Here is a 130,279-nt window from a genome sequence, read left to right as displayed (position 1 = left end):
CTTCTGATTCGGAAGCCTGCCAGAAAATATTCAACACATCAAAGTGTTTACGGTCGTAATATAGTGTTCCCTCGCCACTTCACGCTTCATGTTTTGCGGCTTCAATGCTTCGCGGGTTTTTCCAAAATATTCATCAAAAAATAAAAATGAAAAAATACAACCAAACAAACAGATCAGTTGACTCAGAGTAGATACTACGGATTCTCATAAAGGCGCGTGATTGGTTTCCGGTGCAACATCGTCCAATGAGAGTACGAGTGGATTTATCCCTGTGAGTTGATTGTCTACGCATCATCGCAGCCTCACCTAGCATGTTCTCTTGTTGTATCTCGCCAGTCTTATCCATGATGTTGTCTGTCTCGCATATTGTATTTTAGTGTTATGTTGGTGATAACTTTTTTGTTTAAGCGATAACTTTTTTTTATTAATTAAGCCCTTATAATGCCGCCTAAGCGCTATGCCCTGCGAAAGCTCCCTCCGGGGCGCCCAAGAGGAAGAAGATGATGACCATCAGCGAAAAAGTGAAACTTTTAGATATGATCAAAGAGGGCAGATGTTATGCATCTGTGGCAAGCCATTATGAGGTGAATGAATTTACAGTGCGGTGCATCAAGAAAGAGGAAGCAAGCATCCGCAAAACTGCTTCAATAATCTTCAATAAAGAAGCGAAGCATGTGGTAAAGCATGTAATAACAGAATTTTTAAAATGGAAGCTGTACTGGCATTGTGGATTGCTGATTGCAGGAAAAAGACAGTGAGTGTGGACACTAATATGATCAGGACAAAGGCCAAAGCTCTCTACGACCAAATAATGCCCGATGACGACAACGAAGAGACTGAAGAAGGTGCTAACGAACCTCAAGCCAATAAGCGCTGCCAGAAGTGATTCGCCTCCTCGAGGACGAGGCTTTTCAACCAGCAGAGGCTGGTTCGAAAAATTTCAAAAAAAGGTACGGCCTCAGAAATGTCCTTCTGTATGGTGAGGCTTCCTCTGCTGACAACGATGCTACTTGTCGTTACGTGGAGGAAGAGTTTCCTAAGCTCATCAGTAAGGGAGGCTATCTCCCTGAACAAGTTTTCAACATGGATGAAACATGCCTTTTTTGGAAGAGGATGTCTTCGCGTACATTCCTCTTTAAGGACGAGGTGAAGAAGCCAGGCTTCAAGGCTCACAAAGACTGTCATCATGGCTGGCAATGCTGCAGGTTTTGTGCTTAAGCCAGACCTTATTTATAAAGCCAAAAATCCACGGGCATTAAAAAAACAAAAATACGGCTCTGTTGCTCGTGTGCTGGATGCATAACTCCAAGGCCTGGATAACGAAAGCTCTGACCCTTGAATGGACTGTGCAGGAGGCCATGCAACGGACCTGCAATATGACAGTGTGCAGATAGAGTTTCTGCCCGCGAACACTACATCTCCAATTCAGCCGAGGGATCAAGGTGTCATTCGTGCCTTTAAGGCACTCTACTTTCGCTCCACGATGGAGGGCCTCATCTCGGCAGTTGACGATGCCAACTGGCGTAGTTACGACATTGCCTCATGTTTGTTTAATATTCAGCGAGCATTAAAGGACATGAAGAGTGAGACCATAAATTCTAGTTGGATGAAATTATGGCCGAACGTGGTGCACGACTATCCAGGCTTTACTCCTGAAGAAGTTCATCACTCAGCGGTGGAAAAGGCGGTGAGGCTGGCTCACATCATAAGGAATGAAGGACTTGTCGACATGACAAAAGAAGACATCAGCGCCCTTATCGGGCGGACCCACTGACCGATGAAGACCTCCTTGAGATGACAAAGTCTGCAAGTGAGGAAGAAAACGAAGAGGAAGACGAAGAAGAAACTGAAAAGCGTGGCCTTACCCTGGAGAATCTGCAACAATTGTGCAACATGGCTAGAGCGATGCAACAATTTACACAAGACATTGACGACAATATGGTTCGAGCTTCGAGTTCAGCAATCGCGTTGACGGGGTTATGTCCTTGTACAGGGAATTTTGAGGTTGCTACCTAAAAGAACGAGACTCTGTAAAGTGAAGTTTTTGCCATCATCCAGAGGAAGAAAATCTGACTTTAAGGGAAAATATAATTTCACGGAGTTCCTTTTATAGAGACAGACCTCATGGTTTTCACCGCATTCGAACAAACAATAAAACTTCTACCTGAAATTTGTTTATAGCAAAAATCCAGTTTTTACAGAGTCAGTGAAAGTATTTGGAAACTTCGAATAACTGCTCTGCCTTTTACTGAAGGACAAATGAATATTTATTTTAGCATAATAGATGGAGAGTTTTATATTTTCATTATTTTTTTTTTAATTTTATCAAAAGTTGTAAATTTATGTAGTTGAAAAATGAAATAATTTTTCGCCCATAAAACAATATAAAGTACGCCTTTTTTCTGACAAAATTAGTTGTGAGAATACTTTTATTATCATAAATACAGTCAATTTTCATTTGAACTAAAATAAATAATAGAAATTACCTTTTCACTGTGTAGATTCTAATATGAAAGACATAAACGTGTTTTTATATTTACTGTGCTAAAAGCAAATAGAAAATTGTTCTTTATGTAAAGAAATCGCGCAATCTATTTCTCTTCAGTAAAAATTATACTAAGAAAATGTTTCGTTAAATCCCGTCTAGTAATAAAATGAAAACTAAAATATGTAAAAATGCCTTTTTGGTACTTTAAAGTTTGAAGCCATTTCTGATTTTAATAAAGAAAATCAAATGCGTACTTTAGAGAAATTCCATCTGTCCAGAATCACAACCATGCCATCAGATTTTAATACCTGAAACATTCAGATTTTAGTACCTGTATCTTAAGAACTTTATCTTTGAAAATAATTGCCCAAGCGTCAGGAGCATTCTCAGATTTTATGCACGACAAAAATTCAGAAAACGAGTAAAAACATTTTTTCTTGTCATAAATTTCCTTACTGGTTATAGGCTTTCAGAAAGTGCGAGCTCTAAATTGTTTCTATCAATTTTAAATCTCCTCTCATCGACGCAATTCCTAGAAATCGAAGATTTACCAGATAAATATTTTGAGCAGCCAGGCAATTGTGGAGGTACAGCATTCTTTCGAAGCATTGGACAAGCCCGATTAGATTTTACAGAAGTTCCTTTTTTCTCATAAAAATGTTTAATTTCTCTTCCATTGTCTGATTCAACAAAATGTTTTTCATAAAGGGAAAAACGGATAAAAATTCAGTATCGGCTACCTCTATAGATTGATATGGCAATCTTACATATAATTTCAATCTAAAATGAAAATGCAGGTTTCCTTGTAATGCATTAGGTTTCTCTTTAGAAATAAGTTTAGGGGCCTGGAAAATGCTAGCTAGCTGAATTTCACTATGTATATTTATTATGCTGATATGCCTCCAGAACAGGTTAATTGTTCGTTTACTTTAACCACCGTACCGAAGGGCCAGGATCCGAATCTCGGAGAAGGCACTATACATGTTTGTAAATGTATAGTGTCTTTGCGACATCGAGGCACTCTAAATATATGACGAGCGGATAATCTTCTATGTGGTAGGGGAAGAGAGGTGAGAGATCTTCGGACTCACTTACGTGGTGCTCTCTCTCAAAACTGGGAAGAAACTGGGCAAATCATACTGTTACCTATATAGTGCCTAATCATACTGTTACCTATATAGTGCCAACGAACTTAATTTTTTACTCGATGAATTTTGTGGGCTTGTTTTGATGAGGTGAGACAAGTAAGATCAGTCACAACAACAACAATCCTGATATTCTAGAAAGGTTTAAAAAGTTTCTCGCTTACCTGTTATTAACCTAAATGCTATACTTTAATTAATTTCTCAACACGTTCTATAACAAATTTAATTAAACCCTTTTGAATTAATGACCAACTGCTGTATTATTTTTTTAAACTTGTGTCAGCATAATTAATTTCGGATTTTACTGAATTCAGAATAACGTTATAGAAGTTTAATCAATATCAATCATCCATCAATAATGCATAATTCTTGGAAAATCGAGAAGTAAATATTTTTTAAATGCACGAATTAGAGTATCTTCTTCAATTAAAAAAAATCATACAGTTTAAAAAACTGATGGTGCATACCTTAGAATGTTTAGATAGGCTGAAATTCTGCCGGTAAAGGGCACGTAACCCCTTTTTGCACATCAAATCCGATTTGGGAAAGGAAAACAAGTGGACATTTTTCAGTATCTGGATAATGTCCTCTACAGTTAGAAACACAACAATTAGAAAACATTCTTCATCAGATTATTACTAAATAAAATATTTTTAAATCTTCATACGATACACATTTTTTTTTCCGCTGAAACTACAAGCACGCGGAACCACAAGGTGAGTTTTGTGGCGGTTTGTTATGCGTATTAGCTTCCCCTGTAGTGACGCGCTCGCAGAAGATGTGAGGTTTGTCTGATATACAAGGCCCTGAAGCGAAAACGTCACGCGATCAAGAAAGGCTGGAGATCTTCCATTTTGATTTTTCTGCGTGCGTTGTGCTGCTGTTTATGTGATTTATATTAAACGTATTTTAATTCTGAATTTGTTTTATAAGATATTTTCTCCCTCCTTTCTGCATGTCTTCACGGTGTAACGTTAGCACACTCGGCGCGTATTTGAGAGGTCCAGGTTCGAGTCCCGGTGAGAGCCTTGCATAATTTTCCCGTCCATTGCTTCCAAGAAAAACCTAAAAAACTGTACAGTGGCACCAATCTAAAATGTCGTGGATGATGATTTTTCACCACCAGGATTTGGCGATTGGGTCCTCTAATCCCCAGTCGCCCTTTAAAAGTATTTTCTCCCTGCTTTCTGCAAGCCTTCGTAGTAAAGCGGTAGCACACTCGGCGCTTATTCAAGAGGTCCAGGTTCGAGTCCCGGCGAGGGCATTGCTCATTTTTCACGTTTTCTGCTTAAGAAAAAACCCTAATGACTCTACAGTTTAATCTGATTCAACTTCGAACAAATTTATACGTATCATTTTTTTTTTTTTATTACTAATGTATTTCATACAGGATTGTACTGAGCTTTTGATTTGAACTTCTGTTAAGCATAGACGTGTTCTGATCGAATAGGAAATTTGAGTCGTCTTCAGATATCATTTTGGTAAGTAATTTATTCTTTTTAGTTTGTTTCTTGTGTTTATATACCGTGTACATTTTATTTAAATGTTTAATTCATATTAATTGGAATAAATAAAAGCGTTATGGTAAGTGAGTAGCAGTCCATTCAATTAGTAGTAAACGTGTTCATACTGAACCGCAAGTAGACCTTTCTTTATTTCATTTTATTTTTTATTTAAAAACACTTTCAATTATTCAGTTATTCAATTCAGGCTATTGAAATTCTGAACTTCAACCCATACAGAAGTAGATGCATGCTAACTAAAACTTGCTCATTCAGTATTGTCAACAAACAGCTTTTATATGCATATATGTAGAATAATCCAGAAATTTTCATGAATTAACAGTTTTATTTTACAAAAGGGCCCTTTTATGGCCGATATAAACGCAGAAAAAAGGGAATAAAACAACCTTTTTCTCGTAAAAAAAAAAAAAAAAATTGTTAACTTAACATTCCCTGTTCACTTACTTTTTAAAGGGCCCACAAGCGGCCGAGCAGTAAAGTTGCTGAGCACTGGTAGTTCGATCCGTTTCAGGATTGAAAAATTCATTTGTTTATATCAAGTATTTTCCTGAAAATGACATTCTTCCTGTGAATTATATATATGCGTAAATGGAACATTAAAAACATACCCTAGGGACCTTTTAAACTGAAAGATGACTTCCATATTGCTGTTTTAAATGTTCTTCTTAATTTACCAAAATATTTGATTTCGAACATCAACCGTCTCGTCGTTTGGTGAATGCTGCACAAAATAATTTCGATTTAGCTATAAAGCACAATTTATTAGATGGCGAAAAGCAAAATTAATGAAATTTCATATATGCTATCGTATTCTAAGTTATTAAATGAAAAAAGAGTTTCCAAGTAAATGGCATATTCAGCTAAATACTGAAAATAATAGATTTCTATGATAAACATAAATGTTATTCCTGCGATATTAATGATATTAAGGTATATGCTGGTTTAAAATTTGATATATACGCTAATAAATTCAAAGTTACGCATTCTAGACTTCCAAAAAATATTATGCATATTAACTCAATAACTATTTTAGACTCTTTAATTTTATTTCTAGCGTAAGAGGTACAGAAGCCAATTGAGACCACTGCGTTAAACAGGCTATTGAAATTTTAAAATTAGTTTTAATCACGAAGAAGAAAAGAAAAGAGCCGCCTAGTCAGTATAGTGGTTATGGGAGCCCACTGCGGTACCGAAAGGCCCGAGAGAGCATGGATGTTTGTAAATGTATATAGTGTCCGCGCGGCATGGGGGCACTCTAAATATGCGGCGAGCCGAATATCCTCTCGAGAGATTACTGGTGCGGGAAGAGGGGTGTGAGAACCTCGGACCCGCCTTGCCCCCCGGGGGTGGTCTACTTTCAAATTGGGGCGGAGGTGAGTGAAGTCCTACTGTCTCCTGTATGGTGCTCAAGGGTTTTGCCAACGACAGGCGCAATCTCCCACTGCTTGCCACGATGAATTTCGTGGGCTTGTTCCAATGTTACTGCCAGACAAGTGAGATAAGTCACAACATACGCAGCAACAGAAAAGAAAATTAAATTTGTTACTGACGAGGTAAAACATCTGCAAGTGCCTAAAAATAATAGAAGATAGTACAATTAGACGGCTGTATTAGTTGGATCATTATATGTGCATTCTGCCACCGCAGTCTATAAGCGTAGCTCATTTTGTGTGTCTGCTCCACGAAACATGCAGAAAGTGATTTCGAAATTTTCACTGTCGAACGCTTCTCTCAAGGGAAGCATATCTTATCTAAAAACAAAATTGAAATACTTAAAAGAAGATGAAATTTTAGTGAACCTCCTGTTAGATGAAATTTATATCGATCCACAATTAAATTTTAAGGCTGGATATACATATAGCTGATTCTGATCCTACAAAAATTGCTTATGTGTTCATGATTTCATCGATTATATCTTCATATAAGGATGGAGTATACCTAGCACCACTTATAAGTTTAACCAGTGATTTATTGCAAAGCATGTTGTTAACAGTACTTAAAGAAATGGAATAAATTGTATATAAAATTGATTGTTTATTATCAGACAATAGTTAATCCCAAAGCGTTTAAGCTCCTAATGTCAAATAAATTATTTACAGCCTGTTATTCCACATCCTTTGGATCTTGAGACTGCTTTATAGACGCATATTGTAGAATGTATTCGAAATAATCGGTTGAGTAGCAAAAATATTGGCACACTAACTTTTCCCGACAGAAAAAAAAAAAAAAAAAAAAAAAAAAAAAAAAAAAAAAAAAAAAAAAAAAAAAATCATTCTATTTTTCTGAACGCGTGTCTTAAGAATTTGGAAATGCTATGAACAGAAGTCTCTTGCAAAGCATGACCATTTATTATCATTTATTATCCAGTAAAGTGCCTTAATCATCTAGCATACAAAAGCAAAATGATAATTTGGGTCTTAAATTGTTGAATAAAAAAATAGCGCAGCGCTTAAATGTATATCTAAATAGTGCGCAACCGTATTCACAGATATTATAGGAACTTACAGTTTTATTGAAATAGTTGTAACGAAGTGGAAAGTAATGAATATACGCAATCTAGATGAAGACAGACATTTATTGTTGATGTGACTTATCTCACTTGTCCGAGAGTAGCAGCAGGACAAGTATGCAACTTCATCGTGCCAAGGAGTGCAAGATTGTGCCTGTCGTTGGCAAGAGGCTTGAGCACCACGTAGGTGACAGTACGAATTTGCTCGGTTCAGCCCCAAATTTTGATGAAAAGCACCCCGGGGAAGGATGTCATAATAATAGTCATAATACAGGGAAGACCCAATCCTCCTAGTTCCACTGGACCATATGATTATAAAGGGTCGACCCCCTCAGAAGACCTTCCGACCCCCCCCCGGGGAAGATGTATCCGAGGGTCTCCTACCCCTCTTCTCCTGCCATTAACCTCTCAAGTGGGCTTTCGGCTGTCCGCATATTTAGAGTGCTTCCATGCCGCACAGACACAACGCAATTGCAAACACCCATGCCTTCTCCGGGATTCGAACCCGTCTCGTTCGGTACAGCAATCAGCGTAGCTAACCAGTATCCCGGTTAGGTGGCAGATGGACATTTAAACCATATGTATAGAGAACTAGTTAGAGTTGGTAATGTAATGTAATTAAGTGTTTTGAAAGATATTACTCTGTGGCTGAAAAATTGGAAGTTGAGCAAATGAGGCAGTTGTGCAATTAATTCCTTATCTTATTAAAAATACAAAATGGATTATGTATTGCACAGAAAATTGCAAGCGGATAATTTAGAAACGAGACTTGGAGCATATCGTGATTTATCTGGATCAAATTACTACATAAGCTTTTTACAAGTTCTAGAAAACGAAAGAAAATTACGTTATAAGAATTGTGTTATTGTGCCGGCAAAAAATTTGAACGTTCCACTAACAACTTGATTCCACTAGAAGACAGAAGTTGGGAGACGGTTGATATAAATTTACGCGATGATGTGTTAAAGGATTTCCTTTCAGCTGAATGTATTCCAAATGATGTTATCTGTTTTAACATGTATGTCAACAAAAAAAGTGTGTGAGGTGTATAACTTGGTTGCAATTGAACAAAACTATTGAAAAATATCGAAGATCCACATGAATTAATAAAATATTAGATCATGGCAAATTGTTCTTATCAGAAATTTTTGTGTTAGCTGTTAATTGTACTTAGAAAATGTTAAACTGATTGCAAAACATGTGACTGCTTTCCTCAGTCACAATAATATATTAACGTTACTGTACAAACTCAAAAAGAATATCTATATCAATAAGATCCTATTACATAATAGACCATTACCGAATAAAATAAAGTTATTAAAATTATTCTTATAACTATCACTATTGGTTGAGAAGAACAAATAAATAATATAGTTAAAATTAATAATATTATCAAAAGTTTTTACTAAGTGCAGTTAAGTTGGCTTGCTGTCCTTCCTTCTAATACCTGTGAATGTGATTTTACGTTGTTGGAACGACTACAAAGCATTTCTTGATTAACAGAAAAAATTTTAATAAATATTTTGATAAAATTCAGAAGTGGCAAAACATTTGCCAAAATGTACGCAAATAGAAAAGTGACAAAATTTCGTCCAGTATAAAGTTCGATGTATTTTTATCTCTCAAGTAAATGCATAATAGTATCATTTGAAATGAATTTGTGATGAATAATAGCAAGAATATTTACATGAGTAATTGCATTTTTTTTTTTTTTTTTTTTTTTTTTTTTTTTTGTGAATAACAAAAAAACAATTGCCCAAATATTTATGTTTGTAGTATGACATTTCAATCAGTAGTATTTTGTTACTTTTGTGCCTTTATCAAAATATATATCAGTTATTGTGCATTCATGTTCTAAATCAACTATGTATTCAATTATAATCAAATATATATTAATTTTTTTCTGAAATATATTACGTGAATTTGGAGGATTCCCCACTGTGTAATTCTGAGTTACAGTTGGATGTGAAGAATCTTAAGAACTAGTAAGGGAATAATTGCTCGAGTTCGTGATACAGTAAATAAACTTGGGTTAAAAGACCCTTTATTATTCAAATAAGGTTTAACAGAACTCCGTCTTGGAGTTGTACAATAAAGCCGATACTCGGGCTTGAACTTAAGAGACTACGAATTAAACTAAACTAATCTTAACTAAAGAGATATAGCCGAAGCTATCAAGATTCTAACGTAGTTGGCCCCTTAACGCTAATTGACTGCGAAGCTATCAAGGGCCTAAAGTACGGCCGAGCGTAATAATAACTTAAGAGAGAGTAGCCTAAAAAGGTGGACGCGTGCTAGCCAGAATATCTGGTATCTCTCTCACTAAGACAGAAGAACTTCGCGGTTACCGCTCTTCCTCATTAGCATTCAGACGTGATTTTAAAACTACGTTCTGGCCAGAAGTGGTGAGTTGAAATTAAGAAGTTATAGGAAAGGAACTTGAACTCAAAATTTAACTGTTAAATAAAATGAACATAATCCTTACAAATTGATTAAAATTGCTGCAGATGTGTATCAATGCTATTTGAATGTAAGTGTTGAAAAACTAACAGGAATTCGCACTGTGCATAAAAAAAAATTGGATGTGCTTGGAACTTTTTTATATGAGGCATAATTATCAGGAAGTAATCATTGCTTGATTGGTTTTACTCATACATAGCTGTTTTCACACTATTTTCTTGCAAAATCTAATCCAGTGCTATATTTTTTTATAATGACTCTGCTTTTGAAAGTGGTAATTATATGAGATTAGCAGAAAAATATGCAGACAGTCCTCCAAATGGATTTTTTATTTTTGAATTATGCTGTGTGGAAGTAGAGAATAGTAGAATTTTATCCCCCTATATTTTAGAACATATTTCAGATATAAAGTTCTTGTGTAAAGGTTTGCTGATGGTATCGGGAATATTACGTGACAGCAAGAAAGAGATGTTACTTTTTGGTTTGATGATAATTGGTTTAAATATTCTTCACATTGTCATGTGTATCAATCAAAATTTTATATGTTTATAACTTTTATGCTGTCGTTGTTTACTAGCTCCTGCTTCTTTCTATTTTCGTCTGGGAGGGCCTCGGATCTGTCCATTTGTTCAACTTCGGATTATAAGAATTGACTTAGGGTTCTTTTAAGAGTCTCTTTTGGAGTTACCTATTCATTAATTTTATTTTCGTTGGTAGCCTGAGTTGCTTTCGTGGTAGACCGGAGTTCTGGAGGGAATTATTTCTTCAGTTTTTCATGTTATTTCGTTCGGGTTATTTATATATGGGCAAATTTTCAAGTTTAAGCATTTTGATGCAATTAGGTTGACAATTTTAGCCTCGGTCAGCTGTTCTTATGATTTGCTCAACAGCATGTTTATCAGTATACTGGCTAGTGATGCTGTATTACAAAATTTGACCAATTGGTGTTTCTTCAACTTCTGCCTGAACAGCAGCTTCTTCCTGTGAAATATCCTGTCTATTGTTCACATTCATATTCCAGTAGAGAAATCCTGCAGTTCGTTGTTAGGTTTCTTTGCCGGGGTACGGGGTATATTTCCTATGGAAGTGTGAACGGAAGGTTAATTCAAATATGGCAAAGCACGCAAGAGCTATCTGCCTAAGGGAAGCGATTCTTTCACGGAGGACTTTCTAACAGAAACTGGCTTGTTATTTACATATGTTATCAGATTCTTTTTTCCACATTATACATGTGGAAGAACCATGAAAACGAGCAATGTAGCCAGATATTTTTATTGGGATCGAATTTACATGATTCAGTGCTTTTATGCCCTGGTGGGGCGGCCAACACCTGAAGTGAAGGCTTGGAAGTAATCCTGTAGATATTCCTGAAAAAATAAACATTGTGCTTTTACTAAAATCATGTTTAGAAGGCAGATGATAAACCAGATAGTTTGGAATTGGAATGCAGTGCATCAAAAAGCTTTTAAAAGGCTGAAACATAATAATAAACAAACTAGTTTTACAGTATTATGATATTACTCCCGCCTTGTTTAGTGTAGTGGTTGACGACACTGGCTGCTGTACCGATGTGTCAGCATCGAATCTCCGAGAAGACATGGATGTTTGTAAGTGTATAATGACTGTGTTAAAGCACTGGCGAGCCGACATTCCCGTTGACACGTTTAGCGGCACGGGAGAAAGCTGACAGATCCTTGAACAATTCCCTGGAGTGTCCTTCACAAAACTGGAGCGGAGCTGCACAGTTAGCGCTGTGAGCTATATCTGTGTGACGAATAGTGAAATTCTAGTGTTCTGCCCACTTTTACCTGTACCTGTTGTTATCTTACCTGTTGAACACGATTAGCAATAAAATAACAGATCGATAACACTGCCTCAAAGCATTCAGCAAGCCTAATGGGTGCAGTGGCGTAGCGAGGGGGGGGCAAGGGGGTGTAGGATGCCCCGGGCGCCGCTCGCAAAGTGCGTCAAATGGTCTCCAAACAAGATTTTCTGGAAAATTTCAATTTTAATTTTGATCGATTTTTGGAAAATATATTTAAGATTAAAAAATTATGGTATTATAATTAGTTATTTATTTTCCTGATTTGTCTGATTAAATGTGTAATAAAATGTTTGCAGTACATCAACCAAATAGCTCCGCATACAAAACGTTCTTTCTGACCACTTTATTTCTCTAAGATATATATTTTTATTTATTTTTTTTTAAACGAAATGCACGTAGCTCCCACTTTTTATTTTAAAACGATAACACGACCTTGTCCCGAATTTCTCAAACATATCCAGTTTCCAGAAATCGATTCCACAGTCTGGAAATGACATTTTAAGAAACTCCTAACGCTTCCACTACAATGGATTGCATTTGACTCTTCTGTAAACGACTGATGGCTTTTCTGGCTACCGATTCAACTCATCTTGTTGAGACATCGTATATTCACTGCTACGAAGCATTCAACGCGTGTCAATTGTTTTTAATCTCCTACTACAAAAGGAATGCTGCAGGTCGCTCCTACTCCTTATCTAAAACGCATAGTTTTCGATGTCACAGACTAAATTTGCATATTCCCAACTTTGTAACTGTTATAATTTTCCTTTATAATCTCTTCTATTTCCTTTTGTTAAAAAGGTTGTCGATTATATGGTTATTTCCTACCGAACCAACAATATCCCCTAATTGTTTTGAGCAGTGAATGTGACTGCAAGATGTTGCTCCGCAGTTGAAAAAGAAACGGAACCTAAAACTCCATCACAGATCTTGTTGCTAAATGTGCTGCTATGATATTCAAACGTAGCCCCCTCCCGTACCCTTCCATTAATATTAAATTCTTTGATGACTATGTTCCCTGGTCAAATTCTTACAAGTAGCTAGGAGTTGTACTTGATTCTAAATTAACCTGGCGCCTTCACATTGAAAATGTTCTCAACAAAGCGAAAGGTGCTAGAGCCCAACTTTACCCTTTTTTAGCTCGAAAGAGCAATCTGTCAATTAAAAACAAAATCCTTCTCTATACATCCATTATAAGACCTGTCTTTATGTATGCATGTACAATCTGGGGTACTGCTGCAAAAACTCATGTGAAAAAACTTCAATCTTTTCAAAGTAAAACCTTACGTATGGCCCTGAATGCAGCCTGGTACGTCCGTACAGATGTGATTCATTCGGACCTAAATATTAAACCTGTAGATTATCATATTAAAAAGCTTAGTCAAAATTTATTCCTCAAAATTGAACAGATTGATAACCGAGCACTTCAGCAGATTCCAGCATACGATCCTGCTATTCGCAGCTCACAGAAGAGACCAAGAGCCGTGATTGGCCGAGAGTTCGGCATCTACCCTCCATCTAAAAGGGCAAGACACGCCCTCTCAACATCATGTAAAAAAGACAAGAATACTCCCCCTACGTGTGCGAATTGTAAGATGACTGGACACACTGCGAACTTTCGTGGTTGTGAAAAGTTTCCAAAGCCTAAAGCTCAGGTTCAGCCATCATTTTATGCAGATCGAGTAATTAGTAACAAATCCTACTCGCAAGCCTTAGCCAGTGGACTTGCCCCTGAAACGGTAAGCGAAGCTAAAACCATTCTACATGAACTTAAAAGCTTTGTCGCAATTATTCAAAATTCTGGACTTCCCCTGCTCTTCAAGCAACTAACCCAAGAAAAAAACGCTCTACCTCAAGAAAATGTGATCTCAGATAATGGGCCAACACACTAATAAGGCAAATTTAATCCGCTTCATGGTGTGGAATTCAAATAGTCTCCGCAATAAAATCTCAGAACTGCAAGAATTTCTGTACGAGCACGATATTGACTTCGCGCTCATTACTGAGACACATGCTCAAAGATGTTACAGTCTGAATATCTCCAACTACAGAATCTATCGCTGTGATAGAACTAGCCATCGAGGCGGAGGTGTCGCCATCTATGTGAAGAGAAATTTACCATCTTGCCTAGTTAAAGAGTGTAAAGACTTTGGTTGCGAGCTGATTACAGTGTGCATTACCCTTCCGGTGTACAAAAATATTTATTTCAGTGCTTTTTATAATCCACCGCATAATGTGTTAACTTATAACCTACTAGACTCAATCTTTCCTCCTGATACTCCTACGATCCTGGCAGGAGACCTAAATGCCAAGAGCATCGCATGGAATTGCCGTAAAGGAAATACAAACGGTAAAACTCTACAAAATTACATTTTAAGCCATCCTGTTGTTATTTACACACCGGACGAATACCCTTATCGCTCGGACAGAATAGAATATTCCGACATTCTGGATATTGTTTTGTCCACCACAACTATCCCTATCACGCTTGAAGTATTGCACGAACTATCCTCGGATCACTTACCGATCATTGCTACTTTAGGAGTGAACAAAAGTAATACTGCTTCCACTAGGAAAATTACTGACTGGCAGCGCTATGAACTCTTCATGAAAGACAGTGTTCTTGATGTCAGAAATTTGATCTGTGTTGATAACATCGACTCTGCAGTATCCTCATTTACCTCAAAAATTCAAAGGGCTATTGAAAATGCTAGTGATACAGTTGTAAATACAAACACGCTCTTCCGACTGCCGCCTAAAATACGTCAAATGATGAGGCATAGAAATCGCCTCAGAAAAATTTACAACCTTACCTGGGATCCTGTCGCCAAAAGGGCGATAAATCGCCTAAACCGGGACATCAAAACTGCTGTGAAGCAACACAAGGACGAACTCTGGTGTGAAAAAATGTGCAACTTAGATTTCCGTGACGGATCTCTTTGGACTTTAATAAAAAACCTCAAAGCAAATTTTGTTACCAATCGTCCCATCTTCCATAACGGAGTTGTTGCCCTTTCAAATGAAGATAAAGCAAATGTTTCCGCCTCGCATTTGGAACTACAATTTACGCCAAATGATTGGCCTGTGGACAGAAACTTTGAACTTTTCACCCTTACTCATGTGAAAGATTGGCTAAATGCTCCCACAGCACGAAATATTCCCAAATTTGCTACCCCTGTAGAAGTGTCTCAAATTATTAAAAAACTCAAATCACGCAAAGCTCCCGGAAATGATGGCATTTCTAATACTGCAGTTAAAATGTTACCTCCCTGTGCAGTAGCGAATTTCACTAGCATTTTAAATGCGTGTTTATTTAACTCCTACTTTCCACAGCAGTGGAAAAGTGCAAAAATTATTTTAATTCCTAAACCTGGAAAGGACCACACGAAACCAGATGGCTATCGACCTATTAGTCTCCTGCCTGTGCTCGGAAAAATTTATGAGCGCATTATTCTCTCACGTATGCAATCCTATCTAAACATGTTGCCCCCGGAACAATTTGGTTTCCGCCAGCACCTTTCTACTACGAAGCAATTGTTACGCATTACTGACTTTTGTGGCTCTGCTTTGCATAACAAACAAAGTGTTGCTCTCCTCATGTTGGACGTGGCGAAAGCCTTCGACCGCGTCTGGCATGAGGGGCTCATATCCAAATTAATTACTGCTAACGTGGACCGAGAAATGATCTTGACAATTCACTCCTTCATTACAAACCGGACTTTTTGTGTTTGTGTGAACGGTGCTATCTCCTCGTCTAGAAATATCCATAGCGGTATTCCGCAAGGGTCAGTTCTAGGACCTTATATGTATCTATTTTATGCTGCTGACTTTCCTCAAGCATCTCAAAATAACGCTATTTTGGCCTGTTATGCAGACGACACTGCCCTGGCAGTAAAGTCTGTTAATATGAATCACGCCATCAAAAAACTACAAGATGTCATTCCTAGCATTGAACGATGGTGCGCGCAATGGAAAGTCCAAATAAACGCAGCCAAATCTCAACTTCTCCTCATACGCAGAAATAAAAGGAACACACCTGTCAAAAGAGGACTTTATCTATTTAACGAAATTGTTCCAATTGTTCCCCATGCCAAGTACCTCGGAGTGATTATAAATGATCGCTTAACGTGGACTAACCATATAAATTACGTCAGGGATAAGGCCTTACAAATTATCAAATGTCTCTTCCCAATTATTGGTAAATACTCCACTCTCGACCTGGGAAAAAAGCGGCTCATCTACACGTCTGCGATCAGACCGATCATGACTTACGCCTCCCCAGCGTGGGCCGCCCTGACCAAAACTGACCTCAATAAATTATGTGTTGTGCAGAACCGCTATCTCAGGATTATTACGAATGCTCATTATTTCGTGACAAATAAGTGTCTACAAGATGACCTCAAGATCGACCCCTTAGATAAGTTCATCGCAAAGCAAAATCGGAATTTCTTCAGAAAAGCCCAGGACTGCAATCATATGCGTCAATTTAACCTCTTTGAATATGAAATATTGCACGAAGACAGGCACCTTAGACCATTTACTGCATTTATCCTCAATGAAAATCAGAACTTTCCAACCTAAGTTTTTACCCTGTGTTTACTTGGAAAACTGAAATGCTTAAAGTTAAGCAGCCACTATCGGGGTCAAGGCACGGGAGGGTGACCTCCCACGGGACTACGAACTAAAGTCTGCTACTGCTTACTGTAGATCTCTCACTGCTCCTATTGGTTTCAAATTTCTTTTATTTAATTTAACTTTTAGTTTACTGGAAAGTATGTTTTTATGTCTCTGCAATTTAATATTTTGTAAATAGCAAATTCTCATGATTTTCGCATACATGTCTCAACAGCCAATCAAAAGACCTCTACTAAGAGATATCTTTGACTGCTTCTGCTGGACTCCCTGCGGAATTTTACTTTTGTATATAGTCTTTCTAGTTGTGAGAAAAATGCACTTTGATGAGTTTATGCACTGAATATTTGTAAAAATGCACACTGTACCTGAAACTTGGACCAGCATCTCTCCAGCCTACCAGACACCGCTATAGCCTCACGTGACAAAGTAGTCACACCTTCTTTCATTTTGCATCCTGTCCTCCGGACACACTCATGCATTTGCTATACCTGCAATGTACTTTTTAATTCATGACAGCCGGTATACAGCTTGCTATCAGCAAGCTACACACGGCAATAGTGGGAAAAGGAATCTCAACATCAGTTCCAGCTCCCGCGCCATGAAGGAAGACGTCTCTTCAGCGAGCTGCCATATAATTGCTTATTTCATCCTCTGCCACTATCAAGATCTTCAAGCAAAGTTATCAATCTGTTTACTTAAGAATCACATCTCCCGCAGATATCAAATCTGCCTATGAATATTTTCATCGCGGTCTTAATAATTATTTGCACTCCCCAACACAAGCCACATGCCAATGAGCCTATTAATCGTAAAATCTTTCCTATCCGCTTTTTGCTTTAGTGTTTGTACTGTGTATAGAAAATTATAAAAAACCAAAAAAAAAAAAAGTATAAAATATAAAATTCAAAAAAATTTTAAAAACCTATAAAAAAATTATGAAACTTTAGTTTTTATTTCTCATCTCTATCCCTAAACTCTCTCGAGCCTGTGGCTCCCTCTAATGTGCATCAAGTAAATCACTTATACCAAATTTTTCTTATTTCTGCTCGCTTTTATTAATTCTGATGTGGAGGTAGAAGGTTTTGAACCATAGGAACTCCGAAATTTTTAAATCAGTGGCATTGGCATCACAGATCTATGGATAGTTTTCCAAGCGTAAGAGTCGCACTTCAAATACTCTACTATTTCATTATCAAAACGTTCGTTCAGCAAAATAAAATAAATTTTGACATATTTACAATCAACGATGGGACAAGATCCCCTAAGTTATCTAGCATTTTTAAAAGTGTGGAAATAGAAAAATTTAAAAGGATCGACTTTGATGAAGTAATTGATAAATTTGCTTCATCCAAGGCAAGAAAAATGTATACATAGTAATTAATTGTATTAATATATTATAATATTGTATTATTATTATTAATAAATATATCTATTTGTCTATAATATATATTAAACTTTTATTTGTTTAAAAATTGTACTTTTTTAAAAAATTTGAAACGAAATCCAAAATGGCTGCGCCATGAGGTTAACTTGTGTGGATATTTTTTGTTGCATGAAAGGTAAGTTCAGTTGCAATACTTGTATGTTTACTTTTTTTGCTTTTCGAATTTATGTTATTTATGTCATTTTGACTGTTAAATGTGTCACAGCTTTATGAATTGTTACCATTCTGTCGTGAATTAGTGTATCTCAATGGCTGGCTGTCTTTTCAAATATCTAATTTGCCCTGCTATCCAAATGTTTATGACTGAATTTTTTTTAGTCTAGTTTATGCATTCAGTTTCAAAATAATATGTGTGATCAGATTGCTTATTATTTTATTGCAGCAATAAATTTATGTTAAATAGTTTGAACAATTGTATTAAAATAAGAGTTTGCATTGTTTTGTCCAAAATATGTATGGTTGAAACATTATCTTAATCTAGTTTGTAATTCAAGTTTTTTTGGGGGTATTGTTATGTTATTGGGGACCAGAATCGGAAATGTATGAACCTGTGTTCGTAAGTATGTGCATAGATGTGTATATGTAGACACACAAACATACAAATATACAAGCATACATAAATACAATTCTGTACCCGGTCCTGATAACAGAACAGTACCTTTTTTTAATCTTTTTTGAATATTTTATAAAAGGATTAAGCATTTTTCAAACTGCATATCATTTTAAGATTCGACTTGCAGGAAGACAAAATATGGTCATTCAATCAAATGCTTATGATTGCTTTTAACATTTTCTCATAAATATTGTTTGCATTTTTATTGTATTTTAGATACTTTAGTTATGTAAAGTGAACATGAGAATATTAGAAAAGCTGAAGAATATGAATAGCTACCATAATACATGTATTTTTTCATCGAGTCCATTGTTTTAGAAACCAATGCACCATTATTATATGCTGGCTTATTTTATAGTTATATGCAGTTTAATTTTATGTTCATGTTACTGTAGTATTGTCATTATAATAAAAGTATTGATAATTTTTGTTGAATCTTGCAAGTTGCCTAACATTCAGAATTATTACTACCGAATTTTACTGATAGGTTTTTTCGAGTTGACATAATCTGTCTGATAAATAAAATAAATTGGTGTTTAAATTATATGCATTTCTCTTAATGTTTCATTGAAAGTGAGATGGAAATATAAATGCTATCCAGAAAAGTGAATTCTTTTTGCCTGAAATAACAAACTGTACTAAATGATTAATGTTTATATCATTTTAGAAATGTCAATATTAAAGTTTCTCCCCCTTCTCTTCTTTGATTTTGAAATAATTTATAATAAAATAATATATGCATAAGTGTAATTAATGTAAAGTGTCATTCAATAATATAATTTATTTTTACTGATATTTTTATATTTCTTATCTGGGTTTTCTTTTGGTGTTAGAAGGAGGAAAAGACTGTAATGTTTTAATTAAAGAAATAATTAAAACATTACAGTCTTTTAAATAACACAGTTACAGTAATGTTTATTGAAGCAATCAGTACTGTGTGATTGCCAGTGATTGAATAATGTTAAAATGCATTGTTCATAAGGAAATTTGCTTATCTTTGTGTTATAGATTTTATTTTGACACAAGCTGAAATTTTAATTATTGGAAGCACTTTGAAAACCCGAATTATTTCCTGAATCATTAATCAGGCCAATATATAACATACAGATTTTCATACAAAATTACTTCTTTGAGCATATTATAAAGAGCTCATTTAATTTATTTATATGTACAAATTTTAGACAAAAGTAGCATGTAACAGTTAAAGATTTATTGAAGCCTACTTGTTACTTGTGGTAACAAAGAAGTGTGAAAGATATTGCCACATTAGCGAACATGACGATCATTGATGCTTAGTTTAGTAATTTAATAATATATTGAGAAATGCTGGGAACTTTCAGAAGTAGACATTTCGGAAATGATGGGCTTGATAAGAAATTTACACGGTTTTATTATTTATTCTTTAGTTAAGAATGGATTTTAGATGTTCATGTGGAAGAATTCTGTTTAATTATATGTGAAAGAATTGTTAAAGTTTGGCATTTAAAAAATGAATTAATAATATGCAATTATCTTTTTATTATACATATATTACTATATATTTCTAATGTGCTATGTAAATGTCAGTGCTAAACAATTGAGATACTATTGTCAGGGCAATCTTTTCTTATACATGAAAAATTCTGAAACTTTCTTATCATCTGCCCTCACAGCTTCAACTTATGCTAAAACAGCAAGAGTATGCACACGATAATAGCAAACTATGAATGTGCATACCACACACATGTATTTACATGCTTTATATTTAATCTTTATTTCTGAATAGTATTCCATTGGATGAAAAATATGTGAATATTGACCAATGTATATATTTTTGTGTGTGTGCATCCTAAAATTTCTTGTTTCTTATAAAGTGCTTATTTGAATTACTACTTGTAAACAGAGCAGTAGATATGAACCATAAACTAACCATTTTGCCAATTTTCACAGCTTTGCTGATAGTCAGAAAGCACCAAAATTTGTAATAATGTTAAGTTTAAATGATGTTCTATACTTTTGTGTTGATTTTTCTATTCTATTAATTCTATTACTGTGTTATCAAACTTTCTGCAGGAATTTCAACTGGTTAAGATGTTATTACCATGTGGAGAAGAATTTGGTTTTCAAGCTAGAAAAAATTGCAGCTGAAGGATTTTGTAGAAGGTCAGTCAAACTGGTTTTAGTTAATTATAATTTAATTTTGGGTGAAGAATCCTCAAATTTATTTATCATAAGTGTTTAAAGGTCGTCTAAATTAAATTCTGCTTGTTTTTGAAATTTTTCATGACAGTCATTCTTTGATTATTATTATTTTTTTTTAATTTACTAACTTATATCCAGGCACATAATGTTGCATTTAATGCCATACCTTAAATATTGTAAAATGTTAAAATAATACATTTCACTTAAAAATGTGGTTGTGACAGTAAATTTTCTGTTACATTTAATCATATCTATAAACATTGGTATACATCATTTTTCAATAATCTGTATATTATTTTGTGCATTTCTTTTACATCCAAGATCTGGCATATGACTTGCTTTTCAAACTGATAACATGGTGTAATAATGTAATCTAATGGTTAAAGTTTACTATGGAATGGGCCAAATTTAATAAATTATTCTTTGATAGAAATTTATTCATGTGTTCAGTGTGTCTCATCTCTTTAAATTGCTAAAGTAAATTTTATGTACTTGCATTTAGGAATTTTGACTGTATCAGAGTAATTTTGTTTCAGTTATTATAACATGCGAGGGAAAAAATTCATTCATAGCTCCGTATTTAAAATTAGTTAATTAAAGTCTTTAATAAAGAGGGACGTTTTGTTGTTTTTAATGTCGATAGAGTTTAATTCAAAAATATGCCACATTAAGGGTTACTTTTTAACCTAATTTAAAATTTTCATTACTTTAACATGTCCGATAATTGTTATTTTAACTCCGATATTGTAATAATATCAAAATTCCTTACTTTTGATAGGTAATCCAAATGTAAAACAAGAAAAGAAAAAATTAAAATCTAGAAGTATATTTATTTCATACCTCTAACAAATAAAAACAACACAAGCACTTTTTACTGTCTATCTGCATAGTGTGGCATGTCCCGTAAGACTGAGATTTGTATGGTCGAATCCATGTTTCAGTTAAAGGAAAATGCATGCACAGTCTTCTGATTTTCCCTTCGATTAAGGATTCTGTATATACTAGCATAAGAAATATATTAGTTAATGCAGTGTTATACATCAATATTTATAGACAATTATTGTGGCTATGTTTATTATAATTTTGTTCACTGTAATGGCTGGAGTGCCTAAACCATCATGCTGTGTAAACAAAACTCAAATCTTCATCTCTGCATACTGCTCCACTAGTGTTTAAACCACTGAAATGGTGATTATGGTAGAACATCTTTGGTAAAAATTTACTCTACTGTAACCCTTGGCGGATCGTTTCTTTTTTTTATATCAAGATCGTCATCTGAGAGGATTGGCACCAATTTCAAGGTGGCCGCTACACAAAACCAAAATAAGAAGTCAAAGACATACACAAACTCTGTGTCCATGTACACATCGACCTATTAAAACAGAGAACTGCACAAACTGGGCATTGTGCACTGCCTTAACTTTGTCCATGTACACATTGATCTATTTTCACTTTAAGAAAATCAAAAAGTTAAAAATATCATAGTTACCAGAAAAAATTCGTCACTGTCTTAACACACAGACTACCAAAAATACACAAACAGAGAGGAATAAGTTACCAAAAATACATATTTCCTAACATAAAAACATTAAACAACAAATCTTCTAACAAAAATTAACACACAGAGACAAAAAAATTAATGAAACGTCATTTTTTTAACATACCTTTTTTTTCACATGCGTATGTTTAGGCTTCCCACCACCATCCTCCAGGTAAGCAATTCAATTAAATTTTTCCTCTCTTAGTCACCTCAGACATACTCAAACGATGGTACCCACACCAAAATAATAAATAGCATGTTCAAAATACAAGACCATACCACTTCCGTGCAACCAAACACAGCAATTGAAAAGAATGGTAAGAACCAAAAACCTGGGACTGTACAAAAGGTTTACTATTAAAAAAAGTAGCCCAAAACTAAATTTATCACAGCACGTTGGCAGTATTTGCAGAAATAACTTTTTTTTATTGACAAAAAAAAAGTTTTTTTTTCCCCCAAAGGCTACTTTCGCCAACATTATCAACATTAGGGTTACCGAAAAACTTATTTGACGCAATGGGCTTCCACATTTCACAAACAACCAATACCACTTTGCGATTTTTTTTCAGACAGAAACCAAGGTGTACCATACAGTAAAGATTAGCCACATCTTCATTTACTACTGCTACAAGTACTTCTTTGGTAAATTTCTGCGGTTAAATTCAAAAGTTTAAAATTGCATTAACATGATCAGATTCAGAGTCATAGCTAGGGTTTTCAGCGCTCAGGGACAACTGAAGATTTCGCGCCCCCTACTGCTTGCCAAGGATGGAAAACATTTAATTCTAAAAATGTTCTAACATCAGTTTGGCGCCTCTTGGATTCTGCACCCGGGGACAGATGCCCCCCTCTAGCTACGCCCCTGATCAGATTTTATTTTCTGCACGTAGCTAACAATTACTTATGTGTTGTCAGATAAATGTTACCAGATGCAGTTAATTATTTTTTACTTGCCAATCTCATGAGACAAGTTTTTTTTGCTCCTGCAAGACTTTACTTTGTGTTGCAAAATAAATTCATTCTCACTCTTTTTGGACTTGCCTACACATTAAATTTAAAATAGTTTTATGAATAGGTAAGATGTGATTATCATAATTTTGTTTCTCTCTTTATCTTGGCAACTTTATATGTTGATTCGGTATCCAGGTTACCTACCAGTGGCTGATTGATAAAACTGCTCATATGTTCAGCTGGTGGTTTGAGTTTATTTTCTGACATAAAAAATTTTAAAAGGCACCCCCATGTTTATTTTACTGTAATCGAAAAATCAAATAATTGCTACTCTGTTTATAGGTACTAAATGTTAAAATATTTTAAATGCTTCCTTTAATTTGCATTCTAATAGTCATTTGTTTAAATTTAATTATGAATTATATTCACATATAGTAATTGTGAGTGTTTTTTTATTTTAGGTGCTGTGAAAGGCAATGACAGAGATCCAATTTATCAAGAGTTCTTATATACATAAGAATACATGGATATAAGATTGTTTTTCATGAATTCAAATAAAATGTGATAAATTGGATTAATAAAAACTATTTTGAATTTTGAAAAGTGTTTTTCCTCTGTTAATCATAATATAGTGCCATAAATTTCTGAATGTGTTTATTTTTCATCCAAATAAATAGCTTTACAAAAATTTGTAATATTAATAGATATTGCATAATTTAGCATTATTATAAATATTTATTATAGCAGATTTAGCTGAACTACTTTTTTAGTCTCTTTGCAGATGAAGTCACAAAGGTAAGTGGTTAGATATTTTTCTGTATTCCCCATTAAGTAATTTTATCTGGTAAATTATCATTACTTATATACTAAAGGTGGAAGAATAAGCTTTCCTTGAAGATACAAAAATTTGCAGATATTTCAAAAAATTGGTATACGTAAAAAAGTTCTTAAATTGCCACATATGCGAAACTGAAAATGTTATATATGAAATAGTTCAGAAATATAAATATTTTCACTATTTTTTAACTATAATTCACTGCATTTGTTATATATAATCACAGTTTAAGGTAGCAGTGCTTTTCTCACTGTGATTTCTCATGTATTTTGATTCATAAATACACGTACATAAATCCACGTATTTTGATTTCTCTTTTGAGACCGAATAAAAAATGAACTAAACATTTTCGTTGACATTGAGAGTTGAATAAAAGCTCACCTCAAAATAAAATGAATAAATTTATGGAAAATTTTACATTGCATATATTGAGCAGAAAAAGTAAACTGAATATACTTAATAGAATTAATAATTGGTAGAGTTGATAGCAGAATAAAATGCCTTAATTGCATGGTAAACAGTAGATTTTTTGAAGTTTTTCTATGTTGCGTAAAATGCAGATTTAAATTTTTGATATTGATTGTCATATAAATGGCAATTACTGTTTTATTTTGCTCTGAAATGAATGGTTAGTAATAAAATTCTGGATGAGACAACCTTTAACATGCGCTAGAATTTACAAAGTTTAATTTGGTGCTGATTTCAACGGGTAAATTTCATTTTACTGAATTTTGCATAAAATAATACCAATGAACCATTGCAAATTATTTTCAGAACTTTTGACTTCATATCGTCAGTCGTAAACTTGTTTCGCTTTTCATTCAAGTCTTGCCATTTGGCAAAATTTAACATATTTACCTTTAAAATCTAATATATTATTGACTAACAAGCCAAGCTATTTAAAAGCATTGCACACAGTTCTTAACAATGCTTTTTTTAATTTTTAATCTGATTGATTTAAAATGCATTTAATTCATGATATATCTAATTGAAAACATTTTAATATTTCTACATAATTACATGATATATTTCTTCATTTTTCAAATATATAGAAGATATATAACTTTCTGGTGTCAGTATCTTATAAAATGTTTTGCTATTTCCACTGCCCCATCTGTATTGATAATCTATACATTCATAAGCTTTTAGCCTCTTTGAGTGACTGCTAAAATCTGAGGCCTTTCAGATTTTTTTTTTTTAATTTTGTGATTAGAAAGAATTTTAGAAGAGCTTCTTGAGTTACCTTTTGAATAATGATATAAAGAATTGTTAACCTAATGTTAAATTTTTACAACTAAATATTAAATATATAAAAAAGCCTGCAGCATTCTCATGTTACGAAAACATATTTATTTATTCTGAGGCTAGGAATTGATTTAGTTTTAAAAATACAATTTTTTCCTTTTAACAATTTCCCAACAGTGTCATCAAAACACTATTAAATTCCTTACATGTTTTAAAGAAAGATGATTCATTTATGTTAAGATTATTAAATGGGTAATTTTATTATTCACTTTTTAATACAAATTAACTGAAATTAGAAACTGATTTTGTAAAATAATTTAATTATGAATAATTCAATTTGGGGGCTATTGGATGTTTAAAAATGATCAAAAGATTTTTAATATCTTAAAAATAAAAGCAAAATTTTCAGTTTTAATATTTTGTATTAATAATTCATTTTAATTTCCTTGCTCAGTTTTAATATATTCACAAATTCAGATTTAAAAACAAAATAAGTTGTATAAATATTTTCAACATTTCTGATTTTTCCATAGTAACCATAGGAGAACGATTTGAGACTATATGTGTAAAAAAAAGTAGGTTTTAGATCATCACACCTTCACATACTTTCACTGGAATTTTCCTCTGTATATATACTGGGATGTGACACTAAGCAGTTGAGAGTATGTATTTAAGAGGTTAAAGGGATATTGTAACTAGTGTTTCAAATCCTGATAACATCCCATACGCTGTCGGTAGGACGTAGATAGGATGTGCTAAGGATATACTGGGATGTGACATTAAGCGCTCAGGAGGATGAGTTTAGGAGGAAATTGGGATATTACGGGATGTCCTGAGGATGTAGTAAGTAGGACGTTAAATCCTAATAACATCCCATATGCTGTCGATGGGACATAGATAGGATGTTTTTAGGATATAATGGGATGTGCTTAGGAGGTTTGTGGGATATCCCGGGATGTCCTTAGGATGTAGTAAGTAGGAGTTCATATCCTAATAACATCCCGCACGCGGTCGATGGGACTTGGTTAGGATGTCCTGAGGATATCCCGGGATGTGACATTAAGCACTCAGGAGGAGGTGTTTAGGAGGTTCGCGGGATGTCCTGAGGATGTGCGCATATCCCGCGAGCAACATCCTTGGGATATCCCAAGGATGTTTTTGTGCTATGTGGGGATACATTTCGGAATCCAATGCTAGCGTAGTTAGGTAATGACTATTCTTAATATAATTAAGAGTACTTTATTGGCAGATTCAGCATTTTATTATTCTCTGCATTATTTTCTTATTACGAATATATTCTATACATTATATTACAGTAAGTGGTTTTTTTGGGGGGGGGCACGTATGCTCGCTACGCCACTGAATGGGTGGCAGAACGTCAGAGCTGGGAGACGACACACATTCACTCACCATGACTCGATTGCATCGAATGCAATCACATCAAACATAATGAGATCCTGGCGCCGTCTGCCGGCCAGCATTGTAATTATAAGTGCTTTTTAATTCAAATGCATTTGCAACGAAAGTAATGAGTTATTCCCAAATAATTATCTTGAATTTTTAAAATTTTATATAAAATGGTTCTAGAAATTTGTAAACAACCAATCTACAGGCAATTTCCTTTCCTTTTTTTTTAATAATTTGTTGTGAACTGAATTCCGGTTAAATTTCTACTTTTAAGTAAAATAAATATTAAATGAACGATTAAAATAATTCATATACGATGCAAAATAAAACACTATAAAATTCAGGCTAATTCCTGTAATTTGCAATAACAGCTGCTTCAAATAGTAATGGCAAACAAAACAGAAATTGTGATGGTTCTTAGTACTTACTGTTAACTGAGCTGACAGAGAGTTCATCACAGTAGATTATGTCCTTCTGAAGATCTTAAGAAATTTGTGAGGTGTAGCAGAGCAAGATTACGTTTAGCTGATGTGAAGAGCAATTCTTTTATCCCGGAGAACCAACAACACCCGAATGGTATTGCGGCTGAATTCTGATAGTTCTGTTGTGGCTTGAACTGATGCAGAAACTTTAAATACTAATTAATATCGTTTTATCGTTTTTTGTTGTTTTCAGAATGGGAACAAAAAGATTATTCAATTTTTGTTTTTCTTGGAATGGCAGCAAAAGATTATTAATGATATTGTTCTAAAGAGTTGTTTACATTTGCTAAAAACGAAATAAAGATTATTTTTGATTTGTTGTAAAACTAAAGATTAATTTGGAGTCAGAGCCAATAGTTCTACCTGAATTCAACTCCCGGCGAACGAGGTGGCTGAATGGTATTTTCCGTGGTTTTCTCTCCCGTATAAGCTACTTTCCCTTAGAAAGGTCTTTCACGGAGAGACAGCCGTCGTGTATTTTGCCGTAATACACATAATTCACTCCAGTCCTTTGTCCCAAAAGTATTCGATTTGAATAAGGTAAGAATCATTCTACTCAGGTCAATATATATTTGCTAGATTCTTTCCTATTCTTCTTTCTCATGATACTTTTAAGAATATTTTTGTGTCGTGTTTTATTGCAAAATCTCTGCTATCATCTGTAAATACAGAAATGTAGGAATCTTGTACTTTTCCCTATATAACTGATTTGTCATAAGTTGTAGAAATGGTGATGAGCGCCTATTTAAATCAACGAGAGACCATTCTGGAGAGCTTTTCAATTTTTCTGATCCACAGCTTGTGACCCATATCTAACTATCTGCAACTTAACGCGACTCGCATACATATAATTCCAATTCAACGGGAAACACAGGTACTCTGATAAAAGAAGGAGCCACAACACCAAGCAAAAAAAGTTCCCGGAAGAAAGCATGTTAAATTCCAGAAATAGTTGTAGAGTCTTTAGGTTATATCAATGATGAACCAAACAAACAAACAAAAAAAAAAAAAAAAAAAAAAAAAAAAAAAAAAAAAAAAAACGGGCAATGCCTTCGCCGATATTCGGACTCCGTACCTCCCGAATGCCTGCCGAGTGTACGTCGAGCTACACCACGAAGGCATAAGGAAAGGTGAGAAAAAATACCTTATAGAGTAAATAAATATACGACTATTACTAATTAATTGATAATTAAAAATTAATTACAAATTGAGGTAAGTATCTGTAAATACACTATAGGAAAAAAAGTACTTCAGTATTTTCTGTGACTTACAAGAAACTGTGTTGTGACCTACACTTTGGAAAACCACTGCTTTATTGCCTCTGTTTTTCAACAATCGAAAAGCTGAATCAAATTTTAAGCTTTATCTACGTCTGTATCCTTTACCAGAATATGCATTTATCTGCGTATAAATGTTTTCCCATTTTCTTCGAGACACTAATGATGGTCTTGATCCGTTCTCAAGGTTTGTCCGTCTAATTAATTGCGAGAATTTTACCGGAAGTCAGGAATATAAACTTTCTGTTATGCATATTATATATAATATTTCTATTATACATAAACTGTACTTTTCTTGGGAAAACGATAAGTGATTTAGTCATGTAACTGGTGTTTCGTTACAGGTGACTACTCGATGGACTTGATGATAATGGCAAAAGGTCTAGACACTGGGTGATCTTCGGGACAACGATCAGGAGCTGAGAGAAATCAGTAAGTGAGTCTAATTCTGAAAAGCTATCTACTTCAGAATATCCTATACGCATGTTGAGGAAAACTGTCCTGGAGATAATGTTTGCAGTTTCACTAAATGTTAGCAATACATTAGGAAAATTAATATCGAAACTTGTATCTCTTGTACCAATAAAATATCTAACCATCACAAAACTTGCAGTAAAGAAGATGAAGACTTAAAACCTGTCTGGAAGCACCATCCAAATGACGTATTGGAAGCAAAACGGAATTTAAGCAATAATTTTTCTTTTTCCTAATATAAAACTTTTTGTTCAATTATAATTCGGTTATATACTTCGAACACATTTCATAAAGTAACCTTTATGCATTATCTGTGACACTATGTTTACGTCTTCGCTCATCTGAATATTCAAACACTCATCTGCATGACTGAACATTTCAGCTTCTTATTTTGCAGATAAACTAACAAAATATTATTTGGAAATTATTTTTTTGATTTTAATTTATTAGACGGCTAAATCAAATCGCATGTTTCAAAATACCACGATGAATAACTTTCCTCCTATTTTCCGATTGTGCCCCATTCATTAATAGTATAGCTAAAACATGACGAAACTATCCTAGAACGGATGGAATTATTTTAATTCATTAAATCATACTGTAAGTAATCTACAGAAACACAAACTGTACTGTAAATTATCAGCAGAATTCTTGATAATCCGCACCAGTCTTTTCTTCTTGATAATCCGCACCAATCTTTTCATTTCATCACATGCCTAAATTAATGATAAATATAGAGATAAGAGATGCGTTAGATGAAAATTGACAAGACGAAAAATTTAATAAAAGAAAATGTTGACAAACATTTCAAGGCTGAGAAGACCACTTATAAGTTGTTTAGTCTTGCAATTTGAAAAGTAATCAAACTTCTAAAACTAATTTTGTTTATTACACCAATTTTTATAACCCTTCAATATACATTAGCGTCCAAGAGGAACAGTAGCTCCATAGGAGTATTCCCATTTCATCGAACTTATTTGGTTTAAGAATGCTTTTGTTATTTATTGTGTGAGAGATTATGGGTAAGATATGAACTATTTCTGAACAAGTCATTGCCCATTTATCTTGAGTACAATATACCGAAAGTAAATTTATTCAACAGAATAAATTTATTTTCTTTGCTTCTCGAATTTAGAGGCAATATATTTAATAATGCATGATTTAGAGGGAAATCGTCGCATGGGCTTCACGGATGTTAATTCATTAGCCTTAAGCTCTATTATGCACACTCTTCGGTTGATTTAAAATTATATCTTTTTCGCTTCCATTTTAGAAAGATAGGTTGTGGGAAATGTAGCATTTAAATGCAAGAAAATCAATATGAGAATTTATATGGAAAGGTAAATGTATAAAGCATTTATACTTTGCATTCCTTAAATGCTTTAGAAGATTTTTTTTTATGTGAAGTTTAGAAAAAAACCATGCTTTTTTTTCAATTTAATCCGCTCTTCAGCTTGATCGGAATAGTGTGAAAAAATTCCTAGATATTTATTTGAGAATGTTAAGTCATATGTAAAACACACGAATGATTAAGCTTAATGTTTGGAATTTCAATAATCTAGGGCAGGTAAAATTTTAGAATTCGTCACAATTAAGTACATACGTCATATACTTTGTCTTTTTAAAATTTACCTGGTCAAATTTCCTTCCTTGGAAGACCATGAATAACTTGAAACACACGAAGAATTTCACACAGATAATAAATGAAATTATAAGGAAATTAAGAAGAACTTAAAGCATTCCTAAAATCGAGGATTTTTAAGAATGTGAGCGTGGGAATACTTCTTTGCATTAAAACATATCCTTAGAGCAAAAACAAACCACCGCTTAAAAATGGAAATCTGATAAAGAGCTCAAATAAAATGAAGTGTGATTTGCACTGAATTAAGAAATATGACATTGGGAAAAGATTTTGTTATATTTCGATACAACTAAAACACCGGATTTGCCACAAGTTCCATTTAGGCAAAAGGTATACTCTCTACAAGTTATAAATTGTTGATTAATTAATGATTGTTAATTAACTGTCAATAATTATGTATGTTTAATCATTATTATTACTTCATTATTATATTATTTTCTTCTAAGGCTTTCTTTTCTATTCTTCTTCCCTTCCCAGAGCAATTATTAATGAAAATTTTCATCTATGTGTATAAATGTCCTTAGGTTAAAAGTTGAGAAAACACTAGTCTCAAGATGTCGTATGCACAATGTTGAAATCATGTTGATAGAAATTCTGTCAGAGTCTATCAAAATTGGAAGGAATGATTTTGTTTAACCACTGACCGCCAGTATAAGATGTACATAAGTTTCTGCTGGGGGGAGAGCAAAACTCATGCATATTTAAATAAATATATAAAACTCATGCAATATTTAATCATTTCATATTCGTATGTCGTAATTAGATGTTAATTTAACTTTATGACGCCATTTTGAAGAAAACAAAGGAAATATTTTGCGATGAATATGTGTTTGGATAAACTTTTGCTTTGGAAAGGTATGTAAGGTCTTTTGTTATGTGACTGATACTGTAGAGCAGGGCTGGCCAGCGTTTTTGGGAAGAGTGCCACTATCTGAAAAAAAAAAAAAAAAAAAAAAAAAAAAAAAGTGTTGTGCATGCCACTTCCAACTTTTCCAATATAGCAAAAAATATAAAAAGTGGAAAAAAAATGTTATTTATAAGCTGATTATGGGATTTTTGGGCAAATAGCACATTTTTTATGTAAGTCTGAGTAGTGGACATTTAAAAAATAATATAATAAATAAAACGAAAGTAAAAATTAGGGTTTTATTCTCAATAAAAATTTTTAACGGTTCAGTCAGTAAGGTTTAGTATAAAATAAAAATTAATAATCTGAAACATTTAATTCTAGATAGCTAATTGACCTGTCAGTACTTAATTAATGTGGTTTTGGAATATGTAGTTTTTTTTTCATCAAGTCATCTGTATTAGGATTAGTTCTGGAAGATGCTAATAAAATTATGTGTTAGGTAAATATTAGTTAATCTTGAACGATATTTTGATTTTATTATATTCATAGTAGAAAACGTTTGTTCACAACCATATGTTGATCCAAACTTACAACAATATCTAAGAGCCAAATCGTGTAAATTTGTAAAATTGTTTGTTGGTACAAATTTCCAAAATTCAACGCAATTTAGATCACTTGCAGTTGAAATCAGCTCCTTATACTTGCTTTTCAGTGTAGTATGCTGCTGTAGGCCAATAATTTCGATATTCATTTCAGTTGGGTAACAATGTCTTGCAGAAAAATTGAATTATTATATTTATTCTAATGTGTATATGAGTTAATCTATCGACGGAGTTAATAGAGACGATATTATTATTTTTTCAGGTCTTTTAATTTTTCAATAAGTCTTCGCGTGCCACTGTTGAAACTCCGCCGTGCCACGCACGCGTGCCGCGGGTTGGCCATTCCTGCTGTAGAGTTTGGACTACACAGACAATATATTTTCTTTCAGATGCGTTTTCTTCATCTCTATTGAGGGTTCAAGCAAAGGCATTGGCTGTTATATCTAAAATGATTAAAATCTTTATGTGAAGTTTCAGAAATCTTTATCTGCGTCCTTCATACTTCTTTCTCTCTTTCTTTATTTTTGATGCCAGCTGAATTATTATCGCAAATAGAAATGAAACCCGATAAAAAATAAGTCTGGTATACGGGGTCGAAACTTATCGCTTAAGCTTTAAACTAAATGGTTGCCCATGACATACTAAGCTTGCGCAAATACGTGATCAGACCGTGAACTTAATCTTTGAGTTCGACTGATGACATCTGATGATTCACTTTGACAAACATTCAAAAATTCCAAGCACAGTAAACTTATTTTACGACACCTAGAAATAATGTAATGCAAATCATTATAATTGTTGAATGTTTGGTGTAAGTAATTAGTATCTCTTTTTCTTATCGTTATTATAAAAGATATAAAATGTGAATTAAGTTTACGAGTTACTTTCTTCCGCTCTTTCATACTACCCAATAGAATGTAGAGAATGTAACCTAATTATTTAAAAATTTATATTAAGAAATGCGCTATTTGATTTACATTTTATTTTAACATGGTTAGTTATTATACGTCAGTATAAAAATATGCTAAAATATATAAGTGAATATCAAAATACGGAGTAAAATTATAATAACAAAGAACAATGCGTTAATAGGAAAAATTGACATTACATGCATAGAAATAACTATATTTTAGGTAATAATACATCAAGTTGTTATCGTTTTTCATGAAATGAGAAAAAACAAACCTAAGTGTCAATATCCACCCAAATTTGACGGACCTCTTTCTCAATACAAATAACAGCACGACGTCATTCGAAGCTATGCACAAAGCAAACGCGTTGCACAAAGTACCGGGTGATCAAAAAGTCAGTATAAATTTGAAAACTTAATAAATCACGGAATAATGTAGATAGAGAGGTAAAAATTGACACACATACTTAGAATGACATGGAGTTTTATTAGAAAAGCAATAATCTGATCAGAAAAGCAATAATTAGCATAAAAAATTAAAATAAAGATGACGTTCTTTACAGGAAATGCTCAATATGTTCACCATCATTCCTCAACAATAGCTGTAGTCGAGAAATAATGTTGTGAACAGCACTGTAAAGCATGTCCGGAGTTATGGTGAGGCATTGGCGTCGGATGTTGTCTTTCAGCATCCCTAGAGATGTCGGTCGATCACGATACACTTGCGACTTCAGGTAACCCCAAAGCCAATAATCGCACGGACTGAGGTCTGGGGACCTAGGAGGCCAAGCATGACGAAAGTGGCTGCTGAGCACACTATCATCACCAAACGACGCGCGCAAGAGATCTTTCACGCGTCTAGCAATATGGGGTGGAGCGCCATCCTACATAAAAATCGTACGTTCCAGCAGGTGTTTATCAGCCAGGCTGGGGACGATGCGATTCTGTAACATATCGGCGTACCTCTCACCCGCCACGGTAGCAGTTACAAAACCAGAATCACGCATTTCCTCGAAGAAAAAAGGCCCGATAACAGTATTTTTTTTTGGTTCTAATAAAACCCCATGTCATTCTAAGTATGTATGTCAATTTTTACCTCTCTATCTACATTATTCCGTGATTTATTAAGTTTTCAAATTTATACTGACTTTTTGATCACCCGGTACATTTACCGCAAACCTCTACAATTTAGAACTTCATTTCCGTGTTTGCAGAGTCAAATTGGTTTTCTGTGTCTCCGAAATATCATTTGGAAATCTATATGAGGCGGAGACCCGTCTACCATTTAGAAGCTACGCAGGAAATTGTGCAAGGGGAACAGTATGTTTTGACTTAAACGTAAGAATTTCTCATATTCAGAAAGGGTGTTTTCTTAATCAACTGTGTAAATCCACTAGAAATTAGAATTTTTTGAAATTTTACCTTTTCACTTCTTGTGCGAAGTAAAGGTATTAATGTAATAAAGAAAATTTTCGGGTATCATATTTTAATGGAAATATTCATTTTGACGATTTCTTTGCGTGACTTATGGACAGAATAAAGAACTCTTTTTTCAAAAACAATGCAGCAGGAGAGGTAAAATACGTGCAATGTTGTCGCCGTGACTCGAACCCTGGACCTCTCGAATATACGCCTAGTAAGCTACCGTTACACCACGAAGGCATGCTGGAAGGAGGATGAAAAATACCTTATATACTTCCCCTTTCTTAAAGCACGAATAGGGATTAGGATACCCAATCACCAAATCCTGATGGTGACGAATTATTGTCCATCACCTTTTAGTTCGGGCGCCATTGCAGAGACATTAGGTTATTTTGAAGCAAAAGACATGAAAAATGACCGATACCCTCGCCGGGACTCGAGCGTGGACCTGTCGAATACGCGCCGTGTGTGCTACCGTTACACCACGAACGCATGCTGCAAGGAGGGAGAAAATACCTTATAACGGAGTGCAAAATGGATTTAAAGTGGCTTCACCAGGGACTTTTGGGTGACGTCTCTATGTACGTACCTGTGTATGTATGTGTATATATGTATATACTTATACAGAATCACAACTTTTTTATTTAAAACAAAATTATTCCGTGCAATATGCTGCTGAAAAATAATCAGTGTAGACAAAACGTAAGAAATTTAGAACCAATTCCACAAAGACCCAAAGGAAGTGAAATTCTAAACCAGTAAATTTCAAAATTCCCTATAAATATGGAAAATCAACCAAAATCAGAACACTTAAAAAATATGAAATATCAAAATCTCAAAAATACAAAAACCGCAAAAAATATATACAAATAGAAGCAAAGGAAGAGAAATGCAATCAAATCTGATATAACGTTATCATGCGGAGGTACATAGACTCAACTGAACACTCCATTGAAATCCACTGCGTTTCTGTTATCCAAAATTAGCTGATGAACAATTCCAAATTATTTAATTACAGCGGTTTACCCGAAAATTTTGAATTTTTATTATTTTATAAAATAGAAGAAGCGTCCAATCGCATCAATAAAAATAACGAGTGAAATTGAAAAGAAATGATGGCAATAATATCGTGTAGATATTTTCATTATTATTTCACCTATATCATTACTGATATAATAACATTGCATTAATTTATTATGTCAGGAAATGTAAAATAAAGTTCTTGACCTATATAAAGAAAAGCTTTATTTTTATTGAAAATCAGACAGTAGCAAAATCATTCACAATCAAATATCAAATTAAAATTTCATAAGTTACATCTCTATCCATGATATGGATTTAAATCTACGTTATGACATAAGTTTAATTTCATGTAAAATTTATTGTAGATGTCTTCATTACGTGGAATTTTTTCATGAGAATATTTGATTCTTAGTTTCATGTATCTCTAAACGAGTCATTAATGGAGTCTCTACGGTATTTTCGTCTATTTGCATTTAATTAATTTTTGTTTTAAAAACTCTCGTTCGAGAAAATGTTTAATTATACGCTTGTTAACAAAACCTCTTTATTATAGGTATAACGAAAGTTATTACTTTTGGTCTAATAAGCGGAAAAATGTCAAGAGAGGTCAGTAGCCTTTATGTGTAAAAAGAGAAAAATGAGGAACGCCTCCATATACAGTAAGTGAAATTGTAAGGTAAACATTTACTCGTTTTCATGAAAATAAGATTTGATATTTTTACTTTAAACCTTTCAATTCAATTAAATTTCGAACAATACTTCCTTCCCTATAAATATACACTGGTGTGCAAAAATTAAGGACGAAGTCGAAAAATTAGCATATCAGCTGAACGAAGAGGCAGAGCGGACAGAAAGACCAATCAGGAGATTAAGCAAGGTGATGTACGGTAGCACATGCGCAGATATGCAGGTAGATGTAATGGGGGAGTGTCTGAGTAGTATAAAGCAAGTTTTCGGTGTAAGATCAGTATTTCTGGCAAAGAGATTGCACGCCGTATAGCAGTTAAAATCACACCGAGTTGCTGCCTCAGCCAGAAATGGCGAATAATCAATCTGTTAGACGACATCTGGATGCTTTTACCCGAGGTCGAATCATTGGGAAGTTGGAGGAAGGCCGCAGTGTGACAAGTGTGGCTGCAGAGTTCGGAATTGCTCACAGTATCGTTTCACGACTTTGGAGACAATTTCAAACTACAGGAACAGTTATCCGGGGGTTTAGTAGTGGTCGTCCACGAGGAACCACACCCGCAGATGACCGGTATATTGCCTTACAGGCCAGAAGAAACAGGCGGCAGACAGCGGGAGAAATCGCTAGACACACGACACAGGCGACTGGACGACCGATATCGCGTTTTACCGTGGCCAGAAGACTGCACGGTGGTGGTCTGTTTGCACGACACCCTGTACGGTGTGTACCTCTAACGTCTGCCCATCGGAGAAAAAGTTCTCTGTGGTGCCGGGAACACCGGAATTGGAGAGAAAATGAATGGGGACGAGTACTCTTTACAGATGAGAGCATATTCAGTCTGAGTAGCGATTCTCATCGCATACTCATCTGGAGAGAGCGGGGAAGTCGCAATCATCCCTCGAACATCATTGAAAGGGACAGGTATGGAGGTGGCGGTGTTCTCGTTTGGGGAGGCATCATGCTTGGTTGTCGTACAGACCTTCACATCTTCGACGCAGGTTCAGTCAACGGGACCCGTTATTGTAACGAGATTCTTCTTCCATATGTGCGTCTTTTTAGAGGCGCTATGGGTCCGCAGTTCCTTTTCATGGACGACAATGCACCATGTCATCGCACAGTAGCTGCCGAACAGGTCTTAGAGAGTGAGGATATTGAACGTATGGATTGGCCGGTACGATCTCCGGATCTCAATCCCATCGAGCATGTATGGGATTTTCTAGGCAGACGCTTGGCAGCTCGTACCTTACCACCAGTAACGATTCCGGAGCTTCGATTGGCGCTGCAAGACGAATGGGCAGCAATGCCTCAACAACTCATTGACTCCCTCATTCTCAGCATGGGCAGATGCTGTGAAACCTGCCTAGCAGTCAGGGGAGATCATATCCCCTATTAAAGACCGGATGTTTCTTGCTGGACACCCATCACAGGGATGTTTCGGACTTCAGTCGCATTGCGCTCCATGCTACTTTTTCAATAAAGCTTCTTTTTATCCCTCTGATTTCTCTTTTAGTAAGTGTTGCTTACATTACTCATGTCCTTACGTATTGGGGATCTTACGGTATTAAATGTGTTGATTTGGAAAGCTTTTGTACAAAGTTATATTGAAAAAACCATCTCGTCCTTAATTTTTGCACACCAGTGTAGCTAGGAAAAGCAAAAACTGTTTCTTAGGTTATGCAAAATATATAAGCATTACCTTCAGCTGCTGCATTTGAAAAGCTACATAGTTTCATATTTATATTACACATGACGATAGCCACGAAGAAGTTTGCGTAGCTAACTTCTTTTTTGGCGTGAAATTTAATTTCCTAATGTAGTGGTTCTCAAAGCGTAGTTCTCGGAACATCAGGACTTTGTGATGATCCATTAGGGATTCTTTAATCCCTTCTTTATCGCTCCCGCCGAAATTACGGGATGAGGTTTCGCCCTCTATTTCTCTTGCACGTGATATTTCGGAGTTGGAGTATTCAAAAGAAGCGCCCCAAAAAGATTAAAAACAATCCATTTTTTAAACCTAATTAATGTTTCTCAAAAATTAAATTTTCTTTATTTCAGTCTTAAAAAATTCCAAAAATTCAAAATGAATACATGTATTTTTCATACACTTACTTTTAAATAATTTTTTTGAATAAAAAATATGAGCACTTTTTTACTGTTTTCTTGAAAATTATGCGATTGTTAAGGAAAGGACTTAAGCAGCTTGTGAAACATCGCCGAAATTATTTAAAATTAATAAAACTGAACTTTGGACACTTTTTGTTTATCACATTGAATATAAATAGTAAATATAAGCAAGACTAATAAAGAATAGTTAGTTTATTTTTTTATTTTTGGGTCATACTGAATATGAATAATAAATACATGCAAGAATAGGCAAGGAGAATTTATTGTTTCGATTTCTAGGTTAAATAATATAATGTTTATAACTGACATATGATCCTACATAAGTTTTTAAGCAATTCGTTTTTAATATTGGAAAGACCATTTTTTCCAGCAATAATACCTTATATACTCCTTGTTGTGTAATGATGCATCAAACTTTTTAAACCGTTTGTGAAATGACAACTTTATACATTTATTGATATTTCTAAAAAGCATTAATCATAATTAATATTTCCTTGAATTAAAGATCTCTTTTGATAATTTAAAGTGTAACTATAAAAAAGGAATGGAAATTTTGTTTTCATCGGTGGAAGGAATTTTATCACTAGCGGTATCAGCTGCTAAGTTCACTCAGATAAAGAAAAAAACTAGATGACATTTCCGAAAACTCTGACTAAGAAGTTCTGATAACGTCAAGTTTCTGAATAACAATTATGATCTTTTAACTTGTATGACGATAAAAATAGACAGCAGGAATAGGATAGCAACAGCTTATCGCTGCTCTCGTTTTGCATAATTTTACTCAGAAATATGCCTGATCACACTACATTTAATTTTTTATTCTTCGTATGGAGAAAGCAAGAAAATACCTATGCGATTTGAAGAACAAGGCAGTTTTTTTATCCCGAGACTTTTAAGGCAGGGTCTAAAGATTTTACTTCATTTGTGAATATTATTTCATGATTATTATCGCAGACTCCGACACACAGATTGCAAAACTGACGTAATTTAGAGCGGTTCTAAAACCAGTTTTGGAGAAAAAAATCAAACGCATTGTTAGCCGTGGTTTAATTTGGTTCTTGAACAAAGTACGGCAAAGAACTTTAGGGCTATTTCTAGTTGAAGAGCGCCTGTAATGACGATTTTGTTATGGAAATCACCTCGAATTTACGTTACGTATTCAGAAATTAATAAGAAACCCATTTTGTCATCATTGATCTGATAAAGGAGTAATTATCAGTGCCGCGCGGCTTTAATCATGCAGTTTTTTATGATGCAGAAAATATCTTTGGATAAATGATAGATTTATCTGTAGATAGGTCCCTCAAAACTTAATAGGAAACTTCAGTGTCAACGTACTTTCATTTCTGAAAGGTTCAGTCATCTGAAAAAGTTTCTTTTAAATAAACAGAGAATAGAAGGCGCAGTGAAAAGATCGTCACTTAGCAAGTGGATAAATTCCTAATGGCAGGTCACTCGAAGATACATTTTTGAAACATTTCGAAGCCTTCACGAGGAAAACCTTCTGTCATTTACATCATGGGTTGTCACGTTGTAGGATTTTAACGTAATACCTTATTATTTCATTATTATCTTATTAATAGCCCTTTATCTTATTATTCCTATATTTACTGTTATTTCTACTTTCGTCGGCTCCCAACAGGTTGCAAATTGGTTAACGTATATAAGAAAAGAGATCTTGAAGTTGAGTGAAGGCTTTTGGCAGCGATCGCTGATTTTCTCCTAACTATTTTCACCTAGCTTCTAGCTTTATCCGAATCGACTAGCCATTGTTAGCTGTGTTTTTTCGCGGGAGTTTCAGAATATGAGCTAAAACTTACAGGGGACTGTGCCCTCGTAATTTACACTTTAATTGCTTAATTTTATTTTATATTTTGCTTTCTGTTAATCACGCAAGAAGCGGTGACTTGTTTTGTTATTATACGAGCTGACTGATGAAATGTAAAAGTTGTGTTAAACTGATGAAATGTAATAAAAAGGTTTTTTTTTAACATTCTACTGATGTCGGCGTTATTTAACTGAAACTTTAATACGCGGCGATAAAGTCCCCTGACTGTCTGCAAGGTAAGCAGAAATCACCATTGAAGTAAAGTTGCGTACATCATTAAGTTGTGAAAAAACGTTTAAATCAAAGCAATGATATGCAATGATAAATAAGATATTCTGTGAAACAGAGAAAATTCAAAGCACTGTATTAATACTTAAGTTAAAATAGCCTTTTTTTCCCTATTATGTAAAAAGTGGCAAACAAGTGCATTTTAATTTACCTATTGCTAAGCTGTGTAAGTTTCATTGAATATAAACATGATATCGGATTTCTTCGGCGTTTACTTTGTCATAGCTTAAGCAACAATAAGCAAAATTGCAGAAACACCATAGCAGCCAGTCTGTTATTCATTACGGAGTACGAAAAGTTAAGACGAAACTGGCATGTTCGGTAACTTTTATTCCCAGGAAATCTCATCCAAAAGTGCTTATACTGGAAATTATCATACCTGTATAATAGGATTCTGATTACTAATATGCGCACGTAAAGGGGAAAGTGAAATAGATAACACTTGTAAGCTTGGTTATGACTTCAAATGCAATTCTATTGGTCAATCCGATTTTTTTTTCTTTTTGTTGTGTTATCATTCCATGTATTAAAACTAATGTACAATTGATTAGCAGTTAATTAATTCGCATACATCTTATTGCTTTAAATTTCAATTTAGTGAATCTGATCTGATGGACTTCTGCTTTGTCTAGGACTGTTGCTTTGTGATACTGGAGCAGGGCACTTAATAGGTCCGGTACTGGAGCAAATCTTCTAAAATTAATCTGTTCAGTGTCTTTGTAGACTGATGGCAGGGAAAGAGTGGTGTGAGGGGATACCGCGCCTTTTTGGGGGCTATCAATCAAAACTGGGAAGGAATTTAGATATTCCTTGCTTCTGCTTTGCCTAAATTATAGAATTTAAAAAAGACTTTAAATAAAAGAAACATTTGGTACAAGAAGACTGTCCTGAGTGGGAAAGCTATACTTAAATGTAAGATACTATCCAATTTTTAAAATCCTGGACTGTGTTACAGGTTATTCGGCCAGGAAATTTTTAAGCTGCATTAAATTTGTATGCTTGGCAATTAGATAAGAATATTCTATTCAAGACAGATTTGAGTTTTGAAATACCCAAGTATAATTCTATTAATGCCAATAGAGAACGTTTTTTTTTTCTACAGCAAAAACATTCTTTCTTTAAATAGAGATAGCCTAATATTTTTAATATTTAAATGCTAAATATAATTCATTTTTTTCTTGATTAAACCAGATGGAGTTCTAGATTTTATTTGTTTTCATAATTTTCTTTTAACTGCAAGTGTCGTACGAGGCTTCTTAGCCACGAAAGCTGCACCGAATATCTCCCTTTTTTTTTAAACCACTTTTCACTCATCCAATAGGAAATTCCTTCCCATAAGTAACTCGGACCCTACAACTTCACTGACCTAAAGCCAGTCATTGGTATATCGGAGCTTTTCCGCAATACGTTTGGCTGATTATTGCGAGCAGTTAGCAGAAAGCGCATAGGACCTTATAATGTCTGAATCGGTGTTGTTTGTCATTCAACACTGCGTATGATATTTACTTTATCTTTCATGTTAAAACGTAATTTGCTTAGTGAACTGAATTAGAAATAATATGTGCATTTCTTAATATTTGATATCTTTTTTTTTGTTTGTTTTTGAATTAAGCCATTAACATAATCATGGTTTTTTTCACCTCTGAAAATGATCAATATTTCTAAGAATATAAATTAAAAATTACAATAATAATCATCGTAATATTTTCTAAGATATTATGATGATGATTATATTATGATGATTACTCGCTAACCCACCAAGGTAATAAATGATGTATTAAAGCAACCACTAAATATCTAATTTAACTACCAGGCTAAAATACTTTACGAACAAATATTAAAACAGAACACTGTTATATTTGAAACAAATTTGTTAAGCTTTAAACTCTTATTGCAACAAGAAAGATAATTTTATTGAAAACAGTACTTAATTTGTTTAAAAACTACGTAATTATGGTGTAGGATTTAGTCTTCTTTTCTAATATACAGTGTAACTATATTTATTTAAGTTGAGAGTTTGAGCAAAGATCTCGAAGATGAATACAACATGGTAAGAGTGTAAAAGACCCTTTTATATTGAACACAATAGTTTACAGACGGCACGGACCTACGTGCTTACAGTCACCAACTACTTATGGTGAGGAATTTAAAAGATAAAATGTCAACTAAATTGAAAGGTAAATAGTAGTGTAAGACTATACAAATCAATTTAACCTAGCAGGTTGAGTCAGAAACCTATAGCGGAGAGATAATAATTTCGGAGGCAAGAATGCGAATCCGAGATTCAAAGTTAAACAGCTGGTAGAATAACGTGCTCTTTCAATAGCGAAACCACATTCTCACTAAACTTTTAGTTACTTCAGTTTAAACACACTCTCCTTCACCCTAACTGATTTAAATACTGGCGAGGAAAATAAGAAAAAACAGAAAGTCTAACAAATTAAAATAACTATTAGTAAAAATAAGAGAAACCTACAGTGTCAAGATATATGAGAACTCTCTGCCTAAGTAAAGGGATGCCTTCGGAGAGGATTTTCTAAGGTAAGCTGACACATATTCCATTTTACATATGGGAAACTCTACTAATCCAGTGTTCCTAACCATTTTGTTGCCCCATGCACCGCTTTACCATTGCTGGAAGATCATTCTCCCACCCCTCCTTTTCAAAACTCGTAAAATACATATACATGTATTTAAATTTAGATTTATTTTAGTGTGTTTTATAAATTGAAAAAGAAAAATGTGGAAAATATTGATAAATATCAAAAACTGATATTTATCAAAAGTATTTTTTATATTCATACACTAAAACTGAAAGATAAACACAAGAAGGTAAATCGTATTCCTAGGATGAATATTTTGACTTAGTTTTTATTTGATTACCGCAAAGCATTCTAGGGCTATCTACCTAAGGGTAAAGATGTTTTCATAAGTGACTTTCTAAGGAAAATTGACTCTATACACGTTACACATAGGGGAAACCATGCAAACGCCCATGCAGCCAGCCTGTTAGCGGGATTCGAAACTCGGACTGAACTACTACCACTGTTCAGCAACTTGTTCTATCTCTCGACCGCTGGTGGCCCGTGAATATTTTGATAAGCAGTAAGTGTTTTTGAAATTACTAAACAAAATTTTTAATAAAAGGTTTTAGCAATTTTTTTCTATACTCATAAGGCATTTTCTTATTCTGAAATATTATTTACGAGTAGCATTTCCCAAAACAGCCTGTAAGATAAATTGTTTTTTAACTTTTGCTTTGTTGCTAAATTATTTACAAATTATCTTTATAATTAATAACAAACATTATTAATAAACATTCACACCACGCCTGTACTTCAATATTTTAATTTAATTGACCCCAAAAGCTTTGCATGAAGCCACTGTATGAGTAGTTAATCGCCACCACCGATAATCTTTATATCTTAAGAAAACAGCATCCACAGGAATATAAAATCTTTTGGAACAATAGGTAGTTTTTTTAGAAAAAGTTCATTTTGGCTCTTTAAAACCTATAGAGGTTTAGAGTAGTCTCAGAAAAAATTCTCAGCGCTCTCTCCGTTTGATGTAATTTGCTATATGCAGTGTGTGTACTAATATTTCAGGCTAATAACGATGTAACAAGGTAAACGCTACTATTTAGCGTACGGTACACATATTACTTAATTTCATGTTAATGAAGTGTTAAGTCAGCATCTATTTGGATGAGCTGCAATTTTTAATTTCAGCAGTTTTGTATCCTTGTCATGTATACGGAACAAAGACTGACAATTAAGTTTTGTGAAAAGCTTAGTAAAACACCTTCAGTAACCGCTCAGATGGTGGAAATTGCCTGTTGCAATCAAGCATTTTGTCTTGCCCATCGGCATCGTCAATTTCGAGATGGTCGGGAATGATGGGACGAATGATTGCAAGGAAGATCATTCCTTAATCAGTTGAACTGATGATCTCATGAAGATGCTAGATAAAAATTGAATGAAAATTATGCACAATCGCGAAGGATGGTTTATATGGGCTTTACTGTCCGAAAAGACACACTGCATAAGGTCTGGTTGAAACCAATTTGTGTTTCCTTGAGTATCACAACGTGCAAAGCCACAAGGTAGTTGCTATACAAGAGATTTTGGATTAGAAACAAGCATCCCCACCTTACTCACAATATTCCGATGAATATATTTTCATCCCCGAACTAAAATCTAAACTAAAAACCGAACTAAAGTGATTGAGTGAGCTAACATTTTTGTAACTTTGGAGAAATATTATCGCACTCTTGTTCAATCCCTTCTTTTATTTGGCTTTTGATAAAATGTTATCTATCCTCATTCGCCCCTCCAATTCACTCCAAATATATTTAATTAAATTTAAATAAGGAGATTTGAAAAGTCCTTCGATCACTTCTTTGTTAGTGTGCGGCAGTCACAAGTGAACATTTAAAGCGATATGCGTAAAGTCTTAGTATATTTCACTACATAAATGCAAACATTTATGTAGTGAAATAAATGCAAAATTTATTTCTAATTCTGTTTCTTTAAGGTTATGTCTTAAATTTCTCCTTTAAAATGTTCATATATTTTTATGAGGTAATTGACCGTCGTGTCGGGCTGATCTACCAGTTGCTATAACTGCTTAATGAGAAAATAATGTAAAGAAAGTTTTATAGCACTTAAATACTGATTTCTTAAAATATTTTAAGTAAAAAACGCTGGTCTTGCGAAATAAGTTTTGACTAATGACAGTGTTTTTCTTATTTACGATTTGGTTTCCTTCTTTGAATATCATTATAAAGTTAAAACTAGTAGAGCGACCAATTCCAATTTTCAGAATTACCTTAACAGATTTACCATCTTTGAAATTGAAAAGAATTAGTTTTTTAACCTCATTAATTTTTTTTTTAAAGATACCATGCCATAATGTCACAGAACGCACTAAACTGGAATCTGTTTTCATTTCACGTTTTTAATCGTAAAGCCAAGTAGTACTTAAACTAATGCTATAATTGGAAAATAAAAAAGAACTACAATGACTTTTGTTAAATCCTGATTTTTTTCTGGAAAAACAAATGGTGCCGAGATGCTTCTACAGAAGAAGATGGAGAATGGATAAATCATGTGTAAACATTATGAGAACGGAAAACTTCATATGTACAATTCTTGTACTACAGGGAGCAGGTAATAACCACCTTGACCAAAATTGACGCAACTGAGTCATGGTAAACAGGTTCACAGAGAGTAGACTGGTGGATGAATGTACCTTTTATCGGTAGGCATTGGGAGTCCATAAAACAGATTCGATCAGATGATACATAGGATATAATGACCGTTACCGCATATCTGAGCTCCAGTATACTTCTGCCACTTCCACACGTAGCCAGGCCTTTTACTAGCGGTTAAACATTCGTTTATTGCAACCCGTTTCCAATACTGCACTGGCGTAAAGGGAATGCAAATTTCCGACACGGATTAATTTCCTTTTTTATAAATTTTAAATTACTACATAGATAAATTTCATATATGATTTTGAAAAGAACGGGATAAAGATATTATGTTGGAAATATAATTCAAAAATTTCAATTTAACCTATGTATTCGTTATCACCTGGGTTTTGTCGATTGCATCCGTACCCGTTCCTAGCTGCCTTTTAATTGCGGAGAATATAAGCAATTATCGAATTCTCCCATGCGTTATGTGGTGGTATAAGTGGCAGCACGTCAAATTAATAATTGGAGAATCAGTGATTCGAGTTCCTGAGAAAGCATAATTGACTTCTCACGTTTCCTGACTTCAAAAATTGTAAAATGGTTTTATAAGGAGAAGCACATATCTAGGAGTAATATTTCAGTAAATAAAGCATGTAACCACCTTTCTCTAACACCATAAGCGAATTTTGGCTACGGACGTAATGCCAATAACTAACAAATGCTTAGTCGCAAATTTAAGCCTTTTTACTTCCTTGTACGAAGTAAAAAGGAAGTATTGTCATCGCGAAAAATTTCGGGTATCATATTTCAACGAAAATATCGATTTTGACTGCTAGAAAATGCAATTTAATGATGTTTTTGCGTGACATCCGCAAGTAAGGACAGAATAAAGGACTCTTTCCCCCCCAAAAAAAAGTTATAAAACTGATTTAAAATGATTTCTGAAGAGAATTTTCCGTGGCGTCTGTGCGTACGTACGTATCTCCCATAACTCAAAACCGAGTAGCCTCAGAACGTTGAAATTTTGTATGTAGGACTGCTATAACATGTAGATGTGCACCTCGTATTTTCTTTGCAATCGGCCTCACCAAAAGTATATATATATATATATATATATATATATATATCCACTTTGTTACTCGGCTCAGTGAGCTCAGTTTCTTTATTCTTATATTTTTGTAAATTGTGAGTTTTTTTACTTTAAAAATGATTGAATGATATTGTTTTTATCTTCCGGTTAAGGTTTTCATGCCTTTAGTAAATCTGCATGCAATATTTTTAGAATTATCAACAATTTTAAAGTTGTTTAAGTACAGCTAAGCCTAATGAATTTTGTGATCGCGGACATGTTTGTTTACATTTCAAACTTGGCCATATAGCCAATTTGTTGCCAATCTAAAGAAACTAAGCTTCGCAACAACAAAGATAACGCCTTCTTTTTTTATTGCGAATTAAATCATGCTTAATCCATTCTGGAAATTTATTCGAGGAAATAAGTGTTTTATATTTACTTCGTAATTTTTAATATAGATATTTTGAGTTTTTAATGTATTTTTGCCTTGTCGGGAAGTGAGAACTGAATTAATTGAATGAGAAATACTGAATCGTCCGTGAAAAACTGTTTCTTTTTTGTTTTGTTTGCTTAATTTCTTTTATACATCGTTTTAGATTTATTATAGTATTTGAATAGAAAATGTGGCAACGATTAGATAATTCTTCAAATGATATAAATTTATATGCATTCTGAGTTATAATATGGACGAAATGTAACGCTGTTAAGTGAACCTAGCGCCAGAGTGTCGCTATGGTAAACAAATATAGTGACTTTTAAAGAGTGCATTTATTCTATTGTGGTTTATGCGCTATCGACGAAGTAGATTTAATTCAATCCAATAAGTTTAAATGAAATGCAAGAAAAAATGCGTATAATTTAATATTCCGTGCAAGGAACTCATGTGGTATACACATCAGATTTTTTCAAAAAGTAATAAGTATAAATATCTTTTCTTTCAACTAAATTACCTTCTATCTCCCTCGTCATCTTGTCTTATATAAACTTAAAATATATAAGAATTTTTTAATTTATTTGAGAGAAGAAAATTTTAAAGCCTTCGTTATCAACTTTAAAAAATGAAAGAAACAGGAGAGAAATTTTACTAATTTGGTGTATTAATATATTACGAAGAAACAGCTGTTTGTGTGCTTATTTTAAATTTATTGAAATAAAAGTACCTTTAAAGTACAAAGACCAAAGAATTTTCAATTACAATTTAATGTTGTATGAATTTTGATTCATTTTGCATTAATCTATTTTTATGTCAGTTTTGGTTTAAAAGATTTTGGCATATGCATTATTCTGAGCTTTCCTGTTTGTAACTTTGCCCCTACAGAAGGATATTATTTCTGTAAGCTTTATCTCTTTCTTGCTTATACATATATATACATAAATGTATATTGTCGTCTTATTTAAATAAAAACAGAAACAGGAAATTTTAAATAAACTTGCTAAATTGTCCGCTTAAAGTTATCAGAATTCAGTGGTAATAATTTAAAATTAAAAAAAAAAAGCAAATTTAAATACCGTATTCAGTTATGTTAAAATAGGAACAAAAGAAACTAGTATAAAAACATGTGGAACATAGCCCCCCCCCCCCATTTATTGCTGCACAATTGCCACAAGTGAAAATACCTTAAAATTTACGTAATTCTGCGGTAAATTTGCATTTGAAACAAAATCAAAAAGAGAGAAATCCCAAAAAGACAGATCAACTAAATCAAAGCAAAAACGAAATTGAAGTAAATAATCACTTAAAAACTTCAGAAATAAAAAAAATTCCTTTAAATTTTAAATCCTTAAAATTAAAAATTATATATATGTATCTAAAAATGTTAAAAAATTTAAAATGTGCAAATTTAAAAAGTTAAAAATTTTAATTTTAAATTTAAACATTTAATAAAATTTTGAATATTAAAAATGTTTTTTATTATTTTTTTTCTAAATATGGATAAATATCCCCAATTGTACATCATTTAACTCAGAAAGAGGCTAATTTTCTTTTACATTTTTCGATACACCGACCCCTGATGAAGATGCTCGAGAAATGTAGAATCTATCAGTTTTTTTTTTAAATTTTTGAAATAACAAATGTTTTTGTTTATTGCCATTTTTCGAGTTTTTAAAATGATTATTTATTCGAGTTTCGATTTTGCTCGGATTTTACTTATCTACTGTTTTTAGAATTCCTCTCGTTTCGATCTTGCTTTTAGTTTTTAATTTAAAGTTTACCAGAGGATTATTTAGTTTTTAAGATATTTGAATTTGCTGTGTTTTTGGCTTAATTTTTAATTAAATTGCCATATGTATATTACATAAAATATTGCAGTTTCTTAAGAAGTAACGCTTAAGGAATTGATGGATTTGACTTACGTAAAAATAAAGTTTCGTAAAGATTTATGAAACACATTAGTTACATAATTCGAAAGAGGTGTTACTGTACAGTTGTTATCTAGACATTTTGGATTATGCTCCTAAGTGCTGCAACTACTAATCAATCTGGAGTAAAATTTTCACGTCACTATTTCTACGTCACTTTTACGTCTTTCTTAAAAAATGGATGAACCTTGAAGACGATAAGAAAGAAGATGCAATGACATAAGTGCTTTCAAGAAATGTTGGTTACCTCTAAGAAGAAGCGAAAAAGTGCAAGGGCCTCATTATGGCCCACTACCTCGACTGTGTGAGGATCTTTACTGTAATACTTTATCTACTCGATAATTATTTCTTATTGCAAGGTAATCTTTGTTGGATTGCCATGTTCTCTTAAATATTACATTTATATTTCTTGATTAAATTTAGAATATTCTGTGTTAACCGTTGTCATTTAAATAACCATTTGAAGACCTATTCGGCCTTAGATAAATGAATCATGCTTTGTGTGTTTAGCCAAGTTTTTCTGAATATAATGCTATGCTAAGTTCTATAATCCTTCTGTTTGATTATGAAGATAAAATGCTTAGAAAATGTATGGTCACTATCATTTAACCCCGATATGAAATGAGAATTTGAGGTATTTAAGTTGCGTGTAGAGTGTTCTATTTCGAGGTGGTAACCACGTCAGCTTAATACACGAAACTATATTTCAGAATTAGAATATCTGTTTTGCAAGCTTGTCAGTGACTCATTTTGACTAGCTGAGCTTAAAGAGAGCTGTGGAAAGAAGCAAATAAACCATTACCTATCCAATATCAGATTGAGTGACAAGAGTTTCAATGACGTACTTTATCAAATTTTGAATCGAGTCCTTAAGAAATATTTATAAGCGCAAAAATAGTGAAAGTTAAATCCAAAGGTTAAGCATTTGCGTTTGTTTTCACCAAGTAACTGGTATTAAGCATTATTTTTTGGTGGAAGCTATGAAGTCTCAGATTTCAATAATATAACTACGGTTGGCTGTTTTCTTTTATATTGATTTGTAATTTCCATCTTTGAATTATTATTCTTTTGTGTTAAAAAATGTAACTTGTACAGTAGAAAAGTAATTTTTCACATATCGGTATAGCTTATCAAAAGTTAATGCTTTTTGAAAAAAGCTATTCATTATCAATATGATATTTTCAAATGCATAGCAACAAGTAGTTTTAGGAACTTTGCACTCAGCGGAACCAATGTTTTTACGAGAAATTTTTAATGCTCGATATCAGTTTTATTTATTATTCAGATACTTCTCGAACTTCTCATATCTCGTCTTGTAAATGCTCCCCGTCCATTTGCAATTATTCACAATATAAAGTTACGGTTTAATATAATTTGAAAACCAATAATGTTTTTTTTTAAATTATGCAACGTTTTCTTAGTTTTGCTGCTTCTAAGCTATAAATTGTGCATTCTAAAGCATAATTTTTATTTAATTCCCCTGATGCAGTTTTTCTTCTTTTCCTTCGTCCCCAAGGATTTCCTAAAGCCCAAGAAAAACTGTTAAGAAATGTTCACTTTATCACGGGTTTAAATTTTTTAATTGCTACTTCAGTTGTATTTTTGATAATAATAAAAAATAAAATCTAATTATTTATTATGCACACTTTTAGCTGAACATTCTTTCTTGACAGTCAGTGTTCCAAAACCTTCCTTTACATAGCTACAGCTTGATACCTGGAGATTAAGCATTCGGCGTTTCAAAGTGTATACGGTCCTAGTAACGTAGAAATTAAATAAAAATCATTCTTACGCTATTACACTGGCAAGTGAGTTATCGCTTCGTCTAAAATATTGTGACAAAGTCTTAAGAAGGTTCTAAAGAATCTTTTTTATTAAATTTTTAAATGAACAGAAAACACAGTTGGTGCGTGCAAATGAATTCCGCCACTTGCGGGCAACTAAAATAATAATAACTGAAGTATTAAATTAAAATTAATTAAATTAAATATTGGACGGTATTTAATTTATAGGTAGTTAGTTAAAATTTAATTGTAAAATTTGATTTAAATTCAAAAATAAAGTAATCAAGAAAGCATAGAAATTGACCTATTTAAGCCGGATCAATAGTTTAATGGCGCGCTTTTACCGTCGGCTAGCAGAATGGCTCAAGCTGGGTTATTCCTTGGTAGAACTGAGCGACAGAACGTAAATTGTAGGTGAAGATGTCAAAAGCTATATCTCTGAAATATTCAAAACCCTCGATTTAAATATTCTGCTCGTAGTTTTCATCTTTATGGATTGTATTATTGGATTATTCAGTTATGACAAAGCACACGAGGGCTATCTGCCTAAAGGGATGGATGCCTTCGTGGAGGACTTTCTAAGGGAAACTGGCTCGTATACACGTTACACATGGGGGAAAACCCCAAAATTGCCCATGCAGCCAGCCCGTTCGCGGGATTCGAACCTCGGACCGAGCTACCAGTGTTCAGCGACTTTACCGCTCGGCCGATGGTGGGCTGGTGGACCTTTTCATATTTATGAGGACTACAGAAAGGAGAAGCTATATTAAAGGTTTCAGTCATAAAAATTGGTTAACTAACATAAAATACTTTATAAGTTTATAAAGTAGAGGCAGTTTAAAAGTAAAGTGTTATTCGGATGAAAATAAGTATATCACAAATTGTGCAAAATATCTCAAACGGATTGCCATATTAAATACCCCTTAACAGATCACTATGACTGGAGTTTAAGAAACGAATAAAATAAAGAAGTTTCCTGACCATGCAAGTGGCTATATCGATTTTGTACCAATGACACCTTTTAAGAAAAATTGTGAAATTAAAGTTTTTATATATGCCTTCCACAAGCAACTTTTTGATTAACGGTTTTCCGAAACCTATTAAAGGTTTTTCTTAAATTCGTTTCAATAATAGGCAAAATTGGCCTTGAAAAAAATTGTTAAAATTAAGTGAATTATACCACTTTCATGAAATAAAAAGGGAACAGTGAGACTGCCGATTTTAGGGCCTGTATAAAATTAAATTTCGTAGATAAAAAAGCTTAAAATGCAGTATACCTTTAATTGGATTTTAGTAACCCTTGCTTGCATTTTCAAATTACCTTGACAGTACTTACTAACATAATGATTTTGAGAAAAGTTCATGTCTGTTATTTTCCATTTATATGTACTTTAGCGTAATGTATGCGCAATCCGCAATGGATACCCTAATTAGTTTGGTCTAGGGTAATTTGTATCACGTAACAATAGTGGATGTGGCTAACTAATTTGATTATCAGAAAATTCGGAATCATTATGTTAGTAAGTTTGTCGTGTCCACGGGCTTTTCTATGATTAAGTTTCTTCACAATTTCTGTAATTTCTCCGGAAGTTGCAAGTTTGATGAAGTTCCGAGCGGTTGCAGCTTTCATCAGTGCTTTAACGGTGTAATCTAATTCGTCAGTGAATTGAGGGTTGCTTGGAATGCTATTGGGTGAAAACTGATCCTCGAGATGGTCGGCGAAAAATTCTACTTTTTCAGTTTCTGAATGTGCAATATGATTATTTTTGTGCAGGGATCGGTTTATGTTTATGTCTTCTGACTAATCGGTTTATGTTTATGTCTTCTGACAAATTACGGGAGGAACCATAGTTGGAGTCCAGATTAGAGAGTTTTTGTTCCCAGCAAGCTTTCTTGTCAACTGTAAAGAGTTTCTTAATTTCATTATTAATGTAGATAAGTTATTTCTTAGCCATTCGTTCCCAAGACTTTTGCTAGTATTTTGAGGTTGTTTCTGTACCTGATGATATCGCAAATTTCATCAGGAACTTCAGAAGCTTGCGACGATTAGTGGTAATTAGTCGAATTGACATACACCTGAGTGATACAGTTAATGAAATCCTGTACAGCCGAATCTATTTGTGCTGGTGTGCGGAGAGGAGGCAAGATGGGAGAATTAATCAGTAGCTTGTTATGAAACATTCTCCTTTCAGTACGGGTGGATATGGTGAGAGCTTCTGATTGTAGGACTCCAATGGTATCGAGAACTGGCACATGGTCCTAAGATTGGTCAACCACGGTTTCAAGAGCCATTGGGATAGAAGTGCTGGAAGTGAAGAGATCAAGAATGTCTGGACGTTTAGTAAAACTGTTCGGTCTGTAAGTGGCTTACTCCAGGGCGTAAAGACCAACATAGCCAAGGTTTGCCATTAAAGAGAACCGCAAGGGTCCAACATAGGAGCCATTCTGCGAAACATAATAGCTGACTCAGCTCTCAACATCGCCTTTGGCGATAACGCCGAAATGCAAACGTACGCTGACAACATACACTGATTTACATAAGTTAAGGAAAATTCACAAAAATAGTGATAACTCGTTCAGAAATAAGCCAATCCATATTAAATTTGAATATGTTGTCAAATAAAAATTACTGAGTAAAACCGAGATATGAGTGATACTAAGATAAGGAATCTAGGAAGCTAGTTTGTAGCAATCGAAGTATCACAGCGAAATTGTGCAGGCTTTCTCTGAAACATGCAATTTTATGCTCCTCGGAGGTGACGTATTTCGATTGCAGTGTTACTAATTTACATAGTCCAGGTGTCATTTGCTCGAAGAACTGCGATGGAAAGCTAGTGGAAGACTAGAGGCAAAACAAAGTTAAAAAGAAGTGGCCATATGGCAAAATGTGAGTCCTTCTGTGACTTTAAGGGCAATTTTGTTACCACAGATTCTTCATCCAGGAGGTTCGGCCTAGGAAAGCCAACCGCTGCGATAAGCGCTGATGACCGATATTTGTTATTATGCGCACGAAGGTATAGAAACTAAACTCCGACTCAACTCAGATCCTCCCTTGCTGCAGCCACTGGAAGGTTGCGTAACACGTAAACAGTGCACGTAACACGTAAACACGTAAACAGTGCGTAGAAGGCTTCACAAAGGAGGTCTGTACGCGAGGCGACTAGCCATTTGCGTGCCGCTTACGTTCCGTCATAGAAGGGAACATGTGAATTTGACACGTCAACATATTCACTGGAGAGCTGAACAATGGAGGGCTGTTCGTTATACAGATGAGTACAGGCTTAGCCTTTAAAGCGGTAGTAGGCCTTATGTGATTTTGAGAAAGCCTGGAAGCCGTTATCGTTCATCAAACCTCTGTGAAAAAAATGCATACGGAGGAGTAAATGTCTGTGTTTGGGGTGGTAACTCTATGGGTGGACGCACAGACCTGCATGTCTTTCCACGTGGAACAATGAATGCTCGTGTCTGTGGAGATTACCTCCTTGATGCTTATGTGCGCCTTTATGCTGCCGTAATAGGTGATAATTTTAAGCTACAGAACAACAATGCTAGACCGCACGATCTCGCACCGTGGGTGATCATCTTCAGCAGCGAAGAATTCAACACATGGAGTGTCCAACCCGATCACCGGACCTGAATTCTATCAAGCATGTTTGGGAGGCTTTAGGAAAGCATATAGCTGCTCTCAGTCCTCCTCTTCAGACCCTTCCACGTTTGCAACTGCTTTGCAAGTGCAATGGCTCTCTCCGTAGGAACTGAGAGTCATTGAACCACTACTCTCAGCTCCTACGGAACTGATAGACTGCATAATTGACAGTATCGAGCATCGCATATCGCAGTATGCAGTATGTGTTGTATATGATAATTTCTTTAACATCATAATTGGCTGGTAATTTCTTTTCATGTTATTTTAAATCTTACTATGTGTTGTACACTATGGGTCATTTTCATTAAATTCTTCACGTACCTTTTTAAGTAATCGTCATTTTTTGTGATTTTTCCTTCGTTAATGGTAACCAGTGTAGTACTAATAATAGATGTAGGAAACAGGACGGTCACAGAACGCAAAGCGGACACCGCTTCAATACTTCTAACAAGAGGGAGTGAGCACAGCAAGTTACGATTTAGTATCGAGAAAACGCAAATGATTCCCGAAAGAAACCAAAATAGAAACAAACCCGCCTCGCATAGAATAGGAAGGATTCCTACTATGACATCAAGATACTATCAGATATCTAGACGTTACGCTAGACAAGAAGCTGACATGGTTTCCCCATCTTACAGCTGTTTGTGACAGGACTCACAGAGTGATCAACAAACTAAATAGAATGACAACAGATGCTTGAAGCCAAAAAAAGACTATGTCAGAATATGCAACAGATACAGCGAGTGTTTCTTCTTAAGGTTATTAGCGCATACGCAAAAACGTGTATGGCGACTTTCGAAGTACTAGCAGGTCTGCTCCCGTTAGACGTAGAGCAGAGCTAGAAAAGTCCACTATAGGCCTTTTTCATTACAAAGAAAACTATCGGAGGTCAAAAAAGAGATTTATGTCTCGACTATGCTTGCGTCGAGAGCTCCCAAGTTCACGTTCACTTACACTTAGTGGATTCCTCAGATCTCGTTCGGCTCAATACCCCTCCAAATGGCGCACACACAGAAATTTTAACTGACAGCTCAAAGATCTCAAGGAACGTACGAGCTGTTCTCGAAAAACGAGGAAATCTGCAACGTGTTCTCTCGGCTAAGCGATCATGCTCAGTTTTTCAAGCTGAATCTCAAACGCTCAAAGAAGCAGCCGTCTGGCTAGGGTCGCAGTCCTCAGAAGAAATGGCCTTATTTACAGACAGTATGTTTGTTCTTCAATGGTTTAATCTTATCGCCTAAATGGCCACATATCACAGCTCTAAAGAAAGTCTTCTCAACTATTCTCTCTACGACTCTGGTCAAAATCAGCTGGATTAGAGGCCCCACTGAGCATATAGGGAACGAAAGGGCCGATAAATTAGCTAATCTTGCTACATCAAAGGCCACCGTAGATAAAGACGTTCCTCTCTCGCAGCAAGTTGCTAAAAGATTCATCATATCGATTTTCTTGGAAGAATGGACTGTGCGCTGGCAGGTATAAGTTGTTTCACCCTCAACATCTTGACATCTATACTATAATCTTACAGCCCAGCAATTCTTTATTGCTTTCCTCATTTATCTTTTCCTTTACCGCACCATACCTTGGCTGTGATCTATATGGCAGATTATCATTCGTGTGGAGTTTACGACGTGTGTTGATTTTCCGATAATAATCCTATGTGTTGTATCTGACTTCGAATCTAAAATTTTCTGAAGAACACAAAAACCTTGTCTAAAACTTAAAGGTTTATTTAACTGGAACTTCAACACTGATGAAAACTTAACATCACAAACAAAAACTTAACATCTTGGGTGGAAAAACTTCAAAGTGCTTTAAAGTAACAGCTATGCCGGCACGGTGAAGAACACTTTCCTTTAAAAGACAGAATCCATCTAGCCCTTTCGGCGTATATATCCATTTCGCTGAGTTCAGACATCCGCTCCTACGTGTTTTGGACTTAAACGGCCAGGCTGGAACTGGAATAGGACTGGATCAGGACCGGAACTGGACTGGACTGGAACAAGACGGGAACCGGAACAGGACTGGATCCGCAACAAGACGGGAACCGGAACAGGGCGGAAACCGGAATCTCTCATCCCCTGGCTTCTCCCCGGGCAGGTCTCTTCTGGCTCGAACTAAAAGGAACTGCGGTGCCACTAAGGAAAGCACCTCCTTTTATTGCCGGCGGTTGCCGTTACTACAGGCGACTATGCAAATATTTAACATCCTTCCACCTAAGGAGAAAAAAAAAAAAAAGAAAAAAAAAGTGAACTTTCACATCAAAGTAAAACAATGCCAAAGAGCCTTAATATGCCAGTCTGTCCGGCGGAGTTACAGTTCTACCAGATCGTGTTACAGGCCTGACAGATTTATCATCTATGTTGAGTTTAAGTTCAGACAAAGAATCTTGTTTTTCATTCTGCAGCTTCACGGGTACATCATTTTGTGCTACCTCTAAAGGATACAGAGTTCGAACTGCTCTAAGCAAAATTCCATTTCGGGTCTTTACTCTTGCAAGTCGATTTATTCCATCAGGTCCTGGAAGTAGTTCTATGACACGACCAAGTTGCCAAAAAAGTCTTTTGTCACTACTACCGATCAAAACAATATCATCTAATTTAATAGTAACTTTCCTTTCAGCTCTTTTATGCGAAACCTTGAAAATTCCCAAATATTCTTTACGAAATCTATTTTTAAATGCTTCTCGTACAGTTTGAATATACTGAAATCTTCTCTGTAAATTACTTGATTTAATACCGTATTTTATATCCCGCAAACTACTAGTTCTAATTTCTTTTAAAAAGTCGGCAGGAGTTAAAGCTTTAAATTCAGGATCGGAAGGAATTACTGTCAACGGTCGGTCATTAAGAATCGCTTCACAGTCACACAGTATCGTGTACATTTCTTCATAATTTAAACAAGCATGTTTAAGAACCTTTTTAAGGACTTGCTTCATCATTCCGATCAGACGTTCCCACCAACCACCCCACCATGGAGCACCAGGGGGAATAAATTTCCATGTTATCCGCTCATTGGCTGCCTGCCGATTAATTTGTTCAAAATCTATTAATTTAAATGCATTTGAAGCTCCTACAAAATTAGTTCCATTATCACTGTACACAGTTGTGGGTTTACCTCTTCGTGACACGAACCGATGAAAAGCCTGAAGAAACACTTCTGTAGATAGAGAAGTCAGCAACTCCAAATGGACCGCTCTATAAACGGCGCATGTAAAAACACAAATCCATGCCTTTTCTTTGTTTCTCAACAATAAAGGACCACAAAGGTCTATACCCGTTACTTGAAATACTGCTGAATCATTTACTCGCTCTATTGGCGGTGGGGCTGATATGTGGTCAACAGGTGCAGCAGAATATCTCTTGCAAGTAATGCATTTACTCAAAACAGAACGGACCGTTCTTCTGCCAGATAACAACCAAAACCTTTCCCTTAAGGTATTCAGTATATATTGTACACCTGCATGTCCTTTCCTTTTATGTTCTTCCATAATTAAATTCCTAACTAATGGATGTTCTCCTGGTAATATTATAGGTGTTCTAAACTCTAACGTGTCATCTCTTCGAAACGCACCAGTTTTAATTCTTAAAATTCCCGCATCAAAAAAATGGACTAAGAGTTCGTAAGCGTGCGTCTTCTATATCCTGAAACGATTCCGATTGAATCAAGCGAATAATAACCTTTTCTGCAAAATCAATTTCATCAACAGTGAGTTCACCTTTCCTTTTTTTCTTATTTCTGCAATTAAAGAAAAATCGTTGAATCCAACCAACAACTCTAACTGTTTTTCGATAGCTAGAAAATCGCTCGCTCAAACTAAACCTTTCAGTTGACACTAGAGATGAAACCACTGCCTTTTTTTTCTCGCTGGCTATTTCCGCTTCATCAGTTATAAATTCGGCACTCCGCCAATTTTCTTGGGATTTTAAAAGCCAGCTCGGACCCTCCCACCATTTTGACCGGGAGAGTTGGCGAACTGAACACCCTCTACTTGGAAGATCTGCAGGGTTAAGGTGACCAGGTATATGCCTTCAATCCTCCACACGTGTCAAAAGCCTTATTTCCTGTACTCTATTTTCTACAAATGTGCCCCATTGTTCTTCCCTTTTTATCCATGCAAGGACAGTAGTTGAATCTGTCCAAAAAATATACTTCTGGCCTCAAAGTCTTTTAGAACGTCTGCAGCAAGACGAGATGCAATAGTTGCTGCTAACAATTCTAATCTTACAATAGTAGTTTCCTTTTTACCACAAGGGGAAACTCTAGACCTAGCCTGAAGCAACCGGACTTTAACTGATTCAGGTTCTTCTACACGAATAAAAACTACTGCCGCATACGCTGCTTGACTGGCGTCACAGAAAACATGGATTGAACACTGTTTTGGCTGATATCGTATCCACCTTGGAATTTTAATGTTTTTCAAAAGAGAAATGTCTTTTACCCATTTCAAAAATTTACTTTTAATTTCGGTGTTAACTTCTTCGTCCCATTTTACTTTTGTTTCCCATGTACGCTGTAATAACATCTTAGGTAATATAAGGACTGGACATGTTATACCGATGGGATCAAATACTTTATGGGCTATTGCCAAAATACTTCTTTTCGTAACTTTCTCGAAACAAAGATTTTGTAAATTAGCAACATTTATTTGAAGAGTATCGTCTTGTCTTTCCCATAACAAACCTAATACATTCGCAATAGATTCTGTTTCTAAACTACAGTCGGTATATTCCCAACCCCGTAATTCAAATTTTCGTTCTGCCATAACATCTGAAGATACTTTCATGAAGCGCTGTAATTCATCTTCACTTCTAACACTTGTTACACAGTTATCAACATAGAAACTATTCATTAATTTAACAATAATGTTGGAAGGATATTTTTCAGCTGCATCATTTTTCTCCAGAATTGAATTTAAGTGATATTGAATAACAGCTCCAAGTAAAAATGGACTACTAGTTACACCAAATACGACTCGACAATGACGAAAATGCTTCAAGCCATCTTCACCCTTTATCCAAAGAAATCGGAGGAAGTTTGTCACTAAAATTCAGGCCAATTTGTAGAAAGGCCTTACGAATATCAGAAATCACCCCTATTTTTTCTTGGCGAAATCTATTTAAGATTGTAGGAATAAATGCAATAAGGTTTAATCCCTTTTCAAGACAATCGTTGAGACTCGGAGAACCCTTTACTTTAGACGAAGCGTCAAATACTGGCCGTAACTTCGTAGTACTATGTTCCTTAACAACATGTCTATGTGGCAAATAATGATGGGGTAAATCTAATTCATTTACGGGTACTTCCTCTATTATGCCCTCTTTGAGCCATTCTTTGAATATATTTTCATACTCTTGGCGAAGATTATCTATTTCAAGTTGCCTAATCGTACCGTGCAACCTTTTAAGCGATAACTCAAAATTATCCGACAGGGGAGGGTGCCCTTCCAACCAAGGCAAAGACACTACAAAGCGGTCATCTTCTATTTTTACAGTATCAAGAAAATGTTGCCTGGTAGCCTCATACAATTCCAATTTAGTCTTTTGTTCGGGTGGATCCGTAATACCAAGCGAGTCGAGGGCCCATAAATCAGAAATACAAGCCTCTTTATTCAACATTGATGTAACTAAGAATGTTGAACCTTCACTATTCAACTCCCCGGTTTTTCCCATAACCGTCCATCCTAACTTTGTCTCAATAGCTACAAGACCGTTTGAAATTTGTTTACGATTCCCCGTTAATAATCGTCCTGCAACATCGGCTCCTATTAAAATTTCTATAGGTCCTTCTAAACGATCTGTTAAACTTATTCCACAGTCAGCAAGCTCTTTAAACCATATTCCTTGTCCAATAGAAGGTATACTATTACAAATAACAGGCTGACTTAACGCATCAAAATTACAACTGTACGAGCCAGACGTACTAGATAAATGAATTTTGTAAACTTTATGTTCACACAAACTGGTCGTCGTACCGCCAAATAATGCGTGGCTGAGGTATTCCTTTACCGTATACCTGTAACCCATATCTTGAGCTGCGCTTTGCAGAATATACGACCTTTGAGAACCAGTATCAATTATAGCTCGAGCCGAACGAGATTTTTTATCTCCTTTAATTATTACTCTTATTGTTTGCAGCAAAACTTTAGGAGACCTTGAAGAAATGTTGGCGAGTGTTTCAGCCTGATTTGGAGGCTGTTCCGCTGCCCTTGTCTCACTCATTTGTGAATGGCCCTTACATAGAAAAATATGATGCCTTTTGCCGCATGTAAAACAAACTGTTTTTAATCTACACCTCCTGACAGAATGTCCAAATTTCAGACACAGATAACAAGAGCGTGTCCTTTGGACCAAAACTTCTCTTTCTGACAACGATAAGTTACGCGCCTGAAAACATTCCGCAGAACCATGATTTATACTGGAACAAAATATGCAGCCTTTTCTAGCTTCATTAGAAGTAAACAGTTCAGCTGCCGTAGGTTTTAAGCGAGGATCTCTTATCTTTAAACCCGAATTCCCTTTCTTATTACCGTGAGCCAATCGATCGAAAACATTGAAAGATTTAGCTGCTAAAGAAATTCTTTCCTCACTTTCAACTTCACCGCGCAAGAAACATAAAAGGTGCTCAAGGCCAGATTCCCTTTCTCTTAACTGGGCGTTTTCGCCGGTTAAACTTTCTGATCCTTTACGCGAAAACCTAAGTCTCTCCCAGGTTTTTAAGACTTCATTCGGCAATGCTGATTCTACCAATGGATATAATATCGCGCAATATTTGCCTCTATTTATTCCCAATATCTCCAAGGCTCTTAGATTAGATTCGAGTTCATCGTATAGTTTCCGCAAAGAGCGTGTACCTTGTTTTTGAATAACAAGGGTTAGCAAATCACGAATATAAATCTCCGTTAGTAATTCTTTGTTACCAAAACGCGTCTGCAATGCTTCGATTGCGCTCTTGTAACTATCGCCAGTTGGCGGAAAGCTTTTAACTATTTCCTCTGCAGGAGAATTCTTCTCCATAGCCTGTGCTAAATAAGCAAATTTATCATTATTATCTAATGTAGGACCTTTATCAATCTTTTGGAATTGCCCCCAAAATCCTAGCCATTTCTTCACGTTGCCGTCAAAGATAGGCAATTTAATCTTCGGATAATGTAACATTTTATTCTGAACAAAGGACGGATCAATTAAAGTTACATTCGGGGTTTCAGAAGTAAGATCTTTTACTTTACTTTCCAGAAGTCTCCACCTATCAAAATATAATTCAGATTCATCTATTTCCTTAATAAGTAAAGTCTCATCTGTAATTTCTTTAAACATTAATTCTCGTATTTTCATTTCAGTATCAAACAAAACTTTAGCTTTCTCGGCAATAACTTTTATTTTAATTAATTTTTCTTCCTGATTAAATTTAGTTTCTTCATTGTCAAATTCATTACAAGCTTTACTGAATAGTCTTCTATATTGAGTTCTTGCTAATTTTAAAGCTTCCATGATTCAAAAATAAAAAAGTCGCTTACCTTGCACACAATATCCTGTCGCTTGATGCCAAATATTGATTTTTCCGATAATAATCCTATGTGTTGTATCTGACTTCGAATCTAAAATTTTCTGAAGAACACAAAAACCTTGTCTAAAACTTAAAGGTTTATTTAACTGGAACTTCAACACTGATGAAAACTTAACATCACAAACAAAAACTTAACATCTTGGGTGGAAAAACTTCAAAGTGCTTTAAAGTAACAGCTATGCCGGCACGGTGAAGAACACTTTCCTTTAAAAGACAGAATCCATCTAGCCCTTTCGGCGTATATATCCATTTCGCTGAGTTCAGACATCCGCTCCTACGTGTTTTGGACTTAAACGGCCAGGCTGGAACTGGAATAGGACTGGATCAGGACCGGAACTGGACTGGACTGGAACAAGACGGGAACCGGAACAGGACTGGATCCGCAACAAGACGGGAACCGGAACAGGGCGGAAACCGGAATCTCTCATCCCCTGGCTTCTCCCCGGGCAGGTCTCTTCTGGCTCGAACTAAAAGGAACTGCGGTGCCACTAAGGAAAGCACCTCCTTTTATTGCCGGCGGTTGCCGTTACTACAGGCGACTATGCAAATATTTAACAACGTGTGTTAAATTTGCCATCACTTAATAAGTCTGCGAATTCCCGACTTCTAGGATTTGTTTTCCTTTTCTCCCCCTGGGAAGTATTCTAATTGAGCCTTTGGCAAAGTATAGGCCCATTTTCTACCTTTTCTATCTCATGTTATATGTTGACTTTAAAATCTAATTAGGACCTTATCTTTAACAGGAAAGCTACCCCGAAATAACATTAATTTACAACTGTTTTACAACAAATAAGGTTCTTAAGGAAAAAATAAGGTTCTTCGATATTAATTACATTCCGTTTATCTACGTTTCATAGATTTTAACAATTTTTTAGTTTTTTTTTAATTTGCCTCTGCTCTTTTTTTTATTATTTAATTTAATTCCTTTGAGAATCATCAACTGCGGCTATGTCCACTTTGTTAATTTGGTAAGATCGTGTAAAATCGTGTAAAAATCTCGTAAATTCAGTAATGGCTTGGGCTTACGTGGTAATCATTTTTCTTTGGTCTAAATATTTTCTTTAAATTAACTACGAATAAAGAAATTAGTGTTTAGAAAAGAAAACAAAGTTTTTTTGGAGCTCCTATAATTTAGGTTAAAATAAGACGGCTAATAACGATTATTGGAAAAGTTAAACAACAAGAATCAGCGTAATGATTCTAAATTTTGCAGGACTAGTTTCAATAGTTTAAATAAAGGAGGTTAGAATAGAAGGAGGGAAGGTTCAACTTAAACGGTGAAGCTTGACGGCCATGTTACTGTTATCGCTGTGATTTGCGCAAGGAAAGTCTGTAATTGTAACATTTTTTCCCTTTTCTTTTTGAAGCATGTCAGCTTATATTGCATATGGATGAACAAATAGATTTTCGAAAAATATTCCTGGGATTACTGTTCACTCGTAAGTATTGATTTTCTTTTTTTATGTAATTTTGTAAGTATGTTAAAAAATATCACAATGTCATGTTGTTTTCTTTCCAGATGTGACAAAAATGACTTAATAATAATCGAAACATGTTAAATACATTTTAATATTTTTGCTTACAGCTGGTATCTTCTTTCCTTAACATACAATGATATATGCTAGGATTTAAACTGTATAATTTGAACGCTTAGATAATTCGCTTTATAATTTCATGAAAAGTAAGAAATCAATTGTTACTATTTTTATGAATTGTGAAGGTGTTAAATAAAGCAACGCTTTTCTTTATGTATTAATTACTATTCATTCTTAAGTTTTGTGAACTGTTACGGATATAATTTGTGCATTTGATCAAGATAAACTGTTCTGTTGTTAAAATGTTTTTGCATAAGCTTACAAATTTCTGGGCAGTATAGCGATAAATGTAAGTAAAATATTTACACAATTGAACATCTGAAAAGATATATCCAAAAATTTATATAGGTTGTAAGGATTTTAAGTTTTACTAACGTTTATTTTATTTTAAATCTTTACTATCACTTCTTATTTTCTACTTCCGGCCAGAATTATAAGCGTTAAGGTTTTTATGCAAAGTTTGTCTGGCGAACGCCAAGTATTTAAGTTGTGGCCTTTTGCCAAGCGAGAGAGAGGAAGGAGTGAGTTCGAAGCAGGCCGCTTACCTTAGAAGTTACGCAGTTGCTTGTTGCCTTCCAGGCCAGAGGTTTTAATCCTCTTGATAACTTTTAAACGTATTGTAGTGTTCTCAGTTATCTGTACTACATACGCCTTCCTGTTAATATAAGGCCAATCTTCCACGTTTATTATTCTAAAGTTAAATTAGAGTTTAGTTTTATTTTTATACTTTTACGTTAGACCCCGAGTAGCGGGTCGGTGTATTCCGAAGTACGGAAGTTATTGTATATAGAGAAAAATAAAGGGTTTTGTATACCCTTCGTCTGTATCCTGTCTACTTACCACAATTAGTGAACATAGCTTTAGTAAGCTCTCTGTTCCGAGTCAGGTCCTTGTATGTTCCCGAAGAAGGTAAGAAGGAACATTGAACCTGATAGTGGCGCCCAACGAAGAAGAATAACCATGGCCGAGTTTCAAAAACCTGTGCTTCCTGCAGAAACGGCTCAGAATCCAGAAATGCCAGTTGCCGCCCTGGAAGGATTTGGTTACATCGTCCAGACCATGCGCGCTTCGATGAAACCAGAAGCAACATTTAAGGGAAACTCACCGGTAACCAGTTTTTTGGAAAAATTGGATGACCACTTCATGCTCTACCCCGTGCACGAGTTTCAAAACGTTACCTTAGCTACCAGCGCTTTGAGGGGCCAAGCGCTTAACTGGTTCAAATGTATAGGCAGAAGTCTCTTGGGTCAAGCAGGAAGTCCCACCTATACTTACGAAAATTTCAAGACTGCCCTACTAAAAGCCTTCCCTGTTGTAAGGGATCGTGCGAAATTAGAAACGGAACTTTTCAGTATATATCAACAAAGAATCGAAAACCTCTCGAGAAAAATTCACGTTTTCAAACTCTTGTATGGAAACCGTCCGGATCCTGAAATAATTCAAGTGATTTTGCCGAGGTTACTGCCCCAAGTGCAAGACTTTATTGAATTAAGAAATCCGACTACACTGGAAAAGTTATTTGAGCTAGCAATCCAGTTTGAAAGTAGAAGAACGGCGGACGTCGAAAAAAGACGCCAGTATCAACAGCGAAACCAATTTGGTACGCCAAGACTACAGCAAACTCAAGCACATGGCTACGGAGAAAAAGCGAATCAGTGGGCAAGGAAACCCGAGCATTCAAAAACAGCCGGCGAACGTCGACAGTTCAATAGCAACCCAGGAAAAAAGTCTCAAGGCCAGTGGAAAAAGAAGGAAAGCACGGAAAGGAAAAATAATTTAAACTAAAACGGATTTCTGCTGACGAGAGTGTTCGGAAATCCGAAGGCCAAGAAAACCCCTCTTCCTACAAGTTAAATACAGTAATGGTGAAAAATTTGACTCTTCCGAAGATTGAAGTCTTGGTGAATAATATCCCAGCCACCGCACTCCTGGATACCGGCGCGCAGTGTTCCTGTGTGGCAGAAGAGTTTTTTAGGAAGTATTTTCGAAAATACCGCATATATAATGCGGATAATACGACAGTATTAGCGGCGCAAGGAGAAAAATGTAAGTGCGTAGGTAAAGTACCTTTGTATATCCGTATCAAGTACGAACAAGTAAAGGTGATGTTTTTTATAGTAAAGAATCTGCAAGCACATTTAATTTTAGGAATAGATTTTCTTTCAGAAGCACAAGCTACGCTGGATTTTAATGAAGCGTCCCTTAAGCTGACAATGAAACCAGTTCGTACAGAAAACGCTGAACCGCCGATGTTAAAACTTGACCACCTCCCTAATGACGAGCAAGGAAGAATCCGACAAGTGATCTTTTGCAGGATCCGGCACGGCAGACACCGCAGGCACAAGCTCCAGAGGTGGAAAAACGACAAGTACAAGGGCAAGCCAATAAGAGGCAGGAGCAAGTGAAAAGAAAATTGCCCCGCGGAAAAATTGAAGGTAGCAAGAAAAAGAAGCCGTTCCATCGTCCAGAAAAGAGAGTTCACGAACACCCCCAGAATGAAGAAGGGAGAAGGACGACGTATGTGAAGAGAACCAGGAGAAATGACGGCAACTATAACCCGGCTCTGAAACGGAAGATCGACTCATCCGACAGGACTCTCCGCAGTAAATGTAGCCGAACTGCGGAAGGGCCATCAGCGGCGGAGGAAAAGTTACAAGGAAAATTTGAACGGCCAACAACGAGGTCCAAGCAGGAACACGACAGAAGTTTCCCGGTTCCGCCAAGACCAGCTGCCATCAAACGGCCAAGACCACAAGCAGAGGAGAAAAAGAAGGTATTCAAGGGTGGCCGAACTGGTGAAAAAAGGAAGCTTCCAGAGGAAAGCACTGAAGGGCGAGCCCGTACAAGAAGGAGGATAAATCACACAACGATCTGCAATACCTTTAAAGACTGGGCCCAGAAAAGGATGTCCGAATATCACAAAGATAAGTAAAATTTTATGTTACTTTGCAAACTTAAGTTAATCTTTCATTCTTACTGCAAGTGGCAGATTTCAAGAAGTTTTACCTCATGCGAGGTCTACCTTTATCGCCAAAAGGGCGAGAAATGAGTTCTTACCGATTTTGGTATTATTTTTCAATTACTCGCGCGTAGAATTAAAAGTTGATGTATAATAGCGTTGTGTAAAGACTTAAATATTGAAAAAAAGTTATTGTATAAATTTTATTTAAAACATTCTAGCAAGAAAGAAGTTTTAGTCTGAAAGACTTTTTGAAGTGTATTATTTCAATGTATAAAGAATTGGCACTTGCTTTGAAAAGAATAGAAGTTAACAATGTACTACTAATGTATGTTTCCAAATGTGTAAAATTAACGGCATGTTAATATGTTCTTATATAGAATGTGAACTGTTATTTTAAATGTTAAGAAATACCGTGATATGGTAAAAGTGAAAGTAATGTTAAAATTTTTTTTATTCGTGTGACTGTAAAAAGACTAAAGCATGGCGAATATGTGTTAAAGGTTGAATGATGTAGTTAGGCTCTCTGACGCTACACTTTAGAGTTAGCCACTTTTAGAATAGTACCTCAGGGTTTAGAGTTGAAATTAGGGTGTGTTAAGAGATCTTGTTATGTTGAATTTTAACACGTTAGTGTTTTGATTGTAGGAGGAAGTGTGGAACACGTAGACAGAAACACATTCGTGTTTGGTGTTCTTTTACAACACATGTCAGAGAGCACGGGGAGAGATAATTAAAATAGTCATGAATGAAATAAGAATGTTAAGAGAAGTATAATTGTATATGTTACTTGCCATTTCATTTTGTAACATTTCATTAAACTAGTTTTCCTTCCAGATCTCTGGAAGGAACCAGAATTGAATAAAAGCTCCTGTTTAGATGCAGTACAGATGAAAAAAAATTGTTGTATATCCTGGGAGCTGCTATTGTAAAAAAACGAATTTCTTTCTTTTAAATTTCTAGTTTCTAGCGAAAAATATTTGTAAAAGATTGGCCTCGCGTTAGATTCTAGAGCTAAAAGTTTTCAACAAGGTCGTTTTAGACCTCAGTTTGAAACTAATTAACTCTGGCGGGAAGTATGTAAGGATCTTAAGTTTTACTAACGTTTATTTTATTTTAAATCTTTACTATCACTTCTTATTTTCTACTTCCGGCCAGAATTATAAGCGTTAAGGTTTTTATGCAAAGTTTGTCTGGCGAACGCCAAGTATTTAAGTTGTGGCCTTTTGCCAAGCGAGAGAGAGGAAGGAGTGAGTTCGAAGCAGGCCGCTTACCTTAGAAGTTACGCAGTTGCTTGTTGCCTTCCAGGCCAGAGGTTTTAATCCTCTTGATAACTTTTAAACGTATTTTAGTGTTCTCAGTTATCTGTACTACATACGCCTTCCTGTTAATATAAGGCCAATCTTCCACGTTTATTATTCTAAAGTTAAATTAGAGTTTAGTTTTATTTTTATACTTTTACGTTAGACCCCGAGTAGCGGGTCGGTGTATTCCGAAGTACGGAAGTTATTGTATATAGAGAAAAATAAAGGGTTTTGTATACCCTTCGTCTGTATCCTGTCTACTTACCACAATTAGTGAACATAGCTTTAGTAAGCTCTCTGTTCCGAGTCAGGTCGTTGTATGTTCCCGAAGAAGGTAAGAAGGAACATTGAACCTGATAAGGTATATTTCTGTAATTCAGCTTAATTCAAGGTAATTTCTTTGAGATTCATAAATATGAAGCGCGCATAAACTGAAATCATTGAATTCACATAAATCTGTTTTATTTTATTAATATTTATTTTCTTGTTGATATAAGTTGATTATTGGTTGTGAAAAGAATCGATTTAAAACTTTCATTTTAAAAAAAGCAACATGTTACCATTTTTTTAGATAATTATCTGTTATTAATTTCAGTTAAAAATGATTCTTTAATAAATTATAATAATATTGCGAATAAATCAGAAATATCACTTTTTAAAGAAACAATTGGAAAGTATAATACCCGAGAAGTTGCTAATAAAACCTAAACAAATTCTTGAAATTATGCAGAATCATAATTTTTAAAGGCTTTAATGTTATGCACATGCATTTAGATTTCGAAATATTTCTTAATGATTTTCTGTACTTGGTAAATTACAGATATCATCTTTATAACTTTAAAACAAAAAACTAACAATAGCGAAGCATTTCATTATAAATTTAACATATTTTTACTGGGAAATGCATGCATAGAACAGCTTACAAACACGTACGTTTCACTACCGTATTGCAATGTTTTGAAGTAACAAACATGGACGCTGCTTGTTCCGTTGAGTTTCATTCCCCGATAGTGGAGGAAACTACGAACCCTCCCTCCTTCTATTCTAACCTCCTTTGTTTAAATACGGAACCAGCTTCTTTATCTGTCTAAGTGCAACTGAATGAGATAGGATAAGAATGACTGGAAAGAAGTCACGCTACTGGCGCCATCTATTGACGAAATTCAACACGAAACGAGAAAACTAAAACATAATTTCCTTAAAGAGTGAGGGTAAAGGGGGGATTGGAATTAGTATCGTTTACTAGAACATAAAGATTTTTCTGAATATGAAACGCCTCTAGAAGATCTAATTCCCCAATGTAAGATGTTTTTGTATAATTTTGGCTGCAGAAAAATGGAAAATGTGAATTTCTTACCAACAGTGCTGGTCAACAGGGGATTTTTGTGCTTCCTTTTTCCTAATATATGCCTTATGCTCTTTAACGTGAAATTTTAAGGCTGTATTAGTTTGACTAATGTAAATTAAACCACCTGGCAAGGATTCCTATAAATATCCCAGGAATTCATATCCTGAATGGGGTCCCTTAGCTTCGAATTGGATTATAAAGAGTATATTTGAAGATTTCTGAAAGTAAGAATTTTATGTTGTTTATGTGCAAATGGCTAAAATGGAAAAGCTTATTAAAAAGCGCGGAATTTTCAGATCATCAGTACCTAAAATTGTAAGCAAAGTAGATGACAATATAAAAAATAATTGTGAAACGGAAAATTTACTAGAAGATTCTTTAGCGTTATTAATTGGAAAAGAAAAGAACTGTATAATTTAGATGAAGAAATTGTATCTTTGATAGATGATGAAAAGAATCTTGAAACGGAAATTGAAATTTCTATGAGTTATAAGGATAAAATAATTTTATGTAAATCTAGAATAAATAGATATTTAAAATCTAGTCTGGAACAACACAAACCAAACTCGGATATTAGGTCAACTGAATATAAGAGTGAAAATCGTCATATTCATCTTCCTAAATTACAGATTTCTAAATTTTGTGGCGACGGCAATCAATGGATAAGTTTTTGGAATTCATTCAAAATTTCGATACATGATAATATTGCCTTTCGAAAGTAGAAAAATTTAATTACTTGAAATCCTACTTAAGTGGAACCGCCGCCAATGCTATAGAAGGTTTTTTAATATCTGAAGGAAATTACGATGCAGCAATACAAATTTTAAATACTAGATTTGAAAGACGCGATGTTACCATAAATTCACGTATGCAAAAACTCCTAAATCTCCCTTCCGTTTACCGATCAAGCGACTTTCTAAAATTAAAAAAATTATATAACGCTATAGAAATACAGGTTTGAAGTCTTTCTTCTTTAAATGTTAATCCCCAAACTTATAACAATATGTCAATCCCAGTTGTATTTAGAATTATTCCAGCAGATTTATGATTAGAATATAGTCGCATGAATGATGATGAGACATGTTTTGATATAAACTTTTTTCTAGAATTTCTCAAAAAAGAATTACAAGCTCGAAAGAGAGCAAAAGCATTTAATGCAGACGATAGAATGACTGTACAAAGTCAAAAGGGCAATTTAACCCCAACAAGCCCTTACTAATAGACGTAGATCGTCATCAGTAGTGAGGCGAATATAAACAACTGACTAGCAAGAAGCCTTACACTATATCGCCCGTGTATAAAGCATGTTTATTTCATTATTCACTAACCCACGGCGCAGAAAATCGTTCAGAAATTGACATTGGCTCGAAAAGTTAAAAACTAAGAGGACATGGCCGGTGTTACAAATGCGTCTGCAAGAGGCATATGGCGAGAGATCGCAGAATGCAAATTCGTTGTGAATTATGCAGTAAACCTCATCATAACTCTTTATATAATTCTGAAAAGCAAAATTTGGAAATCGATAAGCAACGTAATAAAACCGAAAATCATTTACTTACAGCAGATATATCAAATGATGCGTTAATGAGTTTGAAGGATAGGTCTGACAAAATTAATAGTCAGTTTGGTTCTTTAATTACGGTACAAGTAGAATGTGATTATAAAGTGTTAAATGCTGTCGTTGATACTGCCACTCAGATCAGTATTATAAAAAGTACTGTTGTACCAGAGTATTGCAAAAGACCATGTGGAAGTGTAATTTTAAAATCTGCATTTGAACAGAAGGTTAATGCACTTTTAATAAATGTAAATTTAGTGATGTGTTCACAACCAAAAACAGTGTACGCACCCGTTACAGTCGTGTGTGCTACAGTTGATAATCTAGTACATGATTTACTATTACATTTTATTGCTTATAATGAACAAATTGTATTTAAAGGTAATTTTGAAAGTTGTGTTAATACTATGAAGGTTGATGAAATACAACGGTCTCATGAAAATATTCCTGTTAGTTCTGATGAAGAGGAAAAGGATGATGCAAGTGATATACTGCAAGTCCGTCAGAAAACTGAGAAAAAAGGGGAAGATGAAGAGGCGGATTATTTCAAATGGTCGAAAGACCAAGAAAAAGAAGTATGAAAAGATGTTAAGAAAGAAGCGTCCTTTTTGAAGAAGTCCAGGAATGATCCAAACCTGGATGAGAATGAGAAATGTTTTAGAGATTTTAGTTAAGCTAAGAAATGTAAAGGAAAATATAAAAATGATGAGCTTCCTCTTTATGAAGAAACGAACATTGCAGTGCTGAGTGATGACGGAAAAGATATGAAAAAGCAAGAATTGTTTGAACGTAAGTATAATTTCTGATTTGAAGAGCCGTATTCAAAATCCAAGGATAATAACGATATCCAAGGATAATTGAAGATTCTCTCAGACCTGTTGATAATAAAAGAAAGAAGAAGCCTAATGAATACATTGAAAGGAAAAAAGGAAGAAAGAGCAGAAAAGAGAAGAACTAAAACGTTCGAAAGCTTTAAAGGGAAAAAGAACATAAAGAAAAAATTTTAAAGTTGAAACAAGTGCTGGCCAAGATGAATTGAATCTTGGAGAATATGATATTGAAAGTGATTTTCATCCTAAAAAACATGATCAGAAAACGAAAGAGCTTTTTAATTATGACTTTTATGCTATTGAAGAAGAAGAATGTCTAAAATTTCCGTATGATGAGGTGCTCAATAATGAAGAGTGGGACTATTGTATCGGACCAAGTAAAAGTGATGAGTGTCGTGAAGAATAGCTTGATGAATGTGCTTCTGAAAGATCAGGTTTGAGGTTACTAATTCTAAAAGTTTATTCGAAATCAGAGTTTGAGAAAGAAATGATTGAGTCAACTCACACATTAAAGATAAAAGTTAGAAAGAAATCCTCATTTACTAAAGTAATTTCTTGACCTAAACCAGTTTTTGATCCAGATGGCAAAACATTTGATGACTATTTGGTTGAGTGCTATAGATTCGATTATGGAGATATAATTAGTAATATGCAAGTCAGATTCAACTATAAGAAGGTAGATTCTAAAAGTTTAACAATTTAACCAGAATGTGATTAAGCTACATTCGTTACACTTTAAAATAGCCGAAATATTTCATTTATTTTCTCACCTGCAATCTTCTTGATGATATTTCTCGAAAGATCTTGTGAAAAAAAAGGCGAAGATCTGTCCTTTTCATAAGTCTATTTTGAAACAAATTATTAAAGACACGTAATTTGCGAGAATTAGGGCTAGATCACATTCACTAGGCATTAGTGCTTAAAAGAGACCGAGTGAATGAGATAGCTGAAACGTGGAACAACGGAGCGGATTTAGTTTTCGATATAAACTGACTACGTAGGGTTTATTTGATTTTCCTACGTGCAGTTAAGAACACGGGTAAATTTTCCTTACAGCGTCCTCACAAAGGCATCCCTCTTAAGACAGATATACTGAGTTTTGCCGTAATTAATTAACTAATCAACCAATCACTGACCAATGATTACTTTAAGTATATCAAAAGCTGATTGACGGCATACTAGATAATTACGCAGCTAAATGCCAGTCTGCGCGAAGAGAAGATCCTGGAATCCACGTCTGTCTCGACAGTTGTTCATATTACTCGCATAGGATATATTCACAATTTTTTAATTAACTGCTTTAATTAACTAATTAATTATTCATATAGGTTGTTTATATTACTCAGATTTTATTATACATAGTAGATAAAACAATGCCAAATGACTTTCGACTGACTGTTGATGAAATTCTTGCTGATGATGACAGGGAAGTAAATATTACGTTTTAAATACTTTTGTTTGCATTCATATATGATTAATGTTTTTTAGATATTGTTCCTTCAGTCCATTTTAAGTAAAGTATTTTTTTTACACCGTTTGAGCACCCACTTTAATGGGGAGGTGTGAGGCACTGACGCTCTCCATGAAGAAAGAGGACGTTAACACCAGCGAAATGCAAGGGGAAAAACAGTAAAACGGACCACGCGAAACGATTACGATTATTATATTGTAATTCAAAATGGATACGCGCGGAATGGTTTAAAAATAAAGTAAAAAATCTTTAGAAGAGTTTTCTAAGTTACATGAACGATATAACCGTACTGGATTACTCTGAATAAAAACGCTTGAAAAAATATTGCTTATTTGCTGTTTGACGCAATGTAAAGTAAGAAAAGAACCCACAATCATCGGCCACGGAAAAAGGACCCACACTCACCGGATACTATTACAATAAGAGACACGGTTTTATCTAGGTTTTATCTAGATAGACGTGGATTCCAGGATCTTCTCTTCGCGCAGACTCTTATTTAGCCGCATAATTATCTAGTATGCCGTCAATCAGCTTTTGATAGTTTCTACTTAAAGTAATGATAGGTCAGTGATTGGTTGATTAGTTACGGCAAAACTCAGTATATCTGTCTTAAGAGGGATGCCTTTGTGAGGACGCTGTAAGGAAAATTTACCCATGTTCTTAACTGCACGTAGGAAAATCAAATAAACCCTACGTAGTCAGTTTATATCGAAAACCAAATCCGCTCCGTTGTTCCCCGTTTCAGCTATCTCATTCACTCGGTCCCTTTTAAGCACTAATGCCTAGTGAATGTGATCTAGCCCTAATTCTCGCAAATTACGTGTCTTTAATAATTTGTTTCAAAATAGACTTATGAAAAGGACAGATCATCGCCTTTTTTTCACAAGATCTTTCTAGAAATATCATCAAGAAGCTTGCAGGTGAGAAAATAAATGAAATCTGTTCGGCTATTTTAAAGTATAACGAATGAAGCTTAATCACATTCTGGTTAAATTGTTAAATTTAAATTTAAACCTAATAGGTTGTCCAAATTACGTTTCTATAAAACCACTAATTTCACCTTCTAGTGATAATACGGTTCTGATCTTGAAAAGGTAGACAACAGTATATGTTATAATAGTAGTCAAAAGCAATTCAATGATTTCATTTTAAATAAAAGAAAATTTTAACTTCATTTAAGAAATTATTCTTTTAATAATGCTTGATAATATTAGAAAGCAATCATAGCTTGTATAATACGTATTCAGTCTTTCAAACTTTACCGTGTAACTAATAACTACATGGCGAGCAATTTGATGAATTCAGTCGAAACATTCCTTTGCCCTGACGAATGAAAAATGTATGTATACTATGGCATTACTATCACGATTACTGAAACTCTAGAACAGAACAAACAGCTTATTCTAGGACGCGAAAGCTTTTAATGTTTTCTCTTGTATAAAAAATATAATTGAGATATTGAGTACCATACATGGGGTTATGCGAGTTCAGTGATTTTTTTCTTAACTAAAAAGTTAAGCGAACTATTTTTTTAAAAATTCATCACTTATCCTTAAAAATGTTTGATGTAAAATTACCATTGATATCATCATGAAATTTCTGAAGAGAAAAGTAAAAAAAAGGGAGGAAATAAATCAGTATGCGCCTTAAATGCTTGCTTCGTAACATTTCTTATATTTTTAAGGTAAAACTACATTTACAGGTGCTAGCATAAAGAAAACGCTAAGAAAAGAAATAACATCATCGCATTTTTAAGTAAGTTTTATACTATAGAATAGTGCTAGTTGTTAACATAACGATTAAAAAAATGTCTAATCATATGCGGCATTTTTGTACGTTTTACCTTCTCCTCCTCTCTGTCTGTATTAAGTAGAATCGGTTATAATACTTTGCTGAGTTGTACATCAGAATATTGTGCTAAGAGTACATTACTACAATACCAGCAGTTAATTAAAAAATTGTATTAATAATAATCTAAATATGAATTTAATACTGCCAGAAATTTTCTTGTGTTATATGTTTCTAAGAGCTATTTAAATGTAGGATAAATTAGATAGGCCTTTGTTTTACTTATTTAGCTGCTACTGAGTTATTACGAAAAGTTTAAAGATCTGTAAGAGGTTTGAATTAAATTGATGGTAAACGCAAGCATAGTGCCATATTTATTTAGACTGGAAGAATTAACTTTTAAAACGGAAATAACAATTATTCAAAGTAAATAACGGTTATAAAATTATTGTCGATATGGACGCAACTTTAGCAAATAACCTTCTTCAGGAAAGTTTATGAGGACTGTAAATTCTGGAGTCGAATTGCAGTCAAAGCCCAAAACCTGCGAAGTAAGAAAGGTTTTAACGCATAAGAAAGTCAGACCTGATTCAGGAGTTGCTTTTGACATACAGAATGCAACATACTAAAGAATTCTATACTGTATGCTTGATTACGGTAAAATCTGCAAAAAGTATTCGTCTGAACTAAGTCTCATTTATGTAAACTGGTTACCTGTTATACTTTTCGTGCGAAGAAGTTCTAGCAGTTAGAATAAAATAAATTTCATCACATTATTGAAGTAAAGTATAATGTAAGGTGTTTACTTTATAAATAATCAGCTGATAAGCATTCATCACATATTTTTTAAAATCTGAAGGTAAAAGAAAAAGAGTTTTAAGTGAACGTGGATTAAAGAGTATTTCTGTAAGCTCTCTCATAAGTTGTTTACATATTTCATTTTCTCAATAAAAGTCCTTAGTTATTCAGTTATTTATGGTTATTTAATAAACATTATTAATATTAATTATCTTTACTAGTTTTGATGCGTTCTCCGAAATTTGTTTTCCGTTTCCAAAGATATATTATAATTTTATTTTAGAATAAAGAATATATTATTATAGAAAAGTACTAATAAGTAATTTCATTTAAGTAAATAATGCATTAAAAAACTCTTAATGTATACAAACGTAGTTCCGTAATGAACAATATGTTCTAATTTTGTGTTCTGAAAGAAAATTTAAAGGTAATTTGGATCGAACTAATATTATAATATTAGTCAATATATTGACTAAGTCAAAAATGTTTCATGATTAAGTAGTGCGAAAAGTAAATAGCTCTGACAGGTATTTTGGAAAGCCTTCTATATTTATTAAAATTTTTAAAAAGACGAATATAATCAATTTGATTTCATTCAAAATGATCTTCAATACTATCGAATATTGTAACAGTGGAACGACTTTAAACATTCTTTCAACATAACCCAACATAAGATGACAGAAATGATTATGACACATTTTAATTGAAAGGTCTTTTACTCCTTGTATAATATGTTCTAAGACACTTCGGTTACTTGTACTCAAAGATGAAGCTTTTATCCAAACTTACTTTACGTACATAAAAATAATATTTCATGAAGTGAAAAATGGATCTGAATTTTTTTTATGAAATGGGAAAATGATAAAACTTGAGAAAAAGGCAAGCCTAACTATCCTTATCCAATATAACTGATCAATATTCTTTTGCAGATAATGCCATGGCTTCATCCAAACACATGATAATCGTGCTGCACAAAATAGATTTTTTTGCGATCCTCCGCAATTCAGCAGTTTATTTCAGTGACTTAAAATGAAAACATAATTATGCATTTATAAATTATCATCCGGATATATATTTATTGTGGAAACCTATTAGGCATTTAGAACCAGAACTGATACTTAAGAAGTTAAAAAATTACTGACGTTTTAACGTGAAGAGTTGTTGTCTTTTGAAAACAAATTTAAATAATCCTAGGGAACGGTGAAAAGTTTTTCTTGGAAACATGTGTCTCTCCAAATCGGTTTATTTCTTTAACTGAGTGTAACAACTGTAACTTAACTCTTTTTCAGGTAAGCTTCTATCTTATATCAGCAATCGAACATTTTATCGTACAAAAAGGTATAAAACTCGGGTGCTGAGTAAGGCCTATATGTCAGAAAACCAATCATTTATGTCTCACTAACTTTACAATAAAAGAGGAAATGGGGGTAGGAAACATCAGATCTAGAATATATAATAATGAGCCTGCTTTTTGTCAGTGAGGAGTCAAGGCTCAGTGTTTGATTGCAAAGGATTTGACATCCGGAAGGGGACAGGAACTTAAATAGCCCATCGAATACGAGCCATCGTATTATGGAATATCAGCGTTAAAATTGTGCAAATGTAATGATATAGGAAGGAGTGATGAATAGGGACGTCCTCTCCTGTATGTGTTTAGAAGTTCTGCATTTGCTCAAAGATATGGCGATGAAATCTTACAACTTTAGGTAAGGCTTTTAGTTCTGTATGTATATATATAATATTCATAGGGAAGAGCTTGTTAACTTTTATTTAAGCTTCGACTTTTCCAATTCTTTTAATAATTATATATATATTTGTATAAAATTTTGAAGAGTATATTTTCCATATACATGACAAAAATTTATTTAAGCTATGAAGACGTTGAAAAACAGAGTAGAAACATAGTAAGTAAGATACATAGCTCTGAACACCATATTTTACACAGTATAATTTACGAACTCTTTAAACTTAATTAGACAAGTTATACTGTCTAAGATATTAAATAAAATAATAATTAAGTGCTCTGTATGCACAATAATGGTAAAAAAGCAAGGAATTGTTGGTTTCAGTTTCTTGAAGAGACACAAACGTGACTAAATAATACTGCACCTGCATTATATGGCTTCAAGTACGTTTTCAGTGCAGTATGTAGTTTCAGTACGTTTTCAGTACACGTTAATAAAAATCAAGCTTTACAGCAAAATATAAAACGCCGAATCGAACATGCATGTTTATGTTTACGGTAGGTATTGCTATAAGAAGGCAGGACTAAAATACTCTATTTCTCTATGTTGCAGTGCATTCTCGCTTGCCGAGTGTTTCGCTGTTTCTGAACCCCTTACTTCTTTTTAATTTTCAAACTAAAGTAGCGGATAATGAAACAACAGATGAAGTGGTACTTCTGCACACATTTTATTAAAGGTAGCGAAAAGCTCTTAAAGGCATTTAATATTAGGGAAAATATTATGAAGTCAAAAACACCAGTTAGTGTCAACACTAAAGAAGAACTACGTTATTGAAATATTATTATACTAATCCCTTTCATATTGTATGTTATAGTTATTTTCTTTCATAATGAGGTCTTATAACTGATAGCTGAATCTATAGCATCTTAAAAATTGTAGAAGACCTTGTTTCGCAAGTCAAAACATTTTGGAGGTCATCACTCTAGTGTGGTAATCACGTTTTCCACAGAATTCTATTTATACGTGTATATGGGGTCTGATACGTTTGTCCGATAACTCGGCTGCTTCAGCAGATATATATAGTGAGCAGTAACCTTCTCCTTTCTTTCTTAAGTACATGAGACCTTCAACAAATTCAGTTCATTGTGGGTAACATTATTTTTTCCTTTCTTTCTTTTTTTTGTGTGTGTATGTGTGGGTGAATGTGTGTCATATATTTCCACCAAAGATTTCGTCTTTGTTAATAGTCTATAACACAATATTGTGTGCAATACCAAGCAATAAATGTATAGTTGTTTGGTTTGTTCTATTGTTAAAGACAGTGGTGATGCATTTTTTTATCGTTTATCCTATTCCTTGGGAGTTGGCAAAAAAGATATTCCGCGAACAATAACCTCTGTTACGTTGCACTTGTAACTGTTCCTTTATAAGCTCTTCAGTTATTGTGTAAAGCTTTTTAAAACATCTGTGCCACATTTACACTCCATTTTGTGTTTTTAAAACACTAACATTTAATCAATAAAATACGGAACAGAAATATGTAAGAAATAAGGAAGGACTTCGAGTAATCCTTCCATTTTGCGTATTCAGCCTGATTTTACCATCTGCATATTTTCTTCGAAACACTGTATTACTGCGTTTGCTTCATCGGAAATAAGAGGATTTATCCTAACAAATGCAGATGGAATATGATTAGACGGAAGAAAAGCAAGAGCTGGAATGTGTCGAAGTTTCAAATTAAACTTTTATCTTGGTCTAGTAAGCCATGATTCCTGGATATGAAGCCACACACTTCGTCCTAAATGAAAGAAACTTTTTTTTTACTAGCGGAATGTGGGAATTAGTGACTCAAAAAATTAATTGCTGCTCTTTCAAAATCACTAATAACGGAATGAGGATAGAAGCCAAAGTTATGTTTAGTAGCAGTTATTCAGATATTGAAGTGAATGTGTATAGCATTCCTCTGATTCGTTGGTCATTAAAGAATAAACAAGAGGGATTACTTCTGCGTTTTCAATAGTTCCAACACAGGCATACAGTCAAAAGAACTGCGAGGGAACAATTTTAAATGCTCCATTCATTACTCAATAAAGGGCGTTTTTCAACAGAGCACCTTTCCATTTTGGTCTTGGATAAGCGTATGCATTCATTGCTCAAAGGTGAATTATTTATTATAAATTTTGTATCACCAATAGTCCTAATAGAATATCAATATTTTCCAAAGTAGTTGGCTGCGAAATCAAAACATCTATTTGAACTCTTTTTTTTATATAACTAGCGGGTAAGCCCGCCAGCTGACCGGGCTGAAGCCCGCTATATATTGCTCGTGTGTAAAAGAGTTCCCGTGTTAAATTTCCCCGGTATACGAAAGTTTGACCGAAATACCAGTCTTCACCGATTTTACTCGGGATGCGCCCGATTAATTCACGTATGTATCGAGAAGATACTGCATACACGTTACACATGCGTAAAATCACGAAAACACCCTTGCACCCACCCCGCTTGCCGAAAGTTGGACCGAACTACCAGTGTCTAGCGGTTTTGCGCGGGCTGCGCCCGCTTTATTAAATTACGCATCCAGATTATACTGCATACACAAAACGCATGCGGAAAATCACGAAAACACCCATAGAGCCAGCCCGTTGGCCTTTATTCCAAAGTTCGTCCGAACTACCAGTGTTCAGATAGTTTACCCGGGCTGCGCCCGCTTTATTCCCGCTTGCATCCAAAAGATACTGCATACACATGCGGAAAATTTTTTTCGCTTTCTGTAACACTCATGTTGCCGTATCAGAAAAAAGGTTTATTTTAAACTGTTATTTGAGTTTACTGTTCTAAAGGAGTCTTTAATCCGCGGCTCACCGAAGATATTGTATTCATTTCGCAAGTCAGAATTTTGTCGATCTATAAACTAGATAACTGAATTCCTTCTCTGAGACTGAGACCTTGCTAGTAATGTACGGCTGTTATTACTTAAATTAGCCAGTTATTTGTAATTTCCGTTTTTCCTATAGCTTCTCTTTTACGTTTCCTCACCAGCATACAGAACAGTTAAATAATAATTAAAATGATGTTTTTGGACTGTACAGAAGAGCGTGTTTCTGGCCTATGCGTTAGTTACTGCCAACTCTGATAAATTGTAATTATTCGTATTTGCGTTATCTCTATCCGCATTTGAATCTGATACGCCAGCTAGAATTTCTGAGCCAGCTTGCATTAAAATTTAACTGTGTAGTCTTTGGCTACTAGTCTGCGTTTTTAAATTTGAAATTTACTGTTTTTATTTACTTATACCACTACGAGTTATATTGTGATTTTGTTAGCACAAAAAATGTGCATTTGTGTTCTAAGTTAGCACAAAAAATGTGCATTTGTGTATAACTAAAGAGCTTTATTTAAACCTCTTTCTGACTCTATAGATATTTTTAGACATATCGATAGTTCTCCTCACGTCTGTTAGGGGTTTTGGACTATTTAACTTTTACCCGATTTTTTAAAACCTCATAAACTCTTGTGAGTAAAGGAACTCTGAATATCATTTCTTTTATTCAGTTGTTGTGTCTTTGAATAACAAAGAATGTGGACTTCGTAGGTGTGACGATCCTAATTTACCCAACTCTGACACAATTTTAATATCTGAGACCGATCCGATAGTCGGATTCACGCGTCACCTACTCCTTTTTCTTTAACTATAAACTTTAGAGACTGTTTTCGGCTTGACATTTCTATAAGCAACCACCATGTCTTCAATGCGAAACACGTTATTTCAAAGCTGTTTAAATTTTTCATACAGGGGATGCAATAAGATGACTAAAATCGAACTATTGGTCTCCTGTGTCTATCCAGCTTAATGAATCTTTTAATAAAAATATTTGTCATACATTGGTTCCTCAAAACTGACTCCCTTTTCCTAAGTTTTACAGTCTTTGATCTACTAAATTTCCCATTCAAACGAAAGGGAAAATTTTGATTTCTTGCACTGTCCGATCAACCTCATGCAATGTTACTTTTTTGGAGATTATTTTTGTTACTCATCTTAAAATTCATTTCATAATTTATAGGTGACCGTTAAATTACGTTATATCTGTTGTTCAGTAAGCTGTGCCCTTGCAAATCAGCGCATTATTTTTTCCTAGAAGGTAACGAGCTGGTGCTTAGCAGAGCCTTTTATAACATAAACGATAGTTACATGTAAATTTAAATATATAGTTATATGTCATATTAATTATATGCTATATTATTACAATGAAGTATGCTAAATTTTTATTTAATGATACAATAATTTTTACCATTGATAAAACTAACGGTAATTTGATTGCTTTATAGCAACAAGAACGATTGTTTCGTTGTAGCCTAGTCTGCGCACCAATGAATAATCAGAATCTTAGTAAAATTTATATAGCTTAATGTATCACATAGATATTTATCGTAGAGACAGGGAAATAATATTTCATTAGAAGAATTTTACACAGATTTTTTCCTACCAACCAATTAATTTTTTCCTTCAAATGCCATTACTTTTCTCTACTTCTTGGATCCAGCGGCAGTATACTTAAAGGCACTTTGATGGGACTTGTTGCATTATTTTTAAGTCTGTAGTATTATGTTAAACGTGAAGGAAAATAATCAAAAACCGCGGAAGTTGCTTACACTACAACGATCTGGGAACTGTTTAATCGAAGGTGACCAGCATCATATGATTTTTTAAGCAGGTATTCACAGCGCCTCAACGCACTAGAATACTAGCAATAAAAGATAGCAGAAAAATTTGCGCATTAGTGCGCAAATAATGCTTAAGTTTATGAAGATACGACTTACCTTATTAATTCTATCATTATCAATGGTGCCCTGTGAATTCTGCACGTTGTGTGTGCTTACAACCTGGCAAATTTTTACCTTTTATATAAAAGATTTTTGTTTATTTTATGAGAGGAAATGTTAAAATAGATCATTATATGCATAAATTTTATGAATTAATGGCACACGTAACTTTTCAAAGTTTATTAAAGTTTTTAAAATATGTGGTTTATTTATCAGTATTTTTCAAAGTGCTGTTAATTTCTAAAATATTTTCTAATATATTTTATTGAAGATGTCCGCTAATAAGCGGAGTCGTGTATTTCAGAACTCAAATGTACTATAGCATCAGTTCGTTTCACAACTGCAGTAACTGTACAGTTCCATATTTATTATTTTAATTATGAAAGTATATTATGATTAAAAAGTTCTTTATATCATGTTTTGCATTAAGTTTGAGTGTTGAATTGTCCTGTTTATAATCGGTTACAATTATATAGTATGTAAAACAGGAAAAAATAAGGCGCAACTAAAAATCCTTCGAGAAATGTCTTATTCGTACGCCCACATTTTGCAGTAAACTGATTAATATGAGCGCAGAAATGTTTACGAACATACTCATAACCAAATCAGAATAATAAATTAATATCGTTGAGCTGTGTCATAATGACTTCAACAGGTACTTCGTTATATAATATGAGGCAGGCGTCTTGAGGTTTTCTTTTGATATTAGATTTAGTTTACATTATGCAATACTTTTCGCATTCATTTGTACTACAAAACTGTTGTCATGTACTGAGAGGAAATGTTTCGGTATTACACCTTAGGTAGGAAAGAAATTCAGATAAGATTTCAGGTCCAGTACTTTGCTGTATGTGCTTGCTAGTTAAATAAGCAGATTAATTTTATCAGCTGGATAAAAAATCTGAAGCAATCTAGGGTAAGAAATTTTTGGGGATAGAAATCATTTTTTGACGTCAGACTTCAACCTTAAACCTCATGAATTGCGAAACTTAAAGGCAGCTGCTTTTACTTTTTCCCATCAGTAATGATAAAGATAAGAGGGTTCGATCCGAGTCACGTTGAATCTAGACATGAAATCGATAACCATGATTAATTACAGGGAGTGTACAAGAATGGAGCCGTAAATCTCAAATTTTTTTAATATTGCGAAACCTTTGAGAAAGAAATTGTTGTATTAGGGTGCAACATATGTAGGTATGCACACATTTCTTCTCTTTTCAATATGATAATCTTACACATAATATTCTGTTAATACAACATCTGCTTTGTTTATGAATGCGAGAATAATTCACGACTCAAACATCAGGCAACACTATCTTTACGAACACGCAAAGGATCTGGGCACTTGTTCTTCAGAATTAGGAAATCATACAAGACTGGTCACACACAAAGGGGAAAAATGTTCGGTTTAAGAGAAACAATAATTTTAAAAGACGTAAATGGAGTTTTAAGCGCTATTTTCTTTGAATGAGAATGAATTTATAATTATGGAAAAGTGAAAAATCAGGTTTAATAACTATTCAGGAAATGAAAAATTTTGCAGTTCGAAAAGTATTATTATCTTATAAAATACATATCTTATATATATATAATATGTATTCTATAAGTTAAATATGACCACAGCGATTAAAAATTAAGTACTGATGGTTTTCAGTAGTTATGCAAACTGAAAGGTTCAATAGTAGCTTCACTAGTACTGAAAATCGAAAAGTTCCACGTTCGATTATAGTTTAAGCAAAATAAGTTGAGAAGCAAAGTATTTCTAATTCTAATAGGCTTTCTCAAAAATTTTCAATTTAGAAGAAATAAAACTAGATTTTCTTTCTGTATAACTGGTAGTATTTTTTTTTCATCTATCTGAAGGGTCATCTTTTTTCAGAACGTTTACCTGTGGCCAATGCAGCTGTGAATCATTTCCTTGCCCATTGTCCTCTTTGAAAAAAACTTCGCTAAGCAGAAAGGATCTTAGCTATTGGCAGTACCTAAGCAAATAAGATATGAGCTATTGACAGTAATAAGCAAACCTACGAAATCTGTTTCTTCCGATTTAGGTAATTGTTTAGAGATTTAATCATAAAGTAATGGAGAAGAAACATGACATGACGTAATTGTTTTACTGATTGAAAAGCCAGATAAAAGAACTCTAATTTGATCCTTGATGCAAACAGAAGCCTTAACACTAACGCGCAACCACAAGACACTCCTCAAAATTATGAATGCTAATGCTCATTGGCATTACACGTGAAAGGAAACACGTTCCGTCCCAAATTAGGTGGTAAATTCTTCTTTCTAGAAATAAAATGATGTGAAATATTTAAACACCGCAAATTGATGTATGAACTGGCAGGTTGCTTTACAAGGCACTTGGTTGAAGATCAAGTAAAATTAATCATCACTATGCATTTTCACAAGCCAAAAAGACAGTAAATAAAAAGACAGTAAAGAGAGAAATTAAGACCGTAAAGACAGAAAAAAACAGTAATTAAATGGTTTTGTCTTTACAAAAACTTTATGGATAGAGGTTTACAAAAAGAAGCATGTTATAAATGGTCTTTCTTCCTTTATGGAAATCACTCCGATAAGATAACGTTTTCTTAAGTAATTGACGAAGTGGAAATTCATGATTATTTCAAACAATTTGCAAATGCATCTCTAAGAGCGATAGGTCGGTTGAAAGCATTCTTTGGGTCTTTTTCCTGGCTTAGCTATAGAATGACAACAGCTTTCTTTCATGCACTGAGGAAAATATACTCCTTCGCTCCTGACTGTAAACAGAATGACAAGCACTCAGTGTCTTGCAGAAGAGATGCTTCGGTGTTTCCTAACTAGCAACATATGAACCTAGACTACATCTACGTACCTGCAGTAAAACTGTCTGTAGCTCAAGCATGATAAATTCGCAATTAGAAAGCTTTGAATTTCAAAAACTGCATTTAATAGAAGTTTCTTAGAGCATAGTTTGACAGACTGAATTGCTGGCAGGGTTTTGCTGCTACTAGAAATGGAAGCAAGGATCTCCCCAATAGCATTTACAATTTCATCTGTGGTGATAATCACTCGGCCATCTTTTTCCAGAATGGTGTAGTCATTTTATAATCCACATGATTTTCTGACTCTTTACCTTACTAGTTTATTTAGCTTAGAAGCTATTCCAGACGCATAGGATATCCACGTATCTTTCTGGATTTCACATCATACTTTTCTTGAGTTCGCTGTGACTGTTTTGAAGGCCGTAGTATTTGACAATGGTGGGGTATCTACGAACACACTCACCAGATTTTCTATCTCGCTCCAGAGTTTCTTGACAATTTTCCTCCACGGTCTTTAACGTTATGAAAGTCTGCTTAATGGTATGGAAATAGGGATTTCAGCTGCCTATTTTCGCAGCAGCGTCCATTGCCAACTGAAAAATGATCACTATTAAAGGAATCAGAATAATAGCAGTGATAGCGAACAGAGAGATAGAAGAATGCAATGAAATTTCCTCGTAGGCTGGTGGAAGTACGTTTGCTCTCTGTTATTAAGGAGGCCTAGGCAGTGATCGTCTTTACTTGCCTAACAAGTGAATTCTTGTCCTTACTTCTCTAAAGAGGGTAACGGCATGAAAATCAACCATTAGGATGAATGGGGATAACACTGCTCTATTAAACTACTTAAGTCATCTTGTTCTATTTGTTGATTAGGTAACAAATAAATTATATAGAGACCAGAGATCGAAATCTGCCTGAATAGTAACAGGTAGGGAGGAGATGGATCATCAGAGGAGAGAAAGTCAAGGGATAATAGTAAAAACTCAAAACACGGAATTCACTGACATGATCATCTGAAACTTTTATGCTTGCTAAGAGTAAAATATCTCCGTAGCTTAGTTGCATAGTATGGTTTAAGAACTTCAAGCAAACATGATTATGATCATTTTAATAGTCCAGGTGGAATCCGCAGAAGTTCGAAGAAATGAAGTTGACCATCAATTCTTATTTAATCGGTGCAGCTTCTTTGGTTTTCATGGAATTTTTGCATCCATTTCACCCGATTCTGAGGTATCAGACTATATAGTTTCTGAAGAGATATTATTCTGATTGATGATTTCATTTGTTTTAGTTTCGAACTTGCTATGTTCTGTTTGTTTCAGGTCTTTAGTAACTGTTTTTAAATGAGGTTTCTGACTTTTCGAAGGTCTCATGTACTGCCGCTGTGCTATTTTTTTCTGAAAGCCAACTGAGGTCCGAGTAGCTACTGATTTAAGAGCTTTTACGGCACTAGCAAAAGATGAATTACTGCGAAGCTAAGTTTTTGCGACAGCGTTTTAGCTTCTGCGTAAATCATATTCCTGGTAATTTTAATTGCCTGCAATTTTTCTCAGCTTCGCTTTGGACGAGAACGTAAGAATGCAGTATGCTTCCTTTTTCAATTAGGAAAAGCAGAGAGTTTCTCACTCTTATGGTCTACTGCTGAGCAACGGCCACAATTGTGAGTGTTTCGGTATCACCTTCAGATGCCCAAATCTTTGGCACTGGTAACAGCGCATCGAATTTAGCATGTAGGGTCTTACGGAACAATTAAAGTACTTAGCGCAATAGTACTTAACGCATTTTGGCAGAGGAGAAGTCATATTCAGAATCCCGTATCTTGTGTTCATAAACTCTCAGTCTCTGCGGATTTTAATATGTTTTGCTTTGAATATATTCTAGTCACTGATTTAGGGAACCATTTTTTTTTCTGATGCAGATATCAAGTCATACTCGGAGAGATCTCTGCTCGAGTAATTCAAGCTTCTGCGGGGAGATATGCTAACTGCGATGTGTCCGAGAGTTGGCATTATAATCAAAGAAGTTGAGTGCTTAGAATTACTTGTCTCAATGAACAAATGTCCTGATCGCAGTCTCTTCATCTTTTTCGATTTCTCCATCTGTGAGTTAATATATCTGTACGGTTATAATGGAGACATTTTTGTTAAGTTCATCAGTTCCACAGGTAACTACTTCAAATCTAGGACACCGGATTTCATTGATGTGTGTGCCTCTTTCGTTGAAGATACGGTATTGTTTTCAGTCATGAATGAAATGATGTCAGAACTATTTTTAAAGTAAATAAGATTCAGGTCCACCACCTCTCCTATTCTGGACAGCAACAAGAGAATACAGGTTCTTGCGTTAGAATTAACCAGACCTATATGATCACAGGATCCACACAAAAAGCTTTCTCGAATACAGGAACAGCCGTCACTTATCCCCAGGTCATCCACGCTTAAGTTTAGAGACCAGCCGATTGACACCAGTGAAGACAATTAGATTCCTTCCGTCTATCGCAAGCAAATGACAGAGCAGTGAGTTGAAAATAGTGTTTCGTACTTCAACTATTAAAACCTTCCTTTACAACGATACATATCTCCAAGCATGGCAAACCCGTAAGAAGCTTTCTTGTCATTTGAAGCTGGAAACAAAAGCAGCAACCTCCTCACACGGCCAGCACTGACCTCTAAAGAGCAGAATACGAAGGAGAAAGGAAGGCTGAAAGTAATAGAAAAGAGAAGGGTAAAGACAAAGCAAAAAAATCACCAGAACCACGGGAAACTTACACCCGTACTGATCAAGAGGATGATCTCATGAAGGGCTAGCTACCTTGGGGTTGCCACATCCGTACTCAGGAAAAGTGAGCCCTAAGGTGGATATGTTTCATTAGAGCATAAAATTGTATAAAAGAAACGTTAGGAATAAATTGAGCTTTTGACTGATATTTATATACATCGTATTTACTCTTGTATTTTACCCGCTAGCTTTTTATAACAGAAAGCTCTGAAGCTTTTTAAGTATTCAATTTCCCCTTCCTCAAAGGCTCACCAGCAGCCAAGCGGTAACGTCGCTGGTTACTGGTAGTTCGACGATGATTCAAATCCTGGCGAATGGTTGGGTGTTTCGTGAATTTTCCCATACGTAAAGAGGAGACCAGTCAGTTTCCGCTAGAAAGTCCTCCTCAAATGAGTCTCATTCCTTAATCAGATAGCCCTCGCATGTTTAGTCAAAACACGCCAAACCAAACTCCTTTCTCAAGGCAGTCAGAAACCGAGCACCCCTAAATTTTTAAAACTGATTCGCGTATAGAGTGATTGATTTCGTCTTTTACAAAGAGAAACTCCCGCAAACTGCCTTCCAAGGTCACGCCGAACCTTCCCCTTTTGACTTTATTACCATGCTAAAAGCAGAAATACTTAATGCTCTTGTTAACGCTGTAATCGCAAATACTATTCTTACTCTTTGATAGTGTTCTTAAATCTTGCACTGTTAATATTGCCATGTATTCTTATTGGAACGTCAGTTTTCTTTTAAATAAGCAGTATTAGTTATAGTTACCTTAGTTTATCTGTGAATACTTTTAATTTCTTATATTCTTACTATAAACGCGTTCTCTGGAAAATAATTTTTTGGCGCAATTTTCCCTTCTCGGTTTTTCGTATGATAAAATTAGTGAAAAAAGATGGGAATATGTACGAGTAAATACAGTACATATATATATGTGTGTGTGTGATGATATGATTTAGTTCCTTGCAGTAATTTGATCAGAGACGAGTTCTTGACTAGGGAAGACATTATTTTGCAGTCGCGAGTGGATTGAGATTAGATCATCGCTGAAAATATCAGTTACCTAGTAGAAGATGCGGAGAACTTTTGAAGAATAAAAAAAAAAATCACTTGATAATCCAAATATCTCTTTATTACTTGTTGATCTCCCTATGGCATGGCACATAACAATGCGGCCAATCTGCACCATACAATTTTGACGATGACGCATTACATTTTTAATAGAACAGCTAAGCAAGAGATGTCCTTAAACTAGCAAGCGTAGGCCAAGAAAGAGGGAGGGTAGTTGGGTCGTAACGGTAATTATAGTAAAATTGTTCGTTAATCTCATTGGTTAAAACTATTATAGGCAATTCAGAAGTTTAAGATAACATAATGCGGAATTAGTTTCCAGATATGACGCAGTTTCGAGAAAGTTATTACTAGAGCGGAAGTACCAAATTAAAAAAGAGCAATTAAAAGGCCTTTTTAAGTTATAATTTTGATTTGCATATTTTTATCTTACATATTCCCCTCCCCTTCAAAGAGGAAAAGGCTTTTTAGAAGAAAACATTAAAGCAGTCGCGAAACAAAGGAAATACTATTTTGAAAATAAAATAATCATAAAATTTTGATTTAAATGTTTTAAAATAAGAAAATCTTGTAGGCATCATTCTTAATAATAAATGTAATAAATGTAAAGTTCTATTGAAAGTCTGCAAGTTCATTTTTTTGTACAACTTTAAGATCCCATAGCTTCCTCTTAATACAAACATTTCCATCTTATGGGCAAATCCGCATTAACGAATTAGTGTATGAATTTTCCTCAATGGTTAAGGAACGTGCGCGGCACTTACTTATAAAGGCCTCATTGTGGTACTAGCAAAATTTAGAAATACTGAAATGAGAACATTGAGACGTAGATACTTGATACTTAGAACGTAGAATTCGTAATGAATAAGAAACTTGCCAGTAGAGGCAGTTTTAATTACAGTTTAATTTAAATTCACATTTAGAGACGCAGCTCACATGGCACTCTAATCATGCCTATTTTCGAAACATTTACAGCCAAATAACGTCCAACCAGTAACAGAGTTACAAGCGAAGTGGCTTTATTCAACATGGCAGCTCACCAAAGGATGGTTGGTTTTGGTTTACGTTAGAAAGTTTTCAGTTCTCAGAGTTTAGGCTCCGAAATAACGATGTCATCAGAGTTACGCAAGCTCTGGCATAGGTTAATCTAGAAATGACACAGTCCAAAAATTTTGTTTCTAAAGAGGAAGTATCCAAATTAAAAATGAACAGTTAAGCATATTTGGATTACTTTTGTTTTACGTGTTTATGAACTCGGTTCACTAAAAAACTGAAAAATGTTTGTTAGACCTTTTCAGCTTTTTTCCTTATTTATGATTTATGCTATTATTTTTTAACCCGGTCTGCATGATTTCAAAATTTGCATGCAGTTTTCTTATTTCCACGTTTGGATTAAAAATTTTGCATATTGTTTTGTTTTTTCAAATATTTGATTATTACTTTTGCAAGTTTCATTTTTGGAATCGATATATTCAAAATATTTTTTTAATTTGTCTATTATTTTGCAATTTTTTTTAGTTTATCTACGTTTCTGATGCTATAGTTTTGCTATTTTTACACTGCTTACTTCGGCCTGTAGGGTTGGACTGGTAAAGACACAGATTAGTTTGATTGTTTGTCTAAGATTATTCTTATATATTAAACTTTTATTTGTGTTTCTGTCGGTTGATAAATAGACTGTTTATTTATTTACGTCTTTCGTCGCATCAACTCTCTGATGACGATGCAGTGAAAGACGCAAATTTCATATTTCTTTTCTTTTTTCTTGTAATTTGCCACAATCCATCTAGAGTTTTTGGATTTTGAATGTGGTTTATTCCGAAATGAATATTAAACGCATTTTGCATTTTATTTTATATTACCTTATATATATCTATATATATCACATATAATAAACCTAAATCTAGATTAAACATGACGTAAAATATTGAAGTAATTCACACTACCTGGGAATGTTTAGTGGCTAGAAGCATACGAATGAAAATCAACAGCAAATTAATGATTTCAGTGCGATCTATCATCTTTTCTTCATACAATTCAAAATGCAATTTTCATTTTTTATATGTAATATATAAAAAAAGGTCTTCGCCTTTTTATTTGGCGAAGTTCTGTTGCCACTTTGCTTACATTGCATTATAGAGTCTTTGGGTACTCTTTGGTTACATACAATCTTTGACCATATGTGGAAGACGATGTAGCGAATTCTCGCTATGTCTTTTGAAAGTAAACTGCAGAAGAAGGTTTAAAATAAACTTATGTTTTAAACTAAAATGAACATACGCACACACTTCGAGCTCCCAAATCACCACCACTTGTGGCTACGTAAATTAATATAAAAATTAGAATGTAGCAATCACTAGTAAATTAATATATCTAATGACTGGCTTCTTAGCTTAACTAACGCTAAATCGGCTGCACACAAGAAAGCTGAGCCGAAGAATATCAGTATAAACTGAAAGGTGTCAAACCCCGTACTAGAGAGCTAATTTCAAACTCGCAGCATAAGCATCGGAATTAAGTCCGCTACTACTATTCCTTTTAATTCTCGAAACGCAGCTTAAATACTGCTTCAGAAACTCGTTTAGAATTTGCCTCTACGTTATAACAAATTTACATTCCAGCAGGAAACTGAAATCAGAAGGGACAGGAAAGTCAAACTAAAAATAATTAGTTAGAATAAAATAAATCCTTACAACATTACACAAAGTAACTTCTCTTTTATTTCCTTAGTGTTCCAGATGTCATCCTACTGAACAGAAGAAAAAGAAAAGTAAAGTATGTAATTATTTAAATCCAGTTGATAAATGTTTGATAAATATAAATATTCATAGGTGTATCCAAAGTGTATAACCTATCCGAGGACTAATACAATATGCATATCTGATACTTAATTTAGTAAATATAATTTTATATAGAAAACTTTAACATTTCGGCTATTTTAAGCCTAAAAACTATGCATATAAATACTAGCACTACCAGCACTTAATATTAAATTCTATTATCGATCCACCAAATTAACATGTAATTATCTTATTAACACGCTTTTCATGTATACACCTCAAAATCGCAGGTTAAGTATTTTGCAAGTATCTGAAAATATATGTTTGGAGCAAATTATAAGGTAATGTTGATTCAGTGAAACACATCGTGAACTTTCACTTTCGGTACTTATATGGTACTTAAGTTTCTAAGCTTTCGCTTTAGCTTTCACGATCTCTATTAGTTGAAGAGATTAAAGCATTAATCTTCTGCATGGAACTACAAATTGGCTAAATTTAATTGAAACCAGGTGAATAGAAAGTAAAATTATTTTGTTCATGGTGAAAAAAATTTTCAGTGAGTAAAGTTTTATTTCTGAACTAAGACATTAAAGTAAATCAGCCTGTTAATTAGAAGAAATATGACTTCGACACAGTGACAGGTCTTTAAATCTAGCCTTAATCAAGTATTTCACCAGTTTGATGTAATGAAGCTAAATAAAACAGATCAGTGAAAGGCCAGTCCAAAGTGCGTCCTTATCTCTATTTACAGAACTGGGGATGTCTTTTGACGTGTAGTATAATAAGAGGAGCACCATGCCCGTTAATCTTTCAAATCATTCTCTAGGCTTCGCGAAGCTATCAACTGAAAAAGTGCATTGCATTTTGACGGAAGCAAAATCGTAAAAGTCTTGCAGTCCTTATATTTTACACTTTTAAACGTACGGAAGTAAGTAGAATTTTCATTATACAATAAAATTTTGTTTTTTTTATATACCTTTTCTCTAGGAAGGACGTATTGTTGTTAACAACTGTATTTTTAACAATGCAAGATAATAATTAGATAGAATTTGGATAATGTGAATCGAGAAAATTTCATGCACTTATAGTAGAACTGTTTTACTCTTCGTGTTATGTTAAATAGAAACGTGAACAGGAACTTCAAAATTAGCATAAAATATTTTTGACAATTTCAAAATGGAAATATATAGAAAAACTGGAATGATGTAAAAGAACTGATATTTGGAATTCTTTTAGCCAACTTCTAAATAATTAAAAGTTACAAAACTTTTTCTTTTGCTATCAGTTATATTGCTTAACTGACGCATCAAACAAACAAAATTAATTCTACATGTGAATCTGCGGTGTTGGTGTACTCTGTCATAAAAAGGAAGTTCATTAAAAGAATTTTCTCCCATGGGAAGTGGAAGATAAAAAATTTATCTGTCTTGTCTTGCACAGATTAACCGCTTTTGGAAAACGAAAAAGCATCTTAAAATGGGGAATCGTAACTACGTTTATAAAGTATTCAATGAAAAGAAATGGGTTTTTCGCAAATAAATTTTAGTTATTTTTCGAGCATGTTTTGCTTCGAAATATTATAAAATTTTTATTATTTAATAATTTCATTTTCTTCACTTACATATTTCGGTAATATTTAATTAAATGGTTTTCTATAATTTTGCTAAACAGCTTAACATTTGAGCATGTAACATGTAACGGATTATAACGGGTTTACATGATTGAGAAATTTTCTGTTTAATGTAATGAGCTAGTTATTTTTCAATTTTTACCTGGAAGTCGATTTTTATTTTTTATTTCTATTTTAATCTTCCCTTAGTTTTCCGTAACAGATAATTAAGGTTGTTTACGTTTCAAACTTGTGAGCAAACACCCATTAATAATTTAAAATACTAAAAGGTTCATTTTCTACGTATATTGTTAAATCTCTCTTTTCCAGTTTTTCATAAAATAACCAATTTTAGGTTTTAAAATTTTCATTCCTTTTTTAACTTCATTAAATTAGCATTATAATATCATACCCGTTGTAAGATTTTCACTAGTGTAATTCTCAGTTACTGTAGAAAGTGACGAATCTTAAGAACTAGTTAGCAAATAATCGCTTAAGTTTGTGTGACAAGAAACAACAAGATGGAAGGGTAACTAACCCTTTATTAATTTCAATAAGATTTAACAAAGCTCCGTCTTGGAGTGTACAATAAAAGCCGGCACTTGGGCTTGAACTTAAAAGACTAAGAATTAAACTAAAACTAAGATTAACTAAAGAAATATAGCCGAAGCTATCAAGATTCTAATCGAGTTGGCCTCTTAACTCTAATTGACTACGAAGGTTATCAAAGGTCTGAGTACGGCCGAGCGTAATAACAGCTTTGAGAGAGAGAGTGGCCAAGAGGCAGACGCGCGTAAATCAGAAACTCAGATACTCTTTGTAAGTAACTTCGCGGTTTAAATACCGCTTCTCCTCGTTAAGAACTCAGAAAGATTCCAAAACTACGTTCTGGCCGGAAGTAGTAAGTTGAAGTTAAGAATTTGAGAGGAAAGGAACTTTAACTTAAAATTTAATTGTTAATAAAATTAACATAATCCTTAGACCGTATGATTTACTATATCTCTTTTTATGAATTTATTTTACCTTTTTCTTTCTTCAAATCAATATTCTCCATATAGGGAAATAAATTTAATTACAAATAAAACCAAATTCACATGCAAAACGTTTTCTCCTTAAATTAATAGAAAGCATCTATAATATTTTATGACTAAAATTTTTTTCACTCAAGCTTATCGAAAATTTCAAATGATAAACAATGGCAATGATTACTAACATCCTTAAACTTTTCCTTTAAAATAGTACCACCTAATGAAAAGAAGTCAAGACGAAAACTTTTGTTTTAATTCATGCAGCCTATATCTGCTGTTACGAATTAAGAAAATGGAAAAGAAAAGCTATGAAAATTTGATTAATAGCATAGACAATAATCTCGAGCGTTTAAACTGGTCATTAATAGTGAAAAATCAATAGAACTTTCAATTGCAGCCAGATATTCGGGGTATGGGTTAAGAAAATACTTTTTGTGCTTATACAAATCAACTGGACGCAAGAGTCGGAGCGAAATCTCAGTCAATGATGTTGGCACCTGTGTGTCGTAGAAAGCACAAATCAGGGGTAAAGAGGCGTTAGAAAGTTAGGGAATAGGATGGATGGCACATGACTAACACTGACCATTTTCCTTCGCACCGTCAATGGCCATATGATGTTCAGTGGCTGCCCAGATATGAACGTATCCCCGAATGTATATGGTTTTCTTTTGTTTTATAATTATAATGGCAAAGTATGCGATGGCTATCTCCTTAAAGGAATTGGTTCCTTCGTGGAGGTATTTATAAAGGAAGTTGGATCGTATCCACATTACACATTTGGAAAACTACGAAATGCCCCTGTAGCCAGCTCATTCGATTGGGATCAAACCCAGCTTGAACTGCCAGTCAGTGACTTTGTCGCTCGGCCGTTGGTGGGTCTTCGAACATATATGAGACGACTTTTATTGGACAGTACATACTAGAATGATATTCCGTTAGCCAATAAACTTGCGAAAGAAACTGCACAAGACACAGTAAAAATAAGCAGTGACATACTATACATACCATTGCCAAGATGTCATCGCATTACTTTGCGATGAATAGCAGTGGCAGCATGGCAACAGGAAAGGGATATTATACAAAAGGAAAGGACGACTTTCAATATATTTCCAAATAGTGATACCAATAGACTTATAGCTACTGCAGAGAAATGGGAGTCTGTCAGGCCATAGTTCTTTTCCTACCAAGTAAAGACCGCAGAAGACTTTAAATATCATCAAAATAATGAATATGATATCAAATATAGGCCCAAGTTTATGTCATCTCTGATGAAAAATTATTCCACCTGAAGAAAAGCTCCTTTACTTCAACAGTTTTTTTTCCTTCAGGTCTTTTGAGTGCATAAAACGTGCATTAAGATATTAGATTTCATTTTACAAGATTTCTTGTAAGCTACATTCTAACAAGCACTCATCATAGGAAGCAGTACATCGTCATGAGTACAAAAGCCGCGCATATACTGCGAATTCATTCTCAGATCTGCTCAAGCATTAATGCTTAAGAATTATTGAACCTTAAAAAATCTAACTTGCAGAAATTTGCAGTCGAAAGGCAGCACCTGTCTGCTATCAGTTATCAGCTACCTACCTACTAATGATCAATGAGAATTATCAGCCCTGCTTACAGAGATCTCTGCAAAACCAGCTTAGGACAGATAGATTAGACGGGTAAAAACACGGAGGACACTTTTTATGTCCTCATGTTAAGTAGGTATCTTTCTTACATACTATCTCACTAGAACAAAACGCTAATTATTAGAAACTGAATGTCATCTATGGGATTTTTAATATAAATCTTTTTGTGAGTCTACCCATTCCGCAGCGCAAGCCTCTGTAATCGCTGGCGCCCAGTCCCCTTTTCAGGAACCCGAACTCTTGCCGTGCTTGAAATTATCAAGCATTTGATGTATACCTGGCAATTAAATAGCAGGATGTTGCATAGAAATTGCATGCATGCTGAGTAACTGCTCCAATTCAAGACAGGTACGGCGTTACAAAACACTGACAGTTTCCAGTTTTTAGTTGTTTTATCCAAATTAACGGCTCTCCTGATCTGAAATTGCAAGGATTTCTCTCTTATTCATGTATATTCTACATATTAATTTTCTTCACAAGTAGATCATTTTGTTTAGGCATTAGGCTTCTTTCGAAGCAGGAAACATGAAAAATCAGCAATGTCCTCGATCGAACTCAGGGCCTCTCGGCTGCTAGCCATACGTGCTTCCAGTTACACCACGAAGGTACGCGGCAAGGAGGGAGAAAATACTTCGCAATGTTTTACGTATGCATCATTTTCCCACTATTCGCAAAGAGTATTTTACATTGTTAGTCCCAGATCATCAGGCGACCACTCGTTTCGAGAACTTTTATTCGAGCTGTCAACAGCAAAGCCGAATTGCTGTTTTTAGATCTATTTTCTTTCTTTTCTTTTCTGTTGTCTTCATTATCAAAGCATAGGTCATTCGAAAAGAGACAAAATCACAATATGTTTTATTTAAATATAGTGCCTTCAAGAGATAATGAAAAAAAGTTTTTTTTTCCTTTTCCTATAGCTTTAAAAAGTGATAAAAACAGGGAATAAATTTACCATTGAAGGTAATAATAAAAATTTAGAATATCATTTGCATAACTGGAGGCTCCCAGTACTTTTTTATTGGTGCTTAATTTTAGACCAGGAGAGCCCCGATAATATTCATGAGCATAAGCGCTTCGAAGAGATTTAGAAAACATTGAAGCTTAACGTTTGAAATATTATGCATGATGTTTCAGAGAAATCGTTTACCTGGCTCAAGAATATGAGTTTTAGTTGGAGGACAGAAATGATCCTTCTTCCTCCTTTGCAATCGCTCCTTTGCATCCTTAGCAATCGGAAGGTCTGGAGTTTGAAACTCTTCTAGAGCGCTGTTCATTTTTCACCTCTTCTGCTTCAGTAAACCTAATGACTCTAAAATATCTCCCGAACTAAAAGGTGATGGAAGATAATTCGTTACCATCAAGGTTGGCGATTGGGTCCTGTCCTCCCCAATCGCCCTTTAAGGGAGGTGGAGAATGTAAGATTTTTCTTCCGCTTGCCTTCATGGTGTAATTGGAAAACATATCCGGCTACCGATTGGAAGAACGAAGTTCCAATTCCCGGTGAGAGCAATGAATATTTTTCACATCTCCTGCTTCGATAATGACGCTACAAGTTTATCACAGGTTAAAAAAACATTTGACGACGGACATTTGAAGGCAATCAAATGTCCGTCGCAATGATACAACCTTCGCTTTCAAGATTCACCCAAGTCGTCCACCGAGTATAACCATTTCTAATGATTGCTGTCTGGCTTTTCAAACACATGAGCAGCTGCAATTGCGTTTCAGTTTGCTACCGATTATTTTATGACAATAGGAAGATAGATATTTGCTTCAACTATGTAAAAAAGGTTTCACGTATGAGCACGTTTAAACTTCTTGTGTATGTTTTACCGATTCATTTGCATAGAGTGGTTTGAATGTTCTGGACAAGACAGCAAGTCCGAAAAAAGGAGAGAACAACAGAACATAGTCAAGTTCGCAGGTGAATTCAGGTACCTACTACACTGTGTTCTGCCATATCGCGTAGCACTTTCTTTAGAGTTGTGTATTTGATTTAACGGTGATAAGGAATCAAAATTGACGTAGAGCCACTAAATCATAAAGTTTCAATCTTATAAGACTTATAATTTTTTTTAATTTAGGAATCAGTATTAGACACACAAGAATATCATACTTCAATTATAACTCTTTTGAGATTTCAGCGATTGGACATTAATTTAAATAACTACATTCAGATGCCAATGATTGAAAATGGCTCAATCGACTTATTATAATGGCTTATTATGTAAGAAGCAAACAGAAGGCCCTCCGCCTTCATGTTCCTTTTGATGCATTTTCGTTCAGCGTTTCGCATCCGCTTTGCGTATCATACATAGTAAAATCTCTTTGTCATCGACAACTTTTCTTCTATTTTTTTCCTGAAATTGGAGAATGAAACAACCTCCATTTTCTGCATATAATAATACTTCTATTTTAGTTATTATTCCAATAGGGATCCTAATATTTCCGCAAGCCATTATTATTGTTTGGAGATACTAGAAGCGTTGAAGCAAAGCTGGATTACTTCAGCACTCTAAGTAACTTATAATGATGCAAGAAAATCGTGACAGATTTAATATGAGCACTACAATATTTATTATTTGTGATCTGAATTGATACTGCAGTCTTATTGCTGATGTTGCAATCCTAAGAATATTTGACAATGTCACATTAGTTACTATGCTCCTGGATTTAAATTTAATAACATCATAGGAAAGATTACCTTTCAAATATAAATACGGTCACACATAGACCACTGTTTGATAACTTACGTGCACAGAAGAGGGCGCCGTTCTTGGGAGAATAATTTCCAGTAATCTGACCCACTCTTTTATGTGGTGATGATGAGTGTTGGATCACACTGAAATTCGCGCAAATCTGACTGCAGCTCTTTTTGCTGATATTCAGTTTTTCATTTGAATAAGTTATAAGTCATTAAGAAGCTGCATTTGTATATGAAATGTTTAAAAATCTTGAAATCGGTGATTAAGTTTTAATATCAAGATCTTCCATGTTTTATGAAGGTTACACGCTCCTATTCGGAAAACTGCTTCCAATGAAAAAAATTAAGCATAATAATTTTTGCAAACTCAAGTAAATATATATTACCTTAATACATTATTATACTTTTGTAAGATTTTTGCTGATTTAATTATTCACGTAAATCACTCAACGTAAATATATATTATCTTAATACCTTATTATACTTTTGTAAGATTTTTGCAGATTTAATTTTTTTGGAATAATGGATAATATCATTATTTGAAAAACTAACTGATTTTCCTTTTGAGGTAAATATAGGGCATTTAAATATTTATTAATAATAATAACAAATGCCAGTAAGTTATTAATTTGTTTGAAAGGAGGAGAAGCCACACAGAAGAATTTTAATCCTAAGCTAGGACTTGCTATGCCTTTTCTAAAGTAAATTAAATACAGTTATTACTTCGAAATAATGTGACAGGCGGGAATGACGAAGTGCTAAAAAAGCACTTCTTTAGAAGAAACGTATGTCATAAAAATGTAGTTTTAATACAAATCAAATTAATACAAAATAGTATTAAAATAATTATGCTACTTAAAATCGGAGTTATTTTGATGTCATGTCTTCATAAAAATAACAACCTGATCTGACTACTCAGTAAGGTCTTTTAATTTTTTTATCAAGCAGAATTTCTTCGTAGCAAGCTAATAATTTTTTATTCCCTATCTTAAACGTTAAAAGGTGTTCTTCATTAGAATTTAGGTTCTCCAAAATTTGAGATTATTTTTTATTTAAGCTGAGACCTTCTGTCAAATTTAATTTCTCATATGCTTTTCTGTTAAATCTTGGTTTGAGGTGTATGCTACTTTAGTAGCCCTTTGTTTTCGCCTCTTTATAAGCTTATCAATTGTCAGGTCAGCTCCTTTCTTTGTGAGCCAACATTTTAGATGTCTTTTATACTGGATATATTCCGTGCCGTAATTGATAGACTAAGATCTATATTTCAGTTCTTGATGCATTAATTATGAAAGCCTTCTTAATTCTTGGCAGATTTTCTTTTAAAAGCTTGCCAAGTAGTAACATTTTTACCACGGACTATCTTTCCTATGATTTAGTATACCCATCAGTAATTGAGTTCATAACCAGCTAAATATAAGTAGTTTTACCCAGATCAGAATATCGTCGAAGAGGTTAATTGCAAGGGTCCTTTTATGGATTTTCCCAGTGCTCCCAGTTCCCTTGAATACGAACCAGTTTCCCTTAAAAAGTCCTCTATGAAGGCATATTTTTCCTTAGGAAGATAACCCTCATGGGTTTTACCTTTTTTATTAAACAAACAAACGATTATGAGATTTTAATTAATTGGAATTTTCATTTTCTATTCAAGCTTCTATATAATCCGCAACATTAATTTTTGTCTGCAGCTTTAGGGAAAAAGTATTTTCAGGTATAAGCAGCCTGATTTGGACTTCATTCTGAAAACAGTCTTGTGAATATTTTTAAGTTTTATTTGCACAAAGCAATAAAAGGTAACAGGAGCAAAATGAGCTGTTTCCAGGATGAAAAAATCATTTTCTCACTTGCTCAAAAATTACATGGTATGCGCCGGGAGAATAAATCGTAAAGCAGTAAAACTGTAATTTTAGAATTAACATCTTCAAATTAATGCCATATATAGTTTCAAAAACGTGTCCTAATAAAGAACTTCTTTAGTTTCACAAGATTGTTAAAACACCCTTAGACAATCCTTAGTCTACATTTGTGCACAATATTACCATCAAAGTGAGACGAAATTTCTCAGTTTTTATTTCATTTTACTCTATGCAAGAACAATAAACTATGTGCAACATCCCAGGCTAACTCGAAATTCTTAACTGCTTATAGTTATTTTCGAAGCTTCGTCACAAACTTTAAATGCGTTATTTTTTGCGAAATACTGTATATTAATAAATTAACATTTTCCAAACACAAGTGTTTTAGTTTCATTGCACAGCTCTTTTGCTTTTTATTTTGCTGATTTTTCGAGCGAGTTTTAGCTTCAGGAAATAAATATATCTGCAGTAATAGCGAAACAGTGACTATCTACTCCTTTCTTTTCGGCCATCGACGGAACAGCTGGCCCTCTGGATAAGGTGTTTTGCAGCTTGTTGGATTCCGTCGATGGAATTAAAAATAAATAAATAAAAATAAACAGCTTAGTACTATGTCCTTCGGGAATTAATTACATTTAAAGCTTAGTGCTGTTTCTTCCGGGAATTGATTACACTTAGAGCTTAGTGCTGTGTCCTCCGGGAATTGGTCACGCTAAACGAAGAACATTGAAAGAAGACCAGAAAATGGAAAGAAGGTGCATGGTGGGGACTGTTGAGACTAAGGGGAATACTTTTCACTATTATGGTACATGTTAGGCATACAGATATATTAAGGATATGGTATAGACTCAGGTAAAGATGAAATCTGAGCAAATACATTACAAATTATGAAATACATTAAATGAGTTCTGGATTAATCATAATATTAAACATAATTAAGAACAAAACGAGCAACCAAAAGTACAAGACATTAAGTAAATTAATATATGTACAGAACGGGCTGCTGACTGCACGGTGTCCAAGGAAAGAAGTCACTCTAAGCTGTCAGTAATGTTTTTAGCAATGGTAGTGCAGTCTCTAATGTGGCTGAGCGCATATTCATTCTTAATTGTGTTCTTGAACCATGCCGGCATATTGATTGCAGCTGGTCTTTTTAAATTTGAATTCGCTGTGTGCGGGCAATCGTACAGATAGTGAAGTCAGTACCTACTAATCAAAAGACATAGAAAAATCCTTGTATCAGTTTAAATTATAACGCCATGCTGCAGTAAAAGAAATAACCAAAATTTTAGACATTGCCTTTATTACAATGCATTACAATGCATTATGAAAAGCGCTCGGAAGCTATCTCCGTAAGGGAAGAAATGACTTTATCGAGGCCTTGGCTGATATTCACTGTACATCATGGAGGAGGAATCCAAAAAGACGCCTTCTTCCTACTACGTCTGACGCAGTGCTGCCGAGCTTTGGTAGCCGAAGCGGGTGCGGTACTTTTGTTTACATCCAAAGCATGTTACTTTGACAGCGGTTTGGTAATACTTCCCCACATGACAGTTCCTCACAGATTAAAAAGAAGGGACATTTTTGCACAAAAGAAACATTCATAGCTGGATGGTAATTTGTATAGTTTAGTGACATATCCGCACAAATCATATCTTCGTAATCTTTCCATAACTTGCAACAGTGATTTTGATTATGAATTTGTTTCATAAAATTCTAAGCTTCTTGACTACAGAAACAGAGATTTTAGCAAAATTTTTATGTTATGTATAAATAATGATAAATGCTTTAAAGTGCCTTTAAAATGTCAAAATATTGCACAAATATGACACACTTTAGAGCTCAGTTTCCTTATAACTAACTGGTATAAGCGTGAAAATTTGTGTACTTCTTCCGATGTTCTTGATAGTACCTTTGCTACTTTTATTTTTTGTTCCAAACATCAAAATGTTTTTAATAAAATGCATCTTTTATCATCCACATAATACTGTAATATGCACTTTTCATAAAATTTGCGGTTTCAAAATCGTTTAAAGTCATGTAAAAGGCATCATTAATATTGTTACATCAATCAATTGTTACATTTTGGATTTCCTTGCAATGTGTAAATTTCAGATATTAGTGAATTTAGATCAATTAGCTGTTTTAACTGTTTCAAAAAATGAAGAAATATTGGTATGCAGAGTAAGGGAATTATAATTGCAATCTGATAACAATGAGGTTAATGTTTAATGTTTAAATGTGTTATTACTTATTATATTATCAGAAAGCTATTAAATTGGGGAAAATTTCTAAGAGTGGTATTGAATGCGCTGCCAAAATATATTTACTAGAAATCTGAATTTGATAATGAGGGTATCTAAAAACGTGCTTTAAGTCAAAAGTTTGCAAGTTGATGGCACATAAAATTGTATGTGTTAAAATATTTGTAAGTCGGCTCATAGGTCAGGTTAAGTTTTTAATATAGGGTAAAGCATGCAAGGGCTATCTGCCTGAGGAAGAAATGCTTTCGTGAAAGACTTTTTAAGAAAATCTGACCTTTTTGAGTGCGTATTAAACATAATGCATGTATCTTTCATTCAATTTATATTTACACATATTTCTTATGCAAAATATATGATATATGCTAAATTATTGTAAATTACTTCACTCGAAAACTGTAGTGAATGCACAGAAAATAAAGATTTGCACATACCGAAAATTAAGAAAATTAAACACATATGAGTATTTATGCATATCCTAATAAAAACATGAATCTTTCTTTAACTATACATAAATATTTATTAAATTATTTATAAATATATTTGGAAATGAAGAATTTGTTCATTCACAAACTTCTGTGAACATTACTGTAAAGAAATCTACTTATTAAACATATCTAAATTTATAATGATTATAAATTTTAGAGTTCCTCACTCTTTTTCTCTAAGGTGAACGTCGAGGAACCTGTAAACTGTTTAGCGGCTTATTGATGAGTTCAAACAACGAAAACATAAACTTGAGAAGGGTTAAAATACCCTTTGTTTCACTCAAATAGGAATAACAGTCGGCCCCTTTCTATGGCTTACAGCAAAGCCGCTACTCGGGCTTTAACTCAGAATAAGAATTAAGAAGCTAAACTATAACTAACTAAACGAGACTCAGCCAAAAGCTAAACACAAGTATCTAACGTAGTTGTCCATCTAAATTAAACTAGCCGGCGAATATCAGATGGCACGTAATAATACGATCGATCGTAACAGCTTCTAGAGAGACTAAGCCCGAAGGCAAACATGCGCTACTCAGGTTTTCCTCACGAAGTAAGTTGTACCTTCCTTAAATACTTCTAACTCATTTGCATTCAACGCGATTCTAAAAATTCATTCTGGTAGGGAGTTGTAAGTTGAAGCAATAATTGATGGGAAAACTACTTTGAAATTAAAATAACTGTTATAAAATTAAAATATACCTTACAAAATATTATCTAAATATATAATGACCTTAACATTTAATTGTAAACATAAACTGAAATGTTGTTGAAAAATATGTGTATAAAACTATTTAAGGAAGAATTGTTCGTACTAAAAAACAATCTATTAAGAGGTGTTGTAAACCACAGTCTATAAGATGCATACTTAAGTAATAAAGTAGAATTTTTGAAATATGTATTTTTGATGTAAACGATGTCTTAAAACCTAAAAGTTATCTCATATTTGAGAACGTATTTCAGAAAGGAGGTCTGTAAACAGAAAAGAAACAATGCGTGATTTTAATATTAACAATATACTGAACTTTGATTTCAATTTTTAAAATCGTTAACTGAATAAAATCGAATTTCCTTGAAATGTCTTTCTAATGTAATTAGTGAAAATTTCGGAAAACACTTCACTCAAATTAAAAACCTATTCTTAGCATGGAAAAAATATAGAATTTAATTCCCTTCAGAATGAAATATTTGTTTAAAAATGTATTCTTTCAAATACTTAGGACTCTAAATATTGTAGGAAATATATAAATTTATACCTATATTTACGACGTAATTACAAAATGTTCAGCTCTGAACATGTCAGAATCTATTGATCTTAATGGCAAGTCACTAACTATTTTTGATAAACAAGAGGGGTGTATCACTGCTTCAAGGGAGTGTGTGGCAAAAACCAGTTTGGGCCTCTCCCCTCTTTCTTACCTCCCTGCCTTGTATATAGGTAGGTGTGTGGTGTGTGGTGTATTTAAATATGGCAAAGCACACTAGGGCTATCTGCCTAAGGGGAGGGATGCCTTCGTGGAGGACTTTCTAAAGGAAACTGGCTCGTATACACGTTACACATGGGGAAAACTACGAAAACACCCATGCAGCCAGCCCGCGAACATGGCTGCATGCATGGGTTTCGCGCGAAAACACCCATGCAGCCAGCTCGGCCGCTGGTGGGTATATAGGTAGGAAACAAAGAACGGGGATACCTGGGGGGTATCACTGTTTGGTAGGTATATGATCCAGTTTTCCACTATCTGGAGGCAACGTCTCGCGTACCGCCGAAACAAAGAACTCCTTAGAGGTTCTTTGGCCGAAAGGTGTTCCATCGGGAGTGATTGAGAACTAGCGATTACATATACACGGCTACAGAGATGCTGTTTATGTAAAGGAGATAAACAGCTGATCTGTTGGTTACATAATAAAATTATATATACACGGGAAATCACAAAAGCTCCCGCATTGGGTCGAAGAAATGCTACCAGTATTCAGCATTCTTACCGCTCGGTTGATGATCGCTGGTGTCACGAGGAAACGTATACTGGTACTTCCCAAATAGAATGAAACTTGTCTAAACTGGTAGCAAGTTTAAAATAAGATATGGTTAAGAGAAAAAAGTATTTTGAGAAACAGGAAATTTCGCAGTAAATTAGAAAGTCTTTGCGATTTAATGAAACCGTCTGTTATGTACGAAAATGGTTGCTTTGCTGAGAGTCCGTTAATTATCTTGAAACTACTTTTTAGTTTTACATAGCAGTAAATAGAAAGTACTTTATGTCTATATATACATATATAAAGGATGTCGAAGATTTTATAGCTTTGCCTTTGTATTCTATTTTAATTCTTAATTTTTTAAATTTTATTTTTAGGAAATTATGGGCTGGAGAATTTCAGTGAATTCTTTGTGGCTATTCATGCTGTATTTTGTGATCGTTGCGTGTATTATACACTATGCAGATTCAGCTCCTACACAAGCAACACAGAATTTCCTTCTCTTATGTGAACCCGGTTCAGGAAGGAGGGACATATGCGAACGATGTGCTAAAGTAACGAAAAATAAAGATGTGTACGAACTGTGTTGCGAAAATCGGCTTGAGGTTCTAGACTGGTGCAAAACATTCTTGAATTACAATTTGTAAAATATCTAGGTCTTTAATAAAAGTAGCGAAGTAATAAAAAAACTGTTGAATTATGATGCTCATTGCATGGAGTATATATTCATAGATGCTTCAATAATATGTGAGATATGCGACATTTTGCTAATCGTAATTATTACATTAACTGAAATCATGATGAAATCAAAATCATAAGAATGTATTTATGCTAAATTATACGTTGTATTGTTCATTTCTGATGTATTATTTCCTTTCGAGTATCAAAGAACAATTATGAAATACTCAGCTGGTTGTAGTATATATTTCCCTCACTATATGGTTGTGATAATATATGATGAAGAACTCTGCAAGTTCTGAAAGAAAAGTTCCACTTTCATGAAATAAACGTGTAATAAATGTCATTTATTTTACCCTATTTATTAAACTTTTTATTTGAGTGATATGTTGTACATATATTTTAATATATTAATTCATTTTAAGAAACGTTTTGATATTTGTTTGCTACGCTTTGGAGAGACTATTGTTGTTAACTACATGTTCTTCACATAACTGAATGTTAAGTCACTGATTGGTCTTTTTCGAATGCTTTTTGCATCGGCTTTCTTTTTTCTCTCATCATTATTTAAATATTTCATTCAGGGAAGACATCTAGTGATGTGATGTGACGTTCTTAACATTACGCTTGCCATAATTGTGTCTGAAGATAAATTATATTGTATTCTTTTATGGAGTATTAAAATATAAAAATGATATTCTTGAATAGATTAAAGCAATGAAAATATTAGAATAAGTTTCTAAATGAACGTTTTCGATGACTGGCATCGGAAATTTCAATATTACTTTGTATAAAAGTACCCTTTTCAGGCTAATTAACAGTAAAAAATGTTGTTTCAATTTTTCACAAGTTTTAAATGTTATTTTTAATGCGAATGTGATAACCTCAGAATCTATGTTGCTGTAATACGACTACTTACGTTAAAAACAATAGCACTAATGTTCCATATATGTGTATAATAAAAAGTAAAATGAAATTCTAAATAAAATCTCTGTTATTATATTTTCTCGTTTGTTTCTTCACTGCCTTCTTCCTTAAATATAATTAATTAAAAATTGAAATTTCGCAAAGATTAAGAACCATGTTTTGCTGAAAAATGCTTATTTCATAATTTTAGAAAAATTATTGTTTTAATTACATAATTTTTTTCTAAGTATATATATTTCATTTCTAAACATCTCTTTTTGAAAGCAAAGAGCATTTAAACTATCATCTTCAGTTGTTATCCTTAATTTGCAGCATTAGCCCCCAATCGCATCTTTAGTCTCAGTAGCATTAAATTTTAAAAGCATTTCACGCTTACCAAGTAAAGTTAAATATTTGCTCAAAGTGTGTAATTATACATAAACCCATAAAACTATTCATTGCTAAGAAGCCATCTCTGTTTTTAAATGATTAAAGCAAATAGTAATGTTACTTCTCCCCCCAGGAAAAAATGTTTGATTATTTTACCTTAAATACCGCAAATCTGATTTGAGTTAAACTATATTTACGTTAAGAAAGTTTACTTTTATGAAGAATAGTGAATACAATTGTTTTTGTTCAAATATATTTTGTTCTCGCCTCAAGAAGTATTGCACTTTTGTTTGTTGAAATATATGTAATAAAAGTTGACCTTTCCAAACAAAATCTGTTTCCTTTTTTCATTACTTTCGACTTTACTGATCTTGAAACAACATCTTATCAAATTAATATGATAATAAGATAGGAAAATCGGTTGAATACAAACCTAGATTTACATGCAATAATAGAGAACAAAATTAATTGGCTCTCGGTTGATGATGAAATAGAAGCTAGGGAGACGAATTAAAAACTTTTGCTTATTTTTTTTTTTTAAAGCTGAAATTCATTTTGCTCATATTGTAGTTAGGAGCCCACCCACGGCCGAACCGTAAAGTCGCTGAGCATTGGTAATTTGGTAAGAGGTTCAAATACCGAAAACTGCAAGGGCATTTTCGTTGTTTTCCCCATGTGTAACGTATATACGAGCCATTTTCCACGAAGGCATCCCTCTCCTTAGGCAGGTAGCCCTCGAGTGCTTTGTCGTAATCACATAAACTAAACAAAACGAGATTTTAGATCTGTGCCCGTAAAATGCTACGAAAGTAACTTTACAACTTGCCTGTTAACAATATAAAAGTCTAAATAAAAAAAATATAAAAAAATTTGAAAGACTTTCAGATTTTACATTATGCTCAAAGGGGGCGTTTTTTTAACGTTTTGTGTTCCTTTGTTTATTAAATATCATGTTCTTTGCTCTTAAACCATAAAATACAGTCCAACAGCAATATCTCAAACTAATTTTAAAATGAGCATATCTTTAGGATTTCCGATATACAGTCTCGCGCGTTGGAGATAAAAATATTTTTTTTTTCGTACAGTGTTGCCATTGCTCGCTTTGAAATCGTTTAGTATGTTAATCAAAAATTCGCTACAGTTTGACAAAATATGAAATAGATAATAAAGCTATTCCAAATTTGGGCTTCCAAATTCCCATATTCGGGTGGAAACGTACGTTATTCAAAATTTGATGGCTCAAGGTACCGGCGTTTTATCACAATGCGAGAAGTATACATACATTTATGCAGATTCTTTATAATTAAATTTCTTTAGATATAATGTAGGGCTGCAATATTTGGTGGCAACAGTTTGAAAAGTGAACCGACATTTAAAGTTTTCAACGCAAAATGCCAAAACAAAGTTAATAGCCCTTTGGGCTTTAAAAAAAAAAAAGAGAAATGTCTCGCATCGACTCTTTTTTTAGAGTAGCTATTTAAAGCAGAAAACGAGAAAATAATGAAATACAATACTGCAACTGAATACTTCATTAAATTAAATGTCTTCAACTGCAAAAAAAGGAGATACGATATAAAGATAGAAAATGTTTAACAAGAAATTAAGAGTGCAAGAAGTAAAGAAAGAAAGATAGGAAAAAGAAACCATCTTTACTACCTTTCTAAGCAACATTGCGTGAATATTTGTCATGCAAATAATATAAGCATATTAAAAGTCTCTAAGATGTGCTAGTTTTGTAATGCATCCCAATTTTATACTTTTAAAAACTGATGTTAGGGGAACGTAAGGAGAAAGATGGTATTATTAGGATAAAATCAAAGTTCTACCCTCATAATACTTAAATGAGGTTTACAGTAGGATTATTGCTCAAAGGTCATATTAATAATATGGCATTTTTCATGATCTAAAAAGTAAATTTTACGTTTATTCTTTTAATAATTTCTTAATTATATCATATCAATTGATTATAAGTAACATGGCCTGTGTAAATTTTCGTGATTCGATGAACCGACAGGACCCATTAAGGTTTTGCCAATATACATATGCTAATATTTATGCTTGGCCTTTCAGGGCTGATACTGCCCTAGTGTTTTCTGGGATTCGGTAATTCATACAGTAAATAGTAAGTTTCTAACTCTTCTATAAAACTATGAAAAATTGTACCACTGATTTCAATCCATCAAATTTATGTTTGGCTTTAGAGTTGCTTGAAACACGACTAGCAATTTACCAAACCCCTCTGACGAGTTTTTCGCTTACCTAAGATCGAATTCTAGCTGCAACTAATACATTTCGTTCCAGTAGAGGTTTTCACTTGCCCTTTGATACACTTTACTAATCACTATGAAATAACTTTAAAAATGGAGCCCAAATTTGACACGCAATTATTTCACTACATCGAAACAGCAGTTTCAAAACATTATATCACTATTTCAGTTTTCCTTCTCAGATTCGCACTACTTTAATGTTACTCTTAAATTTTATCAATTGTTTATACTTTAAAATTTATTTCTTTAATAGGATAAGTGAAATATTCACTTCTTAAGAACTGTATTGTTAACTGTTGCTGTTCTTTTCTTTCTAGTGCGAAGTCCATTCCTTTGTGTCTGAATCCATACATAGTCTGTACTGAAATCCATACATAGTCGTAATCTCACTGCATACCACATTCCATTGCTGACATATATTTTTCTTTTCACGCTTTATTGACTCTCAGTTAATTACCTTTCTTGAAATGAAAACTATATTTCTCAAAATAAACAAATCAGTTTGACAATGCCAGCAATTTTATTTAAACTTTGAAAAGGACGAAAGTATTAGCTACTCCACGATAAAATATACAATTACTTATATATACGTTGTTAGAATATCATTTTGATGTTGCCATTCCGGAAAAGCACAACTCTTTTTCTTTTCTCCGCCACAGGGCGTCCGCGTTTGCTATGCCATTTGAAAGCAAATGTGACAGTTACCTTACTGCTAGTATATTCACAAAACGTTGGGTACCAGGATGACTCTTGTATTAAATATGAATTACTTAGGTGTAATCGAATTACTTAGAGCTATGTGGGAGCTTTTTAATCGTCTATGTCAGATTTCTCTAATTACTAAAAACCTTTATAAATCGTGTGTGTTTATCTCTGCTTATAGAAAATAAATATACAGTAGAAACAATATACTGAGTCAAATAAACTAACTAGCTGCAATACTTTTTCCGCATTTGGCAATATAATAAAAAAGTGGGGCAGAAAGGAAGCTCCTTATATGTAATTTTAGGACATGTTTCTTCTCTAACATAACACCGACCATAAACCTATATCACTTATATTCAGTAGATCACTATTGGTTTCACTTATACTCACTAGATCACTGTAGCTGTTATTTTGTTTTTAAATTCAGTATAGCGTGATATGCCAATTCTTTTATAATGAACTCTCACTCCTACTTCAGACAATTCAGTATTATTTTCCATAGTTTCTACTTTCAAACTGAAAACTTGCACTGCATAGTTTTTAAATAATATTTCTTGTACAAGGGTGATACAAAACTCACGTAGAAAAGAGTAAATTGAATTATTTTAAAAGATGTCGGTGAAAACAAACCAACATTCCGAAATACGTAAAATTATATTCAAGCGTTGGGACAAAGACCTAGATTTTACTGCTGAGGTGCCAGATTTTCAATCTAACAAAATCATCAATGTGCATAAACAGTCGCAAGGCTTTCGATTTTATTCATCAACAGAAAAAGTTATTCAAGACATATGATTATCCGTGACAAGTATTCTGAGCATTTTTTATTATTTGACCACGATCACAACGACGGAATTTTAATATTCGGAACAAAAATGTCAATTTATTGATCCAAAGGAAATGGCGGTTAAGATAATGTTCATCGCAATTTGGCTATTTAACAACATCCATTCACATAAAATGGTGACAGCTTAGTTAGTGTTTTTAAGGCTACACAGTTAATTAGATGAGCGAATGATATACTTGTACGATAATATATCGTTTACATAATGTGACATTAAAATATGAATAATTGAAATGACTAAGCCTGATATCAAATGGCGTAGCGTAGGTTTCTGGTGCCCATGGCAGATACCAAATTTACCGCCTCTTTCTCCTACAAAGTATTATATTATAAAGCTAAAACTTTCTAAAGAGAGGAAAATATTAAGTTGCAAAGGCAATTTTTTCTTCCAAATTTTGAAATTCTTACAAATTAGAAAAAAAAAATCAATTTCGAAAACAAATTTCGAATTTTAATATTAATTAATTATTATATAAAACAGTGTTATTACTTTAAGAAAATGTACTATTAATTAAAAATTATAATTCAAAAACGACTATCTATTCCAATATATACACCGGAACCACAGTGTCACAACGACTTTTAAGCAGAAGCATGAAGAATTTTCTTTTTACCCTGTTTTCTAATTTTTGTAGCTCAATGAGCAAAATTCTTGACCACAAAGGTCCTTTTTAGTTTGTTCTCCTTTCTTAAATTATATACTTCTATATATATATTTGTTTAAATTTAAACAAATTTAAATTTAAATTTTAACAAACACGTATAAAAGTAAAAAAGCAAATTTAAAGCCAAAATAAAAAAAAAAAAAAAGAAAGAAAAGAGAGAGAAAGCCAAAATAATTTTTAAAAAAATTTTAAAAAAGTTTTAAAAAAATGTGCAAACATATAAAAGATTTAATTCTCGAACTAATCTACAATATCATTTAAATTCAGAAGCATAAGCAAATCAAGTGCAAAACCAATCCATGAAAATAAATTCACTAATTTAGCAAATTAAAATTAATCCAAACATTTTTTTTTTTAAATGCATAAGTGAATGACTGTTGAATAGGCAGGAGACAGACTTATCAAGGGGAAGTTGCCTCCAAACCTAACTCTCCAATCATTCAATTCGTGTTTCGTCATTCATGTAGGCAAGGGTAAAAGAAAAAAACAAAAGTAAAAAGTGAAGAATGTCCAAAAAGAAATACCAATAAAGTGGTACCCTTAGAAATTAGCATTTAAGAATTAAAGTTCTAAAAGGAAAATACTAATGAAATCTTTTGAGAAACAAGCAAGTAAAGTCAAGTATTAAATTAAACTTTTTTTAAAAAAATTAATTTTTTATAAAAAATAAAAAATAATCTAGAAACCAATATATTTTAGAAACCCTTGTCTACAGAAACCTCCCCGACACGAATATGCATATCAATAAAAAGAAACTAAAAAAGAACTAGACATAATCCATATAAACCAATAAGAAACAAAAAGAACTAATTTACAATTTTAAAAAACAATTATATACTTAAAAATATAATTTCATATTTAGAAAATACTTAAATACTACATAAAAAATTTTAAAAAATACTTAAAGCAAGTAAACAGTAAGTTTTAATTCTAACTTACCTACTATATGAGTGTTGGGGTCTGCAAAAGTGTTTTTAAAGAGAAGTAAGTGTGTTCTTCAAATTAATTATATAGATGGCGCTTATGTAGGTAAAGTTGAGTGTCAATTTGTTTATATATTCAATATAAATAAAAATGGGTAATAATTTATTTAATCATTTATTGAAAAGAAATAATGAGAAAAATAATTACGTGTTAAAAATAAAACTTCCTTCTTAATCTAAAATTTTAGATTTCTACTTTTTATTGGAGCAAAATCTTTGATAGCACTATTAATTTCGCCTCTCAGTTATTTTTACAGTTACCTAATCTAACGAAGAAAATAACTTTCTTCTGAACTGGTTTTCATGGGACATGGCTGCATCTTTATTTCCATCTCCAAAAATGTGCTTCCTCGTTATTCGTTTGGAAGGTTCCATGAAAATGCCAATGTCTTCTCGCACATTTTTAGCATAACTCAAAAGGACCTTCATTTCTCTGTGAACGACGTCTGCAGAGCGTTTATTTTTTAACGCACTGATACACGCTGAGTCCCTCTGTAAGTAATTTTAGGCATCATTGACCTCATGCAATACAAGCAGGGGCGTAGCTAGGATTCCAGCGCCCGGGGACAACTGAAGAATTTGCGCCCCTTCCTGTGTGCCAAAAATAGAAAACATTTCATTAAAAAATTTCGTAGCATCAATTTGGCGCCCTCTGGATGCTGCGCCCGGGGACAGATGTCTCCCCTTGCCCCACCCTAGCTACGCCACTGAATACAAGTTTCCACAGCCTCAAAAAATACAGAAAAAAAATTATGGCATTGCGACTAGCCAAGTTCTTGCGTCTGTCCGTGTGTTTAATTTGTCGCCTTCCTCTGTTAGTTTTCTAGAGCTGTCAAAATAACCTTGTAATGGCTTCATTATATGTAGTTAGTTCCTACTGTTTCAGCTCTTGCGCTGCATCGAATACCCTGAACATGGATGGCATCATGAGAAGCGCCTGTAACCGGGCGGCGGAAGTAATATCTCAGAATAAGGAGGGGGATAAAGCTGCCACTATCTTGGATCTTGTGACATCTGGAAATGACGTTGTCGTCGTCATCTTTGATCATGTAACGCCCGGAAGTGATCTCACCAGCGCCATCTTAGGCCTACCTGGATAATGAGTAGACTGGTTGGATGATGTCATATATGATAGTGTTTTGTACTGTGGCATCGACAATATTCTTAGAGCTTTATTTTGTAGCAACGAGCTCTTGAAACATATGTTTAAGATGACATCATTAGTTTCTTTTTCGGGCATACTTTTTTACAAGCGGCACCACGAGAATGTGACACCATTAATAACTTATTCGAGCATGTTATTTCACGAACTAGCGTCTGCCTTATCACGCCTTTATACACCTCCCCTCAGGTGAAAGAATACGTTTCTACAGACCAATCAGGTTCTCTAAAACAATCAATCAAAGTAGTCTGTTTGAGATTATTTTAAGTATTAAACTTTAATTTGTGACTTTGTTGGTTCAGAAACAGACTAGTTTTTTTTTTTTTTTTTTTTACTTCTTTCCTTGCACCAACCTCCTGATGAAGATGCAGCGAAAGATGTAAATTTCTTTTTTAATTTTTAGTTTTGCCAATTTTTCCCTTATATGCAGTTTGTTAATATACTTCTGGTTTTTTTTACACACACACACATATATATATATATGTGTATGTAATTATTAAATTTATGTTTATGATCATCTCTAGGAAAGGAAACGTGAATCTATTGCTAATTGAAATTAGGAAATGCTAAAGCTTAAGAGGACTGTAATAAAACTACTAAAAACTTGTAACTTATAAGAAATTTAATATTTGAATTTTATATATATAATTTATATGTTAATATATATTTTATATATATTTTATATATATTATACATACATATATATATATATATATTAACATATAAATGAATGTTAGTGTACGCTTGGATTATGACAACTGTTGCGATGGACGCAAATCTATATCAGATCGGGAATTTCGGGCTTATCGCTGCTTGTATCATGCATTGAAAAGTCACACGAAAACAAAAGAAACTCAGAAATGGCTGTAAACCAAATATTCGTATATTTTGTACAAGACGTTTTGGCACAAATTTCCCAGGAACTGAGAAATCGTAGGATTCTTAAAGAAGCAATTTCAGCCGATTTAATAAATATACAATCCCTTGGCTCTTTTAATGATGAGCACAAGTATTTACTGAACTGTATAGATATCCTTTCCAAATATGCTTGAATTATCCCTCTCAAAGATAAAACATGTATATTCATCAATCTGTTTCGAAAAGATATTTTCGGAACGCACATCTGAATCTTTGCAAACATATGCAGGGAAATTTTACCAATAAGCAAGTTTAAGATATTTTGAAAAAGGAAAACTTTCACTTTTTCATGACACTTTATGCAACGAAGCTTCTGCTGTGGAGCGATTTAATCGAGCCATTAAAACTAAAATCTGGTTTACCGAAATGAATAAGCGAAGAGAAATAGATTGATATTTAATTCCAACAATACATGGCATAAAAGTATTAAGACATATTCCGCATCGGCTACATTACAAAATGAAAAAAAAATTTGGAAAACATTGTAAGGTGAACAGTCAACATACAAACCTGTTCCTTCAGAAATCTGTGTGTGTGAAGATCTCCGTGTATGAAGAATATCATGTTTGCTGGTCATTTCTACTTCAATCTTGGAAAAATTATTACTCCCTCAACAAAAGCGTTTTGTTGGGGGGGGGGGGCAAAAAACTACATCACATAAGTTGGAATACCTTTTACTCATCTTCGTATTATTTTAAAATACTTATCATCTATTTACTCCATATACATAAAAGGGTTAGAAAAAAAAAACTATTTATAGAAAATCTGTTATGTTTAAACATGATAAATTTGGACTGTTCTCAGATAGAAAATTTCAATCAGAAATGTTCTTAGCATATTCGTTTCATGACAATGGATATCATCATAGTGCTGAGCTTTAATCAAAGCGGCGGCGTTTATCATCTATGCCGAAGAAATTGTGCAGGAAGAGAAGCTTACTTGTATTCAGATCGTCCCATCAGACGGATGTGGATTCCCTAAAATTGGTATGGAAAATGTTGGACAAAGCGCTGTCCTGTAAAACTGTCGAATCATCTCATCTTATCAGTTCGTGAATGTGTTTTAAATCTTCTAAAAGGAAACTTACCCATTATAAAATGCATCAAAAATCCACTCGCTCCTTTTAATAGAACTTTATGGAAATCTGCTGACAAAAAAGTACCTGTTTTATAGAAAAGACGTCTTTTAGTTTAAAAGGACGGCGGCTTCTTATCTTTCCTGATTCCAAATGTTCTTATCACCCTTTATCCATGGAGTACAGAAAGAAATTTTCTTTAGTAACACTGGATAGTGTGCAATAATTTGAAGATGAACACCTAATTGATTTGGATCAGTGGTTTCGAAACTTTTCCGAGTCGCGACGGCTTTTTTCAATTAAAAGTTTTTCATGGCGCCCTAGACTAAGTAAAAGCATGATTAATCATATTTATGACATAAAAAAATTAAACTCATGCATGTTCATCATAACGTTTTTTTACTTTATTAGTATTAAAGTAATAATCAATAGATGAGCTTGCAAATCACTGCATATTTTCTCAAATTGTGGAGATAAACTGAACACGTTCACCCTCATACCCCCCCCCATTTTTTATCTATACTTGCTTTTTATTACAGCGACTGCCTTAAACCAAGCTTCACAAAAATACTACGTCGAAAATGGAATTAGAATCCGCTGAGCATTATCACTTAGAAAGGATATTCGTATTTTATGGAAACACAAAATTCTGCCAATTCCATGCTGCCAAATTTTGCTTTCAAATTGTTATCGCAAGATAAACTTGATAAGATTATCTTCCTCAAAAGGCCGAGCGGTAAAGTCGCTGAATACTGGTAGTTCGGTCCGAGGTTCGAATCCCGCGAACGGGCTGGCTGCGTGAGCGTTTTCGTGGTTTTCCCCATGTGTAACGTTAGAAAATTTAGAAAGTCAATTTCCCTTAGAAAGTCCTCCACGAAGGCATCCCTCCTCTTAGGCAAATAGCCCTCGAGGCTTTGCCATAATCACTCACACACACACTTACTCAAAAGTAAATTCAGACGGAGCACTAATGTTAAATGAATCTTAAATCTATGCAAGCCTATCGAAATTTTCATTTTGAAAATATTTCTCGAACCAGACAATCAGCTGTGATAACTGCCTTTCAAGCATGATTTTTATATTTTAAGAAAGAACAAGTTTATGTGATGTCAAGATTTGAAAGTATTGGCATCAGCAACATCATCTGCATCTTTGTATCCTTCCTAAAGAAACTAAAAAATTATTGCCGCAATTCAAAGGCATGTGATAAAATACTATTACCACGGAAGAGCCATCGTGCGCTGTTTTAATAGAACAAAGATGAGGTTTCAGCTCCCATATTCTCTCACAGTTTTTTTTTTTTTTTTAATTTTAAAGAACCTTGCTTTCAGTGCACGAGATTTTATAAAATTTACCGCATGCACCGCAGATTCTAGCACCTGATTCAATACATAACTCAGATGCTTTGACGCAAGCGCGTCTCTGTGAATAATGCTATGGGTCCACAATTCATTTGTTGATATGCTTTGAATAAATGCCTATAATCCTTCATAGCAGCCAAAAATGGAGCGAGCTTCATGAGAACCGGCATTAATGCACTTAGGCCAATTAAAATTATTTTTAGATATGAATGTATGAAGAATCTGGAGCAGGTTCTGAGCATGCGCTCCTGCAGTAGTTATTTTTACAAAAGAGAAGATCTTGTTTAATATTATTACCTAAACCTTACGAGGTTTATCAACCATGCTGTGGTGATTATGTTTTAAATGGCTCTGTAGTTATCTTGGATGTGTACACTCCGCTGCCAAAACTTTCATACACAATGCACATTGTAGTCTCTCTTGAATATTCATTTCTGTTGACGTAAAACCGAACTTTAAATAACCATCATCATTAAGACACAATAACACGCCGAATAAATACTAATTCAGAAGTCAAACAACAAAAATCAGCGTTACATTTACAAAATTTTCACAGGACTAGTTTCGATGGTTTTACCGAACCACCATCCTCAGCCACAAAACCGCAAATGAACAAGATAGGAAATAATGTTTAGACAAGATAAGAAAGCCTGGACAAGAATAAGCAAGTGGCGCCATCTGTTGGTGAAACCAGAACTAAAACATAATTTCTTTAAAGGCCGAAGGCAAATTTGGATTGGAATTAGGATCGTTAACTAGAACAGAAAGATTTTTATGAATTTGAAATGCCTCTAGAAAATCCAGTTCTCCAATGGAAGATATTTTTTTAATAATTTTGGCAGCAGAAAAATTGAAAGTGTGGTTTTCGGACCAACAATGTTGAGCAACAGAAGACTTCTGTGTTTCCTTTTTTCTAACATATGCCTCATGTTCCTTGACGCGAAATTTTAAGGCTCTCTTAGTTTGGCCAATGTAAATTAAACCACACTGGCAAGGAATCCTATAAATACCCCAGGAATTCATATCCGGAATGGGGTCCTTAAGTATGGAACTCGGAATTTTATTGATGGGAGAATAAACGACCCGAAAGTTAAATTTCTGCAAAATATGTGCAACTTTATAGCTAATTGATGGAAAGAAGGGAAGGACAACATAATTTTTATAATCTCCTAAAACAAGAGTATGCCTTTTAGTGTGTTGAGATGAGAATTTTTTAACTGCTTGATTAATAATGTTGGGTGAAAAGCCCCTGTCAATAGCTATTGCTTTTAAAAATTTAGTTCTTCATCAAGGGCTAGTTTGAAGGAGCAAACTTGAAGAGCACGTAAAACATAGGAATAAAATGAAGCTAACTTTTGTTTAGTCGGATGACATGATTTACAGTGTGGTGGAAGGCAAATCGATGAAGGTTTACGGTAAACCGTAGTACTGAAGTTGGATGTGTTACGTGTGACCAGAATGTCGAGAAACGGAAGAGAATTGCAAGTCTCAAGTTCAAAAGTGAACTGAATAGCAGGATCAATAGAATTCATTGTTGAAAGAACTTTATTTAAATCATCTTTATTACCTTCAAACAGAGTAAAAGTATCGTCTACGTAGCGGAACCATGCCTGGAAGTTTAAAGTTTCAAACAATTTTGATTCATAATAATGCATGTAGATATCAGCCAGGATGAGACTGAGGGGGCTTCCCATGGCTAATCCCTCAGTTTGCTTGTAATATTTATTTTGGAAAACAAAATGTGTTTGTTTCAAACAGAGTTGAGTGAGAAAAATTAACTCATCAATTTCGATGCAAGAGAAATGAAATTCGTGAAGTCTGGTTTCTAGACATCTTAATGCACCCTCCACTGGGACATTGGTGAATAATGATTTTACATCAAAAGAAACCATGAGTAAATTACGAGGAGAAATGTTTTTAACCTTTTTTACAAACTCTATTGAATTTTTTATGGTGTAAATGTTATTGTCTAATAGAGTTGAAAATCTAGAAACTAAATATTTAGCTAATGGATACGAGGCAGTACCTAAATTTGATACAATAGGGCCGAAAGGAATACCACTTTTATGAATTTTGGGAAGAGCATATAATCTGGCACAATTCGCAACAGATGGGATAAGCTAATGTTTTAAGTTGCCTGAAATGATTTGCGAAGATTTGATCGCAGTTTTTATTTTTGACAAGTCCGAAGGTGAAGGATCTTTAGGGATCGGATTATATGGTCCTTCGTTTAAGAGTTTAGTGACACCATCGATGTAAGTGTTCTTATCCATGACGACTATCTGGCCACCTTTGTCGGCCTTTGAAATGATAATATCCGGGTTTCCTCATGTGCTTAACCAGTGAGAAAGACCTTCTTGCTTTTCGACGTTTCATAGCAAAACGCGGAATATAAGGTCATATACAGTGACAACGCAAAAACTTTTAAACGAGCAAGAATAAGCTCGCCAAAGATTATGGACGCCAGTTACCAATGATCAGGTTAGGAATTAATTACGAGAAAAGGGGAATCAAGTTTAAGTTAAAAAAGGCTGCTTGGTGGGGAGGATTTTGGGAGAGAATGGTACAGATAATAAAAGTCTGTTTGAGGAAAATTCTAAGAAAGGCTTTCTTATCTTACGAAGAAATGCAAACAATAAGTACTGAAATTGAAACTATCATTAATTCTCGGTCGATTGCTTATGTGTATAATGATCCTTTTGAACCATATCCTCTAACTCTTTCTCATTTCTTAGTAGGTAAAAGACTGCCTCCGCTACTTGATCTAGCTAGATCTACCTGCAGCAGAAATGTTATCCTGAAAAAGTATCTATACTCTCAAGGCCTGCTGAATAACTTTTGTTGCAGATGACGCAAGGAATATTTACTCCATTTGAAGACTGCTCGTCATACAACTCCTGTTGACTTCGCACATGAGTTTCAGATGGGTGATGTCGTTTTAATACAAGAGAACAAGTTACCTCGCTATATGTGGCGGCTTAGAAAGATTATAGACATTCATAAAGGAAGAGATGGAAAGGTGCGTTGCACTTTGAAGACCTCAAGTAGTATGTTAAGGAGGGCAGTACAATTACTTTATTATTTAAGAAGCTTATAAGTTTATAAAGGTATCTTAATTTAAATCCATACGATTTAATCTTTATTTCTGATGAACTTCTCCATCCCAGGGGGAGGATGTGGTGGGAATTATGCTAATACTTGCCATAGCGCGAGCATGCGCAGCAGCGCATCACATAGACTTTAACCGAGTCATGATTTTGTACCAAGTACTCCCACTGTTTTGCTTCTGCGGAAGAACCTCCATGATACCCAAGTAACTGTTAATCCATTTAGATTTATTTTCCATTGCCAAGTGGGCGATGCTTGTGTATATAGAGAGCAGCTCATCCTCAATAAAGAATGCTTTTTCGCTTATCCAAGTGCCGTTATTTTGGAGTCAGGCAATCAGGGAGTTTTCACTACAAAGGGTGCGAACATCCCCCATGATGGGTCATTCTTCTGAAGCAGTACTGGTGTAATCCCAGAAGAAGTAATTAAGGTATATTAAGTGAAGTCATATGTACAACTACCTCTATAGCCTAGTTTACAAATGACACTTACTTAAAAGAACATATGAGCACTGTTGGACCGTATGAAGATATCAGATGACATTTCCGACCTTTCATTGTTACATGATTTAGAGTTTTCTTTGTATAACCTACCCCTTCCAGAATTTTGTGAATTTGGTTAAATTATTCTATATATCATAAAATTAAACCCAGTGTTTTAAAAAAAATCAGTCAGAAATTAATTTTTACTGAAAAATTATTCTTTATACTTGAGAAGTAACATTAATTTTATTCTTTCCTCTTCTAACGTATTCTTTGTTATTACTACAAAATATGAGATAAATTTAAAATAAGGGGAAAAAAGCAGCTTTAATCCCGCTTAGATTTTGAATAAACTCTATAAATTTCGAGGGCGATCAGACACAGGTATCCTCAAACTTGCGGGGGAAAACATTCTAGTATAGTAACCAAATGTAACTATAATCTAAATTATGAAATCAGGATAAATGGAAAAATAAATTATCTACTTCAGAACTTCTGAACCATTTTAAATATTGATCTTTAAGTATAAAGTTACACTTACAATTACACTTTTAAGTAAAGTTCTACAAAAGTATTAACCTAATCAAGAGTAGATAGGGTAAACAAAATAATGTATGGAAAATGGGACACTTAAGCTAAATCAGGTTTGGGAAACGTTTTAAAAGAAAAATCTAATTAATTTTCATTAAGTGCATCATTAATTAATGAAACGAATTTAGCCGATCAGTAGCAACAAAATTATTAAGATGTTTAAATGGCGATTAATAAATTTTGATCGTAAATTCGTTTGTTTTAAATTAGTCAATATTTTGTGAGAATTTCCTTGAGTTTTAAAATAAATTTCGTCAAAAATTAAAATTGCTAATGTTAAGTAAAAATAATTTCAGTGCTGCACAGAGTAGCTAAAGCTAAAGCTAGTCTTTTGAAAAGCTAAAGCTAGTCTTTTGCTAAAGCTAGTCTTAAATTCACTCCTTTAGGAGAAATGAAAGAAATTATCTGGAATTTGCATTAAATGTTAAATTTTTTATTGCTGACAAGGAAGTTTGCGCTCAATGATCTAGTCTTCTAAGCTTAATTTTTAGGGCTTGAAGGAGCATCATTTAGGTTCACAAAGTATTCTTCAGGCATTAATATTTATGAATGGCAAAAGCTGCATTTTTCTGGTTATGGCCCCGCTAAATTATTTGATAACTTGATGATAAGCATATCTTATACTCTATTCACATCTCAAATCTTGAAATAACTGCGTAGAATGCTGTAGCTGTCAAAAAATAGTTATCGGAATACTGTCAAATTCATAAAAGTTATATGACCCTTCTAGTTTATCTTTATTTGGCAAATTTTGGAGATGAGTGATCTAAGTAAGTAAACATAAGTTATTCTTAGAAGATGCAGCAGTCTTTTGTACGAAGGACATTATGGAATCTGCCTGCCCCAACTTATCTACGTATTTTGAAAAGGGCAAAAATCTCTCTGATAAAATTTGATCATAAAACTTAGAAATCTTGAAGAAATAAAAAGGAACTTTTTATCAAATGAATTGTTACATGGGCAAAATGAAACTATTAAATTTTATAGCTGACAAGAAGCAAACTTTTCAAATTATCATTGATAGGAAATGCCTCGGCAAGTCGCCCAGGTGGAATGTGGTTAGCGAAGCTGACTGCCGTATCGAAGGGCTCGGGTTCTAATCATAGACAAGGCATAGATTTTTGTAATTGTATAGTGTCTTTGCGGGATGTGGGCGCTCTAAATATTCGGCGAGTCGAAAGCCCTCGCGAGAGGTTGGTGGTAAGGGAAGAAGGGGGAGACACTCGGACCCGTCCCCCCCGGGGTGCACTTCGTCAAATTTGGAGGCGGAACTGAGCGAAATCATACTTTCACCTGTATGGTGCTCAAGGCTCTTGCCAGCTAAAAGCGCAGTCTTACACTCCCTGCCACGATGAATTTCGTGGGGTTGTTCTGCTGTTATATAAAATTTTCATAAGTTATATAAAATTTTCATAAAAGCACTATGAAACTATTATATTAAAAATTGTCATTTAAAATAATTTCCCGTTGTTTATGATTCTTTATTAAAAATTAAGAAAATGTACTAAAAATTGCATACCTTTTTTAAGTCTATATGCCTAACTCCTGATTTTCTCCACATCTCGAATTTTATCTCAGTTTATGATAACATTAGGTTTTGCTAAATAACTGTTGACCCTTCGCTTATTTTCAGTATAAAGCATAAAAGGGGATTTTATGAATGTAATTATGTGACTAACAATTGATGCTTCTCTCGCTGCAATTTAGCCATGTGACTGTACGTTATTCTCGTATGCTCACGTTTCCAAGATGAAAATTTAGACCAATATTAGTGAATACTTATCTAAAAAGTAAAAGTGGACTACAAAGGATAAATACTACAAATAACGTATTATGCGTGACTGCGTTTTTAATATTAGGATGCACTCTTTTTTTTTTTTTTTTTTTTTTTTTTTTTTTTTTTGTTGTTGTTGGTGTTGTTTTATTTGCATTAGTTAAATGCATTAAACAAGTGAATAATTCTTACCTTTGAAATTACTGTGGTTTTTCTAGCTGTTTCAATTTCCGAAATTTATATTTACATGGAGCAACTAAATGAAGAGATCTTCGTAAGGTTAAAAATTTATTTTAAACAATTAGAATTCCAGTCAATTAGAATTTCCTTTGGGGAGGATAGAATGATAAAGATCCATACTCATTTAGCTATCCAGTTGTTCTCAAACTGAGGTTCGCTTATCTTTTGCTGTCTATCGACGTACAGGAAGATGTTACTGAAATGTGTGTTTGAACCGTACGATCAGTACATTTTTCAATAATAAATATATGGCTGGTATCTCATCACCTGAAGCCCTGGGCTTAACCGAAGTGAGCATGAAAGTAGACCACAGATTTGTAGCAAGTATAGATACTTCCTTGTTTCATGACAAACACGAAAGATTGTTAAGAAATACTTTGGACGTAAAGCAAAATGAATCTCAATATATATGACGAATTCACACTAGCAAGAACTGAGCACAAGAACGATAGATATAAACAGATCAGAATATCCTTTGCAGCTAAGTGATTGTTTGGTGCAGTTGATTTCAAAGGTTAATAGCCAAGAATGACTACATTGTAAATTTATTTTGAATTCCAAGGTCTTGGCAACAAAAGCTTAGTGATAGATGGTGTGATAGTGTTTCCAAAGCAAACAAGTGTAAGAGTCTCTAAAGTAGCTCTCTATCTATCAACTAAAGAGTGTCGCCTGTATATGCTCACGCCTGGCATTATAACCGAGTTTGGTACAGATGGGCCAGACGCACCGCCTGTCAAATATGGCGATTTTTTTGTCTGGTATGGTAATCATGCGATTTGGACAAGGTTTTGTTTCGTATGGCAATTCATTTAACCAGTTTCGGCGTTTCTGCACACATTTTTGTTCCGTTATTTTTCTTATTTCTGCTGTACTTTTAGTCAGAAATGAATTTTTTACGTTTTTTCTAACTTTACTAATATTTTTAATATTTTTTCCCTTTTTCGATCGGTGAGTGCACTTGTTTTTACATTATTTAAATAATTTAAGCGTTTGATTGCGTTTTGTCCTTTAAGCATAACAAGTCTGCGGAAATCTTACCAAAATTTTTTGGCGGTAAGTTTTCGTCAAACTGCGCATATCTGCTCCCTGAATTTTATTAACGAATTTGATTTTTTATTTGCATTTTTCTTACTGCCTCATATCGACGTAGGCTCCCTCGTTCCAGGGATTACGCAGATTTGAATGGCAGACAGTATAGTATAAATTACAGGACTAGCTTGTGTCAGTATGACAGTTTGGATTAATGTTGGCTGGTATGTGATCCATTTTATGACTTTGCGAATAGCTGCTGCCTCGCGTGAAATAAAATTCTCAAAGCATACTTGATTGTTAAATTCAGATTTTTAGTAGCTGTTAGTAAACGATCTTCTGTGGATTCGTAGCCTCTACTAGAAAGTAACTATATATTGTATTTTTAAGTATTTTTAAAGGCCAAATTTGTGTTCACCGCCAGGTCCTTGAGCCTGGTAACTTCTGGTGTAATGTTTTTAGTTTAGCTCTCACAAGTGGTGAGATAAAACAAATTTCTTTTAATTTGGAAACTTGATTCTATTGGTTTTAGAAGTAGTTAAGTTAGTTGTGAAAACTTACTAAGAAAGCTTTCAAGTAAAACCTGAAGGAGTGGCATTTGCAAACAGTTTAGAATTAGATTTAGCACTATTTCGTTATTATACACATATTGGAATAGTGGAACACGCGTGCCATAGACCACAAGGCCTTCAACTACTTACAAAAATCTCTTTTAAATTGGGCAGCAACTGCTCAAAGATGACGCAATTTCCTTCAGAAGAGTATCTTTTCGTTTTTATCTTCATGGTTCTCATCTCCCGAGGAAGGCCTGCCAATCTTAAATTATCAATAATTTTGTAAAAACATTTTATGAATCTCATCAGCCAAGAACATGCAGTGTTAAAAAAATAACTACTAAAATGCTCTTGAGAACCAAATATAAATGTCTAAAGACATTTGATTATGTAACACTATTTTGCGATTTTTCAGTATTTCAAAATGCTATTTCCGAAGTGTTGAAAGTATTGATTCTGAAAAAGAAATGTAAAATAATAAACTAATAGATGCATGCAAAATCTTAATTTGCATTCATATATGCATGCATGAGTTTACTAGTTTATATTAAATGTGTTACTTATGGTTAACAGCACATTTAAGATAGTTCATGCAAAAAAGTATGTATTTTTTTAATATAAACTAAAATTTAACATGATTGAAAAGCAAGGATGAAATCTGAAGTTTAAATATGCGATTAGAATTCAGAGAAATAAGAGGAGTCATCTTGTTGGAAGATGCTTGATAGTGCAGGTTCGCTCTAAGCAAACGATATACGTTTCATGTGTTTATTAATACCCAGATTACGAATTAAGTATCTATGTTAATCTATCTAAGTCATTATTAAACTAAATAAAGCGTAAATAATTCGATTATTTTTCAACTTTTTTAAAATAAACAGAATAATAATAAAAAAAAAATATTTATCCGATTAATAAAATATTTGGGAAAAGACCGAGGAAGCGGTTTAGATAAAGCAATTAAGATATATTTGTATCTGCGAGAGTGATATTGTAAGGATATTAAGTTTTACTAACGTTTATTTTATTTTAAATCTTTACTATCACTTCTTATTTTCTACTTCCGGCCAGGATTAAAAGCTTTAACTTATTTATGCAAATTTGTCTTGCGAACGCCAAGTACTTAAGTTGTGGCTTTTTGTCAAGCAAGAGAGAGGAAGGAGTGATTAGGAGCAGGCCGCTTGCCATAGCAGTTTTACTCGGTTGCTGGTTGCCTTCAAGGCCAGAGGTTTAATCCTCTTGATAATTTTAAACGTATCGTAGTGTTAACAGTTCTCTGTACTACATACGGCCTTTCTGTTAATATACGGCCAATCTTCAAGTAGACACTTGTTTATTAATCCAAAGTTAGTTTAGTTAGAATTTAGTTAGTATTTTTATATTCTTACGTTCAGACCACAAGTGGTTGCTCTCTGTATTCTGAAGTCCGGAAATCATTGTAAAGAGAGAAAAATAAAGGGTTTCGTATACCCTTCCTGTGTATCTTGTCTACTTCCCACATTTATTGAACATAGCTTTAGTAAGCTCCCTGTTCCGAGTCAGGTCATTTAATGTTCCCAAAGCAAGTAAGGAGGAATACTGAACCTGATAGTGGCGCCCAACGAAGAAGAATAACCATGGCCGAGTTTCAAGAAGAACCTGTGCTGCCTGCAGAAGCGGCTCAGAATCCATAAATGCCAGCTGCCGCCCTGGAAGGATTTGGTTACATCGTCCAGACCATGCGCGCTTCGATGAAACCAGAAGCAACGTTTAATGGAAACTCACCGGTAACCAGTTTTTTTGGAAAAATTGGAGGACCACTTCAGGATGTATCCCGTGCATGAGTTCCAGAAAGTCACCTTAGCTACCAGCGCTTTGAGGGGCCAAGCGCTTAATTGGTTCAAATGTATAGGCAGAAGTCTCTTGGGTCAAGCGGGAAGTCTCTCCTATACTTACGAAAATTTCAAGACTGCCCTAGTAAAAGCCTTCCCTGTCGTAAGGGATCGTGCAAAATTAGAAACGGAACTTTTCAGCATATACCAGAAACGAATTGAAAATCTCTCAAGCTTTATTTTAAGAAAAATTCACGTCTTCAAACTCTTGTATGGAAACCGTCCGGATCCTGAGATAATTCAAGTGATTTTGCCGAGGTTAATTCGCCAAGTACAAGACTTTATTGAATTAAGGAATCCGACTGCACTGGAAAAGTTATTTGAGCTAGCAAACCAGTTTGAAAGTAGAAGAACGGCGGACATTGAAAGAAGACGCCAGTATCAGCAACGAAACCAATTCGGTGCGCCAAGACCACAGCAAAGTCAAGAACACGGCTACGGAAGCAAAGCGAATCAGTGGGCAAGGAAATCCGAGTATCCAAAAACAACCGGCGAACGTCGACAGTTCAATAGTAATCCAGGAAAAAAGTCTGAAGGCCAGTGGAAAAAGAAGGAAAGCACGGAAAGGAAAAAACAAGATTTAAACTAAAACGGATTTCTGCTGACGGGAGGGTGCGGAAATCCGAAGGCCAAGAAAACCCCTCTTCCTTCAAGTTAAATACAGTGATGGTGAAAAATTTGTCTCTTCCAAAGATTGAAGTGTTGGTGAATAACATCCCAGCCACCGCACTCCTGGATACAGGCGCGCAGTGTTCCTGTGTGGCAGAAGATTTTTTTAGGAAGTATTTTCGGAAATACCGCATATATAATTCGGATAATACGACAGTGTTAGCTAAGCAGGGAGAAAGATGCAAGTGCATAGGTAAATTACCGCTATACGTTCGTATCAAGGACGAACAAGTAAAAATTATGTTTTTTATAGTAAAGAATTTGCAAGCACATATCATCTTAGGGATAGATTTTCTTTCAGAAGCAGAAGCAACGCTGGATTTTAACGAAGCATCCCTTAAGCTGACGATTAAACCAGTTCGAGAAGAAAAAACAGAACCACCAATGTTAAACCTTGACCACCTGCCTAAGGAAGCGCAACAAAAAATTCGACAAGTGGTAAGTGAATTTGCTTCGTTATTTAGTGATATTCCAGGATTTACTCAAGTTAATAACCATAGTATCGACACCGGAGATTCACTTCCAGTTCGCCACAAAGCATACCGATATGATAAGAATAAAGAAAAAATTATAAAGTGGCACATTAGAGATATGTTACGTAAAAAGATCATAACGCCCATCTCAAGTAGTTATGCTAGCCCGGTTGTTTTATGTAAGAAAAACAATGACTATCCAGTAACACATCCAAAAAGGTGGCGTTTTGCGATTGACTATCGTAAATTAAACTCCATGACTAAATATCCGGTATATCCGTTACCTATTATTGAAGAAATTCTAAGGAACATAACTTCTACCAAATACATGACGACTTTAGACTTAACGACTGGTTATTTTCAAATAGGGGTTAGACCGGAGGATGTGCCTAAGACTGCTTTTATAACCAAGTCTGATACTTATGCATTCCTGCGTATGCCGTTTGGCCTTTCAGGGGCACCGGCAACATTTCAGCGATGTATGGACATTGTGCTAAGGCCTGTTCTTGGAAAGTCCACATTTAACTATTTAGACGATATCATTATTACTAGTGATAATCTGGACCAACATGTACAGGATTTAAGACAGGTGTTTTCATTATTAAATGAGGCCGGTCTAAAAGTTAATGTCGAAAATTGCAAATTTGCAGCCCCTGAATTAAAATACTTAGGTTACAAAATATCTCAGAAAGGAATCGAGATAGAAGAATCAAAAATAATCGCTGTGCAAAAGTATCCGCCGCCAAATTCGGCGAAGAAGCTCTCTTCTTTTCTAGGACTTTGTTCATATTATAGGTCCTTTATAAAAGATTTTGCAGCTATTGCTGAACCATTGTTGAAATTTAAAAGGAAAAAGGCAAGATTCTCGTGGACGGCCGAAGCCAATAGTGCTTTCGAAAAATTAAAGCAAGCATTAACGCAAGCCCCTGTTTTGAAATTTCCTGAAAAGGATGAGAATTTAGAAATTTCAGCGTATGCTTCGGATTATGCGGTAGGAGCGGTACTTTCGCAAAATCAGCAGCCCGTGGCATTTTTTAGTCGAACTTTAAATCAAACACAAAGAAATTATTCCGCGACCGAGAGAGAGGCACTTGCAGTTCTGTTAGCAGTGCAAAAGTTCCGAGTCTATTTTGGAAGGGCGCCAATAACAGTGTATTCTGATCATGCGGCGGTAACTAGATTGTACTCAGGGAAAAACTTATCCCCAAGGTTAATAAGATGGGCACTCAAGTTACAAGAGTATAATCTGGTAATCAAGCACACCCCCGGAAAGGAAAATATCGTAGCACATGCCCTATGCAGAATAAAAATAGCTGAAGAAGGTAATACTGTAAAGGTGGCAATGCTCACAGCATGTACAATAAATTCCCGAGAAACTGTAATAACCGAACTGGGTAAGGATCCTGAATTTAGAAACATTTATGAGTATTTAAAGGATCCTGAAAATTTTAGCCACCAAGATATTGTGGCGATAAGAAATAGGGCGGCCCATTACGAACTAATAGATGGTCTATTATTTTATACAATAACTACAAATTCCAACAACGAATTTCGACCTGTTATCCCAGCTAGTCTTAGATTAAATATCCTGCAGGAGTTACACGACAGCCCTTTAGCTTCTCATGCTGGTATTCGAAAAACTATCCAACGCGTACGCGAAGCAGTGTATTTTCCTGAACTGCAAAAGTTAACAAGGGCGTATGTCCAGTCCTGCCCAACATGTCAAGCAGTTAATTATATTAATTTCCGCCCGGCCGGGTTTCTAAATAGCATTAAATCCGAATTTCCAAATGAAATAATTGGCATCGATTTATTGGGCCCTTTCACAAAAAGTCAGTTAAATAAAAGTCGGACCGAAATTGTTCCCTTAAAACGAGCCTCCGCGAAATTAGTTACTGATTCTATTTTAAATAAATATATTTTAAAATACGGGGCGCCCCTAAAAGTTATATCGGATAATGGTCCTCAATTTGTAAGTAATATATTTGAAGACATGTGCCAAAAACTGGGCATACGTCATTTAAAAATGGTCCCGTATCGGCCGCAATCAAATATAGCGGAACGGGTCAATAGAAATATAGTGAAAATTATCCGTAGTTATGTTAAAAATTTTCATAAAAGCTGGGATAACTATGTCAATGAATTAGCTTTCGCCCTTAGGACCGCAAAACATGATACAACGGGCAAAACTCCTGCTGAGTTATTTTTAGGCGGAAAGATTATAACGCCGTTAGATAAATTATTTTATGTTCAACAAAGAGCCCCAGAATTTAAAATGGGTGATATAGAAAAATTAATTAAAGAAGCCAAAAAGAAAACTGAAGTAACACAGAGAAAACAAAAACTTTATTACGATATG

At 34.2% G+C, this 130,279-nt stretch overlaps 1 protein-coding gene and 1 pseudogene across 5 annotated transcripts; both read left to right on the top strand.

The window, feature by feature from the left end:
- The first annotated feature begins 17,410 nt into the window (after positions 1–17,410).
- On the top strand, positions 17,411–91,620 carry LOC118193764 (uncharacterized). 5 transcript variants are annotated; one of them, XR_015038608.1, is made up of 5 exons: positions 17,411–17,949; positions 28,905–28,992; positions 36,037–36,142; positions 43,387–43,516; positions 91,575–91,620. XR_015038608.1 is itself a non-coding variant. In XM_085807944.1 (3 exons), the coding sequence occupies exons 1-3, from the start codon at positions 17,723–17,725 to the stop codon at positions 23,792–23,794; spliced, it is 336 nt and encodes a 111-aa protein (XP_085664070.1). In that variant the 5' UTR covers positions 17,574–17,722; the 3' UTR covers positions 23,795–23,917. The 5 variants fall into 5 exon arrangements, 1 of the variants encoding a protein (XP_085664070.1); XR_015038609.1 differs by lacking the exon at positions 43,387–43,516 and having other exon boundaries at positions 17,411–17,938; XR_015038607.1 differs by lacking the exon at positions 43,387–43,516 and having other exon boundaries at positions 17,562–17,949.
- LOC146993392 (small nucleolar RNA SNORD36) lies at positions 71,847–71,925 on the top strand (annotated as a pseudogene).
- Positions 91,621–130,279: the final 38,659 nt, after the last annotated feature.

Source organism: Stegodyphus dumicola, chromosome X1 (assembly GCF_044657685.1).
Source record: "Stegodyphus dumicola isolate Sdum_Otavi_A_Nest chromosome X1, ASM4465768v1".
NCBI classification, from domain to species: Eukaryota; Metazoa; Arthropoda; class Arachnida; order Araneae; family Eresidae; genus Stegodyphus; species Stegodyphus dumicola.
Note: the sequence above shows the minus strand (reverse complement) of the source record. Positions and strands in the feature narration are given on the sequence as shown.

Bases quoted from the DNA above. Each gene is read 5' to 3' on its own strand.
- LOC118193764 (XM_085807944.1), top strand. From the start codon at position 17,723: ATGGATAGTTTTCCAAGCGTAAGAGTCGCACTTCAAATACTCTACTAT. The intron at 17,950-20,694 runs GTATACATAGTA...AACTTTCTGCAG, and splicing joins TCATCCAAGGCAAGAAAAAT to GAATTTCAACTGGTTAAGAT.